Raw genomic sequence first — 144,179 nt, 5'->3', positions numbered from 1 at the left:
TCTGTTCATCTCTGGCCATTTCAACAGCAATATTTGAAATTTCCTTGGTTCACTGAAAGCCCATCTTTTCCCCTGGAAGAGAATGTTCAGTTTTGCAGGGTAGTTGTTTCTTGGTTGCATTCCAAGCTCTTTTGCCTTCCAGAATATTATATTCCAAACCCTACAAGACCTTAATGTAGATGCTGCTAATTCCTTGTGTGATCCTGACTACAGCTCCACGATGTCCTTCTGGCTGCTTGTAATAATTTCCCTTTGATTTGGGAGTTCTGGAACTTGAGTATAATATTCCTGGGGGCTGGTTTTTTTTTTTATACCTTTCTGGGGGAGATCAGTGGATTCTGTCAATTTCTATTTTACCCTCTGCTTCTAGGATATCAGGGCAATTTTCCTGTAGAAATTCTTTGAAATTGAGGTCAAGGCTCTTTTTCCTGATCATAACTTCCAGGTAGCCCAATAATTTTTAAATTATCTTTTCTAGATCTGTTTTTCAGATCAGTTGTTTCTTCATTGAGATGTTTCACATTTTCGTCTGGTTTTTCATTCTTTTGGTTTTGAAGTATTGTGTCTTGAGTTCTCACAAAGTCATCAGCTTCCTTTAGCTCCATTCTACATCTGAGGGATTTATTTTCCTCAGAGAACTTTCTTATCTCCTTTTCCATCTGGCCAATTCTGCTTTTTAAAGCATTCTTCTCTTCAATAACTTTTTGAACTGTTTTATCCATTTGACCTAAGCTGGTTTTTAACATGTTATTTTCTTTTTTTTTTGTAATTAAAGATTTTATTTATTTTGAGTTTTACAATTTTCCACCAATCTTACTTCCCTCATCCCCCCCCCCCCCCCAGAATAACATGTTATTTTCTTCAGCATTTTTTTTTTTTGGATCAAATTGACTAAGCTGCTGACTTTGTTTTCATGCTTTTCCTGCATCTCTCTCATTTCTTTTCTCAATTTTTCTTCTATCTCCCTTACTTGATTTTCAAAATTTTTTTTGATCTGTCATAGCCTGAGCCCAACTTCTATATTTCTTGGAGTCTTTAGCTGCAGAAGTTTGTACTTTCTCATCTTCAGATTGAGTATTTAGTTCCTCCATGGGACCAAAATAATTGTCCATGGTCAGATTCCTTTTTTTTTTTTCTGTTTACTGATTTCTCCAGCCTGTGCCTGGTTTTGGGGTGCTTCCTGAACTTTCAAGTATTGTTGGGACACCCCCTCAAGGAGCTTAGTGTGTGAGGCTCTGACTGCACTCCTGGTCTGTTAAATGATTACTAGCTCACTCTTCTGCCCTGGGGCTTTGTGGGAGGGTGGTCCCGGCTCCATGGGGGGCCCAGACTGCGGCCAGGGTCTGAATGTGGTTAAAGCCCCAGAGTCCTGTTCCAGGGACAGAGGACAGACCTCAGAAGTCTCCCTCCACTCCCTTACCTTCCATGGGTTGAGCACTCAAGAGCATAGCAGTCTGGAAGCTCCTTCTGGATGACTCCATGGGCCTGCTTTCATTTCCTGGGTTCTGGGCTGCACTGAGGGGGGCCAAATTGGCCTGGGCTTCATGCCCACTTTGGCAGAGGTCTCTCTACTGATCTTCCAAGTTGTGCGTGGCATTCCCTGGGATGCAGGTCAGGAAACTGCTTCTGCTGCCAGGAGCAAGCATTCCCAGGCACCCTGGGGCTGTTTCCAGGAGGCTGAAGCTCCTTCTCTCTGTGTGCTGCTGCCCCCTCCAACCCTATGGAACAGAGCCTTCCCACTATTTTCCAGGTTACCTTGGGCTGGAGAATTGCCTCACTGGATCTTTCTGTTGGTTCTGTCTCTCAAAGTTTTAATTAGAATCATAATTTTAAGGTATTTGAAATATTTTGGAGAGAGGCTGTACACCTGCCACCATCTTGGCTCTGCCCCCATTTCATTTTTAAGGAAATTCTCCAGGAAAATTGCCCTGATATTTTAGAAGCAGAGGGTAAAATAGAAATTGAGGGAATCCATTTATTGCCTCCTGAAAGAGATTCCAAAATGAAACTGCCAGGAATATTGTAGCCAAATTCCAGAATTCCCAAGTCAAAGAGAAAATATTATAAACAGCCAGAAAGAAACAATTCAAATATCATGGAGCTACAGGATTTAAAAGCTTCTACATTAAGGGCTCATAGAGCTTGGAATATAATATTCTGGAAGGCAAAAGAGCTTGGAATGCAACTAAGAATCAACTACCCAGCAAAACTGAACATTCTCTTTCAAGGAAAAGATGGACATTCAATGAAATAGAAGACTTTCAAACTATTCTGTTGAAATGATCAGAACTGAATAGAAAGTTTGATCTTCAAGTAGAGGACTCAGGAGAAGCATAGAGAGGAGTGGACAGGAAGCACAAATTATGAGTAATTTAGTGATGATGAACTGTGTGTATTCCTGTATGGGGAAAAAGATAATTGATAACATAGGAAACTTCTCATTCAATAGAGTACTTCAAAGAAGTAAGTAGAGACAAAGCACAGGAGGGAGATGAATATGAAGGTATAATATATAATAAGGATGGAGTTAAAGGGTGATAAAGGAATGTACTGGAGAAAGGGAAAGGAGAGATAGAATGGGCTAAAATATTTATATAAAAGAGTTTTTATAATGGAGTGGAAGGGGGGAAGGTGAGAAGGAATGAGTGAACTTCATTCTCATTGGAAGTGGCTCAGGGAGGAAATAACATACATACTCAAGTGGGTATAGAAATCTATTGTACCCTAGAGGAAAGGGATGGGGGAAGGGAAACGGGGAGAGGAAAGATATTGGGAGAGGATAATGAGTTACAACACATTTTTTTGAGGAGGGATAGGGTGAAAGGAGTGAGAGAATAGAATAAATGGGGGTGGAGAGGAATAGGATGAATGGAAATATAGCTAGCTATAGTAACTGTGGGAAAAAATATTGAAGCAACTTCTCTGATGGACTCATGATACAGAATGTGATCCATCCCAGAGACTGATGGAATCTGAACACAGACTGACATATACTTTTTTCCCTCTCATTTTATTTTTCTTGAGGTTTGCCTCTGTGGGGGGAGGGGGAATTATGTTTACTTTTACAGTTAAGACCATTGTAATAATGTGAAAATAAATAAAAATGCATTCAATCAAATTAGGAAATTTTTAAGTTTTAAAATGCATAATTGTCATTATGGTATTCTGAGTGTCCTAAATGTTCAAATATTAAGAAATGTTGGTAAATAATTATATTAACTATGAGAATTAGGACAAGTTTCTCTTATACACAAAACATTGGGAGATTTCAAATCATACTGTTTACAATATACAGAATGAATGAAGAAAATTTAAATGAAATAAATCTCATATATTTTTCCTTGATGCTTATTGTAATTAAAATTATAACATTATCTGTCCCTAAGTTGTGATTAATGAAATTTGTGCATGTGGGGTAAAAATCTTTGGGGATGTAACTGAATTTATCCTAGTTTATGTTTTATGAAAAATTTCCATAATCAAAGTTTCATGTCAATTGGAGACATCATTGCATATTTAATATATCTTTGTGCCATGCATTTTCCTCTATTAAAAAGATCATTACCTGAATTGGAAAACAATCACTATTCTATCATCTATATTTCTTTATTATAGAGAAAATTATTTTAAGGTTACTTTGGTTATAATTCATAAATTCTTAAGATTATTAACTGAAGTACAAAAAAAATCTTGTAATCCTAAAAAGGGAATTTTTAAGAAGCATGTAATCATAAATCCTTATCAAGAATTTTCTCTATTAGATCTTTATAGAATATTAGGACATATTTAATAAGTTTATTTTTACTAAAAGACATGTTTACCCTTTTTCATCATATCTTCAGGGTATAGACCCAGTAGTGGTATTGCTGGGTCAAAGGGTATGCACATTTTTGTTGCCCTTTGGGCATAGTTCCAAATAGCTCTCCAGAAGGGTTGGATGAGTTCACAGCTCCACCAGCAGTGTAGTAGTGTCCCAGATTTCCCACAACCCTTCCAACAATGATCATTATCCTTCCTGGTCATATTGGCCAATCTGAGAGGTGTGAGGTGGTACCTCAGAGAAGCTTTAATTTGCATCTCTCTAATAATTAATGATTTAGAGCATTTTTTTCATATGGCTATGGATTACTTTAATCTCCTCATCTGTAAATTGCCTTTGCATATTCTTTGACCATTTGTCAATTGGGGAATGGCTTTTTGTTTTAAAAATATGACTCAATTCTCTGTATATTTTAGAAATGAGTCCTTTTTCAGAATCATTAGTTGTAAAGATTCTTTCCTAATTTACTACATTTCTTTTGATCTTGGTTACATTGGTTTTATCTGTGCAAAAGCCTTTTAATTTAATGTAATCGAAATCATCTAATTGGTTTTTGGTGATGTTCTCCAACTCTTCCTTAGTCATAAACTGCTCCCCTTTCCATAGATCTGACAGGTAGACTAGTCCTTGATCTTCTAATTTGCTTATAGTATTGTTTTTTATGTCTATGTCCTGTAACCATTTGGATCTTACCTTGGTAAAGGGTGTGAGATGTTGGTCTAATCTAAGTTTCTTCCATACTAACTTCCAATTATCCCAGCAATTTTTATCAAAGAGAGAGTTTTTATCCCAATTGCTGGACTCTTTGGGTTTATCAAACAGCAGATTACTATAATCATCTCCTGCTTTTAAACCTAGTCTATTCCACTGGTCCACCACTCTGTTTCTTAGCCAATACCAAACAGTTTTGATGACTGATGCTTTATAATATAATTTTAGATCAGGTAGGGCTAAGCCACCTTCTTTTGCACTTTTTTTCATTATGCTCCTGGCAATTCCTGACTTTTTATTCCTCCATATGAATTTACTTACAATTTTTTCTGACTTGTTAAAGTAATTTTTTGGAATTTTGATTGGTAGGGCACTAATCAATTAGTTTTGGTAGAATTGTCATTTTTATTATATTAGCTCTACCTATCTATGAGCAGTTGATATTTGCCCAGTTATTTAAATCTGATTTAATTTGTGTGAGAAGTGTTTTATAATTGTTTTCAAAAAGATGCTGAGTCTGTCTTGGCAAATAGACTCCCAAATATTTTATATTGTCTGAGGTTACTTTGAATGGGATTTCTCTTTCTAGCTCTTCTTGCTGTTTCTTGCTAGACATATATAGAAAAGTTGAGGTTTTATGAGGGTTTATTTTATAACCTGCAACTTTGCTAAAATTGCTAATTGTTTCCAGTAGTTTTTTGGATGATTTCTTGGGATTCTCTAGGTAAACCATCATGTCATCTGCAAAGAGTAAGAGTTTTGTCTCTTCCTTCCCAATTCTAATTCCTTCAATTTCTTTTTCTTCTCTAATTGCTGATGCTAACATTTCTAATACAAAATTGAATAGTAGTGGTGATAATGGGCACCCTTGTTTCCACCCCTGATCTTATTGGGAATGCCTCTAGCTTTTCCCCTTTGAATATAATGCTTGTTGATGGTTTCAAATAGATACTACTAATTATTTTAAGGAACAGTCCATTTATTCCTACACTCTCTAGTGTTTTTAATAGGAATGGATGCTGTATTTTGTCAAAAGCTTTTTCAGCATCTATTGATATGATCATATGATTTCTGATAGGTTTGTTGTTGATATAATTGAGTATACTAACAGTTTTCCTAATATTGAACCAACCCTGCATTCCTGGAATAAATCCTACTTGATTATAATGTATTATCCTAGTGATGACTTGTTGTAATCATTTTGCTAAGATTTTATTTAGGATTTTTGCATCTATATTCATCAGGGAAATAGGTCTATAATTTTCTTTCTCTGTTTTAACTCTTCTGGTTTAGGTAACAGTACCATATTGGTATCGTAGAAAGAGTTAGGCAGAGTTCCATCTTCCCCTATTTTTCGAAAGAGTTTATATAGGATTGGAACCAATTGTTCCTTAAATGTTTGGTAGAATTCACTTGTGAATCCATCAGGCCCTGGAGATTTTTTTGGAGGGAGTTCAATAATGGCTTGTTGAATTTCTTTTACTGAGATAGGGTTGTTTAGGTATTTAATCTCTTCTTCATTTAACCTGGGCAACTTATATTTTTGTAAATATTCCTCCATTTCACTTAGATTATCAAATTTATTGGCATAGAGTTGGGCAAAATAATTTCAAATTATTACTTTAATTTCCTCCTCATTGGTGGTGAGTTCACCTTTTTCATTTATGATACTAGCAATTTGGTTTTCTTCTTTCTTTTTTTTAATCAATTTGACCAGAGGCTTATCAATTTTATTGGTTTTTTTCATAATACCAACTTTTGGTTTTATTTATTAATTCAATAGTTTTTTTTGCTTTCAATTTTATTAATTTCTCCTTTAATTTTTAGAATTTCTAATTTAGTATTTAATTGGGGATTTTTGGTTTATTCTTTCTCTAATTTTTTTAGTTGCATGTTTAGTTCATTGATTTCCTCTTTCTCCAATTTATTCATGTGAGCATTTAGAGCTATAATATATCCCCTGAGAGTCACTTTGAATGAATCCCATAGGTTTTGGTATGTTGTTTCCTTATTATCATTATCTAGGATAAAATGGTTAATTTTTTCTATAATTTGTTTTTTGGTCCACTCAATTTTTAAAATGAGGTTATTCAGTTTCCAGTTTGTTCTGGGTCTATATCTTGGCCCAATATTGCATATGACTTTTATTGCATTGTGATATGAGAAAGATGTATTCACTATTTCTGCCTTTCTGCAGTTGATCCTTAGGTTTTTGTGTCCTAGTACATGGTCAGTTTTTGTATAAGTTCCATGTACTGCAGTTTCCTTTCTATCCCCTTTCAGTTTCCTCCATAAGTCTACCATATCTAATTTTTCTAACAATCTATTCAACTCCTTAACTTCTTTCTTGTTTATTTTATGATTCGATTTATCTAGATCTGATAGAGGGAGGTTGAGGTCTCCCACTAGTAGAGTTTTGCTGTCTCTGTCTTCCTGTAGTTCTTTCAGCTTCTCCTCTAAGAATTTGGGTGCTGTCCCACTGGGCACATATATATTCAATATTGAAATGACTTTATTGTCTATGGTACCTTTTAGGAGGATAAAGTTTCCTTCCTTATGTCTTTTAATGCTATCTATTTTTGCTGCTGCTTTGTCTGAAATAAGGATTGCTACCCCTGCTTTTTTTACTTCAGCTGAAGCAAAATATATTTTGCTCCAACCTTTTACCTTTACTCTATATGTATCTCTCTGCTTCAAATGAGTTTCTTGTAAGCAGCATATTGTAGGATTCTGGTTTTTAATCCACTCTGCTATTTGCTTATGTTTTAAGGGAGAGTTCATCCCATTCACATTCAAGGTTATGATTACTAATTCTTTATTGCCCTCCGTGCTATCTTCCCTCTGTTTTGTATTTTCCCCCTCCCCCTTTATCTATATTCCCCAGTATTTTGTTTCTGAATACCACCCCCTTCAGTGTGTTTGCCCTCCTATATCATACCCTCCCCTTTCTTTCCCCTTTCCCTTTTTCCTTTTTCCCTTCCCTTCCTTTTGTTATTTCCCCCTTTTTCCCCCACTCCCCTTCCCTTTCTTCATCCCCCCCCTCCCCTTTTCCCCTTTTAATACTTGAAAGGTTAGATTTTTTTATAAGTTAACTGAGTATATGTAAGTTGACTTTAAGCCAAGTCTGATGAGAAGAAGATTCAGGTGTTCTCCTCTGCTCCCTTCTTCCCCTCAATTATCATAGGTTTTTTGTACCTCTTAGTGTAATGAGATTTAGCCCATTCAATGCCCTCCCTCCTCCAGTCTCTTTCCTGTCCCCCATTTTTAAGGAGGTAGTGTTTTTTTAGATCATTCTATCTAAGTCATAGAAAATTCTGAGTGTCTGTCCCTTCTAGTTCAGCATATTCTATAAAATAGAGTCAAAAATTCCTGAGAGTTATTAGTCTTTCTCCCAAGTGGGGTTAAAGCCAGTTACATCCCATTAGATAGCAGTCTCATGGATAGGTCATGAATGTCCATCATTTCTGGTTAGTTGTATTTTCTCTGTTAGAGTTACAATTCTCAAGATTTATGAGAATCTTTTTTCCCCCCATGCTGGGATATAGCCAGTTTCAACTTACTGGATTGCATTTTTTTTCCTTTTACCGCCCCCCTTTTTTTTTTTACCTTTTCATGTGTCTCTTGAACCTCCTGTTTGATGTCCAGATTTTCTGTTTAGCTCTGGTCTTTTCATCAGAAATTTTTGGAATTCTTCCATTTTGTTAGATGTCCATCTTTTTCCCTGGAAGAGAAGGCTCAACTTTGCAGGAAAGTAGATTCTTGGCTGCATTCCAAGCTCCCTTGCTCTTCGAAATATTGCATTCCAGACCCTTCGATCCCTTAATGTTGATGCATCAAGGTCCTGCATGATCCTTACTGTGGCTCCTTAATATTTAAATTGTTTCTTTCTGGCTGCTTGCAGGATTTTCTCTTTTATCTGATAGTTCTGGAGTTTGGCCACAACATTCCTTGGTGTTTTCATTTTAGGATCTTTTTCTGGTGGGGATCGGTGTACTCTTTCAATAACTACTTTGCCCTCCAATTTCATGATATTAGGGCAGTTTTCCATCACTAGATCCTGTAATATTAAGTCCAGCCTTTTTTTCTCTTCAATATTTTCAGGAAGTCCTATAATTTTCAGGTTGTCCCTCCTCGATCTATTCTCAAGGTCAGTGGTTTTGTTGATGAGGTATTTTACATTTGCTTCTATTTTTTCTATTTTTTGATTTTGTTTAACCGACTCTTGTTGTCTCATGGAGTCATTAGTTTCTGTAGACTCCATTTTTGGAGTGGGGTAGGAGTTTTCTTCATTAACCTTTTGCAACTCCTTTTCCAGTTGGTCAATTCTACTTTTGAAAGAGCTTTCCATTTGACCAATTGAGGTTTTGAGAGAATTTCTTTTTGCATTTGCCCATTTGAAGATCTGAGAGATTTATTCTCATTTTGTACTTGTCCAATTGTACTTTCTAAGGTTTTGTTTTCTTATTGCAAGGTATTAATTGTCTCTCCCAAGTTTTTAAGCTCCTTCCTTATTTCTTCAAGGAAGTCTTTCTGTGCTGGAGACCAGATTGTATTCTCCTCAGAGGTTCCACGTCTCTCTGAGTTAGGGTCTTTCCCTTCCAAGAATTTTTCTATGGATCCACCTTTCTGCTGACCCTTCTTCATTTTGCTAAGACCTGAGTTGGGGAGGGGCTGGTTTCCGGGGCCTGGGATCGCTAAAGACTTTACTCACTGAGTGCAGTTCCTCTGGCTGGCCAGTAGGAGGTGCTGGTTGCTTTCTCAGGAGTGTCTGTGACCTTGATTGAGGTCTTCTCCCTTTACTTGAAGGGAGGGGTTGGAGCTATTGAATTCTTTTGCCTTCAATCAATGGTGGGCTGTACCCTGTCCTGAGGTCATTCCTCAGCTGGGCTGGTTCTTCTGCTCACACACCTGGGCCTGAGGCAGAAGTAGTTTGCATTTGTTTTTTAGGGAGGAAGTCTGAGTTGTAATGGGACTCAGACCAGAGGAGCCCAGGGATGGTGTCCGAAACCTTCCTGCTCCAGAACTGTCCCCCCAGCCCTGTCCATGATCTCCCCGGGGGATAGCACCAACACCAGCGCCTCTGCTCCCCATCCCCTGCCGTCCAGCCCAGCACTGATCCAGCAGGTCCGGCTGTCAGGCCCTCAGACTCCTGGTTCCAATTCAGCTGTTAATCTGGCTGATCTGGAGCTAATCCTCCCTCTGAGCGCAGACTCACCCGCAGGAATTCAGCCAAAGCTACTGCCAGAGACAAATCCCGAGATAGATGTTCTTTCTCCTGGCTTTTCTTTCTGGGTTTTGTGGGTTTGATTTCTTTTTTTTGTTTGTTTTGCTTTGTTTTGTTAGGTTTTTGCAAGGCAAATGGGGTTAAGTGGCTTGCCCAAGGCCACACAGCTAGGTAATTATTAAGTGTCTGAGACTGGATTTGAACCCAGGTACTCCTGACTCCAAAGCCGATGCTTTATCCACTACGCCACCTAAGCGCCCCTGGTTGGATTTCTTTTAAGAGGTTTGTTTCATGTGATAGATGGGGAAGAGATCAAGAGACTTTAGAACTGTGCTTGTCTTCTCTCTTTCCTTGGGAAAGATTGGGAAAATGACTTTTCAGCTAGCTCAGAGGCTGTATTTTCCCTAACTCAGTTTCCCAAACATGACATATGGAAATATCTCACCTGGCAGATTTAGAATCTGGCTCAAATCATTTGACCATTCTTATAACCTTAGTGGAAACTGTACATCTAAACCAAAAATGGAAGTGTTTCCTTCCTGGTCTTTATGGTAAATTTCTGTAATCATGTCAGATGAGCAGTACAAAAAAATTATTATTTCATGCCACTTTTGCTTACAACTATCTAAATTCTAATAGCTAGATAGGCTATTGTTTAGCCTTGGCATCTGTTGTCAGCTGCATGTTCTTGTACATCTTTTAATTTTTCAAAACACTAAGGGAATATTTAAGCAAATATTACAAAGATTTTGTGACATCAGGGTATGATTCTCTATTATAACTATCTCAAATTCTGTTTTAAGGAAAGGAATGCTAGCCAATTAATTATATTAGAAGAAGGCTAATCTGTAGCCTATTTTAAAAAAAAATTTAAGGAGAAATACATTTTCAGGTAAGGTTTTTTGATTCTTTTTAAACATTTGACAAAAGGTTAAAATTGTTTTATACTTCCTAGATTCACATTGCTCTAAAATTATTGTCAAATGTGAATCAGTTCACACAAATCCTTCCAGGCTTCCCTGGTTTCTAATAGAACAATAGTGTTCTATCACATACATATACCACAGTTTGTTAAACAATTCCCCAATTGATGGACATTCCCTCAGTTTCCATTTTTTTGCCACCACAAACAGAGCTGCTAAGAACATTTTTGTACAAGTCAAACTCCACTGGATACAGATGGTATTCTCCATTGCAGATAGTCCAAAATTGTCCCTGATTGTTGCACTGATGGAGGAAGTCCATCAACGTTGATCATCACCCCCCCCCCCCACCATGTTGTTGTTAGGGTGTACAATGTTTTTCTGGTTCTGCTCATCTCACTCAGCATCAGTTCATGCAAATTCCTCCAGACTTCCCTGAATTCCCATCCCTCTTGGTTTCTAATAGAACAATAGCATTCTATGACATACATATTCCACAGTTTATTAAGTCATTCCCCAACTGATGGACATTCACTTAATTTCCACTTCTTTGTCACCAAAAACAGGGCTGCTATGAATATTTTTGTACAAGTGATATTTTTACCCTTTTTCATCATTTCTTCAGGGTATAGACCCAGTAGTGGTATTGCTGGATCAAAGGGTATGCACATCTTTGTTGCCCTTTGGGTGTAATTCCAAATTGCTCTCCAGAAAGGTTGTAAAAGTTCACAGCTCCACCAACAATGTATTAATGTCCCAGATTTCCCACATCCCTTCCAACATTGATCATTGTCCTTTCTGGTCATATTGGCCAGTCTGAGAGGTGAGGTGGTACCTCAGAGATGCTTTAATTTACATTTCTCTAATAAGTAATGATTTAGAGCAAGTTTTCATATGACTATAGATTGCTTTGATTTCCTCAACTGTAAATTGTCTTTGCATATCCTTTGACCATTTGTCAATTGGGGAATGGTTTTGTTTTTTTGAAAATTTGACTCAGTTCTCTGTATATTTTAGAAATGAATCCTTTGTCAGAAATACTAGTTGTAAAAAATTGCTTCCCAATTTACTACATCTCTTTTGATCTTGGTCACAGTGGTTTTGTCTGTGCAAAAGCTTTTTAATTTAATGTAATCAAAATTATCTAGTTTGTTTTTGATGATGTTTTCCATCTCTTCCTTGGTCATAAACTGCTTCCCTTTCCATAGATCTGACAGGTAAACTAGTCCTTGATCTTCTAGTTTGCTTATAATATTTTTTTTTATGTCTACATCCTGTATCCATTTGGATCTTATCTTGGTAAAGGGTGTTAGGTGTTGGTCTAATCTAAGTTTCTTCCATACTAACCTCCAATTTAACCAGCAGTTTTTATCAAAGAGAGTTTTTATCCCAATAGCTGGATTCTTTGGGTTTATCAAACAGCAGATTACTATAATTGTTTCCTGCTATCACACCTAGTCTATTCCACTGATCCACCACTCTATTTCTTAGCCAAAACCAGACAGTTTTGATGACTCATGCTTTATAATATAATTTGAGATCTGGTAAGGCTAAACCATAAGGTTTACAAATTTGAATCATTCCCTCAAAATAATATTACTGAAATGAATACAGCAGGGGTGGGAAGGAGGCAGGGAGAATTGTGTACTGTACTCTGAAATGGGAAAGGGAAAAGTTTTTTTAAAAGAACAAAAATTTAATATATTGAATTTGGACTTGGGCAGGGTAACCAGAGGGAGGATTACATTAGTATAAATAAAACAGAAATTTGAGGGTGGGATTCAAAAAGTTGATTTTATGCATTCCATCCTCAGCTCCACTTAAGTATCCCTAATTTCCTTTTTATGTGTAGCTCATACATGAACTTTTTTTTCAACTTTTAATGTTCTCTCTGACTGTCCCCTCTACCTGAGGCATTCTCTCTCCTGACTACTGACCTTTCTGACTTCCTTTAAATCCCAACTAAAATCCCACTTTCTCCAGAAAATTTCCTTAATCCCTCTTAATTTCAGTGTCTCCCTCTGGTGATTATTTCCTATTTATTTATTTATTTTAGGTTTTTGCAAGGTAAATGGGGTTAAGTGGCTTGCCCAAGGCCACACAGCTAGGTAATTATTCAATGTCTGAGACCTGATTTGAACCCAGGTACTCCTGACTCCAGGGCTGGTGCTTTATCCACTGCACCACCTAGCCGCCCCTGATTATTTCCTATTTATCCTAAAGTTTTTGCTGTTGTTCAGTCATATCTAACTCTTTGTGACCCTATTTGGGATTTTCCTGGCAAAATACTGAGGCAAATAGAATTAAGTGATTGGCCCAAAGTCACATGGCTGGGAAGTGTCTTGATTTGAACTCAGAAAATGAATCTACCTGATTCAAGGTTCAACTCTCCTTCCACTGCACCTGTATAAAATTTTGTATTTATTTCTGTGCATGTTGTGTTCCCCTTTAGACTGTAAGATCTTTGAGAACAGGGACTGTCTTTTGCCTCATTTTGTATCTTCTGTGCTTAGTCCCTTGCACATAATAGACACTTAATAAATGTTGATTGATCCATTCCTATGTCCTAATTGTTTATTACCTCCCTTGCTAGGTACCTTTTAGTTACCTTGGTTGGTTCTTGTCCTTTTTTAAATTTTGTTTTGTTTTTTGACAAGGCAATGGGGTTAAGTGACTGAAGTTAGACTTGAACTCAGGTCCTCCTGACTCCAGAGCAAGTGCTCTAACCACTGCACCACCTAGCCACCCCACATTCTTGCTCTTCTTTATCAAAGATGACCAAAACAACAGAGCTACTATGTTAGAGACATCACTATGTCACAGTGTATCCAACTGATTAGTCCTATATGAGCTCTGAAAACTCTACCACAGGTCACAAACAGTCTGTATGAACACCTGGAGTGGGTTCCTTAAACTTAGGCATTTCATGTTTCCTTTGAGTTGTGAGGTGTAGGGTGTGTTCAAGGACATCCCTCCCATGTGAGGGCTGCTTTCCACCTTTGATGATCACCTGAGCCACCTAATTCTCACCTGTAGCTCCAAGAAGCTGTAGCAAGGACAGCGGCCACAACCCTGTAAACCGGGTTGAGGGAACTGAAAAGTCTCAAACCCTTTGATGATTTGGGGCAAGGGGGTTATCTACCCCAAGTATGTGAAGTCTTCCACTGGTGGAATGGATGAAAGATAACAAATTGTTCCAATGGCCATCAAGGTAGTTGAAGCAGGCTCTGTGAAGCACTTAGAGCTTGGTTAGACATGGTCATACACTATATCTAGAGTCCTCACCAGTTGTCTTGACTCTGTCTTGCCACTGAAACATGATGACTTTGGAAAAAGAGAGTGAGACCCAAGACTTTGTACAACTCTGCCTCACTTAAATTCACTTTATGCATGCATCAAGAGATATCACCCATTCCATATTACCATTCCCATCTTAAAGTCCTGTGGTGACAGGTAAGTGACAAAGCAGTAGGTGCAAATACACAGGGAGCTGCAGTCACAACCCTGTGCACAAGTGGCCCAGGCCATAGGGTCATCTCCATAAGTGGAGGCAGCAGTAGGATTCTCACGCCTCCCCTACCCCCCCACCCCCCACTGGATGTTTAAGCAGCTGTTTAGAGATTGCACTGCTCACCTCCTGTGTGAGGAAGGTGATAAAAAAGGTGACCTAAAAAGTGTCTACTTGCCCAACCCTGCCCTGATTACCATTATAACTGGGGTTCCCACCCTGTGGTCAAAACACAAAAAAATGTACAGAAGCTTCTTCAGGAAGGATTCCACTCCCCATCAGTGCATGGACCATGTGTACACTCATAGACAATGGAATTAATTTTATTGTTATTTAGTTGGACTGAAGAAAATTTCAAGAAAATTGTAGGCCATTATTTCCACTTGAAAAACTCCTATTTATCCACTTGATATTATGCTACCAATCTAGTTAATTTCTAGATCTAATGATTCCAGTTTCACTAGACAGAATATTGTAGAGATTTGCGACTCTGTTTATTCTTCAGTGTACCTCTATAACTAAGGTTTCACATATGGTTTCAAAGTCATCATCAGTTTGTCAAGCTGGTATTTGGACAGTATTAAAATTGACTTTTTAAATATTGTCCAAAATGTTTATTTCAAAGAATTAAAGGTTCTCAGGGATTTGGTCTCCCCATCAACTGTTTACAGTAAAAAAAAAAAAAAAGTCTTAGAAAAATATGAATAACCAAATTATCAAAAAGAAATAGGTTAATAAGGCCTTTAAAAAAAGACTATAATGCCCCATTCCTCTCGGTTAGGAAACAATTGTTTGTGAAAGTAGTTTATTCACAATTAGTGAACTTCAGAGGCAGTCAAAGGCATTTAAGGCTTATGAGAGAGAGAATGGCAGGGAGATATTATTCATTTTAAAAATCAGTTAATAAAGGATCCAACTTTCTCTCATATACATGACAGACCTTTGGATTTAAAATCAGGCCAAGAGCCTTCCAAATGACAGAAGCTACAGATGCCCCGGATGATCTGGTGGCAAAAATCTGCCATGGAGAATAGATCCATAAACAGGAGAAAACGAAAATTAACTAATAAGCACTTGCAGAGGTCAAATCAAGTGCAATAACATTTCAAGATGCACCTTAGTGAGTCTTTCCCAGACTGTTGTGGGAAAGAGATCAAAAAGCCTCATAGGATGTCTGACGAACAATGCATCATGAAGGCAAACTTAAAAGGACACAAATAGATTTAACACCCGTTTTCTCAAATATTAGTAGTGCTCCCATAAAAGGTAAAGGTCCTGTATCACTATAATTTAAGGATTCTGAGGTAAATGATTAATTACCCTTCTGAAACACAAGTTTTATCCCTTTACCAGACAAGGGAGGGGAGCATTCCCTCAGGCAGCTATTCAACACATCATTCACATGGGTTTTTAGTTCCCCAGTGACACTGTCAATGATTTCTGCTACAGGACCATCCCTAGATGAACATTTGCCCACCAAAACACAGATGTTCCTGGTACCTATGAAGATTTTACTCTTTCCCCATTTTCTTTCATTAAAGATTCTCTCATATCTGGAACTAATTCTTGGTTGCAAACCCGGAGAATTCCTTGCTCCAACACCATTTGTTTTCTCTATTTCCCGAAAGGCCCTGTAACCCTTGGTTCTATGTAGCCCTTGATGTTTCTAAAAGACAAATTGGAGCAGCGAGCTACATGAAAATCTTCACATAAATCATCAATTCCTTCCCTCCCCACCCCACCCCAACTTGTACTAATTAGAAACTATAAATCTTGACACTCTAAGAGTTTCTAGTCTGAAGATGATGGTATTAGTTTCCTTTAGTAGAAAGAGATGCTGGATTTGCTGCCTGGTGGGTTGAGGACTTTGTTGTGAGAACGAGGCCTAGGGCCCAACCTGGGCTCATGGTTGTCAATTGTGAGTTTAGACTCAGTTTCCTTGACTCGTTCCTCCTTTCCTTTGTCACATTTCTCATCATGTTCTTTGGAAGATGGTGTATTCTCTGTAGCTCTAAGTTGCAATTTTGTGTCTTCACCTTCACGTAAAACAATATGATCCTTGGGCTTGTTTGGGTGTGCTAAGGGTGCAGTAATGGTGACTGAAGACCCAAAGATATCACTGGTCTTCCCACCAGGGGGATTCAAATGAGATCAAGCCTGTACAGGAGTAGGTTCTTCAAAGATACCACTTCCTTTGCCTCCTGGAGGATTTGACCTTTTGGGTGTATTCTGAGGTTCCTCAGGTGCTCCAAAGATGCCATTCTATTTGGTCTATTTGAAGGAGTAACTTCTTCTGGAGTTCCAAAGAGATTGCTTGAGTTTCCTCCAGGGGGTTTCATTACCCCTGGAGCTCAGCTTGCCGCCCTCGGTCTCCCGCTCCTGGAACATGCTGGCAGCGGCTGCAGCCAGACAGTGGCGGGGCGTCCCCACTCATAGACAATGCAAGATCCAACACACCTGAAATTCAAACAGCTCTTATTACAAGAGAACTCTACAGGTATCATATCTAAATAGAGTGAAACAAGGCTGGCAAATGAAGGCCAGTTTACTGAAGTTAGAGCTGGATATATAGTTTTCTGGAGTGGTGCAGTGAAGGGGAGCACTGTGGAGCTGGGGTACATTTTGGAATCCAAACTAATCTAGTCAACAAGCTAGTATGCATACCCAAAGGAGAGAATGACAGTCTCATGACAATGTAATTGCCACATGCAATGGACAGCTAAGAGGTGCAGTTCAAATCCGACCTCAAACACCACTCATGTTAGCTAGCTGTGTGACCTTGAGCAAGTTACTTAGCCCTGATTACTCCACATCCATCTCCAGGAGTGCCATCTCCAGGCCTCCTGATACAAATTTGGCCACTGGATCCAGATGGTTCTGGAGGAGAAAGTGAGGTTTGGCACAGTACCCCTTCATTCAAATCCAGTTCGTGTGCTTGTCATGGCATCAGTGCCCTGATGTCATGGTCTTCATTGAAAATAAAGGATGGTGGAGGGCAGGGGGCGGGGCGCAGAGCCAAGATGGCAACAGAAGAAGAGCCTCTCCTAGGTGTTCTCTCCAAAATATTTCAAAAATCTTAAAATTATGACTCTAAATTTTTGAGAGACAGAACCCACAAAAAGATCCAGTAAGGCAATTCTCCAGCCCAAGGTAACCTGGAAAATAGTGGAAAAAACCCGCACCATGGGGTTAGAGGGGTGCCCCATCAGAGTGAAGGAACTTCAGCCTCCAAGAAACAGCCCCAGGATGCTTGGGAGCCATGGCTCCTAGCAGCAGAAGCAGTTTCCTGACCTGCACCCCAGGGAGCACCAGGAACAACTTATAGGATTAGTGGGGAGACCTCTACCAGAGAGAGCACAAAGCCCAGGCCCTCAGGGCAGTTGCTGAGGCTTGGGAGGCAGTGGCTGGGGCAGCCCAAATCCAGGAAACTGAAGCATGCGCCTCCAGGCAGATGTGCCCTGAGTGCCCAGCCCATCAAAGGTAAGGGAATGGAGGGAGACTGCTGAGGTATGTCCTCTGTCCCTGGAACAAGACTCTGGGGCTCTGACCACACTCAGACCCTGATCAAAGTCTAGGTCCCCCATAGAGCAGAAAGCCCCCCTCCCAGCCCCGTGGCAGAGTGGTGCACTTGTGGTCATTCACAAACCAGGAGAACAGTCAGAGCCTCACACACTGAGGTCCTTGTAGGAGTGTCCCAATTAAAGCTCAAATAGCTCAGGAATCACCCCAAAACCAGGCACAGGCTGGGGAAATGAGTAAACAGAGTAAAAAAGAGGAACACCATTGGCAAATACTTTATCTATGATCCCAAGAAGGATCAAAATATTCAATCTGAAGATGAGGAAATACAAGCTTCTGCATCTAAAGACTCCATTGGAAGTTGGACTTAGGCTATGAGAGAGCTCAAAAAAGATTTTGAAAATCAAGTAAGGGAGATAGAAGAAAAACTGGGAAAAGAAATGAGAGAGATGTAGGAAAAGAATGAAAACAAAATCAGCAGCTTAGTCAAGGAGATCCAGAAAAATGCTGAAGAAAATAACATGTTAAAAACCAGCTTAGGTCAAATGGGTAAAACAGTTCAAAAATTCATTGAAGAAGGGGTGGCTAAGTGGCATAGTGAATAAAGCACCAGCCTTGGAGTCAGGAGTACCTGGGTTCAAATCTGGTCTCAGACACTTAATAATCACCTGTGTGGCCTTGGGCAAGCCACTTAACTCCATTTGCCTTGAAAAAACCTAAAAAAAATTCATTGAAGAGAAGAATGCTTTAAAAAGCAAAATTTGCCAGATGGAAAAGGGGAAGGGTATTATGTTTACTCTTTTTTTTTATAAATATGTTAAAATTTTATTCAAGAAGAATGAACATTTTATCTTTGAACAAAATGTATTAAATTGATTCTTTGAGTAGTGATTTAAAGTAATATGATCTGTCAAATCTATCTTAGGTAGTAACTTTAAAATGACTATAGAAACCGGTTGGGTTTATTTTTGTTTGATTTAGAATCTTAGTGCCCCAGCATAGATTACAGAACAGTTTTAAATATGCATTGATAAGAGGGAATTTCCAAACTAGGAATTCCCATACTGATTGACTTTTTGGAACTGGCACCCTCAAAATTGTGATCAAATACTCATTTCAGATGAGGAATGGAGTTAGGGAAAGGGAATAAGTAATTTGTAAAGCCCCTGCTATAAGTGCCAGGCACTTTTATATCATTTGATTATCACAACAACCTTGCTAGACAGTTGCTTTATCATGTCCTTTACAGTTGTGGAAATTGAGTCAAACAGAAATTGAATGACTTGCTCTGGGTCACACAGTGAGTGTTTGAATTGCCCATGGTTACTGAGAAGTCTTATGAAATTAGATTTGAACTTGGGTTTTCCCAATTCCAAGCCCAGTACTTTCATTTTACCATCTAGCCAGCTATCTCTTGTCTTCTTTTTTTTCTAGACCTTCATTTTTTTTTATTTTCTAATTTTTTTTATTCCAATTTCGTACAAATTTTTTTTTACATTAATAAAATATACTTGTTTACAAGTAAACAAAATACCCCTGCCCCATGAATATAGATAGACTTGCTTGGGCAAAAAAGTAAAGGGGAGAGAAAAAAAATTAAAATTAAAAAAAATAATAGTAATAATTGTAGGTATGGCTAGGTGGCACAATGGACAAAGCACCAGCCCTGTAGCCACGAGCACCCAAGTCCATATCCAGCCTCGTAAACCCAATAATCACCCAGCCATGTAACATGCAAGCCACCCAATCCCCACTGCCCTGCAAAAACCAAAAAGAAGAAAGAAAAAAAAAAGACCCAAAATAAAATAAAATAGTAATAATAGTAGGGGTGGCTGGGTGGCAAACAGAGCATTGGCCCTTGAGCCAGGAGCACCTGGGTCCGAATCTGGCCTCAGACACCCAAAGATCATTCTGCTATGTGGCTCCAGGCAGGCCACCCAGCCCCACTTGCCCTGCACCCTCCCCCAAATAATAATAATAAAAAATGTGCTTCAGTCTTTGTTCCAACACCATCAACTCTGTCGTGAGTGATCACATTCTTTATGATAAGTCCATCACAAAAGTTACTTCCATATTTTTCCAACGTTGCCATTGCTGATCGCAACTCCCTCCTTTCTTATTTCTCTACTACCATGTACTATATTTTCTGTCTCCTTTTGCTCTGACTCTGCTGTAGGGTCACTGAGTGGCACAGCAGACAGATCCCTGGTCCTGGGGCCAAGAAGCCCTGAGCCCCCAAACCACCCCTTAGGCCCAGAATCCACCTGGCCCTATGGTCCTGGGCAGGCCATCGAATCCCAGCCCCTTGCAAGAAGTAAAAAAAAAATGTGTTATATCTGAACACTGTCCCCCCATGGTCCATCCTCTCCTCCTTTATTCACATCCCCACCCCTTCCCCCTGCTCCCCCCTCCTTCTTACTCCAGATGTCTATACCCCATTGGGTATATTTGCTGTTTCCTCTCCTAGCCATCTCTGATGAGAGCAAAGGTTCCCTCATTACCCCTTGCCTCCCCCCTTCCATATCATTGCAATAGCTCATTGTAATAAAAAAAATCTTATTATGTGAAATATCTTGGACTGTTCCCCCTCTCCTTTTTCTTTCTCCCTTTCCATTTCCCTTTTTTTCCCCTATTGACTCCATTTTTACACCATATTTTATCTTCAAATTCAGCTTTCTCCAGTGCTTCAACTATAAAAGCTCCCTCTACCTGCTCTATTAACTGAGATGGTTCATATGAATATTATCAGCATCATTTTTCTATACATGCAGTTCATCCTCATTAAGTCCCTCATATTTCCCCCCCTTTTCTCCAATCTCCATGCTTCACCTGAGTCCTGTATCTGAAGATCAAACCTTCTGTTCAGCTCTGGCCATTCCAAAAGGAACATTTGAAATTCCCCTGGTTCATTGAAAGTCCATCTTTTTCCCTGGAAGAGGACATTCAGCCTTGCTGGGTAGTTCATTCTTGGCTGCATTCTAAGCTCTTTTGCCTTCCGGTATATTGTATTCCAAGCCCGACGAGCTTCCAATGTAGATGCTGCTAAGTCCTGTGTGATCCTGACTGCAGCTCCACAATATTTGAACTGTGTCCTTCTGGCTGCTTGTAATATTTTCTCTTTGACTTGGGAGTTCTGGAACTTGGCTATAATATTCCTGGGGGTTGGTTTTTAGGGATCTCCTTCTCGGGGGGATCAGTGGATTCTCTCCATTTCTATTTTGCCCTCTGCTTCTAGAATATCAGGGCAATTTTCCTGTAGTAATTCTTTGAAAATGATGTCAAGGCTCTTTTCCTGATCATGACTTTCAGGTATTCCAATAATTTTCAAATTATCTTTCCTAAGTCTGTTTTCCATATCAGTTGTTTTTTCAATGAGATATTTCACATTTTCTTCTAATTTTTCATTTTTTTGGTTTTGAAGTATTGAGTCCTGTTTTCTGTTAAATTCATCAATCTCCCTGAATTCTATTCTTTGTCTGAAGGATTTATTCTCCTCAGAGAGTTTTCTTATCTCTTTTTCCATCTGGCCAGTTTTGCTTTTTAAAGCATTCTTCTCCTCAATAACTTTTTGAACTGTTTTATCCATTTGACCTAAGCTGGTTTTTAGCATGCTATTTTCTTCTGCATTTTTTTGGATTTCCTTGACTAAGCTGCTGACTTCATTTTCATGTTTTTCCTGCATCTCTCTCCTTTCTTTTCCCAGTTTTTCTTCCATCTCCCTCATTTGATTTTCAAGGTCTTTTTTGAGCTCTATCATAGCCTGAGCCCAATTTCTGTTTTTCTTGGAGTCTTTAGATGTAGGAGCTTGTGCTTCCTCATCTTCAGACTGAGTATTTTGATCCTTCTTGGGCTCATTTGCAAAATATTTCTCAATAGTCTTCCTCTTATTTCTTTGCTTGTTCATTTTCCCAGCCTAAGCCTGTTTTTTGGGGTGCTTCCTGAGCTTTTGGGACACTCCCAAAAGGGTCTCAGTGTGTGAGGTTCTGTCCTCCCTCCTAGTCTGTGAATGAACATAAGCGCCCCCCCTCTGCCACCGGGCCGAGGTGGGGGGGCCCTGTTGTTCTATGGGGTGGGGCCTAGACTGAGATCAGGATCTGAATGTGGTCAGAGCCCCAGAGTCCTGTTCCAGAGGCAGAGGACAGAGCTCAGCAGTCTCTCTCTCTCTTCACTCCCCTCCCTCAGCTCAATGGGCTCATGTCCTGGGGTCTCCTGTTTACCGGCTCCACCTGCTTCTGTTTCCGGGTCTGGGCTGCAGAAAGACCAAGCTGCTGGCTGTGTGCCCTGAGGGCTGGGCTCCATGTGCTCGCTCTGACAGAGGTCCCCCGCTGTTCCCCCACTTTGTGCCGGTGCTCCCCAGGGTGCAGCTCAGGAGACTCCCCTGCTGCTAATAAGCCACAGCTCCCAGGGCCCTGGGGCTGCCTCCAGGAGGCTGAAGTTCTTTGGCTCTGGTGGGCCACCCCTCTGGCAGGCCACCCCTCTGACCCCAGGGAGCAGAGCCTTTCTGCTCTTTTCCAGGTTACCTTGAGTAGGAGAACTACTTCACTGGGTCCCTTTGTGGGTTCTGTCTCTCGAAAGTTTAGTTAAAGTCCTTAGTTTATGAGTTTTTATCAGAGAGCTCCTATGACTCGATCCTTTCATGTCGCCATCTTGGCTCCGCCCCCCTTATGTTTACTCTTAAACAAAAATATTTTAGTAATGTATAAGAAAAACATCACTTGTACAAAAATATTCATAGCAGCTCTGTTTGTGGTGGCAAAGAATTGGAAATTAAGTGAATGCCCATCAATTGGGGAATGGCTTAACAAAATGTGGTATATTTATGTGATGAAACACTATTGTTCTATTAGAAGCCAGGAGGGATGGGAATTCAGGGAAGCCTGGAAGGATTTGCATGAACTGATGCTGAGCAAGATAAGCAGAACCAGAGGAACATCATACACTTTAACAGCAACATGGGGGAGATGATCAACCTTAATAGTCTTGCTCATTCCATTAGTGCAATAATCAGGCACAATAGTTTATTTTTCTTCCTTAAGGATATGATTTCTCTCATCACATTCAACTTAGATCAATGTTTAGCATGGAAACAATGTAAAGACTAACAGATTGCCTTCTTGGGTGGGGTGGGTGGAGGGAAGCAAGATTAGGGGGAAAATTGTAAAAAATTAAAAAGAAAAAAAAAGAAAAGAAAGGACAGAGGTAGCTAGGTGATGCAGTGGATAGAGCACCAGCCCTGGAGTCAGGAGGACCAGAGTTCAAATTCGGCCTCAGACACTTAATAATTATCTAGCTGTGTGACCTTGTGCAAGTCACATTAACCCCATTGCCTTAAGTAAATAAATAAATAAAAACAAGAAAATAAAGGACAAACATTATTATTGTTGTTGTTGTCCATCTCTACAAAGGTAAAGGAAAGAGATTGTCCTGTGACAATCACAGGGGTGTTACTTTCTTAGATATTGCTGCCAAGACTCTCACCAGAGTCCTTCTCAATAGACTGGTAGATTCCTTTGTCTTCACCTGGAACATCTCTTCCCTGAGAGTCAGTGTGTCTTCAGAAAGGTTGAGGAACAGTTGATATGGTGTTTGCTGCCTGACAACTCCAGGAATAATGCCAAGAGCAGATCAGAGGTCTGTATATATTTATAGATTTGACTGAGGCCTTTGATACTGTCAGTTATGAGGGTTTATGGAAAATCGTCAAAATTTGCTTGCCCAGAGAAGTTCATCAGTATTGTATATCAATTTCATGATGGCCAGGTTCTGGATAGTGGATGATACTTTCGAGATTTCCCAGTCACCAATGGAGTGAAACAAGGATATGTCCTTGTTCCCATACTTTTTAGCATGATGTTTTCAGCCATGTTATCAAACACTTTCACTGAGGATGAACATGGTCTCAAGGTCACTACTGCACTGATGGCAAATTCTTCAATTTGAAAAGACTACAAGCCAAGACCAAAGTGGAGGGAATGTTGGTGAATGATCTTCTGTTTGCAGATGATTGTTCACTCAATGCAGTCTCTAAGTTGAGATGCAGGAAAGTATGGATTGATTCTCTGCTGCTTGTGCTCATTTCCAGCACAACACCATCCATCTGTGGAATCATCGATTACAGTAAATGGAGAAGTTTTGAGTACTTGTAGTCAAGTTCACTTACCTTGGCAGTGTTCTTTCCAAGGAGGTACACATTGACAATGAGATTGAACCTCTCATTGCCAGAGCTAGCTTAGTATTTGGGAGATTCTGAAAGAAAGTGTGGGAGAGAAGGGGTATTAGACTGACTACCAAACTGAAGATCAACAAAACCACTGTGCTGACCTCATTGCTATATGCCTGTGAAACCTGGACAGTCTACCAACACCATGTCAGAAAACCAAATCACTTCCATTTAACTGTCTTAGGAAGATTCTGAAGATCACCTGACAGGAGAAGATACCAGACCCCTAAGCTGTCGATCATTCACACATTACTACAGAAAGCGCAACTACAATGGTTAGTCACATTGTTCAAATGCCAAACATATACTAGCCAAAAAGACTATTTCATAGAGAAATCACACATGGCAAGCACAAGCAGGGGAATCAAAAGAAAAGATACCAGGACATCCTGAAGCTTTTTTTTTTTTAGGTTTTTGCGAGGCAAATGGGGTTAAGTGGCTTGCCCAAGACTACACAGCTAGGTAATTATTGTCAGATTTGAACCCAATTACTCCTGACTCCAAGGCCGGTGCTTTATCCACTACACCACCTTTCTCAGTATTCTTATTTACAAAAAATTTTCATTTGCTGGGAAATAAAAGAAATATAAATGTAAAAAAAGCAGATACAAACCTTTTGCATACTATTTTCTAAATTAGAACTGTGATTTCATTATTAGAGGAAGTTCCCCTCTGCCAATGCAGAGATTGGTACCTACTCAAGCCTGGTACACTGAGTGATTAAATGACTTAAATTCACACAGCCTGAATGTATCAGAGATGGGCCTTGAACCCACATTTCCTTACTTAGACTAGCTCTTCATCAGATATATACCAGGGGACCCTGGAGTAAAGGAATAATGAGCAAGAAATATAAACCTAAGTGATGCTAATGATATTCTGAGTTATGATTGAGTAAGAAAAAATGTATCCTAGAAATAAGAATTATTGATAATGATGAAATAACATACCAAAACATTTTTGTTACAACTAAAGCAGGACTGTGACTGTCCAACCTTACTTTTAAAAGCTTGTATTGAAACAATAGATAATATATTTTGATTTGCTATTTTAGTGAGAGGTCTGCAGTAGCTCAGCTTTGTTTACTAAAGCATTTAGTATATCCACAATGGGTCATATTAAAATTGTGTCCACATTTTGGACAGCCCTGAACTAAAGCATTTCTGAGAGGCAAATTTATAACTCCAAAAACATTAACAAAATAGAAAAAGAGAATCAATGGACAGCATGAAAATTAAAAAAAAATTAATGTCATTTTATTTTATTTTATTTTTTCCAGTTTCATGTGAAGAGAGTTTTCAACATTCATCTTTTTATGAACTTTTGAGTTTTACACTTTTTCTACCATTCTCCTTTCCCTACCACCTCCTCATGGCATGAAGTGATCTAATATAGGTTGTATATGTACATGAGCTTGTGATTTTTAAAAATAGAAAACAAATTAGCAAACTTTAAACAAGTACAAAAGAAAAATCTTAAACTAGAGAAATAAAGAAACTTGAAGATTATAAGATTATAGAATTGATTAAAAAATGAAGAGCTGTTTAAAGAAGAACTAACAAAATCTATAAATCATTATGCAACCAGATCCAAAAAAAAAAAAAAAAGACAGTGAAAGTTCAAGGTATCAAAATAAAAAATGAATAAGGTGAGTTCTTGGCTATATATATATATATATATATATATATATATATATATATTCACACATGTAGCAGGAATTATCAGAGGAGCCTCAGAAAAACAACTACACTGACTGATAGCTTATTGGAGGCCTTGTATTATTCTTCTGGCTCAAGTATTTTGATTTTGTTTTTGTTTTTATTTTGGGGGGGTTTGCAAGGTAATGGGGTTAAGTGAGTTGCCCAAGGTCACACAAGTAGGTAATTATTGAGTGTCCAAGACTGGATTTGAACTCAGGTCCTCCTGACTCTAGGGCCAATGCTCTATCCACTGCACCACCCAGCTGCCCCTGGCCCAAATATTTTGAAAACAATTTAGAATCTTGCTAAAAAGTGACTAAAATGTTCATATTCTTTGTTTCAGAAATCACACTGTTAGGCCTATACTCACAGGAAGTCAAAAGCTGAATAATGCTATGTATACCAAAATATCAATAGTAATATCTTTTTATGATAGCAAATAACTGAAACAACATAGATGCCCATTAACTGGGAAACAGTTAAATAAAAAGTGGTACATAAGATCATGGAAAACACCTTTGAGGTCATCTAGTCCATACTTACCTTATATTTTACAAATGAGAAGCTGAGGCCAAAGATGCTGTGACTTTCCTAAGAAAGATCACAGGTCATAAATGGAAGAGCTGGAATTTTAACATAGGTTCAAACTAATAGTTCTCCTACCTCCAGAAGCAGAGCTTTTTCCACTGAGTTTCACTATGTCATTAAAAAAACAACAACAACAACAAAAAACTGAATATGGAGGATTCAGAAAAGCATGGATAGTCTTATGCAGACTGAAAGAATAAAGCAAACAGAACAAAGAAACATACAAACCAAAATGCTGCATAAATATAATTTGGAACCCAGAGAAGAAATAAAAATGCATTTCTTTCCTTTTGAAGAAGGAAATTATTTGGGATGATTAATTGATGTAGAACATAGTGTATTTTATCAGACTATTAGCATGATGGTTAGTTCTCTTTTTAAAAAAAATCATTATAAGGGAAGGCTTTTTTGCAAGAAGAAGAGATGTTTTTGGAACTGAAGGAGATATAATACAAAATATAGCAATATAATTTAAAAATGAAAGAAAGGGTCTCATTTTAAAATGGTAAATTTTATCTTACTAATCAAACTAGTCAGAAAAAATAATTGTCAGAAACTGCATGGTTTATGCCAGCAAAAGAACTCAAAAGGATATTGGATTTAGCTATTCTGATCAAGACAATGATTCAAGATAATTTCAAAGGACCCATGATGAAAAATGTCATTCACCTCCAGAGATAGAACTGATGAACTCTGAATGTAGATTAGTATATCCACAGGGGGATAAGCTTTTCATTTCTTTTTAATGGGTCTAATATGCAATATGTCTTCACATACACAATAGATATAATGCTTGCCTTCTCGAGGAAGGAAGGAGAGGCAGGACAAAGGAAACTCAAATTTTTTTTGAATAAATGTTTAAAAAAATATTAATGTAATTGGGAAATATCCAACAACACATAAAAACATGTATAAAACAACAAAGATAATTGAATTATATCAACAATAATACAAAATTCTCAAACTAGCAAAACAAAGAGTTTAAACAACCCAATCTCAGAAAAAGAAATGTGAATGCGTCATAAGTGAGTTGCTAAAGGAAATGATGATGCAAAATGGAGTATGGGAAAAAAAGATGTTTCAAAGGATGTGAATAGGCAGTTTTCAAAGAAGAAGGGCAAGTTATCAACAGTAATATGAAAAAAGGGCCCCAATCACTAATAATAAGAGAAATGTAAATTAAAACTACTCTGAGGTTCAACCTCACACCGGATTAGCAGACAAAAAAAAAAAGGAAGAGTGATTGCTGGAACAGCTATGGGAGATCAGGTACACTAATATACTATTGATTGAGCTTTGAATTGAGCAAATCATTCTGGAAAGTAATTTGGACTGAAACCCACAGTATCACTATTTTGCATATCCTTGATCTAGTAATACAACTATTAGTCATACTAAAGAAATTAAAGAAGGATCTTTCTGTACAGAATATTTATAGCAGCACTTTCTATTGAAATGGAGATGGAAAGAAGTAGATGTTCATCATTTGAGGAATGTCTGAACAAATTATGAGATATAAATATAGTGGAATATTATTATGCTTAGGTGAAATGATAAAAGGGATGAAAGAAATATGTAGACTACAATCATGCACAGGAAAATAGCTTTGAAAGAACTTCTTGATTCAATGACCAGCCACAACTCTAGAGGCTCAGATCCCTTCCTCAGTTCATCTGAATCATTGACCCAGAACTAAGTTATGAGTAAAGCTGCCAGTTGACACATTTTCCTTTTCCAAACATATTTAGGCCCCTCTTTGCTAGACCTTGGAACTCTTCTTATCCTGTCACACAGACCCGCCTTGTATTGGAATGCTTCCTGTGGTGGCCTTGGCCATACTCAAGTCCCCATCATCTGGTAGATTCCTCTGTCTTTCCATGATGACCTGTGCCAGAAAAAGACTCATGGTGACTTCCCCGCCCCCAAAATTTCCTATCAGAATTCAGTTAGGTGTTTTCTAGAGCTATTTAGAGAAGTGGGGAGAGGGGCCTATACATCTACTTGCCCCTCTGCCATGTTGCTTCCCTCAGTAACAATGACACAAGAGGTCTCCAGGGATCCGTGCTTTATCCTTTGTTGTTTATTTTATTTTTTTTAGGTTTTTTTTTTGCAAGGCAAATGGGGTTAAGTGACTTGCCCAAGGCCACACAGCTAGGTAATTATTAAGTATCTGAGACCGGATTTGAACCCAGGTACTCCTGACTCCAAGGCCGGTGCTTTATCCACTACGCCACCTAGCCGCCCCTATTTTTTTTTAGTGACTTGAATAAAGGTATAAATGGTATATTTAACAAATTTTCTTATGACACAAAACTGAGAGGGATAGAGACAGAATTCCAAAGCAACTTGATGGACTCTGAGAGTAGTAAGATGAAATTCAATAAGGATGGAAAAATAGTCTTGCACTTGGGTACAAAAAAAAGCAACTCTATATGTGTATGTGTTGGGGGGGCACACAGCTAGGTAGTGCAGTGGATAGAGCACTGGCTCTGGAATCAGGAGGACCTGAGTTCAAATGCAGACTTAGTCACTTAAATGCCTAGCTGTGTGACTTGGGCAAATCATATTTTTTAAAAAAAATTGATTTCTTTATTTTGAGTTTTACAATTTTCCCCCTAATCTTGCTTCCCTCCCCCCCACCTCCACAGAAGGCAGTCTGTTAGTCTTTACATTGCTTCCATGGTATACATTGATCTAAGTTGAATGTGATGAGAAATCATATTCTTTTTTTTTTTGTTGTTTTTTTAGGTTTTTGCAAGGCAAACAGGGTTAAGTGGCTTGCCCAAGGCCACACAGCTAGGTAATTATTAAATGTCTGAGACCGTATTTGAACCCAGGTACAACTCTCTCCAGGGCCAGTGCTTTATCCACTATGCCACCTAGCTGCCTTGAAATCACATTGCTAAGGGAAAAAAATAAAGTATAAGAAATAGCAGAATTACATAATAAGGTAACATTGGGGTTTTTTTAATTAAAGGTAACAGTCCTTGTTGTTTGTTTAAACTCCACAATTCTTTCTTTGTATATAGATCTCCATTGTAGGTACCCCAAAAATTCTAACTGATTGTTGTACTGATGGAAGGAACAAGTCCATTTAGATTGATTATCGGGAGGCAGAGCCAAGATGGCCACAAGAACGGATCCTGTCTTAGGTGCTCTCTCATAAATCTTCGAAACTAAGGACTCTAACTAAATTTTCAAGACACAGAACACACAGATGGACCCAGTGAGACAGTTCTCCTACTCAAGGTAACCTAGAAAAGAGCAGAAAGGTTCTGCTCCCCGGGGTTGGAGGGGCAGCCCACCAGAGGGGTAGCCCAATAGAGTAAAAGAACTTCAGCCTCCCGGAGGCAGCCCCAGGGTGCTGGGAGCCAGGGCTCACAGCAGTAGGAGAGTTTCCTGAGCTACGCCCCGGGGAGCACCGAGCCCAAAGTGGGGGAACAGCGGGGGGACCTCTGCCAGAGAAAGCAGTGAAGCCCAGCCCTCAGGGCACACAGCTAGCAGCTTGGCCACCCCAGCCCAAATCCAGGAAACAGAAGCAGGCAGAGCCAGTAAGCAGGAGCTCCCAGGGCATGAGCCCATTGAACCTAGGGAGAAGAGTAAAGAGAGAGACAATGGAGCCTTGCCCCTGGAACAGGACTCTGGGGCCCTGACCACATTCAGATCCTGATCACAGTCTAGTCCCCCCCATACAACAGCAGGGTCCCCCCCACCTCAGCCCCATGGCAGAAGGGCGGTGCTTATGGTCATTCACAGACCAGGAGGGAGGACAGAACCTCACACACTGAGATCCTTGTGGGAGTGTCCCAAAAGCTCAGGAAGCACCCCAAAACCAGGCTCAGACTGGGAAAATGAGCAAGCAGAGAAACAAGAGGAACACCATTGAGAAATATTTTGCATATGGGCCCAAGAAGGATCAAAACACTCAGTCTGAAGATGAGGAAGCATAAGCTCCTGCATCTAAAGACTCCAAGAAAAACAAAAATTGGGCTCAGGGTATGACAGAGCTCAAAAAAGACTTTGAAAATCAAATGAGGGAGGTAGAAGAAAAACTGGGAAAAGAAAGGAGAGAGATGCAGGAAAAACATGAAAATGAAGTCAGCAGCTTAGTCAAGGAAATCCAAAAAAATGCTGAAGAAAATAGCATGCTAAAAACCAGCTTAGGTCAAATGGATAAAACAGTTCAAAAAGTTATTGAGGAGAAGAATGCTTTAAAAAGCAGGATTGGCCAGATGGAAAAAGAGATAAGAAAGCTCTCTGAGGAGAACAAATCTTTCAGACAAAGAATAGAACTCAGGGAGATTGCTGAATTTACGAGAAATCAGGACTCAATACTTCAAAACCAAAAAAATGAAAAATTACAAGAAAATGTGAAACATCTCATTGAAAAAACAACTGATATGGAAAACAGATTTAGGAAAGATAATTTTTTTTGCTGGAAGTGGTATGTATTTTTTTAATTTATTGTTATTAAAGATATTATTTGAGTTTTACAATTTCCCCCCAATCTTGCTTCCCTCCCCCCACCCCCCCCCCCCACGGAAAGCACTCTGTCAGTCTTTACTTTGTTTCCATGTTGGACCTTGATCCAAACTGGGTGTGATGAGAGAGGAATCATATCCTTAAAGAGAAGAAGAGAAGTCTAAGAGGTAACAAGATCAGACAATAAGATATCTGGTTTTTTTTCTAAATTAAAGGGAATAGTCCTTGAACTTTGTTCAAACTCCACAGTTCCTTATCTGGATACAGATGGCACTCTCCTTTGCAGACAGCCCAAAATTGTTCCTGATTGTTGCACTGATAGAATGAGTGAGTCCTTCAAGGTTGAACATCACTCCCATGTTACTGTTAGGGTGTACAGTGTTTTTCTGGTTCTGCTCATCTCACTCGACATCAGTTCATGCAAATCCCTCCAGGCTTCCCTGAAATCCCATCCCTCCTGGTTTCTAATAGAACAATAGTGTTCCATGACATACATATACCACAGTTTGCTAAGCCATTCCCCAACTGAAGGACATTTACTTGATTTCCAATTCTTTGCCACCACAAACAGGGCTGCTATAAATATTTTTGTACAAGTAATGTTTTTACCCTTTTTCATCATCTCTTCAGGGTATAAACCCAGTAGTGGTATTGCTGGGTCAAAGGGTATGCATATTTTTTGTTTCCCTTTGGGCATAGTTCCAAATAGCTCTCCAGAAGGATTGGATGAGTTCACAGCTAGGAAAGATAATTTAAAAATTATTGGAATACCTGAAAGTCATGATCAGGAAAAGAACCTTGACATCATTTTCAAAGAATTACTACAGGAAAATTGCCCTGATATCCTAGAAGCAGAGGGAAAAATAGAAATGGAGAGAATCCACCAATTCCCCCCGAGAAAGAGGTCCCAAAAAACCAACCCCTAGGAATATTATAACCAAGTTCCAGAACTTCCAAGACAAAGAGAAAAATATTACAAACAGCCAGAAGGACACAATTCAAATATCATGGAGCTGCAGTCAGGATCACACAGGACTTAGCAGCAACTACATTAAAAGCTTGGGCTTGGAATATAATATACTGGAAGGCAAAAGAGCTTAGAATGCAGCCAAGAATCAACTACCCAGCAAAACTGAATGTCCTCTTCCAGGGAAAAAGATGGACTTTCAATGAACCGGGGTAATTTCAAATGCTCCTGTTGGAATGGCCAGAGCTGAACAGAAGGTTTGATCTTCAGATACAGGACTCAGTGAACCATGGAGATTGGAGGAGAAGAGGAAAATATGAGGGACTTAATGATGAACTGCATGTATTCCTGTATAGAAAAATGACACTGATAATACTCATATGAACCTTCTCAATTAACAGAGCAGGTAGAAGGAGCTTTTATAGATGAAGCACAGGAGAAAGCTGAATTTGAAGATAAAATATGGTGTAAAAATGGAGTCAATTAAAAAAGGGAAATGTAATGGGAGAAAGAAAAAGGAGAGGGGGAATAGGCCAAGATATTTCATATAATAAGATTTTTCTTTATTACAATGAGCTATTGCAATGATATGGAAGGGGGGAAGGCAAGGGGGAATGAGGGAATCTTCGCTCTCATCAGAGGTGGCTAGGAGAGGAAACAGCATATACATACATATATATATATATATATATATATATATATATATATATATATACTCAATGGGGTATAAGCATCTGGAATAAGAAGGAGAGGTTGTGGGATAGCGGGAAAGGAGGGGGGAATGTGAGTGATGGAGAAGAGGATGGACCATGGGGGAGAGTGGTCAGATATAACACATTTTCTTTTTTACTTCTTGCAAGGGGCTGGGATTGGAAGGCCTATCTGGGACCATGGGGCCAGGTGGATGCTGGGCCTAAGGGGTGGTATGGGGGCTCAGGGCCTCTTGTCCCCAGGGCCAGGGATCTGTCTGCTGTGCCACTCAGCTACCCTATAGCAGAATCAGAGTGAAAGGAGAGAGAAAATATAGTACATGGTAGTGGAGAAATGAGAAAGGAGGGAGTTGCGATCAGCAATGGCAATGGTGGAAAAATATGGAAGTAACTTTTGTGATGGACTTATCATAAAGAATATGATCCACTCACGACAGAGTTGTTGGTGTTGGAACACAGACTGAAGCACATTTTTAAATTATTGTTATTTGGGGGGGGTACAGGGCAAATGGGGCTGGGTGGCCTGCCTGGGGCCGCATAGCAGGGTGATCGTTGGGTGTCTGAGGCTGGATTTGGACCCAGGTGCTCCTGGCTCAAGGGCCAATGCACTGTCCACCACCCAGCCACCCCTACTATTATTACTATTTTATTTAATTTTGGGTCTTTTTTTTCTTTTTTTTGTTTTTTGCAGGGCAGTGGGGTTGGGGTGGCTTGCATGTCACATGGCTGGGTGATTGTTGGGTATACAGGGCCAGATGTGGGCTCAGGTGCTCATGGCTCCAGGGAAGGTACTCCGTCCATTGCACCACCTGACCATACCTACAATTATTACAATTATTTTTTTTATTTTAATTTTTTCTCTCCCCCCCTTTTCTTTATCACTCAAGCTAGTCTATATGTTTTGGGGGAAGGGGTATTTTGTTTACTCTTAAACAAGAATATTTTATTAATGTATAGAAAACATTTGTACAAAATGAGAATAAATGAATATTAAATAAGAAAAAAATTAACAAAGGGGACAGCTAGGTGGCATAGTGGATAAAGCACTGGCCCTGGAGTCAGGAGTACCTGGGTTCAAATCCAGTCTCAGACACTTAATAATTACCTAGCTGTGTGGCCTTGGACAAGCCACTTAACCCCATTTGCCTTACCAAAAAAAACTTAAAAAACGAAGTCACTCTTAATGCCATTGCCTTAAATAAATAAAAATTTTAAAAAACCCACCTCTATATGTGAGGGAAGCAGACTGAAATTGTCTAGAAAAGGATCTGGAGATTTTCATGAACTGCATTGTCAGTGAGTCAGCACTAATATGATCTAGCCTCCAAAAATGTCAGTGGGAGCTTGAGTTTCGGGACTAAGGAAGAAACAATAATGGGTGGGAAATTGAAAAGGGGCAAATTTATTCTTGATTTCAGGAAAACTATTAGGGGTTGCAAAGCATTGAGGAATAGATAAGGGTTATTGCAACTGTACTCTCCTCTAGTCAGAGTTTTTTTTCAGAAGTCTTTTGTCCATTTCTGGGAAGACCAACATCAATACACAGGACCATTAACTGTCCTAATGTCCTCTGGTATGGGACTTGCTCCTCATCGGTGGAGATGAAGGTCCTGTTCGACATGAGGGAAGGGGTTGCGGGACTTAGCAAGAGACTAGAAAGCTCCATACTTCATGAATTGCTTTTAGAACTCTCCAAGCAAAAGTTTCTTTGAAGAAGACTCTCCCTTCAGGCCTTCTGAGAGCTAGTCCCCTTTGGAACTCTTGAAAAGTCAATGTTCTTACACCCAAAAGGCAACAAAAATGTGCATACCCTTGGGTCTATATCCTGAAGAGATGAAGAAAAAGGGTAAAAACATTACTTGTACAAAAATATTTATAGCAGCCCTGTTTGTGGTGGCAAAGAATTGGAAATCAAGTAAATGTCCTTCAGTTAGGGAATGGCTTAGCAAACTGTGGTATATGTATATCATGGAACACTATTGTTCTATTAGAAACCAGGAGGGATGGGATTTCAGGGAAGCCTGGAGGAATTTGCATGAACTGATGCTGAGTGAGATGAGCAAAACCAGAAAAACCCTGTACACCCTAACAGCAACATGGGAATGATGATCAACCTTGAAGGACTCGCTCATTCCATCAGTGCAACAATCGGGAGCAATTTTGGGCTGTCTGCAAAGAAGTGTGCCATCTGTATCCAGATAAGGAGCTGTGGAGTTTGAACAAAGTTCAAGAACTATTCCCTTTAATTTAGAAAAAAACAGATATCTTTTTGTCTGATCTTGTTACCTCTTAGACTTCTCTTCTTTAAGGATATGATTTCTCTCTCATCACACCCAATTTGGATCAAGGTACAACATGGAAACAAAGCAAAGATTGACAGATTGTCTTCTGTGGGTGGGGGGGAGGGAAGTAAGATTGGGGCGGGGAAATTGTAAAACTCAAATAATATCTTTAATAAAAATTAATAAAAAAAAGTCAATGTTCTTCAAGATGTCTCTAGTTACTTCAGTGGTCTTGTTTTCAGATTCAAGAAAGAAGATGGAGGTCAAACACAATTCAAGTTGCTGAAGGAAAAGACCCTGAGAAGTCATGAAAATGGATAGTCTTCATTATGTCCTTGTCCCCACCTTGCTACACTAGAGATTTGGGGGAGTTTCCTCTTAAGTAAGATCTAGGACATGCTCTCTCCCTGTCTCTGTCTTTCTCTTCTCCTCTTCTCTGTCTCTGTCTGTCTGTCTGTCTCTCAGCTGAACTGAGAGTTACCTACCCCCCAAGGGGATAGCTCCTTCACTCTGTATTGACTGGTATATATTCTCCTATATATTTATACTTTCTCTGACTTGTCTTGCTATTTTGGGATAAAAAAATTTATTTGGATACAAAATTGGGTTTCTTTGCTATTTGCTATATGTATTCATTGTAGAACTGGAATTTGGTAGGAAAGATGTTAAAACTTGGATATAGAATTTGGAGACCTCTTCCCCCCAAAATGACAACATAGTTACAAGTTAGATAGAACCGAAATCATTCCCCTAGACTAATAATATTTAAGGGAGCAAATAGATAAACTACTAGCCTTGATATTTCTCTCTGAGAACAAAGTGATAACTGACCCCAACCTCCTGCTTCCCTTCCTGGAAAGAATGAAAATCTCTGTTGAAGAAAAAAAGGAGAAAAAACAGAAATATCTGTTCTGCCTCCCTTTGAACCATATGACATGAACCTCCATAGCCATCCATGCATGGGTCCCTCACTGCCTACAGAGCATCACCATCTACTCCCTCATACTCCTTACAGGAGAGTTTATAGAGGAAGTTTATAGAGGACAACCAGGGCAATAAAGGACTTTGAGATCATGTCATATGAGACCTGGTTAAAGAAATTGAGATATTTATGCCAGAGGAAAGAAGATTCAGTGGGGATGTGATAATTGATTGTTTAAGCATTTGAAGGGGCTGTTACTTGAAGGAAGGACTGATCCTTGTTCTACTTGGTCACAGAAGACAAGATCAGGATTAATGATGCTGATGTGATGGAAGTTACAAAAGAGGCAGACAGCCTTGATGTCAGCAAAACTTCCAACTATTAGAGGTCGCCAAAAGAAAGAGGTAGGATGCCACTCCATGGAAGCCTTCAAGCAGAAACTATATAATCAAGGGCAGCTAGGTGGTACAGTAGATATAATACTGATTCTGGAATCAGGAGGACCTAAGTTCAAATCCAGCTTCAGAGACTTCTGTGTAATCTAGGTAAGTCATTTAACCTTGATTCTTTCCCTCATCTCAAAAAAAAAAAGGGTGGGGGGAGACTCTATAACTTCTATGAAATGTTTGTATATTAGAGAGGGAATGGATTTAAGGAATGGATTAAATTAAATGGACACTGGGGCAGCTGGGTGGTACACTGGTCCTGAAGTCAGGAGGACCTGAGTTCAAATCCAATTTAATTTAATTAAATGGCTGCTGAGGTCCCTTCCAATTCAAATTCTGTGATCTTGTAATTGGTTGTAACACCCCTGTTCTACCCTCACTTTTCTCACTTGCATCCTTACCTTGGAGCTAACCAGTTCAACTGTACTTGGTATTTTACTCTCAAATCCCTTATCCCTTGTTCTACTTTTGCCACTGGGATTTGGGGTAACCAAATAAGGATAGAAATTTTGGGTAACTGAGTAATGAGTGTCACTGAAAGACAAATGAATTCATGCGCTCTCTGGGAATTGTGGATTGCTCAGGATTTTATTATGAAATATAGCAAAGTAAATAGGTCAAAAAATGTTTTCCTCCTGAAGGGTCAACAAGCACTTTAGGGCAGGATGAATAACAAAAGGCTAGACAATTACTTGGTAGGCCAAGACTGAGACACAGAGAGGGAGATAAAGACAGTCAGAGAGCTGACTGGGCCAGAGAGAGAGAGTACTGGTCAGGCCAAGTTTGAGTGAGAGTAAGAGGAGGGAGAGACAGAGACAGAGACAGAGAGAGAGAGAGAGAGAGAGAGAGAGAGAGAGAGAGAGAGAGAGAGAGAGAGAGAGAGAGAGAGAGAGAGAGAGAGACGTCGGCTTAGTCTGGCCACATGGTCTGGTGAGGCCAATGGTGCTCTATGTGGCCTAAGAAAGAACGTGAGAAAAACTCATCCTGCTGGATGACAGTTGGAGTCTAAGAAGAAGAAACAAGAAGTGGATGTTCTTTCTGTTAAATACTCTTCTATGGTAGGTTGGGTATGGGGCATCACTTGGGGAGTGGTCTTGCACCTTGGGCCAGGTGTCTTCCAATGGCAAACCACATACTGGTCCTTTCTGTCCTAAGGCTCGTGACCCCCAGTTTCAACATGTCATTTCCTGTCATGCCAGAGTCTGTGGCCAAGGTTAGGTGAAGGGGAAAATGGGGGACAGGGTACAATTAACAGGAATCAGTTTAGCATTAAAACTACATTCATAATTCTCTGCATCACTACAACTGTTCACTTCCTGACCTTGGATCATCACCACTATGTATTTGTTTTTTGCTTTTGCTCCCAACTTTCTTAATACAGAAGGAAATTATACAATGATGCTACGGAAGTTCACTGCACATTTATGTTATTTGATCTAAATTGCTGCTCCATAGTGATCAGCTTGCTCTTTCCTTGATTTTCTCCCCTAAGGTTGTTCCTCTCTCCTCAAAGTCCCAATACTTTCTCTCATCGGATAAGCTTGTCTCCCATTTTACTGAGAAAATGAAGGCCATCACTGAGGAAAAGTTGGTCTCCTGACCAAGGCTAGTTTCTCTAAATGATCCTTTAATCTTTTTTTCCTTAGTCCAATAATGCTCCTCAGATCTTTGAATTCTGCCTACTCCTACTTTCTTTCTGCCTACAAACATCCTAGTCCTCACTGTAAAAAAAAACCTTTATTTCTTCTCAAGCATCCCTTCAAGTTTCAACCTATCTCTTCAGTTTTTCTCTGCCAAAATCCTAGAAAGATTCATCCATATTCACTACCCCTTTTTTCTTACTGTCCTTCATTTGTCAGTCTTTTAATTTTACTGATTCTGCCCTATCAATAACTTTTTTTAAAAAGATTTTATTTATTTTGAATTTTACAATCTTTCCCCTATTCTTGCTTCCCTCCCCCCACCTCCCACAGAAGGCAGTCTGCTAGTCTTTACATTGTTTCCATGGTATACATTGATCTAAGTTGAATGTGATGAGAGAGAAATCATATTCGTAAGGAAGAAAAAATAAAATATAAGAGATAGTAAAATTATATAATAAAATAATGGGATTTTTTTTCCCTAAATTGAAGGTAATAGACTTTGGTATTTGTTCAAACTCCACAATTCTTTCTCTGGATACAGACGGTATTCTCCATTGCAGACAGCCCAAAATTGTCCCTGATTGTTGCACTGATGGAATGAGCAAGTCCATCAAGGTTGATCATCACCCCTATGTTGCTGTTAGGGTATACAATGTTTTTCTGGTTCTGCTCATCTCACTCAGCCCTATCAATAACTTTAAAAAAATGTTACTTTCCTCATTTATCAAGCATTCATTTTCTTTTCCTTCCCACCTTCCCTCCCTCCCCTACTGGAAAAAGAAAAATATAACCTGTTGCAAATATTCAGTTAAACAATTTCCCATATTGGTTATGTTCAAAGATGGGTTTCTAATTCTGCATATTAGTCCATCACTTCTCCATTAGGGCGGTGGGTAGTATTCTTCATCATTGCTCTTCTGGAATCATGGTTGATCTCTGCATTTATAAGAATGCTAAAGTCTTTCAAAAAAATTTTTTTACAATGTTGTTATTATAGAATAGAAATTTTTCTCCCAGTGTAGTTCTCTTCACTCTACATTATTAGGTTTCTCTGACATTATAACATTTGAATACTATAACTTATTCAAATATTTCAAAGATTTCTTTTGTTTTGAGATCTTTTGTTCTTATATTATCCCTTTTCTTCTCAGTGAGCCTTTCCTTGTTAAAAAAAAAAAAGACATGTCTTCCTCAGCTTGAGGGGGTTACTTTGGTCACCTATAGGTTTCAGGGAAATCCTAGAGAATAAAATTTCATATCTAAAAAAAAAAAGACAAAAAAAAATCTGTCACCAATGAATACACTGAAATCTTGAGTGGATGGACATAGCATTCCACACCCAGAGCCCATACTGACTTCATTGATCACTGTAATTAAGTGTGCTCAGCTTTGTTTTCTTTCCCTTATTTTTTAAGTTTTATTAATATATTTGCCTTATTTCAAATCACTATTGCTTCCCAATGAGTCTCCCCTTAGTAGCCACTTCCTCCTCCATTACAAATAGGTACGTTCAAACAAAACAAATTAACATATTGGCCATATCTAAAAATGTATGCCTCATTCCATATCTAGAGTTTATTATTTCTCTGTCAGGAGGCAGAAGCATGTCCTTCTAAGTCTTGATTGGACAGTATTATGAAGTTTTAAAACATTGTTTTTCTACATTGTATACCCTAACAGCAACATGGGGGTGATGATCAACCTCGATGGACTTGCTCATTCTATCAGGGCAACAATCAGGGACAGTTTTGGGCTATATGTGATGGAGAATAGCGTCTGTATCCAGAGAAAGAATTGTGGAGTTTGAACAAAGACAAAATACTATTAGCTTTAATTTGGGGGGGGGGGGAGTTATCTTATTATGTAATTTTGTCATCTCTTATATTTTGTTTCTTCCTTAAGGATATGATTTCTCTCTCATCACATTCAACTGAGATCAGTGTATACCATGGAAACAATGTAAAGACCAACAGAATGCCTTCTGTGGGGGATGGGGAGGGAAGCAAGAATGGGGAAAAAAATTGTAAAACTCAAAATAAATAAAATCTTTCTAAAAAAAAAGCCCATTGTTTTTCTTATGTATAATCCTCCCTAAGGCTACTTCCCCCACTCTCACCTCTACTCAATAGTTCCTCTAGATTAGAAGGTCCTCTAAATTAGGTCAATTGATGACTGAAACTCTTGGGATTGTAGGGCTAAATCTGAAGGACTCAGATTTATAATACTATGGCTCATAAACCTACACTGGTGTACTTCCTAACAATCAATTAACTTTTAGCAAAAGTATTTATTAAGATGGTATAGTGAAAATAGTTGGTAAAAACATTCCCTCCAAACTGAAGAAAAATTCTCACCCTGCATATACAAGATTCCTAGGTAGGAGGACATTAAATTTCAAGTTCAAGGGTGGAAAGGTAAACATATTATAAATAGATAGGTACCTCCCCAATCCTGGCTCTATTCAATCCAATTCAATAAACATTTGTCAATGTTCATTGAATAATAATATTATAACAATAATGTTATTTATCTCCTATGTACTATGTCCTTCCCCTCAATGTGAGTGGGGAAGACACACAAAAAAGAAGCAGAAAAGGGGAGGGGGTGGATTTAGAAGTAACTGGAGGAAGGCATCCTATTCTATAAAGTTAAAACCAGATGGAGCAGCAGAATAGAATTTCTATTCTATAATAATAACATTGTAAAAAAAATTTGGAAAGATTTAAGAATTCTTAGAAATGATGCAAAGATCAACCAAGATTCCAGAAGAGTAAAGTCCAATTTTAACCCTCTATAAAGGAAGGCAAGGGAGGAACCAGTTTTTTCTTCCTTTGTTCCTCCATGAAATTTCCCCTTAGGATAGGTCTCTATGAGACTCTAAGGATCAGCGCTTTTCTAGGGTCCATGCTGACATTCTTTTCACTATGAGGGGCTACACTCCCTGAAGCTACTTCTGGAACTCAAAATTGGAAGGAAAAAATGTTAAAAATAAAAAAAATGAAATAAAAAGAAGCTGCTTCTTCCCTCAGGTGGCTATCCTGAATCTTTTTGTAATTGTCTTGGTCCTCTTCATGTCATTATCTGTCCCCAGTTGGATGCCATATGCTTTTGGCACAATTTCTTCACTAACATGGTCAACTGGTGGCAAGAGAAGAAAAACTTATCTTCTTTCTCAAGAATGATTTCTTTCTCTCTAAGGTTCAGCTCAAACTGGAACCCTCAACTCCTGAACTGAAATCTTTGTTAGATTAGACCCTTTTAGACTAGGCAACTTCTGAATTTTCCTCTGTGAGTGGGATTTAAAGTCTGAGATTTCTTCAGTAGAATATTATAGATTAGAAAATAGTTGAACTATGTGCCCTTCTTCCCCTGATAAACAACTTCTGGGATATTGGTGAAGAGTCAACTGACCCCATCTTATCTGCTGAAGTCCAGATGTACTTTTAGTTCCTGGGACTGAAGGGATATTCTGGCTTCAGTTTGAATTATATGCTCTTTCCCTTAGATTAACTACTGCATCTAGATTGTGAAGACCACATTCCTCAGGAATGAGGGTGGGTCAGTGGGGATGGGGGGGATCAATTATGATAAATGTGATTCTTGGGTCTTTTGCTTTTGCCTTAGTCTCTCTCTCTACTTGACTGGGGCCCATTCCTCGAGAAACAAAACTTTCTCTTCATACCTTGAGAGATCTCCAAAATTTATTTCAGTGGCATTTGTCCCACATATCTGCTATCTAAAACTCCAGAGACACTATTACCTTGTTTGTCTGGTTAATCATGATTTTCCCCTTCTTGATCTGATCAAAGAGGTTTTCCCATCATGTGTAGACAATCTAGTTTAAACATCATATCCATTGATTCTGTAACTCAAATTCATCCTCATCTGATAAAGGCATGAGGGCATAAAACATCTTTTTAATTGAGGTAGGGATATCACTCTATCACTTAAATATATTTATTAGAGGTCATCATATCTAGGAACCACTGGATAGTGCAATAGATAAAGTATCCAAATCAGAAAGACCTAAGTTTAAATATGGTCTCAATTACTTACTGTGTGATCCCTGGGCAAGTTACTTAACACCTGGATGCCTCAATTTCTTCATCTGTAAAATGGTGACAATAATATCTTCCTTCCAGAGTTGTGAGGATCAAATAATAATCATAAAAGCATAAGTACTATATAAGCTACTATTATTATTAAACTGTTTTCCAGTTTCTGTATTCTGTATCACTTCCTACAATTCTCAAAATTTTTAAATTCTTTATAATGTTTCTTACAGCACTATTAACATCGCATTATATTGATTTACCATAATTTGTTTGAAGCTTTGTTTTTTCCCCAAAACATCATTTTTTACCATATGAGACAACCTTTTCTTAGTCTTTATTTTCTTTGACCCCTTTGCAAGTTTTGATATGGCCAATCTTGCTTTCTTCTTGGATAAATTCACCTCTCTAGCCTCTTTGAAGTTGCTTTCTCTTTCTTTTCCATGTATCTCAAATGCATCACATCCAAAACAGAGGCCATATTTACTTTTCTCCATGCTCACTACCTCCAAAGTTCCATTCCTGTTGTGGGCAACACAATGCTCCTAGTCACTCAAGTTTGTAACCTTAGATTCATCATTAACTTCCTTATTTATCACCTCTTATTTGATGTATTACCATGACCTATCAATTCCACTTCCTCAACATCATTTGCATACATTCTCTTCTCTACACAAACATAGCCATCAACCTTATTCATTCCTCAGTCTCTTCTTTGGTCTCTCCCTCTTTTCCTGTCACCCCCTCTTCAATATATGCTCCATAAAGCTGCCAAAATATTTGTAAGAGATAGATCATGCTATCTTCTTGTTCAAAAACTTGTGACCACTTATCTTTAGGATTAAATTAATGCTGCTTAATCTAGTAGTCAAAGGCCTGTTTGAAACAAAAAACCTGTTTCAGTTTGGCTTCAATTGACTTTTCAAGTCTAATTTAATATTACTCCTCTTTCCTGTACTCTGAGATTAAAAAAATAAATTAACCCTAAACTCAATTTTCCATTGCCTACATTCATTTGCATAAACCTTCTCTCATGTTCAGAACTCACTCTCTTTTCATCTGTGCTTTTTAGTCTTTACCTTTCTAGACTCAGCTTGGATGCTACCTTCTCTGATCCCCTCAGTTGTTAATATTCTGCTTCATGTTAAATTAGCCTATATTTACTTTACTGTATATAATTGTATACCCCTAACCAGCAGAATGTTAAGAACTGTTTCTTCACCTCTATTTTTGTATTTTCAATGCCTAGAACAATGGCTTGACATAAAGGGTATTTAACAGATTTTTTTAATTGAATGAAAATATGTTATCCACTTAACAGATGAAAAGAGACAGACAAACCAGATTAAGCTAAATGATCTGTATATACACAGAAACTAAAATTACATAGAAAGGAGAGCAAGCAGTGACAAATGGGAAAAGTCGAATTTAGAGTTTTGGGCCTATGGCCTGGGTACAGTTTCCCATCCCTATGGTACAGCTAAATTAGGTAATTAGAATAACTGAACTTTACTTTTCCATGCTTTACTAGCACAGCATTGGATTTTCATGAATTAGAACCTTCATGATAATTAAGGGAAATAATACTGCCAAATATCAGCAATTCTTTCAATTTTCCTCTTTAGTAGATCATTTATCAATAAATGTGAATTTATCAAGTTACAGTATACAGAGGTATTTGTAATATATGTTGGGTAGAATAGAAAGAGGGAAAGATAATTTACTTACAATTAGGATTATAGACCTAGAGCTAAAAGGGGCCTCAGATTCATCTAGTCAAACCCCTAATTTTATATATGAGGAAACAAACCCAGTGACTTGACCAAGTCACATAACAGTACAGGCAAAAGATGGGATTTTAACCTAGATTATCATTCTATGTGTCACACTGTCCTTTTTAACTCTATTTGTGAAAGTAATTCATTTTAAGAACTGAATGGAACTCCATTTGATAAATAATCAAAGGATATAAACAGGCAGTTTTCAGAAGAAATTAAAGTTATCTATAGTCATATTTAAAAATGCTCTAAATCACTAGAAATGCAAATTAAAACAGTTCTGAGGTACCATCTCACACCTATTGATTGACAAATATAACAAAACATGATAAATGTTGAAGATGTGAGAAAATAGGAACATTAATGTATTGTTGATGGAGTTGAGAACTGATCCAACCATCCTAGAGAGCAATTTGAGACTATGCATAAAAGGCAATAAAACTGTGCATACCCTTTGATCCAACAATGCCACTACTATATCTGTATCTCAAAGAAATCATAAAAAGGAAGAAAAGATCCATGTATACAAAAATATTTATAGCAGTTCTTTTTGTGGTGGCAAAATATTAGAAATTGAGGAAATGTCTATGAGTTGGGGAATAGCTGAACAACTTGTGGCATATTAATGATACTATTGTTCTATTAGAAATGACAAGCAGGCAAATTTCAGAAAAACCTGGAAAAGACTTACAGGAACTGATGCAAAGTGAATTGGGTAGTAATAGCAACATGGAATGATTATCAACTATGAATGACTTAGCTCTCCTCTACAATAAGACGATTCTAAAAGACTCATGATGGAAAATACTATACATCTCCAGAAAAGGAACTATGGAGTGGGAAAGCAGATCAAAGCATACTATTCCCCCCCCCCTTTTTTTGTTATTTTCTTTCTCATTTCTCTCCCCTTTTGTTCTGATTCTTCTTTCACAACATGACTAACCTTTATCAGATTGCTTTCTATCTTGGAGAGGGGTGAGGAAGGAAAGGAGGGTGTTAAATTTGGAACTCAAAATCTTACAAAAATAAATGTTGAAAATTATCTTTATATGTATCTGGAAAAAATATAATACCATCAAGTAAAGAAAAAGAACTTAATGGAGAAACAAGCAAATTATAAAGATGAATTTAACTTGGATAGGATTGTCATTATCAAAAAATTACATTTTATGAAGAGTATGAACTACACTAACAGTACAGCTAGGTGGCAAAGTGGCTAGAGCACCAGCCCTGGAGTCAGGAGTACCTGAGTTCAAATCCAGTCTCAGACACTTAATAATTAACTAGCTGTGTGGCCTTGAGTAAGCCACTTAAACCCAAAATAAACAAGCAAACAAACAAACAAACAAATAAAAATGAACTACATTAACAAAAAAGGTTCAGATGAGAAGCCTTGAGAAAATATTAGAAGACACTGATAATTGTCTATCAATCAGAAATGATACATTTCTGAAATTCTGTGGGGAAATTGTTAGTATAACTTGTTATAAATTGTTGGTATAATATAATTAATGCATATACCTTGTCAGCTGCAAATATTGTTTATAGTGAAAAGTTGATCAATATGGACAGTCAAGATGGACTCAACAACTGAGTCCTCTATTGAAACCATTACACAGCTATCCCCTTTGCTGTTCAAGGAAAAACAAATGTCAACTTTCACAAAACTAGCCTTTACGTGATTTATCCTTTCCTTGCACTTGTATCTCCCCTAACTCAGTCGTGCTATTGTGATTTATTATCATCCTTTCCTTACATCTGTTTCCTTTAACACAGATTCATAGAAATATAGACCTGGTAGAGAGTTCAATACTGTGTTACAATTCTAGAGCTGAGCATATGGATAAATTTCTTCATGACAGATAATAAAGAAAGGCAAAGGGGGAAAAGAAGGTAAGTTTAAGAATAGCACTAAAAAACTTCTAACTTGAAACCTATCTGAAAATAGAGGAAAGAGTCTAGCGGTCTACATGAACAATATGACATTAATATACTAATATTGGGGGCAGCTAGGTGGCACAGTGGATAAAGCATCAGCTCTGGAGTCAGGAGTACCTGAGTTCAAATGTGACCTCAGGCACTTAATAATCACCTAGCTGTGTGACCCTGGGCAAGTCACTTAACCCAGTTGCCCTATAAAAAATACATATATACTAATATTAAAATGGAATACAAGTGTCTTTTTTTTCCCTTTCACTTAGATATTACCCTGAGAGGGCAGCTAGGGTGACCCAGAGGATAGAGCACTGAATTTGGAATTTGGAATTAATGAATTCAAATCTAGCCTGAGACACTTGCTAGCTGTATGACCTTGGGCAATCACTTTGCCCCATTTGCCTCAGTTTCCTCATCTGAAAAATTATCTGAAGAAGTAAATGGTAAACTACTCCAGGATCTTTGCCAAAACAAAACAAAATGGGGTGTTCAAGAGTTGGACTTGACTGAAAGAGACTGAACAACTTTACTGAGACACAAATCTTAACAAATCATGACCACAGTTCCTTAAGAGTAGATATTTTTCAGTGTCTAAGAATAAATAAAAACATACTGGAAGTAATTGAGATAACTTATGTAATGGGATAGGTTGGCCTAGTGGAGGAGGCAATCATTAGGGCATGGGCAGTTATTTCCTTCCTGGTTGAAGTTTAAACAAAAATGAAACTTGTAGAGTGTTTTCAGCTATATATATGGATGAAGGGGCTGATACTGTGTAATGACCGTCTTCTAATTTGCTGTGGAATAGGAAGAACAGATAGGCCAAAGATTGCTGTTCTGGAACTAAATAGGTAAATAAAAAAGAGATGATTTGCCCCTTTATTGTTTTCCCTTGTGACTTTTAGTGATGCAGGTCTATTTTGAGCTGGTATTAAGGGTCTAAGGGAGGAGAGGATATAGTTCTATCTTTTAGCTTATTCATTCCTGATCTCAGAGGAATGAATATTCCAAGAAAGAAATGTTACATCTTATTAACTTTGGGAGATCCAGAGATATAATTAGAGATCACATTGATGGCTGGAGTAAATGCAGGACTGGAGACCACTGAAATAGTGAAGGCTGAGGGTAGTTGAAGAGTCTGAAGCTAGATGAAGAAAGGCATGTCAATGGTGGAGGCAGCTTCCAGAAGGATGATTCAAAGGAAAGTAGTCGACTATGGGTCCTTGGAGGCCAACACCTAAGGGAAAGTTCATAAGGATTCCATGGAAGAAAAGACCCATAATCCAATTTTAGCACATATGCCTCAGTATCATTCTACTTTAAGCTTAAATTTAAGTTTAAAGAGAGTTTAAACTCTCCAGGAATCCTATGCATATAAAGTAAGAGTAGGGCCCAGATTTTAGGAAATCTATACCAATTATACCAATCTGTTCTTACTGAAAACCTTCTCAGTAAATTCCTTGTCTAAAACATAATGACAGCTAGCTGACAAATGTTAATATTGTCACACAGCAGTAGGGGCTTATGAATCATAGTAATAAAAATAATCCAGCACCTAAGGGTAGCTCTAAAATCTCATGAGAGTGTAATACTCAGCAACTCTGGAGACCCTCGTGTAACAGAGGATTTGTGTAAATTGGGGGACTGAGTATCAGAGAGAGAGATGTTGATGTTATTGTTGTTGTTAAGTCATTTCAGTTGTGTCCAACCTTTGCGACAACATTTGGAATTTTTTTTTTTTAGCAAAGATGCTGGACTGGTTTGCCATTTCTTTTTCCAACTTATTTTACAGATGAGAAAACTGTGACAAACAAGGTTAAGTGACTTGCCCAGGTAAAAATAGCTATTATGTGTTTGAGGTCAGATTTGAACTCAGGAAGATGAGCTTTTCTAACTCTAGGCCCAGTACTCTATCTATTGAAGCAAAGAGGATTAAGTGATTTTGCCAGTCCCACACAAGTAGTTTAAGTGTCTGAGGCCAGATTTTAATTTGAACCTTCATTACTCCAGGTGCTCTATTCTACTGTACCACCCAGCTGTCCATTTATATATGTAGACAAAAATCAATATGATACAATTATATATATTGATATAATCAATAAAATGACAGCTACTTGCCACACAAAGGTATAAGACTCTGCCCTTGAAGAGATTATGGTCTAGTTGGACTTGAATAAAAAATTAAAAGACAAAAAAAAATGATACAATAAGCTCTCAAGAGACTAGGCTTCCAGAAACCTCAGTCTTCTGGGAATCTGGGAGTTCTAGGAGATGCCAAACCTAGATGTAGTTAGAAGCAAAAAAGAAAATGCCCCATCACCAGAGAAGCAATCCCTAAATAGCCAACAACAAATAATATACAAGAGTTAGTGACAAACTCTACATACTGTCATTGGTTGGGTTACCGGATGACAGGAAAGTAACACTCTAGTTGTCTATAATGAAAATCTGTCATTTGGAGTGAAGTTACAAGAGAGGATTTTGTTGTTTGTTGTTAAATGGTGCTAAACTCTTCATGACCCTTGCACCAGCACTCCAGACTCTTCTTTCTGCCATTATTCTTTGAAGTCTGTTCAAGTTCATATTCATTGTTTCTATGACACTATCTATCATTCCCTTCCATTCCCTTTTCTTTTGCCTTCAATCTTTCCCAATAAGAATCATTTCCAATGAGTTCTATCTTCTCATAATGTATTTAAACTTCAGTATTTGACCTTCCAGTAAATAATATGAATTAATTTCTGTGAGTATTGACTGATTTGATTCTCAAATGACTCTCAAAAGCCTTCTCCAACACCACATATTGAAAGTCTAGATTCTGTGGCACTCAGCTTTGCTTACAATCCAACTCTCACAGTCATACAAGACTACTGGAAAAGCTATATGGATTTTTTTGACTACATGGATTTCTGTTAGCAAGACAATATCTCCACTTTTTCAGTATGCTGTCTAGATTTTCCAGAGCTTTCCTTCCAAGGACCAAGTATCTTTTAATTTCATGGCTGCAGTCACTGTCCACAGTAAACTTTGAGCCCAAGAATATAAAATCTGATACTACTTCTGTTCCTTCTCCCTCTATATGACAGGAAGTGATGGGATCATTTTCCAAGGTCTTTTTTTGAATGTTAAACTTTAAGCCAGATTTTTCACTTTCCTCTTTCACCCTTGTCAAGAGGTTTCTTAATTCTTCTTCATTTTCTGCCATCAAAATGGTATAGTGTGCATATCTAAAATTGTTGATATTTCATCACATAACTGCCCTGCAAAAGAGGAGAACAAAAATGAACAAAGAGAAAAAGTTAAAAGAAAGGAGAAGCAAGTGAGCAGAAGTGGTGCCAGTTATTAGAGGAAATAACTAATTGGGGGGGATGGGTAGCAAGCAACAGTCCCTAACAGTGGAGGAAACAAAAAAAATGACCAAAATACAGAAGATGGAAAAGCTGGGAAGCATATGAGAATAAATGGCCTTTTGCATTGCAATATTTGTAACCCTTCAAGGCATAAGACCCTAAGGAACTTGGATAAAGAAAGGGATCAACAGTATATGTGTGTGTGTGTGTTTACATGTATGTATATATATATGTAAATATGTATATATGACAGCTATTTTATCTAGCACAAAAGACAGTCTTCTAACTATATTACATATATATATATACATACACACACACACACACACACATAGTGATGGGATTCAAATAAATTCACAACCTACAAAAAAGTATACTCAAAGGGAATTTAATATTTTGTGCATTTAATACTCAAAAAAATTAAAGAGATACACAAAACTAGGTTATGTTATATTACTCACAGTAAGCATATATGTCCTTATAGAGTAAAAGAAGTAATGTTGGAACAATGTAGAACCAAAACTCATTCTACCTGACTTTTTTTTTTCTTCTATTTCCATGGTTTCTAAAATGGGCAATAAATCTTGAAATCTCTATTTCTCTAGGTTGTGTTTCAGCTTCCTATGGATTACTATTCAGAGAACATCAGTGCACTCATAATATCTCAGGGGAATTTTGGGCATAACACAAAGAGGAAACAAAGGACAGCTTGTCACCCTCTGATTACTTGGTACTTTTTCTCTTTACATCATGTTAGTTTACTGAAGTAATTAAAAATGAAGGAATGCAGTATTTCATCAAAAGTATGATGATTTTTAAGGAATCAATATTATAAATATAGTTCTGTCACTTTTTTCACCTATAGAAGGAATGAACATTACTACAGGCACTTGGAAAAACGCTATTGCACAGATGAACCTTAAAAAGAGTAAGGATTGGGGCGGCTAGGTGGTGTAGTGGATAAAGCACCGACCTTGGAATCAGGAGTACCTGGGTTCAAATCCGGTCTCGGACACTTAATTACCTAGCTGTGTGTGACCTTGGGCAAGCCACTTAACTCCATTTGCCTTGCAAAAACCTAAAAAAGAAAAAAAGAGCAAGGATGGTAAACTTGTGATTTCCACATTGGGCAGCTGTCCAAGTGCCCACCTTGGAGAGAATCCTGATTAAAAGTGCCATTTTAACAAATGGTTCACCGAACTCAATCTAAAATTAGGTATGAGCTCTGTCAAACTGGTGCAAACAAACTGAATCCCACCACTGGTTCAGATATACCAGATTATTCTGACCACCTGGTGGTGCTATTCCCCTCTCACCTGAAGTTTGCATTACCTGGGGAAGTGCTGATATTTGTGTGAAATGCCACATTGGAAGGTCTCTGAATCTTCTGTGTCAGTTCCCATATTTTTCTGTCTAGCTCTTGGGGGCGGGGATCAAAGATCTATGGACAAAAAAAGAACCAGCAAGTTATTAGGGTACTTGCAAGAGAATAGAGATGCTAATTAATCCTACTTTCAGAAAGGGTAGCACCCATTTGCCCAAATTATGTCGGGCAGTTGATAGGGAGTTAGTCAAATATCTTGAATAAGCATTGCAAAAGGATGAGTGAGGCCTAGGTCTGAATGATTCCAATGTGTTCCATCTCCCAAATGCCCATTTCTGAACACCTTCCTGTAAAGCTATAGGTCTTCAAACAACATAAACTACAACCTCAGAAAAATTAAGCTTACAGGTGATCACAAAGTCAATGGAAAGGTATATGGTGATTTTAACATTACCAATAATGAAAAGCAAAAAAATCCACTAAAAAACTCACCAAATCTGGAAAAGATCTCACTAATGGTATTTATATGAGCAGAAAGAACAGTGGGCTAGTAATTTAGAAAGACTGAGGATTAGTGAGCCTATCTGTATCCACAAGATATTCAAATTATCAGAAAACAATATTCCTATAGAAAATTTGTTTTGCATGATAATAGATGTATAACCTAGGTCAAATTGCTTGCTTTCACTATGGGAGATGGGGAGGGATGGAGGCAGAGAATTTGGAATCCAAAATCTAAAAAAAATGCTAAATTTGTTTCTGCATAAAATTGAGGAAAAATAAAAGATTAATTTAAAAAATTAAAAGAAAAATTCATATAGCAAACTGGACAGATCCACTATAGAATATTTGTGAAAAGACCAAGACCCATAATGCCCAAAATAAAAAGGCACAAATTGTTGAGAGATGTACTGATGAGTGAAAGATCTACATGAAGGAGATTATAGATTTACTACTAAAGGAAACAACTGCCCCCCCCCCCCTTTTTAACTTTTTTTTAATTTAAGGCAATGGAGTTAAGTGATTTGCCCAAGGTCACACAACTAGCCAATTATTAAGTGTCTGAGGCTGGATTTGAACTCAGGTGCTCCTAACTCCCAGGGTGGGTACTCTATTCACTGCCCCACCTAACTGCCACCCCCATTTTTCCTCTCTCCAGAGAAGCTGACTACCTGTTTCTACAACATTTCCTCTAGTAACAAGCTCCCACAGCTCACAAGCAGCTAGTTAATGTGGTTTCCTATGACAATTGTTTCATTTTCTGCCTTACTTGAATTAATGCCAGTCCTCTTCCATCTTTACAGAGATCACTTTTGTACTTTAAGTGACTGACTCTCAAATACCAATTTATTTCTTTTAACCTTCGTTCCAGAAAGCCTATCTCCTAGAATTCCCAGACAAAACGCTTTGAGAAGACTATAACAACTAATTTGTTTTTGTATCTTCCCCAGGGTCAAGTACAGGGCTCAATACATAGCAAATGCTGATAGGCTAAATGAATAAATTTCTTGAGGATTTGGAAAAGATGTTTTAAAAAATCAGAAATTTAGAGTTAGAACCTTAAAGGCCAGTGAGTCCAATCTCTTTATTTTATAGATGAGACTGAGGCGAAGAAAGGTTAATTGACTTGCCCAGGGTTGCACAGCTAGTGAGTATATAGGCAGGATTTGAACTCAGGTCCTTCTTGATCCTAAGACTAGAATGCTATCTATTGCACCACTCTCAGGTTTCATGGAATCCAGTTCATCTGTCCTGAGTCCTCCCTATCATCATAGGAAGTTCACAAAGCTCCATAAATATATGTGAAACAATGATGGTTCACATTTACATAGCAATTTATGTTTAAAAAGTACCATCCCCACAACAGACTTGTGAAGTTCAGTATTAGAATGATCTTCATTTTACAGAGAAGGTAAACTAAGGTGGAGAGGGTGAAGAGATTTATGTGTCCCTGGTCTCAACAAGAAAAGTCAGTTAAATTCTCTGTGCATCAGATTCCTCAATTGAGAAGGAAGGCTAATAAGAACATAATGAACATGCCTGTACACATACATGTACACATACACAGTCTCCAGCACACAATCCAGTTATACTTCCACTATACCATATTCCTGAAAGAAAAGTAAAATTGGGTAACATTCTTTCAAACATTTATTAAACTCCTACCATCTGCAAGGCACCATATTCCAAATAGAGAACATCAATATATTTCAAGTAAACTTTTTTAAAAGTCTTATACTGAGAATGATTTTTCCCCCTTTTTTTAAGGTGCATTTTTTTTCTTGCAAAGCAATGGGGTTAAGTGGCTTGCCCAAGGCCACACAGCTAGGGGATTATTAGATGTCTGAGGCCAAATTTGAACTCAGGTACTCCTGACTCCAGGGCCAGTGCTCTATCCACTGCACCACCTAGTCACCCTGTTTTTTCCCTTTCAATGGTTTGTTTCCATGCAGAGGGATATGGTGTGATATCTGTGTCAGAGAAAGAGGAGAAAAATATATGAGTTTAGGAGGAAGGGAGAATGAAGACAAGAGGATAAGGAAGAGTGATGAGTTCATCTAAGTTATAACAGTAATTGAGCTGCTCTTTCTCTGCTCCAGCAGGGTGGAGCATATCACAGGCTTAGTACCAGTGGTCATGTCAGAAAGTCAAAATTTTTATTACTTGAAGGGAAGATGAGACCCAAATTTGTCTAGAATGACAGGACAAATACTGAATGTGAAACAGATCTGGGAATGTCTGTGAACTAAAAACTCAATAGATCCGGTTCTGACACCTCCCCCTAATATATACACATACACACACATACACACAGAGTTTCATCCTAGATTTGAGAGGCACCGTGCCCAAATCAAGGTGAAAGTGCCACTGTTAAAAGAAAAAAGAAAGTCCCACTGTTCCCTATATTGGTCAAATTGGAACTAGAATATCATGTTTACTTCTAGGCATCATATTTTAGGAATAAAAATAAGTTAGATAATATCTAATAGAGGATAACCAGAATGAGAAGGGCCTCCAGATCTTACCTTGGGAGGATCAGTTGAAGGAAATGGGATGGATAATTTGGAGACCTTAGGAAAGGAGGCTCTATTTTCAAATAGCTGAAAGAGTCCTTAGGGAAGAGGGATTAAATTTGCTCTGCTTAAAATTAAAAGACAGGGGCAGCTAGATGATGCAGTGGATAGATCACTGGCCTTGGAGTCGGGGGGGGGGGGGGGGGGGGGGGGGGGGCTTGAGTTTAAATTTGACCTCAGACACATAATAATTACCTATCTGGGTGACCTTGGCCAATTCACTTAACCCCACTGCCTCACCAAAAAATACCCCTAAAAGACAAAAATAAGAATGAGAAATAAAGGATGCAAAATATTTCAATTCTACTTGTTAACAGCTTCTTTCTTACAGATATTGTTTTCATTCACCTATTCATGGGGGGTGGGGAAGGTTTCACATGCTTGGGATAGACACCCCCCTAACTTACAGTTTGAGACCTGTCAGTCTGCTTTAGTCTATCTGTCAAGACAGTTTTACTGGGGTATGGCCACTGTGCGTCCTACAGCTTTCTGGAGTCATAGATCAACAGGTGAATGAGACAGACAACAAAGGAAGCTGAATAGCCCTGAAGGGCTTAGCATCCCTCATACCAGAGGTGCTAGCTCTCCCTGAACAATCCATACAAATAAGATTAATATATGTAAAGTGTTTTATGAAGTAGACTATAAATGTTAGCTATTATTATGATGATTATGAAAAGGTAGGGTTCGACTTCACCAAAAGTTTTCCAGCAAGGCCTAGACTGATTACTTGGTAAAGGTGTGGTGAGATGGCCTAACCTCCTACAACTATGAAATACTGGGATTCTGGAAAGGTTACATTTTGATTGGCAAATGATCTGAAGTTGAATCTCATCCAAACTCCAATTTGCAACTAGGGAAAATAAGGTTCTGGGAAATTAAATGATTTTTTCTAAGCAGTAAAAAAATACAACTGAGTTTTAAATTCAGGACTTTTGACTTTATATTAGTGAGTGCTTGCTGCTATCCTACCCCTGAGCTTTAAAAGAGATATCATTTTTATGGCAAGAGAATCATTTTACAGAGGAGGCCCTCTACATTCTTTGACTCATTACATGTTCCAGGTTTTTTAGAGCACTGACATTCCATGCTTTACATTTCCTTTCAACTCTGACATTCTGTTCTAAAGTTTCCTCCTTATCTCTCTCAGCCCCCAAAACACTTTTCTTTATATTGACAAAATAAACGCTCATATATGCACATATTCATATACATATATCTACAAATGTGAGATATGCCTCATGCATATATCTACATGTATGTCTCTTAAGGTCCAGCTCAGGTTCTATTTAAGGTCTCCCTGATCCAGCCAATTCTCACTCAATTCACCAAAAAATATTAAGCATCATCTTTATGTAGAGCCACATGGTGGCTATGCTTTAGAATATGTAACATATCCACTCTTTCCTCACTCCCCTCCCCCCAACAGAATGTAAGCTCTTTGATGACAGTACCTAGCATATAGAAGGCAGTAGATGAATGTTTATTGATTGGTTGAAATAATAATAAAGTATAACAATAGGAGATTGCTTCCAGCTGATAAAAACAGTGTTTTGTCTTGGGAGAAGGAACAAAAATAATCATAACATATTCCCATGATGTCCTTAAGGTTTCCAAAATGCTTTCTTCACAATAATGTTACAAAACAGCAGTAGGCCAAGGATGATGTCCATTTAATGGATAGAGTAAAGTCTTAAGATTTTGAGAGATTAAAGTAGGTGGCTCAACTTGGAGTCAGGAAGATTTGAATTCAAATCCAGACTCAGACTCTTCCCGGCTATATGACTGGGCAAAATTACTTGACTCTTGCCTAAGTTTTCACAATACTGATAGTGCAAAATATCACTTACATCCCAGAGTTGTTGGGAATGCACAGCGCTGTGCAAACTTTAAAGCGCTATATAAATAAAAGTTATTAGAGGTCCTGGATTCCTTCGAGACCCGAGATACAAATCTTATCTTCTATGAGTGGAAATCCACAGCTCTACAACGAACCCGGGGAAGAAGTGATACTTTAATAACAACAAGTAGCATTTCTGTAGTTTCAGGGTGTGGTCAGTCAAAGCCAGCACCTTCGGGGCGCTGGTCACCCCCCTTTATTTCCTCTGTCTTGTTTCCGGAGCGCAGAAGTCTTTTGTGGCGCCCCACCGCAGGAAGCCGCTTCGGGGCTGGGTCGCGCCTCCAATTCCAGCAGGGTTTGTTGGGGGGACCACTCTCAGGGGCGCCCCCAAGCACGCCAAGCGTCAGGGCCGCCGAGAGTGAGGAACGAGGCGCCCCCACCCCGTCTCCTTCGCCTCAACATGAACGTGGGGCGGCCTCCCCGCTGGGGGAAGGGCGGGAGGGCGGGACAAAGGAGCCGAGTGACATGAGCGGCGGAGACCCCGGCCCGGGCCGCCCCTCGGCGGGCCCGCACCGCCCTCATCCGCACAAGCCGAGGCCCGGCCCCGCAGTTCACCGACGTCTTCACTCCGGCCGCGGCTCGGTTCGGCTCGGCTCGGCCCGGAGAGCTCCTTCCCTCCGGCTCCTACCAGTTCAAAAAAGTCTTCCCGGTCAAGGGCGCTTCCGCCGGAAGCTGGCCGAGGCGCAGCCGCAAGTCTAGGAAAAGCCTGGGTCTCCGCGGGAGGATGTGCGGGCGGAGGAAGAAGGGTCTGCGCCTGCGCGGTGAGGGAACCGAGGCTCCCAGAGCCATCTTAGGTGCGGGCACACCCGGCTGTTGAACAGCTTAAACGTGGGCGAGGAAGGGGGAGGGCAGTGGGCATGCGTGGCTGAGTGACTCCCTCCTAGAGTCGGGAAGGCCGGGCTTCAAATGTGACCTTTGACTCTTACAGTAACATATAATATATAATAAACATATAATAAAATAAATCGCTTTAAGATTTAGACTACTATGACGTTGCCGAATTTGGAGGCAGATAACCCAAAATTGTCCCTGCTTGTTGCCCTGAAGGAATGAGCGAGTCCATCCAGGTTGACCATCACCCCCATGTTGCTGTTATGGTGTACAGTGTTTTTCTGGTTCTGCTCATCTCACTCAGCATCAGTTCATGCAAATCCCTCCAGGCTTCCCTGAATTCCCATCCCTCCTGGTTTCTTTTTTTTTATGGATTTCAAATTAAATTTTTTAAAATTTATTTTTATTAAAGATATTATTTGAGTTTCACAATTTCCCCCCTATCTTGCTTCCCTCCTCCTCCCCCCCCCCCCCCCCCCCCGCCACAGAAAGCACTCTGTCAGTCTTTACTTTGTTTCCATGTTGGACCTTGATCCAAATTGGGTGTGATGAGAGAGAAATCAAATCCTTAAAGAAGAGAAGTCTAAGAGGTAACAAGAGCAGACAGTAAGATATGTTTTGTTCTAAATTAAAGGGACTAGTCCTTGAACTTTGTTCAAACTCCACGGCTCCTTATCTGGATACAGATGGCACTCTCCTTTGCAGACAGCCCCAAATTGTTCCCAATTGTTGCACTAATGGAATGAGCAAGTCCTTCAAGGTTGATCATCACCCCCATGTTGCTATTAGGGTGTACAGTATTTTTCTGGTTCTGCTCATTTCACTCAGCATCTCATGAAAATCCCGCCAGGCTTCCCTGAATTCCCATCCCTCATGGTTTCCTAATAGAACAATAGTGTTCCATGACATGCATATACCACAGTTTGCTAAGCCATTCCCTAAATGAAGGACATTCACTTAAATTCCAATTTTTTGACACCACAAACAGGGCTACTATAAATATTTTTGTACAAGTGATGTTTTTACCCTTTTTTATCACTGAGACAATAATTCTTTCATCCTTTTTCTATTTATATTGTCCTTATCTTATTTGAAGCTTCTGTTATCTCTCCAAGGGAGAAAAATATTTGTAACCTTCCTCTCTGTTCTATTTTAGAACAATGATATAGTATGATAAAGGAGAAGGAGCATTGTAGAACAGACTAGCTAAATGAGAACTAGAAGTTAGAGACATCAGTGGCCCAGTGTTCAATAAACCCAGGAATACAAATAAATTTGGCAAATGGTTATTGACAAGAAATAATTAGAAGGCTGAAAAGCAGAAATGAATTCTAGATAAACATCTTATATCATGTTCCAAAATGTTTCAACTAGTTAAATGACCTTCAAAAATAAAGTGACATTATGGGAGGGGGAGTAAGATTGGAGGGAAAATTGTAAAACTCAAATAATATCTTTAATAAAAAAAACTTTATATAAAAAAGTAAAATGACATTATTAAGAAAAACTAAATTTTAGATCTTTGATTCTAGGGGAAATTTGAACAATAGAGGAGAGCCTAACAGACATTGCTTACATAAACATTTTAAAACATTTAATGAACAAAAATAATATAGAATAAGAGGAAAATTTAATTAGGAAAAAAAATCATTGCAGAAAGTATTTTTGATAAAGGTCCGATATCCATGATATATGGGGAATTTCCATACATATATAGAACAAGAAACATCCCCCAACAGATGAGTGGTCAAAGCATAAAATCAAACAATTTTCAAAAGAAGAAATGCAAACTATCACATATATAAACCATATGAAAAAAATATTCCAATTCCTATGAGAACCTTAATCAGTATGGAGTAAGGAAAAAGCTATTGGAGAACAGAGTAGGTCAGGAAGACCTGGAAGTAATAGAACTCAATAGTTAAGATTCTTTGGTGATGAAAGATCATTTAATCCTTTATGTACAACTTTCTGGAGAGCAATATGAAACTATGCCCAAAGACCAATAAAACTGTTCATACTCTTTGACCCAGCAATTCCAATTCTAGGACTATATCCAGAAATTGTAAAAAATGAAAAGAGTCCCACATGTTCCAAAATATTCAGAGAAGCTCTTTTTGTAGTGGCAAAGAATTAGAAATTGAGGAGATGCCCATCATTTGGGGAATGGCTAAACAAGTTATGGTACATGAATACTATGGAATATTATTGTTCTATAAGAAACCATAAATAGTCAGACTCTAGAACTTATGAGATCTGAAGCTGAGAGAAGGGAGTAGAGCCAAGAGAACAATGTACATATCATCAACATTATGAGATGAACAATCTTGATGGAAGCAACTCCTCTCGACAATCCAGAGAACTAGGACAACAGTATTAGACAGGTAGTGGTCTATATTATCCCCAACCAGAGGAAGAAAAACAAAACAAAACAAAACATACAGAAAAAACCCACACCCCTACTGAATCTGATGAACACTTTATAAAAATTATCTCTTCTGTATCTCTTTCTCAGGTACTGCAGTTGGTGTGGGGGAAAAAATCAAGTGTTTTATTTCCACAAGGCTGAGGATATTGCCAGAATCTCACAAGTGCCTGTAAGGATAATACATTACAAAAGCCAAGATGTCTGGTCTTTGTAGAAACCCAAAAGATGCCAATCTGTTTACAGGAAGGAGGGAGTTAGACAAAAGGAAAGATGATTACAGGAATCACTTTGCAACTAGTCGGGTTGAATGGGCATCTGTGTTACTGTCCTTTGCAACTGCTCAGGAAGGTTCCCCTGTACTCATGAGCAGGGTGGGAAAAACCCTGTGGAGGTGATTGTATCACTTAGATTGTGACCCTGGTCAATGACTAGCACAAAGGGCTAGGAACAAGCTTTTCAAACTATATATAAGATCAGCCTTGCTGTGATTTGGCACCCCTCTTCCCTTGAGAGAGGTGGCCCTTTTATTGCGATATCTTAATAAAAACCATTTTAATTGCTCTGAATTATTTATTTATTTGTTCATTTGTTTTTTATTTTGGTTTGATTTTTGTGAGGCAGTGGAGTTAAGTGACTTGCCCAAGGTCACACAGCTAGCTAATTATTAAGGCTGAATTTGAACTCGGGTCTCCCTGCCTCCAGGGCCAGTGCTCTAACCATTATGAACTATATATTAATGAACCACTGATAACAGTTGGCCTCGTGGGCACAAAGATAAAATGAAAGAATCACTTCTCTCAATTCTGTATATATGTTGTTGCCCCTGAAACATTCACTCTTTCTTATTATTATTTTCTCAATTTTATGAATATCAGGAAAAAACATCAGGGTTTTTGGTGACATTGAGAAAAGGCCTTTAGATTTGGAAAGGTTTTTTTCCTGAACAGCTCAACTCTATTCTTACAATGTCTCTGGATAAAACTAATCAGAGGAATTTAATTATAGTGTTCTAGAATACCTCAAGAAGTGGGCTCACATGAATCCAAAACAAATTTAGATTTCCTCAAAAGGTAAATATACTCACATGTTCATACGCTGGAACTCTCCATTTATGCTCATGTTTTGGTTCCCAGAAATGTGGGAAACAAGGTCTATAGCTCCTGTATAAGTACTCAAAGGAACAAATGTTCATTAAGTAGGGGAGTATTTATTTTGGCCCAGAGAAGATGCAAAAAGCAAAAGGGATTCATAAACCATAAATAGATAATGTAAGCTCCTTCAGAGTCAAATTGAACTTGGAGTTGCCAGTTGTGATAGACAAGGCTTTAAACAGGTTTTATGATTGGGATGAAAAATGGCATTGTGAGGGACAGAACATTTATCAAAGGAAGTTTACTTTACCATAATTCAGCAAAGCAAATACACAAAGGATGTCAGGCGATTAGATTCTCTGTTCAAGGGACACCTCCTCATCTCCATTCAGCAACTTACCTTGACAGTGATTCATTAGTCTCTGGTGCCTCTGAAAGATGGTAACTATGCAAGGGTGGCCAGGACTTTTTTGTGTTCCCCAAATTATGTGCTTCAGGAAAGTTGGGTCCAATCAAATTTCATGAGGGAAAGAAACTGTGTCATTCCATTTTTTTTTTGTTTTGTTTTTAGGTTTTTGCAGGGCAAATGGGGTTAAGTGGCTTGCCCAAGACCACACAGCTAGGTAATTATTAAGTGTCTGAGACCGGATTTGAACCCAAGTACTCCTGACTCTAGGGCCGATGCTTTATCCACTATGGCACCTAGCCACCCCGTGTCATTCCATTGTTGCTGGAAAATTTGGCAGCTAAAGGCTTCAGGGGGTTGAGCTAACATGAAAGAATTCATGGAAAAGACCAACTCTTGATCCAGAAGAATTTAGGGACAAAAAGAGTTTATATATTATTGTAGTTAGCAGAAGCTAAAGGAGAAGGAGAATAGGGCAACAGCAGCAGCTGGAGTAGGAGCCACCATTAGGGTTCAGATGGAAAGGAAGGGTATAAGGGAAAGAGAGTTTATGGGGGGTGGGGAATCACACTTCCAAAAGTGTGTTAGCTTCTCAAATGGAGATAGCTTTTGATTAGCTCAATAGCTTTTTTTTAGGTTTGTTTTTTTTTTTTTGCAAGGCAAATGGGCTTAAGTGGCTTGCCCTCACACAGCTAGGTAATTATTAAGTGTCTGAGACCAGATTTGAACCCAGGTACTCCTGATTCCAAGGCTGGTGCTTTATCCACTGCTCAATAGCTTTTAAAGAGGTAGGAAGAAGATATGATTAGGGAAACACAGATGGGGGTGAAGTAGGTCAGACATCAAAGATGAGTTAATTAAGGATAGGTAGATGAAAGGTTTAGCTCAAAGACTTAATCCTTTCAGGCTAAGGCAGGAATCCTCCAGTTTTTCTTATGCTTGGGGCAGGGGAATTCAAGTTGTGTTGATTGGGGTCCTAGAGACAAGATTTCATCAAAGTCCTTGCCAGAGAAGGGCAAGATACTTAGCCTCACCTTGATAGCTTGGACAATAGGAAGAGGGAAAGAGATGTTAAATGTCAAATATATATGTCAGATATATATGGTCAGTGCCAAATATTGGATATTTCTTTGTCCAATATTTCCTCTTCTATATTCCCCACTCAATTTAGGACCAAATTCCTTTGGGAGTTGGGATGAAGGTTTTTTCTTTCGAAGTTACTTCCTGCTGAGAATGGTATGTAAAGCTATCCTTGCCTAGCAGGTCCATTTCAGGGAGAATTGAGGTGCATTCAGAACTAAACTGAGTCAACATCCAAGGAGTGCTAACTCCCAGTTTAAGGGAGAGGATGATATCCATTCTCTTAGATGATATCCATCCTCTGCTTGCAATCTGGAGGAAATGACTCTAACAAGGTTAAGCAGAAAAGGGACAAAAAGGAGCAATAGGGAGGAAAGCCAGGAGGATTCTGGGGAAATGAGATCCTCAAGAACCTCCTGCATCCATCAGCTTTTCCCATGATATGCTCAGTTTGGAGCTTGACCTTTTGGGAGTTAATGTAAATAAAGCAGGAGGTGTTGGCAAGGGTACAAAACACCTTGACTGGAGTCCAAAAGATGGTCTAAGGCTATCCTATTATCCGGGACCAGTGCAGGGATTCATGCAAGTCAAAGAAAGCATGTGTGTTTTCATTAGCTATTTGGATAATGATTGCAGTGAGATTAGAAAGGAGTTCATGGTTCATATGCCCATACCAAGGGAAATGGTATTCTGCTCTGTTCTTCAGATGCTTTGAGGGTCCTTTCCCAAAAACCTCACTTCTTTCTCCTCAAGGAGAAATTTGAGGTACCATTGTAAAATGAAATAGGGGTGGTCAAATAAACAAGAATATAAATGCCTGAAGGTTTAAAGGGGGACAAGAACTGTGTAGCAAAACTGACAGACCAGGGGACTTCTGAGTTGGTAGCATTTCTTTCCCTCTTCACCAGGAACAGGAAAGGACATTCTACTGAGAAAAACAATAGCCCACAGGGATACAAATGGCTCCAGAGGTCTCATTAAGTTGTGACCAAACCTCAGTTCCCCAGGGTCAAAAAGATTGCACTGCAGGGTACCCCCATTCCATTGTCCATGCAATCCCAAATTAAGTCAGTGAATTTCAGTAAACTACCTTGCACCTTCCTGGAAGGACTTTGATAAATCCCTGCCTCCAGGTACAAGACAAGCCCCTGTCTAGGCAACAATGGATCCCTGCCCCAACCTAGAAGGATTAAGTTTCTCATCTACATATTTCTAATTAGCTCATCTTCCTGTCCCTTTAAAAGCTCATCCTCTCCTCTTTTGAATGGTGGTCTCCCATAGGGAAGCCAACCTAGTCTTGATCCCCTAAATTGACTCTCATGTCTCTAACCAAAATACAGCACTCTGTAATTGCTCTTTGGTTTTTTTTTTCCTATGTTCCTTCTCCTACTCCTGTTGCTAATCCCCTTTGGGGAATCAGTTGCTTCCCATTGCCCCAACTGACAGCATTTTCTCTCTCCCTTAGCTTCTGTCAGTCTTAAATACACAAATCAACCTTTTTCAGTTTCTAAATTATGGATCAAGACTTGATTCTTTTAAGTGATTTCACTTTTTTGCTTGAACTCCTGAAGCTTTCAGCTGACCAACAGTCTGGACCCCTCGGTGTGGGTAGTTTAGGTAGCTGGGGTACGACTGTGCTTGGCTTATCTATGCTCTAAGGACAAATCACCTGGGGTGCAAGTTAGTAATCTTGCAGAGATCTGGACAAGACCTCTGGTCACAGCTGACTTGGCCCACTCAGTGATTCTAGGGGGAGAAAATATCTCTGTGCCAGCTAAGAAATATGGAGAAGAGGGATCCAAGGTACCCCATAGGGAGTGGAGTGGCATAAGGTGTGGAGTCAGTTACAGAACCAAATGGGGACTGGTAAAGATGGCATCAGGGTGTCAGTGGGAACTATCTTGAGCATATGAATCACAAACCCAGCAGTCTCAGATGCTTCTGAGGTTCACAGAGTTGCCCAATTTGATCAAGGAGTTATCTTTCCATTGATGAAAGACAAAAATGAGTTTGCAATGGCTAGAAGGGGAAGTGTCAAAAACTGGCCCTCATCACAGAACAAATTCTTTGATTGGAGAGACAAAGGAAATGATTCCAAGAAGGGAAGATGAGGCAATTAGACTACAATGGAGTGGGCAGAGTAATCCGGTAAAGTCCCTTCCTAGACTTTAAATACACCATATCCCAGACTTCCAGGGGAGGCATCCCTGGGGTCAGTGTCTGAGGCTTTCTGGTTATATTTTTTGGCATACTCAGAGAGCGCCTTCCTGACCATGGCAGACTGCCATGGCAGGTGTTTTTTCAGGGTCTCTGAGAATGTCAGAGGTTAGGAATGGCCATCTATAAAGGAGTTCAAAGAGTCTGGGCCTCCTGTTTCCCCGAGAGGTGAGACAGGCTCTCGGTTACCCATTGGGAGAATTTTCACCCAGTCCTCTGGTGTCTTCTGGCCTCATTTAGTTTAGAAATGTTGGAGTACAGAGCTCATTTCTCCACCTTCCTGGAAGATTGTGGATGCCAGGCTGAGTGAAGGCGGGAAGTCATTTTTAGTGTCCCTGTTTTCCCAAGTCACCTGAGAAACAAAAGCAGGACCATTATCCATCTTAAGAATGGGACAAGCTGAAATGGGGTACCTTTTTTTTTTTAGTTTTTGCAAGGCAAATGGGGTTAAGTGGCTTACCCCAGGCCACACAGGTAGGTAATTATTAAGTGTCTAAGCCACCCTGTACCATCTCTTTTAACAATACCTTAGAGACCTGAACCTTTTTGGGCCACCAAGGGAAAGCTTCCACTCATTAGTGAAATTTGAAGCCTCTGCGGGCTGGCATGTGAATGAAGTCCATCTGACAAGTCTCCCCCACACGTGTACCTCTCCTTTGTGCAGGTTTTAAAAGAGGAGTGGTTTAATTGTACCTTCAGGGCTTACTGAAGTACAGCTAGGGCATGCTCTGCAGACCTGCCCAAGAGTATTTCCCAGTTAGTCTATAAAAATAGGTAATATTAGAGAAGGGAGAGCATTCCTACCTTAGTGGGTGGCTAGGCCAAACAACAGTCCCCTGACTCTCCTCTGATCTGAGGAGTGGGTCTGAGGGTCTTTGGAACTACCCAGAGAGGGAGATAATATAAGCTCTTCTTTGGCTCTAGTCTAGTCATGAGAGTTGTGCACCAGAGGTAAGAAGTAGGGAGCTGAGAAATTAAAGGGGTCAGTGTAACAGGATGCAGGCTACTCTCTTGGCCTATTTCCCACAACCACATCCCAGTCAAGTCCCTGGTGGCCCCTGCAAAATATGACTTTTGGACAACTCACTGCAGGTTCAGAATCTCCTGAGCCTGTTGAATAGGGGAGTTTTTTGCTAGGAGATATCCTGTTCTTCCCAGATAGCCCCATGTGCATATAAAACATGAAAGGAATACTTTGAGTCAGTAAAAACGTTTATCCTCTTGTCTTTTCCCAGTTCTAGGGCTCTGGGGAGTATTGTTAACTCAGTCTTCTGGGCAGAGGTCCCAGGAGGGAGGGGTTTGCCTTTATAGTGTTATAGAGGCTGATTATTGCATTCTCTACTTTCCTCTTACCTTCTGGGATAAAGCTGGACCCATCTGGGTAGCATTCCTCATCTGGATTAATGAAGGAAAAAGTCTTTAGAACAGGTAGGCTGGAATAAACTGAATTTAAGGCTTCCTCACAGTTAGGAACCAGAATACCATTATCTGGGAGGAGGGTTGTAGGGAGTTAATCTGAGGGTTAATCAGAGATGTCCAGGAGCAGAGCCTGATCATTTAGTTAGCTTGTCTTGAGAGCCAGCAATAGCCCTTGGCTTCTGGGGATACTCTGGAGCCTGTGTGCAGTGAGGACTTGCAGGGTTTGCTCCAAAGTAAATTTTGAGACTTCCACTATGAGAACAGCTATTGCAGCCACAACCCAGATACAGGATGGCCATCCCAAGGTTACCAAACCCAGTGATTTTGATAAGGAAGCTATAAGCCTGGGAACTAGTCCTAGGGACTGAGTAAGAACCCCTAGGGCTGTAGCCCATCTCTTGTCAAGAGGAAGGGCTAATTCCCCAGTTGACAAATGGTCAAAAGATATGCAGAGGCAATTTACAGATGAGGAAACTAAAGCAATCCATAATCATGTGAAATATTGTTCTAAAACTTTACTGATTAGAGAAATGCAAATAAAAGCAGCTCTGAGGTACTACCTCACACCTTTCAGATTGACCAATATGACCCCAGAAAAGATGATGACCAGTGTTGGAAGGGATGTGAGAAATCTGGGACACTAACACATTGTTGGTGGAGCTGTGAACTCATCCAACCTTTCTGGAGAGCAATTTGGAATTATGTCCAAAGGGCAACAAAAATGTGCATACCCATATCCAGCCATACCACTACTGGGTCTACACCCTGAAGTGGTTATGAAAAAGGGTAAAAACATCACTTGTACAAAAACATTCATAGCAGCCCTGTTTGTGGTGGCAAAGAATTGGAAATTGAGTGAATGTCCAGTGAATTGTGTTTGCCAGAGTTTGCCTTTCAACAGACCAAAGACTATTACCTTTAATTTTTATAAAAAGGTATTTTATGTTGTAATTTTGCTACTATTTTTTTTCTTAAGGATATGATTGCTTTCTCAATACATTCAATTTTGATCAATGTATAGCATGGAAACAATGTAAAGACTATCAGACTGCCTTCTGTGGGGGGGGCATTGGGAAGGAAGCAAGATTGGAGGAAAAAATTGTAAAATTCAAAAAGCAATAAAAAAAGAACAAAAAAAGAGTGACAGGCTAATCTAAATTAGGAAGTGATAGTGCAGAGGTCAGCTTAAGCTTCAAAGTCTCAAAAACTTTTGCCTGATCAAGACCCCAGTCTCTAAAGGGAGGAGGCATAGAGAAGATTAGCAACAAAACCAAAATTACGGATTCAGATTTGATAAAACCCAGCTATACTCAAAGATGTACACAGGTGTTCTTTAGTGGCTGGGATGGGGATGGACAGGATCATCTGCTTTCTCTCTGAGGTTAGAGAGTGGGAGTTTGGAGTGAATTCATGGCCCATATTTCACAGATTTGGAAATTTGGAATCTGTTTGGAGAAAACCCTTTAGCCCTGGTTTCCTTGAAAATTAAAGGTCTGTGTAACAGCTCTCAAGGAAGTTTCCCGCGTTGGGCTACAGATCAGAATGTCATCTATGTACTAAATTAAACTATTGTTAACTAGCTCCAGATCCCACAGATATTTTCCTAAAACTTGACCAAATAGGTGCGGTTAGCTGCTGTTGAGGTGATTTCCCAGGGGATGGCCACTCAAATATAAAAATAAATTATGAGTCCTTGCAAAGATAAATGTAAACAAAAGCATCTTTAAGGTCCAGGGTAGAGAAGCAGTGGTCTCCCAGAATCTGGGTGAAAGTGGTATAGGGATTTGGGACAATACGGTGCACAGAAATTATAGATTAATTAATAACCCTGAAATCCTGAACTATAAGATATTTCTCATTTGATTTTTAATAGGGAGAACTGGGGAATTAAAGGGGGATGAGCAAGGCACAAGAGGTCTATGATAAGAAATTTGTCAGTCAAATGCTTCAACTCATCCCTGGCTTCAGGTTTGAGGTGATACTGTTGGTGAGGGAAGATATTAGGATTCCTAAGATGAACAGAAACTGGGGTGGTATGAGTGGCACACTCTGGGATTTCCTGGTCCCAGACATCCGAATGAACTGTGTCCCAAGCCTCTAATGGCCTGGCAAGCAAGAGACAAAGAGTAATGGGAAATTTAACAAGAGAGAATTGGGAAACTTAACAAGAGAGAATTGGGTACCTAGTTTCACCATTAGATCCCTCCCCAACAAGGGATAGGACAGGAAGGAGGAATAAGACAGGAAGGTTCAAACAATAAGACCTCAAATGGCAGGGCAGAGGATATGTCTCTAAACATTTCCTCAGTTTCCCTTCAATGCCTATAACTCCTTGGTTAGAGGGCCAGAGTTTGCCTGAGAGCTGAGTTAAAGCTGAATATGTAGTTTCACTGTCAGTAAGAAAACAAATTGGCTAATCTGTCACATCAGTGGTTACCATGGTTACTACAATGGTCAGCCATATTGAGATGATAGGAGCCAGGTCGGGGGACTCAGAGCCCCATCCTGGGAGCTGGGAAGACAGTTCATCCTCCAAATCACCAATCCCCTTGCCAATGTCCTTTCACCTTACAGATTGGGTATGTCTTCAGGAGCAGCCCTCTGGGAGGGTTCTTAGAGGGCTACTCATATGATCAATGGCCCATACCCTTGCAGACTGGGCACTGTCTTGAAGGATGTCTTCTGGAAGTTTCCTGGAAAAGTACCCACTTGATATATGACTTGTCCTATTGCATTGGAAACTCCTAATTCCTGGGAAACTTGTTAGCGACCTGGTCAGAGGTACCATTTAGGATGGCAGATAATTTTAGTGGTTCTTTAGTAGCAGTTGTAGCCAGAAGCTGAACCTTCCTAGCATTACAAGAGTTTTCTTCTGCCACAGCAAGGTCTCAGTTATTATAAACATTAAATGTTATAAGGGTGTTTAAGTTCCAGGTCTAACTTCTTAAGCTTCTGGATATCTGGGATAGGTTGACTAATAAAATGAATGTCTAGGATGGCATTCCTCACTAGAGGAAATGTCTAAGTTAGTGTCTTTTTTTTCAAAATCTCCACAAGGCTATTCTGAAAGAGGGCTGATTTCTCTTTAAACCCTGTTTGATCTCTTTAGGTTTTCATAATTCACCTGCTCTTTAATTTCCAATCTTATACCTTCTAACAGGCAGTTTATCATATGGGTCCTTTGTTCCCTGTCCTCATTATCCTGACAGTTATATTGGGGTTTAACTGAGGGTACAACAATTGCCCCTGTGGGGAATTTGTCATCTAAGTTAGTGTCCGCAGACTTCTGAGTCAGATTCCAAATTCTCTTGTTCCTCCTCATTAGTAAGTGGAAATTAGAAATTATGTCTCTTCCCAGTCTCCAGGATGGGGCTCTGGGTCCCGGACCTGGCTCCTATCCTCTCAGTATGGCTGAACCCATGGCAATCATTGATGTGACAGATAAGCCAATTAATTTTCTTATTGACAATGGAGCTACATATTCAACTTTAACTCAGCTCTCAGGCAAACTATGGCCCTCTAACCATAGAAGGCTCATATTGTGCAGCTAGCTTCTTAAACCATTCACTAAACTTAATGGGGTATTCTGAATAGTGGTCAGGTATTTCTTTGACCTGTGCAAGATGAGACAGTGAGAAAGGGACTTGAACCTTGATGGTTCCCCCATAGTGGGGGGGTCAAATTTTTAAGAGGAGATGGAATTCCTAACCAGGATGGTAGAGTCTAGAGTAGAGTCTGGGAAGGAGGAGTCTTATAGGAGGAAGAAAACAAATCTTGCTCCTGGTTTGGGAGGGACTAAAGTGTGGAAGTAGAGGATTTTGAATCTGGTCCACATTCCTATTTGGCAGCTGGATGTTTTATGGTTCCCAGGATCTAAGAGAGGGGGGAGGGTCTGAGGGGGGGTAGGGTCCCAAATGTCCTGATATGGCTTGACTCTGGTACAGGAAGGGCTTTGATGCTGGAGGAACAAGGGTTAGGGCAGGAAGGAAAAGTCAGAGGAGATGGGGCAAGGAGGGCAGCTGGGGCTGCTGGCAAAACTGGAGGAGCAGGGATTCTTAGCAGAGGGACAGAAGGAATGGCAGCTCTCTGGGAAACACCCAAATATAGTAAGTTTTTCAAAAGGATATTCCTGGTCCAAGGTTGATTATTGTGAAGAATGGAATGTTCACTCCATATGTTTATTACAAACTCGAAAAGAATTTAGAAAGGAAAACTTGTCCTGCCCTCCTTATACTCTGATCCAGGAAAGAATGTGTTCTCCTTTAGAGAGATAGTCTTCTATAAAGATGATGCAACCTAATAGAATGGCTTCCAGGGAGGTTTAATGTTTTGCCTATTTTTGTTTATATATAAATATCCCAGTCTCCCCCTGCCCATATATAATTACCCTGATCTCCCTCTGCTTTAGGTAGTCATTTTATATACAAGTTTCCACCTAAAGGCTTTTTGGTTAATCTTAGAAAATAAAGTTCATGTCTTGTTAGGGACTGTTGTGTATGGGAGCATTGTAAACTATCATTACCTGGTGTCCTTGAGCACCAGAGTCTGATCTTACTAAGTGCTACAGGAGTAGAAGTGTATTAGAGACTGGAAAGGTATTTAAGCACTGGTATTTTGGTAAATAAACTGAGCACTTGGAGATCTTGATGGAGTACTTTCCTTTGACATCCTTGTCTCCTGTCCCTCTAACATGCCTGGGAAAGATTGAGGGAGTCCAGAACTGGGACTCAACATATGATGTCCAACAGGGACTCAACAATGTCTAACTTCTTTTCTGTTATTTTATTTTATTTTATTTTAAGCTTTTCAGGACATAGGAGAATGTATGTCAGGCTGAGACAATTCCCCATTTCATTTACTGGAGTAGAATTAGATATAAGCACAGTAGGGGTGGCTAGGTGGTGCAGTGGATAGAGCACTGGCCCTGGAGTCAGGAGTATCTGAGTTCAAATCTAGCCTCAGACATTTAATAATTACCTAGCTGTGTGGCCTTGGGCAAGCCACTTAACCCCATTGCCTTGCAAAAACTAAAAAAGAAAAAAAAAACAGATATAAGCACAGGGGTAAATCTGGTTATAAGCCTTTTGCAATTTTGCCTCAATTCCTAATTCTGATAAAGAGCCATAAAAATCTGGATATTACCAACTTTAATCCATATGCCTGTGCTATAACAGAAAATGTCAAGATATGGAATGGTATTATAAATAAGAGAACCCTTAACAAGTCATTTTCCTGGCACCCTAGATTATACTAAGGCCATAGTGTAACAATATCTCATAAAGCTTTTCTTCTTGAGGTCTTGAAGACAGAGCTTTTTCTAATTGCATGTATCTTTTGGTATTGAGGAAGATCGTCTCATAATATCACAGATTTTAAAACTATTAGCTTTATCTAAATAGTGGTTAAAGACCTTGAATTGTAGGCAATGCAGGTCTATCACAAACCCCAAAGTAAGCCCATAAAATATGCCCGTAGCATATGATGGCAAAAACTTCAAACTGTGGTCAGCATAGGTTTTGCATACCACAACACAACTCATCTCCACCAGCATCCTGGAGAGGTCAGGATATCCAAGCAGTAGAACAAGAGAGTGGGGCATCTGGGATGTTCGACACCCAGAGTCCCCAAAGGCCTATCCCTGGTGCAGTGGGAAGAGAAAAATCCAACAATTACTACAAGGTAACTCTATTAGAACTCTGGAAGAGTGAGAAGAGTTGGCACTTGAACCCAGGCAGGGGGTGGCTTGTGAACAAAACAACAAGCAGGTCATTTGCTATGAGGGCTGATGCCTGCTCCACACTGGGTGGGTACCAAAAATGTTACCAGAAAATATAGCCAGCTAAAGGCTTCAGAGGTTCCAGGTGAATGTGAAAGAATTCATGGAAAAGACCAACTTTTGATCCAGGAGAATTTAGGGACAAAAAGGGTTTATTCACATATTATTGTGTTTAGCAGATGCTAAAGGAGAGAGAGAATAGGGGGTTAGCAGCATTAGTAGCTGGAGCAGGAGCCAGGATGGGGTGGGGGCAGTAATGAAGGATATGGACAAAAGAATATATTGGGGCTTTCCAAAGGGAGACCATACCTCAACTGAGAAGTGAGCTTTTAAAGGGGGGCAATGAGGTATATATAGGGTTTATGAGGTAATTAGGGATATGTAGATGAGGGGTGTAGCTGGTGCTAGGATTCAAATAAACAGTTCTCTGCCCTCTGCCCTAAGGACTGTTTTAAGTTTACAAAAAAGGTATACTGGAAGGTAATTTAATATTTCATGCATCTAATACTCAAATAAGAACAATAAAAGAGGTACACAAAACTAGATTATATAAATTACTCACAGTAAATAAACATATCCTTATGAAGCTAAAGCAGCCACTGACCACAGCAGCCAGTGTTGGAACATATGCAGAACCGAAACTCATTCTACCTATTCTAACTTTTTTCTTCTACTTCCATGGCTTCCAAAATGGGCAATATGATAACCCTTGAAATCTCTATTTCTCTAGGTTCATTGTGTCGCAGCTTCCTATTGGTTCAACCATTTTCAGGGAACACTAGCACTCATACTATCTTAGGGGAATTTGGGGCTTAACACAAAGAGGAAACAAATAGACAGCTTGTTACCCCCTGGTTGTTTGGCACTTTCTCTCTTTGCATTTTGTGTTTATTTACTGAAGTAACAAAACTGAGGGAATTAAAATGTAGTATTTCATCAAAGATATAAAGAATAACTATTTCAAGTATAGTTCCATCAGCTTTTTTCACCAATGGACAGAATGAACATTACTATGGGTGCTTAGAAAATGTTCTTGCACAGATGAACATTAAAAAAGTGTAAGGAATGTAAATTTGTGATTTTCACATTGGGTGGCTGCCCAGGTGCCTACCATAAAGTGAACCCCAATTACAAGTGCCATTTTAACAACTGGGTTCCCTGAAACCAAAGTAAAATTAGATATCAGTTCTACAGAACCAGTGCAAACCAGCTGAATCCCACCACTGGGTGTAGTTCAATGACCTAATCTGATTTAATAGCTTGAGGCCAAGGCAGTGATTACATTTTGAAGATAGGGTCTAGTCTTTGCCAGGGATGGGCAAGGTACTTAATTCAAGTTCATTGACTTCATCTCAGATAGCTTGGACAGTGGGATTGGGGTAGGGGTGTATAGGTGGGTCACTGACCTTGAGCAGTGAGATGGAGGTCATTGTTAAATGTAAGATGCATGATCATTGCAGAGGAATTAATTACAGAATCTAATATTTTCTCTACTACATTATCATCACTCCAACATTCTACTGAATCCTTAGCTAACCCACCAGGTCCTGTACAGTACTCATAGTGTGATCTTCAGTTTGGACTCCCAGTTCTCAGAAGACAACACACCTTGTGGCTCCTTGACAATTTCCTTCCAATAGATTTATACTTCTTGAGATTTGTGAGGTAAAACACTATCCATAAAGAAAAAAAATATGGAGTTTGAATGCTGATCAAACCAGTTTTTAAAATTTTTCTTTTGTTTTTCCCCTTTTTGTTCTGCTTCTTCTTTCACATGATATAGAAATGTTTAAAAAAAAAGATTTATACTTTGTGAATAACTTACCAGTAAAGATGCTCTTTTATATATATGGGCCCTTACTTCCTTACTGATTCTCTTTACAAGCAGAATAATATTCAGAACTTTTCTCTCTCTGGGCTAGGTTCCCAAGTTCTTGAACCTGGGGCTACTTGAGGCAATTTCCAAGGCAGATGCTGCCCAGGACATCTCCCTGCACAATTAAAAGACTGTTTGAAGGCTCATGCTGCTTAGGAAATTACTCTTCTTTATACAGAAGGTACTTAGGAACATTGAACACAAACTTCTCTCTCGGATCCACATGATTAAACTTGTATCTGTCTCTGCCACATGCATCAATAGGAACTCTTGAAACTCAATAATTTCTGAAGCTGCTATCATCTCTTAGACCTGAAATGACATATACAATTTTCTGGTCTCTGGGGAAGGTCAAATAGAAAGGCAAAAGGCCAAGAATTCTTATGACTTTGTGAGTGAACTAATGTGCTTTTTCCTTAAAACAACTATTACCGGGCAGCTAGGTGGCGCAGTGAATAGAGCACTGGTCCTGGAGTCAGGAGTACCTGGGTTCAAATATGGCCTCAGACACTTAATAATTGCCTAGCTGTGTGGCCTTGCAAAAGCAAAACAAACAAAAAAACAAAACAAAACAAAACAAAAAAACCCAACTATTACCAGATTCTGGTATGTATGTGTAGGGGCCCCTGGGATCAAAGGGGTGGGGCATATAACCTTACTTCCCCCTAAAAGAGTCCAGGTAAGCTCTACAGAACTCTGGGTTGACCTCTCCACAGACCAGCCCAGAGGAAGACTCCTCTAACAAGCGTTTTTCCTCTCAAGAGCTCTAGCCAACCAAATGAAATGGGTGAGTGGGTAGTGGTAGCTCTAGTCACTGAAACTCCATCTCCTAAGAGGCACCCTGAGGGAGCGACAGGAGGTAGCATATTGCTAGGAAAGTTGAACCATGACCATTACCTTGACCATCATCTCCTCTCAGACTCCAGTGTAGAAAACCAGGACCTTTAAGTCTCAGGATAAAATATTAGACTTGCTTGCAGCTCAGCCCCACTGTCATAAGTGAGGAGAAATCATTGTGGAGAGGTTTCCATTTTCCTCACTACTACCAGCAACAACTGCTGACCAACTGAGACCTTTTGGTACTGCTTTCAGTTCAAAACTCCCCCCTCCCCTTTTGTTCCCCCCCCCATCATTAGGGAAGAGACACTCCAGAGGAGAAGGGTCCAGCTAAGTTCAAGGAAGGAAGGGAGGGAAGGAAAGAAGAGAAAGAAGGAAGGAAAATTAGAAAACAAGCATTTATTTATTTGCTTTTTTGCAAGGTAAGGGAGTCAAATGATTTGCCCAAGGCCACACAGCTAGGCAATTATTAAGTGTCTGAGACCACATTTGAACTCAGGTCCTCCTGGCTCCAGGGCCAGTGCTTTATCCACTGTGCCACCTAGCTGCCCTAAAACAAGTATTTATTTAGCTCTTTTGTGGCAGATATTATGGTAAATACTGCTGGCACAAAAACAGACAAAAAAAGAAAAACAGTCCTTGCCCTGTAGGAGCTCCTGTTTTAATAGGGAGATTTTTTTTTTTGAAAATCAGAATCCAGGAACAGGGCCAGGAAGGGAATGAAGACTTACATGGGCCCCTCCACAAAGTGGAGATTCCAGGAGGTACTCAACCAAAGGAAGGAGAGAAACAAGCATGTATTACATGCCACTCAAGTACCAGACTAAAATTTTAAAGTAAGGACAGTTTAGACCTGAGTTCAAATCCACTTGATAGCCCTGAGCAAGTCACTTCCATCTTTTTGCCTAAATTTTCTCATCTGCAAAATGACCAGAAGGAAATAGCAAACCATTCTTTGCCAATCTATGCCAACAAAAAAATCCCACAACTCTGGAGAATGGGTTCTATGCTATCCACATTTTATGTCGGAAGAGGAAACAAGTCGAGGTTAAAGTATCCAAGGTTGGATTTGAACTCCATTCTTCCTGACTCCAGCCTGGTAAGCTGTCTTCTGTACAAGTGACAAGAGGGGGTAACCATACAGGGGATGGCCCAGGGCAAGGATGCCCAAGTGCACAGTATGGAAGCTTGGAAGGGCTGTGAGGGAACTGAAGGTCTGAGACAAAATTTGCAACAACTGCCATTCCTAGGGCAGGCACCTGGTCGAAGCTCAGGCCCAGGTATTTAAACCTATGCTAACGTCTTTGACCACCATTGCCCCTCTAATTAGACAAAGTCCAGGACCCTGAGTCCAAGAACCTCGGGGACAGTGATGCTTGCGGCCCACACCTGGCTGCCATCCTGGGAAGATGCCAACCCCTGTAGGAGCTAGTCTGGCCGTTGCTGCCGAGGGGACTGCAGCCCCGGCCGCTAACGATCCAGGAAAGAAAAATTCTTGCCATCAAAATCCTTGGTGCCTCAAAAGGTTCCTCCATCAGAGGTGGTTCCAACTGCATTACGGAGGAAACAGTGCCATGGGCTTGTGGCTGCGCCCTGGGGCCCAGGGGGTCTTTCCACGCCTCCGGCAAGTGAGACCTTCCAGGGGGATTGCTTCGCCTCACAGCACGGGGGCTCTCAGAGGGCAGGCACAGCTTCCCGGCCGCTGTGCTTGCATGTCCTGGCATCCCGTAGGTACGGGGACGGCACAACGCGGCAGCCTCAGTCCTCCCACCTGATCGGGCACGGTGCCCAGGGTGCGGCCGAGGGCTCCAAGTGCTGCCCAACAAAGGCGGGGGGGCTCAGGCACACCGGGCGCGGGGAACAAAGAAAGGCCCCAAAGGTCGTGCCGGGGCCGGGGTCTGCAGGTGCTTTTGGGGCGCCCCCGGGAGGCGGGAGGAGCCCCCCTTCGGGGCCGGGGCACAGCATCTCTGACTGCCCCTCGGGGGCACCAAGGTGCCCAGGGCCTCTGTGCCCCTCCTCCCCGGTCCCCCCGGCCGCTCCGGTGTACGGGATGGATGGGCGAGGCAGGGCGCGGAGTGCAGCAGAGGATGGAGAAGGGACGCAAGGAGGGGTTTGGGAGATGAGGGGCGGCACGGCGCGGGTTCGGGCATCTCGCGCCGGGGGCTGGCAGGGGCAGCGACCGAAGGAGGAAGGGGAGCCCGCCCCGCGGAGCACGCCGGGTAGCTCAAGATGCAAATCACCCCGCGCTTAAAAAAAAAAAAAAAGTCCGTCTCCGCAGCCGAGTGTCCGTGGCGGAGGCGACTAATAAAGCTTTGTGAGTTTTGAAACGGAAAGAACCGGCGGCCGGGCAACCGAAAGCGGTCCTGCCCACAAAAGGCGGGTTCCGTTGCTAGGGGGGTTGGCGGAGCAGCGTGCGTACGGGCGGAGGCGGGGGGAGGCTCGGGGGGCGCCTGCGCAGAGCGCACCGCGGGGCGGGGAGGGGCGGGGCCGCTGCAGAGGGAGCGGGAGGCGGGGCGCTTGCGCGCTTGCGCGGAGCGTGCGGCGGGGAGGGAGGACTGGTGTGTCTGTGTTGTTGTTCGGCGGCGGCGGCGGCGGCGGCGGCGGCGGCGGCGGCGGCGGCGGCGGTAAGATGGCGGCGCACGGGGGCTCTGCGGCCTCCTCGGCGCTCAAGGGGTTAATCCAGCAGTTCACCGCCATCACGGGTAAGAGACGCGGGCACGGGCAGGCGGAGGGCAGGCTCGGGGGCGGGCGGCCGCGGACTTCCCGCTCCGGGCTCCCCCTGGGCTCCCGCCCTCCTTCCGAGGCGGCGGCGGCGGCGGCGGCGGCGGGGTCCCGGGCGAGGGCGCGGGCGCAGCCTCGGCCCCTCCCCCGCCGCGCGCCCCTCCCCCCTCCCCCGCCGCGGGACGAGGACGCGGGGACCTGCCTGTCGCGTCGGGGAGCCGGCGGATGGGGCCCGGGCGAGCCGGGGCCCCGGGGCCGGAGGCAGCGATCGGGCCCCGCACCCCGCCGGCCGCCGCCCTCGGCCGCCTGTGGCCCCGCGGGGGCGTCTTGGCGCCCCCCATGCCCCGCCACGGCCGCCCCACGCCGGGAGGGCGGCGGCGCCCGGCCTCCCGCGGCGGCCCCGGGGCGCCCACGGCCGCGACCCCGGCAGGCGCAGGCCTCGGCCCCGAAGGTAGTGGGGGAGGGGCGGCGCCGCCGAGGGGGCGGGGGCCCGGGGGGCAGGAAGCGCCCGCGGCCGGGGGGAGGGGCGCGGCATCCGGCGACGGGGGGCCGCGCGCCCCCGGCCCGGGCCGAGGGATGCGGCCGCAGGCCGGGCCCCCCGGCGCGCTGCCCCCCGGCCGGGCCCGCGCCCCGGCCCCGCCGCCGCCGCCGCGGCCGGCTCCTCTGACGGCGCGCAACTTTTTTTTTTTGCATGAGTTATTAGAGGGGCGGAGCGAGCGGGGAAGTTCTCTGTAAAGTGATTTGAGGGAAGAGTGACTCCATGTGCCTCAGTGTAGGCTCACCGTTTGGGGGGTTTTGGGGGTTTTATGTTGGAAGGAGGTCAGACTTAAGTAAGTCTAGGTGGTCCCCGTGAACCGACCAGAAACGATGCTCGCAGGATCGGGAATAAGAAAGTGCTTCTGCAGGACTGCGGGCTCGAAATTTTGGCTGTCAAGCGTGCACGACCGTTGCCTTGAAATTGGGAAACCATCGAACAGGCGTTGGCAACACATCTTTGAGTTTTTTTCATTAGATTTTGCACTTTGCCGACCTTTATAGAAGAAGGCTGATCGAGATTATTTGCATTGTAGTATGACTTTGCTTTTTTTCAAGTCAAATTTGTAAATGCCCAAGAATGAGATGTTATCTATAAGTGATGCTTACTTATCATTGTGATAAATATTTGACAAATATTTTTTTTAAAAAGTGAAATGACTTTTTTTTAAAAGTTTTTGCAAGGCCATGGGGTTAAGTAACTTGTCCAAGGCCACACAGCTAGGTAATTATTAAGTGTCTGAGGCCGAACTTGAACTCGGGTCCTGACTCCAGGGCCGGGGCTGTATCCATTGTGCCACCTAGCCACCTCGAAATGGTCTTTCTAATATATTTTCAGGTTCATATGTTTTTTAAAAGTATTTTGAGATTGGAGATAATGTTATCCTAGGTGTTTGCAGACTGACTCTGAATTGAGTGGTCCAAGTTAAAGGAGTTGAGCTTAAATGGAACGATGGTTTAGAATGAATGGATTTATATTCTGGAAGATTTGAATGTAGACTAGCACTGTGTTCATGGGCAACAACCTCTCAGTCTATTTCCCTCATGTACAAAATGAGGATAATAGCTCCTATCTCCCAGGGTTGTTGTGAGGGTAAAATGAGATAATCTTTTGTAAAAGCTCCTTCCAAACCTTCCTGAACTATATATAAATGCTAGCTTTTATTAGATCCAGGCATGATTTGATCTATTATTAGTCATTTTCTTATTGAAAGATGTGATATAGCAGAAAAATTGTTGGACACCAGTCTATAACTTAATAAAGGCCTTAGGTAAGTCATTTCTACTAAGGATTCCTCATCTGAAAATCTGAGTTAATTACACTCCACACTAAGTTTGGGATTTTTTGTTTGTTGGTTTGTTTTAGAAAAGTACTTTTCAAACCTTAAATATAAGTAGTTGTTATAATTTCTCCATTTAATTGTAGATTTATCAAAGTAATTTAAGATGTCTTTATTTCCTACCGAGTTCAGAGTGTTCTTTCTCATCTCTAGTACTGTTTTAGCTATAGATAGGGAGCAATATAATTATTTCCTAAAAAGACTGGAGCATTGACAAGTGACTCATCTAGTATAGAAATGAAAGGACTTTGAAAATCTAGAGGTATTCTATTGATGTAATGTTATAAAATTGTAATATTTTGTTTTTTATTTCCCAACTATAATTGTTAGATCCTTTTTGCAAAGTCATAGGTTTATTATGAACATTTTTGCCACTGGCATTAGAATACCTACTTTTTTATTTATTTATTTTTAGGGGGGGTTTTTTGTTTGTTCTTTTGTAAGGCAATGGGGTTACATGGCTTGCCCAAGACCACACAGCTAGGTAGATATTGGGTGTCTGAGGTCAGATTTGAACTCAGGTACTCTTGACTCCAGGGCTGATGACTATCCACTGCACCACCTAGCCACCCCAGAATATCTATTTCTTGACATAGTTGCATTTAACAAAAATTGGTTAAATTTAGTTTAATTCTCTATGTATCGTGGACATGGTTTTTAATTTTAAAAAAATGTGCATTTATGATAAAGCAATCATTTGTATTAAATATCAAATTGTAAGTTTTAAAGATGCATAATAAATCCCTCCCCCTCAAACTTAAAATATTAACTTTTGTACTTAACTTAATTTTTTCTTTTTCTACTTAGTATTTCTTTTAAAGATGTTTCTTTTTTGATTTTTGCAAGGCAGTGGGGTTAAGTGACTTGCTCAAGGTCATATAGTTAAGTAATTATTTAAAGTGTCTGAGTTTGGATTTGAACTTGGGTCCTCCTGATAGGACAGGTGCCCTATACACTTCTACATTGAGCTGCCTCTTAAAGACTTGTTAATTTGTAGTGATTATACTAAAGGAAGAAAGCATTTTTACAAATTTTAGAAACTACTTCCCATATTATCACTTCAGTGTTTTTGTGTAGCCAGAGTAGCCACATTATATAGTTAACTTTTCTTAAGTTAAAAATTGATTATTATACCATTTGTTGTCCATAAGAAAATGATTTTGTGATAGTACAGTCTTGTGACTTACAAAACATTTTTTAAAGTTATGTACTTAAGGTATCAAAAAAAATCAACTGTACAAGTACAAAATAGGGAAGTGGAGGCATTTCATGTGAAAAAGACCTGGAAATTTTAGATTGCAAGGTCAGTATTAATCAGTATAACTACCAAAAAAAGCTATGTTTAAAAATATATTGTCCAGAAGTGAAGTAATATAGACCCTATGTATTTTGTGCAAGATAGAATATGTCTGAAGTATGATGTTCATTTCTGGGTACTAACTTATGTAAGGGATGTTGAGATGGATTGTACTTAGAGGAAGGGTGACCAAGGATTGCAGGAAACAAAACTATATGGTCAGGGGACAGTTAGGTGGCGCAGTGGACAGAGTACAGAGCACCAGCACTGTGGTCAGGAGGATCTGAGTTCAAATTCATTCTCAGACAAATAATAATTATATAATTGTGTGACCTTGGGCAAGTCACTTAACCCCACTTGTAAAAACTTAGAAAAAACTATGGTCATATTAAAGTCAGATAAAGGAACTAAGTATGTTTTGAATGTACAAAGAAAAGACTTTACTGGAATTGTGATAAAGTGATAGTTTTCTCATCTGTAACTGGACTTTAGAGTTGTCATAGAACTGTTGGGAAGAAAGCTTTGTCTATAATGTTATAATCTGAACTGTTATTAATATTTATGTTCATGGAAAAACTGTTCAGGATGTGTGTGTGTAATTCACACATATCTACGTATTGGGCAGACACAGTAGATGGAGAGAGGACTGGATTTTCATTTGGGAACTTGTGAGGAGGGCATTTCAAGCTTCTTCAAAAAAAAGATCATACTTTTTTTTATTAGTGATCACTCTCATTTCCAAAAACAACCTCTTTTGGCCCCTCTCTTTAGGGAGTTATTCTTTATTGCAGAGAGTTTATGATAATCCAGTTCATGGATTGCTATAATCTCTGAAGAATTTAATTTACAGACCATCCAACTCTTATTGAAGACGGGGTTATGGTGGGCATGAAAGCTGTAATAGCATTAATGAAGAATTGAACAGGGAAGCAGGGTAAGGGATATCATTAGAGAACTGGCAGGAATGTTGGGGTGGGTGTGGGGAGAAGGTACCCTAGTTATGATAAGAATGAGGAATAGCATTGAATAATCCAGATGTTCCATTGATGTCAACCATATATTAATAAATCTAGAGTCAAGGCCCCAGCATGTTGGGTAAACCTTGTGATGTTCATAAGACAAGAGTTAAACAGGATTTGATGTAACAATTAATAATCTGCACCATTAGTGATAGTTTACTTAAGTGAATTTGTGAATTCCTTACAAGTATTATGTGAGGGGAAATTGAACTTATTCTGCTTGCTTTCAGGAAAAACTTGATTTAGTATTTATGATTGATATATATGAGGGTTTATATCAGAAATTCACAATATAAAAAAGTACTTCCTGACAGTCAGCAACATCCAAAAGTACATTGGATTTCTTCATGAAGAATTAAATTTCCAGTCACTGATGGTTATTATCCAGAGACTTGTCTTGATTGTGTATGGATCATTTGTGATTCAGATAGATGTTCTTCTAGTTGACCTTTAAATGTCTCTTCTAACTCTATTCTATAATCCCAGAGGAAAACAACAATAAAATTATTATTTTGATAGCTGTTGAATAATCTTTTTCAGATTTATTTTACTAATTGTGTTTTGCTTAGGCAATATTAAAGTAAGTCTTACATACTTTGAGCATGTGATTTATGGCTGAAGGGAGGAAATTTTGGCACTCAAATTGCTGTGAAATAATCCAGAATTTATAAAGGAATTAAATTTTTGTAGAATTTGAGAGCACAATAGTGCAAACTTATTTGTTGGTAATTATCATTATTATTATTTTTTTTTTTTTGCAAGGCAATGGGGTTAAGTGTGGAGGCCAAATTTGAACTCAGGTCCTCCTGACTCCAGGGCCCAATGCTCTTATCTATTGTGCAACCTAGCTGTCCCCTTGACTATTACTTTTAATTAGATTTTTTTTGGCAAGGCAATGGGGTTAAGTGGCTTGCCCAAGGCCACACAGCTAGGTCATTATTAAGTGTCTGAGTCCTACTTTGAGCTCAGGTACTCCTCAATCCAGGGCCCGTGCTCTATCCCACTGTGCCACCTAGCTGTCCCTGGTAATTATTTTTGAGCTGTTTTGAATAAAGTCCTGTTAATCAGCATTTCTGCCTATTTCCTGAACTGAAATATTTAGTACAACCAAATTCTGAACAGTTGTGACAAATGAGCTTATTCATTAAGTTCCAGAAGTCTCATTTGTGCTTTTATGTATAAAAATTCTACCTGATTGTCATAGTCTATTTTGTTAAAGTCACTCAAGATGATAATCTCTTCCTGAAGTTAAAAGTGAGTGCTAGAGTGTAGAGGTGTTCTTTGAAACTTAAAAATAAGATAATGTTTTGAATGGTGACAAAAAGTTAGAAAATTGTGATAAAGCTATTAAAGATGATTTGGTTGAGGGCAAGAAAACAACTTAAACTAAGGCTGCTTCAATTTTGATTCAATAATTACCTTGCAGTAGTGCAACTTCTGCATAGTGTTTGAGTGATTAACTGCTCTACATTTTGTTCATCTGAAAAAAGGTAAAAGAAAAAAATCAAGACAATGGAATTTATTAAGCAAATTTTAGATAAGGGTTGCTAACAGATTTCAGGAGAATTCAATATCCCAGACTATTTAGCACAAACACTAGCATTGCAATCCTGGGCTAGTTACTTAAACTCTATCTCAGTTTCCTCTGCTGTAAAAGGAATAATAATAGCCCCTATCTCGCTAGGGTTGTTGAGAGGATCAAATGTTATAATATTTGTAAGTTACCCAGTACAATACAGTATTTAGCATATGGTGCTTAAATAAGTACTTACTTAAACCCTTCCTAAATAGTTGATCATGCTAAAGAGCCTCTTATTAATAAAAGGCATTTAACATATTGTTTACTAAAACAAAATATGCAAATATTTCCATCCAAAAAAGTTTAAAACAAACATGTTGAAACTTAAATAACAAAAGTGTAAATTACTCAGAATGTCTTATTTTGTATTACCATATGTTAGGTACATTAACTTTTTGGTTAAAAAAATGAGGACTAGTAAAGAATAAGTATTTTTTTCTCTTTGATGTGATAGATTTAGCTGAAAAGAGGAGCTGTCTATTAAGATTCTTCTAATGCAAAGTAGAAGTAGGTTTGGCATTTTTCCCCAGCCCCCTTACACATCTGTGAGATTAGACTATTCCAGGAAACCAATAGCTTAGATAGAATGATTGAACATTTTTCATTCCAATTGATGTGGCTATGTGGAATAAATGTAAAATTTTACTTCCTCCATTTGCAATTTCTTATCTTTGTATTGTTATTGATGAAATTTCTTGGAATCTTTGTATAAAACCTCCTTTGATCTCATTCCTCATACCCTTAGTCTTCATTTAGTGCAATATATGTTTAGAAATTATTTTAGCTCCAAAGATAATTAGTGCTAATCTGAAGCATCCTGATGTCCAGCCCACCATTTTTTAAAATCAATTTTTATTGATAAGTTTTATTTTTAGGTCACTTTAATTTTTTTTTTAGGTTTTTGCAAGGCAAATGGGGTTAAGTGGCTTGCCCAAGGCCACACAGCTAGGTAATTATTAAGTGTCTGAGGCCGGATTTGAACCCAGGTACACCTGACTTCAGGGCAGATGCTCTATCCACTGCACCACCTAGCTGCCCCTTAGATCACTTTTTAAAAAAATTTTTAAACAATTAGAAAATAAGAAAAGAAGAAAACATCGCCATGTACATAGCAGAACATAGGAGAGGATTCAATATAAGACAACAAATTTCCATTTCAAGAAAACTTGTATAATAAATACTATTTATTTTATTCAAAGCTGTCCAGCTTTTCTTTGCTTCTTTAAAGGTTTTCTCTTGTTTTTCTGATGTGGCACTATTTTTTCTCCTTCCCCCTCAAAGAAAGCTACAGTTTCAGATTTCAAAGCAGTCACATACACGTATACTTACACACACACACACACACACACACACACACACACGCAGATATTTGTAATTGTCCAGAAATATACTTGTGCACCCTACCATACTTGTCATCTGTTTCTCGGAAGATGGCTAGCATCCTTCTTAAGTCTTAACACATTTTTTCTAAATCAACCAGTTCATCATTTTCTAAACCATAGCAATTTTGTCTGAGATTATCCATGAAAGCCTCTTCCCAATTTTCTGCATTCCTTCTATTCTTAGCTGCATGTTTTATTTTTTCATGAAAAGTTTCAAATAATAAAAATTAACCACTTTACATTTTCAGCAATGCTCTCACCTTAATACTATGCATATGCATGTAAGTATGTATAAGGTCTGATACTACTGGATCTGTTTCCTTTACATCTTTCTTTTCCCTGGTTTCTTTGAAGTTTCTGACTCTTTGTTCTTCCAAATGAACTTTGTTATTTTTTTTCCCAACGCACTAAGATAATTTTTTAGTAATTTAATTGGAATGGCATTACATAAATAGATTAGGTAAACTAGGTCACTGTTTAATGTCATTTTTCAGTGTATTTTTTTCCCTCCGTACTTGTCCAGAGAGCCAACTTATATTATGATTTTAAAAGGAAGAACAAGTTTAGCAAAACTAAGCAAGGTAATGAAAAAGGAGAAAATAAAAAGAGAAAAGTAATCCACATAATGAATTATAGTTGCTTCATGAAATGGGACATTACTTCTGGTTTAAATTAAAAGTATTTTTATAGTGTATACTTTGTTTCTTCAAAATAAGCTAATTTAAAGTTTCATAATATGCCCAAATCCCTGCTATATTTCTCCTCATAATTTACTTTGAATTCTTGTTGCTTTTCCTTAGAGACACTCTCTCTAATCCCTGCTTATCTATTTGGTATTTTGATTTTCTTCAACTCCAGTAGGGAATGGGGGGGGGGATAGAGTCTGGGTGAATGTGTGTGCATGCACACTTGGATATAAGTGCTCACCAGTGCCCAAGAGTACAGATTCAACTGGATATGTGGTTGTGTGAAGAAAGATCTTACTGATGTCATCTACTTTCCAGATCCTATTCTTAGTTTCTTATTTATGCTTGGAATTGGCAGAGATTTTCATAGATTGCACACCAAATCTTCATTTTTTTAATTAAATGCAGGAATTTTCTAGTACTTTGTAAGTTCCTTGAGGGCAGAGATTATTTTGTTGTTTATGTTCCCAACTCTGGGCACAATGTTGTGACTATAGTAGGTATCTGTAAGACAGTATGTCATAGTGGATAGAATGTTGAATTTGGAAGCAAGAATTCAATAACCACTAATTGTGTGGTCTTGGACAAGTCATTTAATTCACTTTTGTTCAATACACTGAAAAATGACATTGGTTGCCTTACTATATGCTATGCCCTGGGCTAGGCTATCTACATATATAAAGACAGAACAAAATAGTCTCTGACTTCTAGAGCTTGCATTCTAATAAAAGGAAATAGAAATATATGCCAAAATAATATTTTGATACATCTCCATAATAATATACAAAAATCTATTCAGAGTAAATACAAGGTAATTTCATGGAGGGAAAGCACTAATCTCTGGTGGACAGAGATTGAATCAGAAAAGGCTTCCTGTAATGGGAGTCATCTGAATTGTTCTTTGAAGAAATCTAAGGATTTTTTTTTAAGGATTTTGCAAGGCAAATGGGGTTAAGTGGTTTGCCCAAGGCCACACAGCTAGGTAATTATTAAGTGTCTGATGCCAGGTTTGAACTCAAGTACTCCTGACTCCAGGGCCGGTGCTCTATCTACTGCACCACCTAGCCACCCCTAGAAATCTAAGGATTATTTTAAGGGAGAGATGAGGAGGAAATAACGTTTCAGGAATGGAGGCTGTCCATAGGAAAACATGGATAGAGGTAGAGGAAGAATGTTCTTATGGAGAACAGCAAGCAGTTTAGTGAAATTTTATAACATGTGATGTCTGGAAAGATCTTTTGGAATCACTCTGTGAAGGGCTTTATATGCCATTCAGAGAATTTTGTTTTATTACAGAGATAGTGTGCCACTGCAGCTTCTTGAACAGTGGAGTGATGTGCTCAGAGCTACTATTTCACAAAGTTGTGAGGATCAAGTGAAATTTTTTTTTTTTGGTTTTTGTGCAAGGCAGTGGGATTAAGTTGTCCAAGGTCACACAGCTAAAGTAAGTGTCACATGTCTGAGGCCAGATTTGAACTCAATTCCTCCTCATTCCAGAGCCAATATCCACTGTACCATCTAGCTCCCCCTAAAGCAATAATTCCTAATGGACAACTCTAACGATATAATTTCCCTATTTTGTTTAATAAATTCCAGTGGCCCCTAATACCTTTAGGGCAAGATTTCTTAACTTTTATTTTTCCTTTGGTAGATGGATTCCTTTGACAGACTCAGTCTTTTCAAAGTAATGCTATTAAATTTAAAAGACAAAATCCATAGAATTGTAAAGGAAATCAATTGTATTGAAATAAATATATAATTTCCCCCCATCCAAGGATACGTAGACCCTCTTATTTCTCTCTTAGGTGAAGAACTGTTTATGATCAAAGGTAGATTCTTCAGACATTTAAAACCTTATATAATTTGGTACCAGCCTACCTTATTGTATGTTTTTTCTTTGTGTACTCTGTAGTCTAGCCAAACTTGCCTTTTTTTTTTTTGCAGTTTCTGAATTACATCTCATTCTCTGTATTTAGTTGTCCCATACTTGTAATTCATTTTCATAGGGGCAGCTAGGTGGCGCAATGGATAGAGTACTGGCCCTGGAGTCAGTAGGACCTGAGTTCAAATGGGGGCAAGTCACTGAAGTGCAAGTGCAGGTCACTTTGGGCAGGTCACTGAACCCCCATTGCATTAAATCAAATTTAAAAAAGAATTCACTCTTATTTGAGCTTCTGAAACCACTTACTCTAAACCTCTGTTCCTATGCCTCTTGTTACATGAAGCTTTTTGTTATTCCTGTAGTTAGTTGTTAGGGCCTCTCCCCCTCCTACTGTTACCTTGAATTATCTTGACTATGCTTAGTATACACTTGTGTAGTACATGTTCCATTCTCTGTAGAGTATATAAGTTCATTGAGGGCAGTGATTTTCATTTAAGTCTGTATCTTTAGGGCCTAGCACATAGAAGGCGCTTACTATATGCTTTAGCACAGCCTGGTTCTAAGGGAATAACATCCCAAAATATTAGGGTTCACACTCTTTGAAGTTCTACTTATGTAAAATATGGTCTCTGGTTCTAGGCCAATGGGAGTCATACAATGGAAATTTGAATAATGCCAAATCTGACCACTTCATTGGTGGTAAGGGAGAGAAAAGTATAGGATTGTCTTCAGGATAAAAGATATGCTAATAGGGGAGATTGCAAAGAAACTTCCATCTGTTTTAACAGTTTGCTGTAGAACTAACCCTGGTCACCAATATCAGTTCTATGTCTATTTTTGTATACATGACATAAATCATATTGGTGATTATATTAATTATAACAGACATATCTTTAGTACTTTGTAATTTGCAAAGCTCCATAATTTTTACTTGATTCTCCAAGGAATTTTGCAAGCAGGATATAAGACATTATTGTCGTCATTTTTTAGATAAACTAAGCCCAGAAGGTTGTTATATAGCACAGTCATAAATCATTGTCATTTAAAGTGAGGTTTAGATTATTGTTTCCTGTTCTGGGCTTTACACAGCTTTTGGTTCACAGGAGACCATAAGTTCAGCCAGAATTAACATGTTCGTTAGTGGTAGAATCCTTGTTTATACAGTCTAGAACAGCTTTGCTTTGTGAATTATATTCAGCGAAAAATCTGAAATAGCAGTTACATTCACAATACCTTTGTACATTTAGCACTTTAAAGAAATTTTGTGTGTGTGTGTGTGTTTTGCTATAGTAGTTGTGCATGATAACTACAGAAGAAGAAATCTGTATATAACACAGTACTTCTAATTCACCTAGGTTTACTACTTTGTACATTTGTCTTCATTATTCACACTCATACTATACATAAACATCAGCTCATTTTCAAATTTGTTTCATTTTGGTCTAAATGTCCCTAGCACCTAGTCCAGTGCCTTGTACATAAGTGCTTATTTGGTAATAATTAACATTGAAATGCTCCTGTTGATTTAAAAGGGCTGTGAGTTTGCAGAATCTTTACTGAATATGGGATTTCATAGGGAGCTTGTGTTGAATAAAAAAACAAACTATTTTGCAACTTATAGCCTTAAACAGTTATCTGAGAGACTGAGAAGGTGACTTGCCTAGGACCACTCGGCCATTATATATGTTAGTGTTAGTTCTTCCTGAGCCTGAAACTAGCTTTCTTCTTCTATCTTTTAGAATTCTGTATTTGTAGATCTGACCAAAGCCTTTGATACCATCAGTCATGAGGGTTTATGGAAAATTGTGTCAAAATTTGGTTACCCAGAGAAGTTCATCAATATTGTACATAAGTTCCATGACAGCATGCTTGCCCCAGTTCTGGATAATGGATGATGCTCTTGAAATTTGCCAGTCAACCATGGAGTAAAACAAGAATGTGTTCTTGCTATCAACTTTTTTTAGCATGTTTTCAGCTATGTTATCAAACTCCTTCAAAAAGGATGAACATAACCTCAAGGTCAGCTTACTGCACTGATGGCAAATTCTTTAACTTGAAAAGGCTACAAGCTAAGACAAAAAATGGAGGGATATTTGGTGTGGGATCTTCTGTTTGCAGATGATTAGGCACTGAATGCAGCCTCTGAAGCTGAGATGGAACAAAGTGTGGATTGATTCTCTGTTGCTTGTGCTGATTTTGGTCTAAGAATTAACACCAAGAAAACACAGGTGTTTCATCAGCCAGCACCACACCATCCATCTGTGGAACCATCAGTTAAGCAAATGGAGAAAGGTTTTTTTTTTTTATGATTTTTTTCTTCCAAGGTCACACAGCTAGTTAATTAAGTGTCTGACTTCAGAGTCTGTGCTTTATCCATTGCACCACCTAGCTGCCCCCAAAAGGAGAAGTTTTTGAATACTGTGGACAAGTTCACTTACCTTGGCAGTGTCCTTTTCAGGGAGGTACTCATTGACTATGAGGTTGACATTCACGGTGCCAGCCTAGCTCAGTATTTGGGAGGCTCCAAAAGAAAATGTGGGAGAGGTATTAGACTTAACTACCAAACTGAAAGTCTACAGAGCCAATGTGCTGACCTCATTGCTATCTGCCTGTGAAACCTGGACAGTCTACTGGTGCCATGTCAGGAAATTGAATGTTTCCATTTAAATTGTCTTAGGAAGATTCTGAAGATCACCTGTCAGGAGAAGATATCAGACACTGAGGTTCTTTCTCGAGCTAAATTTCCAAGCATTCCACTGTTTCCATAGAGAGCATAACTGCTATGAACTGGCCTCATTAGAGTGCCAGGTATATAATAGTTAAAAAAACTTTTGTGGAGAATTTACACAGGACAAGCGCTCATGTTGGGGGTGGGGTGAAGCTCTCTCTTAAAAACTTTAGAATTCATTGTGCAGTATAGGAGACATTAGCACAGGGTGCTGCCCAGCATGAAGTGCCCCTTATCACACTCATCAGGTGCTGTACTCTATGAGAAAGGCAGAATTGAAGCAGCTCAAAGGAAACATGAGATACATAAATTTAGAGTCTCCACTCCAGGTGTTCACATGGACTATTTGTCCTGTGGGACAGCTTTCTTTAATTTGTCTCTAACATTAATAATGTTATTTTGGTCATCTTCAATAATGAAGAAAAAGAACCAACTAACCTCCCATATAATGAGTGACAGAACTGTCAAAAAGTCCTTGCTGATGCATTCTACACAGTTTGTCTCTGCACAATGCTCAGCATGTCAGATCCTATCCACAGACTTATATATCTCTCTTCCTTCCAGCTGACCTGGACTATAAAAATGACTCAATGCGACTTTTTTTCCCCTTGTATTTCTTAATCACGATTCAGGGTGGTACATATCTGTCTGGAGGAATTAAGTGGGACAAGGAAACTTTCTCTTTTACTATTCTGCCATCTTGTCTCTGGATCCTCCTGAAAAGGTCTTTTAAAAGCTAGTCCAATCTGTTCATTTTACAGATAAGGAAATAAGAGAGCTAAAAAGATTGTTTCCTGCTCAAAGTCATGCTTAATTACGCAGCAAGTATAGAGCTGGGCCCAGGTTCTGTGACTACAGATTACTCCCGATGTTTGTCTTTTGTTCTTCATATGACATAATGCGCAAATTGGATTTGAGTGAGGGGGGTGTTGTGCTAACCAACCTCTCTTTCTCTGGAACCAGTGGCCAGGTATCAGGATGAGCAATCATGGTTAAGTGACTAGCTCAAAGTCACATAGCCAGTAAGTGTCCACTGCACCATTTAACTAAGGCAAGGAATTAGACTTTGAGAGGGGGTATCTTATCAATAGGGAAATGAGTAAACAAGTTATGGTACATAATTGTATTGGAATACTGGAGTTTGATGGTTTAGCAAAACAGTACCATTAGCAGTGATGGCTATGGTGATAACAAGTTTTTATCCCAGTGTCATGTTATTTTTACTGTATAAGTTATCTAGATAATTGACTTAGCTATTTAATTCTCTGGTAAGAAAAGAATAAATTGCTATCTAAGAAAGCTATTTCTAAGGCTTACGGGTAAGTGATAGAGAATACCTCATTTTGATAAGATAAGCAGCTTGAGAAAAGCCTTTAACTTTTCTTTGATACTCAAAAGCTAGAAGCCTTTGGAATAGATAATAGTTGGTGATGTATTTGCCTAGTCTATGATATCATCAGTATTTTTAGATTAGAATTTAAGGGGGAGGTGGCTAGGTGGCACAGTGGATAAAGCACCAGCCCTGGAGTCAGGAGTACCTGGGCTCAAATCCGGTCTCGGACACTTAATAATTACCTAGCTGTGTGGCCTTGGGCAAGCCACTTAAACCCATTTGCCTTGCAAAAAAAAAACCCTTAAAAAAAAGAATTTAAGGGGGAAATGGGAAAATGTTAGAATTAATATTAGAAGTATCACAAAACTACTTGTATCATTGGAGGAATACATAAACAAAAAGGAATGTCAGTTTGAGCTATATTGAAAATTTATGAATCCCAAACAATTTTTATATTTGGAATATTCACTTCAACAAATAATCATTCAGGATCATGTGACATACTAATCATATAGCTACATTATGCACTAATTTATATGTGATAATTGCATGAGGAAGGTTCAGCTTAAAGTGCTGTATGAAATACAAGAGGAAAAATAGATTATCTTGGAAGCATCAGGGAAAGGGCAACAAAAATAAACATCCTCTTTGAACCAGCAGTACCACTACTGGGTCTGTACCCTGAAGAGATGATGAAAAAGGGTAAAAACATCACTTGTACAAAAATATTCATAGCCGCCCTGTTTGTGGTGGCAAAGAATTGGAAATTGAGTGAATGTCCATCAGTTGGGGGAATGGCTTAGCAAACTGTGGTATATGTATGTCATGGAACACTATTGTTCTATTAGAAACCAGGAGGGACGGGATTTCAGGGAAGCCTGGAGGCATTTGCATGAACTGATGCTGAGTGAGATGAGCAGAACCAGAAAAACACTGTACACCCTAATAGCAACATGGGGGCGATGATCAACCTTGATGGACTCACTCATTCCATCAATGCAGCAATCAGGGACAATTTGGGGCTCTCAATGGAGAATACCATCTGTATCCAGAGAAACAACTGTGGAATTTGAACAAAGACCAAGGACTATCACCTTAAATTTCGGGGGGGGGGGACCTGATATCTTATTGTCTGATCTTGCTATCTCTTATACTTTATGTTTCTTCCTTGAGGTTATAATTTCTCTCTCATCACACTCAATTTGGATCAATGTATACCATGGAAACATATAAATACTGACAAATTGCATTCTGTGGGAGATGGGGGGGTGAGTAGGATTAGGGGGAAAATTGTAAAACTCAAAAATAAAATGTTCTTTTTGCTGTTTTCACTATTTTTTACAATTTGTCATTGAGTTAATAAGAGTTTAATATTCTTTTATTCACTGTGAAGTCAAACTTTTATCACTTTGGAATTCAGTAAACTGTCCATTTTTCCAAATTTAAACTTTGGAATTCAAAATTTCAATGGAGTTTGAATGAAATAGTTTTGGATAAATTTCTTGATGTATAGCATGAAGCAAGGTCATGTTGCAATATTATATCTTTTTTTTTTTTTTTTTTTGCAAAGCAATGGGGTTAAGTGGCTTGCCCAAGGCCACCCAGCTAGGAAATTATTAAGTGTTCGAGACTGGATTTGAACCCAGGTACTCCTGACTCCAGGGCCAGTGCTTTATCCACTGTGCCACCTAGCTGCCCCAATATTTGGGAATTTTTGAAGTTCTGGAACAGTTCTTCTAATGAGTATGTCAATATATATGTCAGCATTTGTCATTCTCCCAAAAGGATAAAGACTTTGAAGGTCCAGTAGAAATAAAAAATTTCCAACATTTTAGAAGTAGATGTTTTACAATTTGATTAAGATGAGCAGATCTTATGGGTTCACCTTGATAATTTATCTCAATGGTTTTGGAAAAGCAAGTTTCAATCGTAAAAGTAACCATTTTCAAATTTTTCAATACTCTGGTGTTTGTATTGCATTGTCCATGATAAGCATTTTTACTTATGGCAGTGGTTAGCTGCAGTTTTTGACTACTTTTCTTTTCTAATGTTCTTCCAGTTATAAACATAAATTATTCTCTCTCCAACTGTCACTTTCCTCTGAAGTTCATTGCTAGTTTTCTAAGGATTAATAAGACTCCTTTAATAGTGACAGTTTCCTAATTCTTGGTATTTGATGTTTTTCCATTTTCAACTAGACTTGTCTTTTAACTTTTGGAGCATCTTAATCCATTGAACTTTTATTTTCTCCACATCAACATTGCTACAATATCTCTAATAGTCACTGAAGTATGCTCTTTAAGTGCTACAACTTTTTCTCCTTGTCTTTGAATTAATAGCCATTCTTCAAAATCAGATAATTATAAAATACAATAAAAAGGAATGCAGATACATAAATAGCATGTAATTCAGCACTGAACTGTCAAAAAATAACTAAAGGAGAAGAAAGTGGCTCAGTCCAGCTTCATCTGATCAAGGTTAAGTGTTTGGTATATAAAATTCTTATGAACTTAATGCCAGATTGTAAAAAACAAGTGAAAGCAGCAAAAAAATATTGCATTTTAAAAAAAAATTTGGTTTTTTAATGTGAAATGTAAGATTTATTATGAAAAAAATCAATAAATTTAATTTTTACTTTGTCCCAATTAATTCAATACTGCTGTACTCAACTGACTCTTAAGCCATGTCAGAATTATTACTTTTTCTAAGTAATTCACACATCATCATAGGAATTATTTTAAGAAAAGGCAGGGGACATGAAAGTGAAATCTGTATTAAGGAATAGAGTTCAGTTTGATCTGTAGAGAGAAGTAATACTACTGGTAATTTACATACCACTTAAAAACTTGAACTCTGCCTTATATATATGTTTTTCTGAGCCTTAAAACAACCTTGCAAGATAACTAGTTATCCATTTTTTTCTAGTTGAGGAAACAGATTTCAAAGAGGTTAAGTGATCCATAGGTAGTGTTAGATGCAGATCTGAAGGGGGCAGCTAGGTGGCACAGTGGATAGAGCACTGGCCCTGGAGTCAGGAAGGAGTATCTGGGTTCAAATCCGGTCTCAGACACTTAATAATTACCTAGCTGTGTGGCCTTGGGCAGGCCACTTACCTCATTCCCTTGCAAAAACCTAAAAAAATCCAAAAAAAAAACCAGAAGCAGATCTGACTTTTAAGCCTGTATCCTATCTGTTATGTCAGACTATTTTTCTATGAATAGTATGAGATGAGACTGACATGGTAGCATGCTATACATAGTCTATGAATAGAAGGTAGAGGTATTTATTTGACCTTTAACTGAGTAGGCATTAGATAGCCATTGAATATTGAGCAAAAGAGTGACCTGATTGGACCTATGCTTAAGATCAATTATCCTGAAAGCAACTGGCATATGTGGGTCTCAGAGAAAAATGAACTCTTAAGGGGTTTGAAGACATTATAGATAGTAAGTATGTAGAATGTACTACTATGTGCCAGCCACTGTATGAAGCACCAAGGGCCCCTCTCTCCTAATAGCAAAAAAACTTTTCTGCACATAAGGAACTCATTTTTAAAAATTTTGTAAGGCAGTGGGGTTAAATGACTTGCCCGAGGTCACACAGCTAAGTATTAAATATCTGAGGCCGTATTTGAACTCAAAAAGTCCTGATTCCAGGACCGGTGCTCTATTCACTGTCCACCTAGTTGCCCCTGGAGCTCATTTTCTAATGAAGGGGACATGTAAATGATGTACTTTATCGAGATTAAATGAAAGTTAACTTCAGGGGAAAGACGCTTGGCATTTGACTTGAGCAGAAATAGCAGGTAAGACTGGGTAAAAGTCTCATAGAGAGTCTTGAAATAAGGCAAGAGGCAGAGATGAGAAAGAGAGCATTCAAGGAATGCCAGAATAGCCATGAAAAGAGGTGATGATAGAGCATTTTTAGTAAGGAATAGCAAGTAGGTCATTGTGACTGGATCTTTCATGTAGAAAGTGCTTGACTTGGAGGGTTATTGGTTGTAGAGGGATTTTAAGAATGAAGAGGATTTTTGTATTTGATTCTGGAATGAATAGGGAACAATTGAAGTTTATTGAATAGGGTAAAGTAACATGGTCAAAATAACATAATTTAGGAATATTACATGGCAACTGAATGGATGAAGTACTGAAGTGAGGAGAGACTTGAAGCAGAGACCAACCAGAAGGCTTTTAACAGTAGTCTAGTATGATATGATGGAAGTCTGAACAAGGGATGGTATCTGAGATTTGAAAGAAAGGGTCTGTGAAAAGAAAGAGATGTGAAGGTACAAATGACAAAGACTCAGCAACATATTGGATATAAGATGTACAAAAGAGTTGAGGATAACACTGAGCTAGGTGACTTGGAACTTCTTTCCAAAAAGTTTTGGGGTTTGGGGGATAGGGTTTTCTTTGTAGTGCTTCCAAATAGACTTGTAAATTACTGTCCTTTGGAATATCTGTCCTCAAAATTATCGTGTGACAGCAGACAATAGTTAGAGATGTAGGCTTCAAGTCAGGTCAGTAATAAAGTTAGAGATCAAAATTCATAGGATAGAGGGTTATAAACTGATAGAATGTCTCTGCTTTTCAAATACACCTGTAATCCTTGATAATTATAATTAAGTAGAAAACCACAATTTCTTTTTTGTTTACTCTTTTGAAAGATACATTATTCAGACAGATTGAAAAGGGATCAGATGCACTTTTTATGGAGAATTATATTTTTTGGCAGATACAAAGAGAGTTGTCCTCTATTTTCAGTAGGTTCTTTGCTTGTGCCAGTTTTATTCTTTTAAGAATAAATCTATCATTTGGTTGGTAAGTATGCTTTAATAGAAATGTCTATTCTCCTCTTTCCTTTTCTTCTTAAGCCTTTAACACATTACCATGTATTCATTCTGTTTTTTAACAAAGGATAGTAATAGTAATGGTTGACGTTTATTTAATATTTTTAAGTTTGTCAAAGCACTTTACATAATTCAAGGGTGGATCCCGGAGTATTTTTGTTTTCATTTAGTAGATTAGAAAACTGAGATCCAGAGAAGTGGATAATAATAATCCTTCTGCAGACACTTTCATCAGATCATATTTCCTTTATGTAAATATTTTGAGTTTATTCTGTCATCTATACTGTCTTGATGTGTAGTTAAATGCCCATAGGTAGTCTTAACTATTTCTATATTTTTACTTGAGAATTGTCTGGCATTAGTTTATTGGTATTGTTTCTGTAATGCTACCTCTTTTTATTAAAAATAAATTTATTTTACCAATTATATGAAAGGATTTTTCAACATTCATTTTTGGCAAGTTTTTTCCCCTCTTATCCTTCCTTCCCTCCACCCTAAAAATATCAACATAAAATTATGTAGGTTATTAATGTACAGACACATATTTTCATATTGGGGTATGCTATGAAAGAAGAATCAGAACAAAAAGGGGAAAAACATTTAAAAAGATAAAAAGAGCTGCATTCAGATGCCATATTTCTTTCTCTGGGCAAAGATGGTATTTTCCATCACATGTCTTTTAGAATTACTGTGTTTATAAGAAGAGCTAAGTCTGTTGTAGATGATCATCACACAGTATTGTTTTTCCTACCCATAGTGCTCTCCTGGTTCTGTTGACTTCACTCAACATCAGTTCATCTAAATCTTTCTAGGCTTTTCTGAAATCTTCCTGGCCAGTGTTTCTTATAGAGCAATAACATCCCATTATATTCATGTATCACACAACGTGTTGAGTCATTTCCCCATTGATAGGCATCCTCTCAATGACCAGTTTTTTTCCATCACAAAAAAGTTGTGAATATTCTTGTACATGTAGGGTTTCCCCCTTTTTCTGTGATCTAACACTTTTTTTTTTTGCCCTTTTGGCATAGTTTCAAATTTTTTTCTCCAGAATTGTAGGATTAGCTCACAATTCCACAATAATGACCAGTTTTCCAATATCCCCTCCAACATTGATCATTTACCTTTTCTGTCAAATTAAACAATCTGATGGGCAGCTAGGTTGACCAGCTAGGTAGAGCACCAGCCCTGAAGTCAGGAGGACCTGAGTTCAAATTTGATCTCAGACACTAACTGTGTGATCTTGGGCAAATCACTTAACCCTGATTACCTCTCATCCAGGGCCATCTCCAGTCATGATTATTCAAATCTGGTCACTGGACCTAGATGTTTCTGGTGGAAAAAGTAAGACTGGTGACTTAGCCCAGCACCCTTCACTCCAATTCAGTTCCTGTGCATGTCATAGCAATCACCTCCTTGATATCATGGTCTTCAAAAACAAAGGACAAACCTCATCAGACAATATGATAGATATGAGGTCATACTTCAGAGTTGTTTTAATTTGCATTTCTCTAATTGTGGCTTAGTGGTGTTTTTTTTCTTGATGTTTATTTTTGTTTTTGTGTGGTAATAGGGTTAAGCTGCTTGCCCAAGGTCATACAGCTAGTTAATGTCCAGGTGTTTGAGGTCAGATTTGTATTTAGGCCCTCCTGACACTTGGACCAGTACTCTATCCATTGTGCCACCTAATTGGTCTTGCTTTCTTTGTTAAACATGTTTGGATTTTTTTCCATAAAATTTAATTTTGTAACTTTATCTGGGTAATGTCTTCCCTCTCTTTTCCCCTTCCATTCAGTTTAAAGACTTCATGATCAGATTTGTAAGTCTGCCAAAAGCATCTTTATAATCCTCATGAGGCCATCAACAACTAAACTACATCTGTCTACAAAAATTACATTTCAGATCCTTCTTTCCAGGAACTAATTGGCCAGTAGTTGTTAAAGGCTAGATGGCATGAAGATTGAAGCACTTTGACAAAATAAAACTTTTGCTTTATATGTAAATTAATTTATCCATGTAAACCTTCAGTAATTATACTGAATTATAATTCATAATTCAGTCAAAATTACAATGACATTACAACTGTAATTTTTTTTCTAAGAACATGATATGATTGAAAGAGGACCAGATTTGGGAATCAAGGCTTTGATATTGATTTGGCTTTTTGGATTTCTAGGTTTTTCCTCAGTGGAATTTTATTCAAATTATGAAAACCTGTGAATTTTTTTTAAAAGTACAAAAAAATGATTTTCTTCTATTTATTAATTGAATTGAATCTCCAGAATTTTGAGAACACTAATCTGGTAACTGATCAGTGCTAGTTAGCTATGTCACAGCTTTTTTTGTGTGTGTGGAGACAAAATAGCTATTGCAATTTGAAAATCCTTATTGACTTAAGGGTTTGCATGCGTCATTTTCATTGAATCTTTGATCTCATTCAAGCCTTTTCTTGCTATGCAACTCTTATCTATCTGTAAGATATTCATATTTTTTTATTTGAAAAAAACATTACACATTACACGAATACCAGTGCATCACTCAAGACCATCTTTTCCCTTCTCACTACATGATCAGACCACCTTTTCTGGTGACACCTCTTAAATGATGCATAATTTTTGTCCAGTGATTCCCACTGGTCCCCCGAATTCATCTTTTCTTACAAAGTATAGTCAAGCACAACAAATCAGCACATTTTTTTGACATGAGGTATGAGGCACTGCACATTCCAAAAACAACTCAACTCATTGTTCATCTTCTCATTTGCCTAAGATGTATATATCCTATTGGACTAATACATTGGGTTGTTCATATAATTCTTTATCATTCACTAGACAGTAAATGTTCTTCAATTTTTTTCTGGGTTTTTTTTCCCTTCTGAGGATCATTAGTTCAAACTTTTTAGTGATTGTGGGTCTCATTTAAGAGAATCTGATATTCTAGAGTTAGAAACTACAAACAGGAGCTCTTGGACAACCTTATTGCCTCTACATAACTCCTTTTATGGATCATGTAATAGACATCTTCCATGAAAGTGGTTACTGACTTTTTATAAGCATTTGTCTGTATTACTACAATCATCCATGCCAGAAATGGCATTTCTAGTCTTCAAATCCAATAAATTCTACCTGCAAGACCTTGAATGTTCATCTATTCCTTTCCCTTCCCAATCCTATCTTGACTTATTATAGAATCCAAACATTCTATCTTATCTCATCCTTCATCTATTATCTAGATTAATATTACTTGCACACATAGATCTGATTATCTAAATTTACTTTTCATAACTTTTCAACACTACCTAGCTGCCTATTAATAAAATACCAAATTCCTTTTCCTGGAAATCAAGGCCTTCCAGCAATCTACTTTTGAATGTGTTTCTCTCCCTTCTCTATTTGACATATTCTACACTTAAGACTTCTCAATCTGCCTGGGAAACCCACCTCTGCAAAAGAGTTAGTGGAAGGTATTTTTCTCTTTATCTGAGGACAAGCTTGGTCATTATATTTTCACAATATTCATTTTCAGTTACTTTATATTGTTTTCATTGTATATATTGCATTCCTAGTTTTGCTAATATCACTGGTATCAATTTAAGTCTTTACATGGGAAGGATGCTTTTATTTTTGTTATACCTCATAACCTAATCTCTTTGTTTCACATCCAGCTGCCTACAAACTTCTAAACTTTAGGCCTTGGGGAGGGACAGCCAAGCATACAAAATGTAAAAATGCGCTGTTACCAGTGACTTATCTAGTGCATACTTAATGCCAAAATTTGTCTAACTTATGTTTTCTCTCTCTTTTTTTCCCCAAAGGTGCAAGTGAAAGTGTGGGGAAACATATGCTAGAAGCCTGCAACAATAACCTGGAGATGGCTGTCACAATGTTTTTGGATGGTGGAGGAATAGCTGAAGAGCCTAGTACCAGTTCAGCCAGTGTGTCTTCTGTCAGACCACACACAGAGTATGTCTTTTTTCCCACATTGTTGTGGCTTTTTTCTAATTCACCCATTGCATTTTTAGGAGAATTGCTTAAGCTGTCAACTTTTTTTTTGGTCAGGAGGTGAACAGCTTAAAAATCCTACATAAAAAGAAACCATTTTTAAATAGGCATAGTAATACATTAATTTAAGGACCAGTAATTTTTTTATTATTGCAGTAAGCATCTAGGGCAGGCTTATCCCTATTTTATGGATATGGAAATGGGTACATAGAGGCTAAGTGACATGTTTTACTGACAGAATATGGATAAGAACTAAGGACATTTTACTCTTTTTCCATAAATTGGATGAATTTTATTGACTTTCTGTATAAGAAATTTCTGTATAAAATTAAATATGTTCCCTGGAACATCAAAGGTAGTAAAGCTGCACCACTTGTGGTAGCAAAAATCTAGACCAAAGTAGGTGTCCATAATTGAGAAGTGGACAACAAATTATTGTATCAACATATAATAGAATATGGGATGTAAGAAATGACAAATATTTGAAGACTTAGAGAACTTTGAAAGACATGCATTAACTGAGGCAAAAAAAATTAGAAGCATAAATGATTGCAATGAAAGGAAACCCAGACTTGAATAACACGAACCAAACATTGAATAATCTTGACTCCAGAATATTGATAGTGATCCATTACTCTCAGTCTGAAAGGCTTTGGATTTATAGGTGTGGATTGAGGCATACACTGGTACCATTCAATCCTGCAAATGGAGGGATGATAGTTCTTTTTTTGTTTGTTTGTTTGTTTCCATGTTGTATATTGATCCAAATAGTGTGTGTTGAGAGAAAAAATGCCCTTAAGGAAGAAAAATAAAGTATAAGAGATAACAGTTTTTTCCTAAATTAAAGGAAATAGTTCTTGGACTTTGTTCAAATTCCACAGTTCTTTCTCTGAATACAGATGGTATTCTCCATTGCAGACAGCCCAAAATTGTCCCTGATTGTTGCCCTGATGAAATGAGCAAGTCCATCAAGGTTGATCATCACCCCCATGTTGCTATTAGGGTGTACAGTGTTTTTCTAGTTCTGCTCATCTCACTCAGCATCAGTTCATGCAAATCCCTCCAGACTTCCCTGAATTCCCACCCCTCCTGGTTTCTAATAGAACAATAGCATTCCATGACATACATATACCACAATTTGCTAAGCCATTCCCCAATTGAAGGACATTTACTTGATTTCGACTTCTTTGCCACCACAAACAGGGCTGCTATGAATACTTTTGTACAAGTGATGTTTTTATTCTTTTTCCTCATCTCTTCAGGGTATAGACCCAGTAGTGGTATTGCTGGATCAAAAGGTATGCACATTTTTGTTGCCCTTTGGGTGTAGTTCCAAATTTCTCTCCAGAAAGGTTGGATGGGTTCACAGCTCCACCAGTAATGTATTAGTGTCCCAGATATCCTACAAACCTTCCAACAATGATCATTGTCCTTTCTGGTCATATTGGCCAGTCTGAGAGGTGTGAGGTGGTACCTCAGAGAAGCTTTAATTTGCATTTCTCTAATAAGTAATGATTTAGAGCAATTTTTCATATGTCTATGGATTGCTTTGATCTCATCTGTAAATTGCCTTTGCATATCCTTTGACCATTTGTCAATTGGGGAATGGCTTTTTTTTAAAATTTGACTCAGTTCTCTGTATATTTTAGAAATGAGTCCTTTGTCAGAAACATTAGTTGTAAAGATTGTTTCCCATTTTACTACATTTCTTTTGACCTTGTTTACAAGTGGTTTTATCTGTGCAAAAGCTTTTTTAATTTAATGTAATCAGAATCATCTAGTTTGTTTTTAGTGATGTTCTCCTCTTACTTAGTCATAAACTGCTTCCCTTTCCATAGATCTGACAGGTAAACTAGTTCTTAATCTTCTAATTTGCTTATAGTATTGTTTTTTAATGTCTAAATCTTGTATCCATTTGGATTTTATCTTGGTATAGGGTGTGAGCTGTTGGTCTAATCTAAGTTTCTTCCATACTGACTTCCAATTTTCCCAGCAGTTTTTTATCAAAGAGAGTTTTTATCCCAATAGCTGGACTCTTTGGGTTTATCAAACAGCAGATTACTATAATTGTTTCCTGCTATTGCACCTAGTCTATTCCACTGGTCCACCACTCTATTTCTTAGCCAATACCAGGCAGTTTTGATGACTGATATTTTATAATGAAATTTTAGATCTGGTAGGGCTAAGCCACCTTCTTTTGCACTTTTTTTTCATTGACTCTCTGGAAATTCTTGACTTTCTTTCCTCATGAATTACAACTTTTTCTAACTCATTAAAGTAATTTTTTGGAACTTTGATTGGTAGGGCACTAATCAGGTAGTTTAGTTTTGGTAGAATTATCATTTTTGTTATTTTTAGCTCTACCTATCCATGATCAGTTGATATTTGCCCAGCTATTTAAATCTGATTTAATTTGTGTGAGAAGTGTTTTATAATTGTTTTCAAAAAGTTTCTGAGTCTGCCTTGGCAAATAGATTCCCAGGTATTTTATATTGTCTGAGGTTACTTTGAATGGGATTTCTCTTTCTAGCTCTTCATGCTATATCTTGCTAGTTATATATAGAAAAGTTGAGGATTTATGAGGTTTATTTTATATCCTCCAACTTTGCTAAAATTGCTAATTGTTTCTAGTAATTTTTTGGGGTGATTTCTTGGGATTCTCTAGGTAAACTGTCATGTCATCTGCAAAGGGTGAGAGTTTTGTCTCTTCCTTCCCAATTCTAATTTCTTCAATTTCTTTTTCTTCTAACATTTAATACGATATTGAATAGTAGTGGTGATAATGGGCACCCTTGTTTCACCCCTGATCTTATTGGGAATGCCTCTAGCCTCTCCCCATTGAATATAATGCTTGTTGATGGTTTCAGATAGAATACTGCTTATTATTCTAAGGAACAGTCCTTTCATTCCTACATTTTCTAGTGTTTTTAGTAGGAATGGGTGCTGTATTTTGTCAAAAGCTTTTTCAACCTCTATTGATATGATTATATATTTTCTGATAGGTTTGTTGATATAATTGATTATACTAACAGTTTTCCTAATATTGAACCAATCCTGCATTCCTGGGATGAATCCTACTTGGTCAAAATGTATTATCCTAGTGCTATCTTGTTGTGATTGTTTTGCTAAGATTTTATTTAAGATTTTTGCATCTGGGGCAGCTAGGTGGTGCAGTGGATGGAGCACCAGCCCTAGGGTCAGGAGTACCTGAGTTCAAATCCAGTCTCAGACAATAATTACCTAGCTCTGTGACCTTGGGCAAGCCACTTAATCCCAGTTGCCTTGCAAAAATATTTTTGCATCTATATTCATCAGGGAGATAATTCTGTAATTTTCTTTCTCTGTTTTAACTCTTCCTGGTTTAGATTTCAGTACCATATTGGTTTCATAGAAAGAGTCAGACAGAGTTCTGTCTTCTCCTATTTTTCCAAAGAGTTTATATAGGATTGGAATGAATGTTTGGTAGAATAAATGTTTGGTAGAATTCACTTGTGAATCCATCAGGCCCTGGAGATTTTTTCTTAGGGAGTTCAATGATGACTTGTTGAATTTCTTTTTTCTGAGATAGGTTGTTTAGGTATTTAATCTCCTCTTCATTTAACCTGAGCAACTAGTATTTATGTAAATATTTATCCATTTCACTTAGATTGTCAAATTTATTGCATAGAGTTGGTTAACATAATTTTGAATTATTACTTTAATTTCCACATTGGTGGTGAATTCACCTTTTTCATTTATGATACTAGCAGTTTGGTTTTATGAAAAAAACAATAAAATTGATAAAACTTCTGGTCAATTTGATTTTAAAAAAGAAAGAAAACCATTCCTCAAACATGTATTTGTTTCCAGTTTTTTTGATTTCACAAAAAGTACTGCAATAACCTATCTTGGTGAAAATTGGACCTTTTATTTTGTCGTTGACTTACTTAGAGCATGTGTCTTAATAATTCTGCGTCAAAGCATTAGAACATTTACTCTTCAAATAATTCTACATTGCTTTCTAGAATGATAATGGTTGTTACTTTTCAGTATCCACTTTGAACTTTATGGTATTCTGATAAGAAGTCAATGAAGTTATTTTTTTTAGGTTGTTTTTTTTTTTTCAAGGTAAATGGGGTTAAGTGGCTTGCCCAAGGCCACACAGCTAGGTAATTATTAAGTGACTGAGACCGGATTTGAACCCAGGTACTCCTGACTCCAGGGCCAGAGCTTTATCCACTGCACCACCTAGCCCCCCCAATGAAGTTATTTACTGCTTTTGGATCTTATTTGGGCTTTTTAGCACTTTTGATTGCTTGTGGCTTTGTGCCATGGACCTTTAACAATATAGAATAGCTCCATATAGGTGTGATAAAAACTTTGATCTTAGGGGCTGGTAGGTGGTACAAGGAATAGAGCACTGGTCCTGGAGTCAGAAGTACCTGAGTTCAAATCTGGCCTCAGACACTTAACAATTACCTAGCTGTGTGACCTTTGGGAAGTCACTTTAACTCCATTGCCTTGTTTAAAAAACCCAAACTTTTATCTTAAATATTTTCACAAAACTATCAGGAACATTGTCAAACTTTACAGATGTATTATATCTACACATTACTTTCCTGAGGAAATAGTAGGGTTTCCCAAATGGATGTTTTCATTTCTTGTTGCACTAGACACAACAAAGCTTTCTTAAAATTTTAGATAAGAAGAGGCAGGAGTCTTTATACTAGTTTTTATAGGAATCTAAAGTGGGGAGAAGTTGTTGGACATACTTTTTCATGATCCAGAGATAATCTTAGCAGACTCTTTTTGAACCTAAAGTAACTGTCTCAATGAAGGTAGGGACATTGGGTTTAGGAGAGCATAAAGGCTTGAGTTGTCTGGGTAGGACATTATATAATAATATTAGAATAATAGAATTAGAATAATAAGGAGTCCTTCATGCTTGTCACTGTTTATTTGTGCAGTACCTGTACCTTTGTTCCCCTTTGTAACTGGTAGTTTTCCTTTTCTTTTTCCTGACCTGTTCTCATTGAAGAGGGGGCTGATATTTTATTGATCTCTTGCCTAACTCAACTGATCTGTTAGCCAAAACAAAATTGAAAGCTTCTTGTAGTTCAAGTATTGTCCCATGGGATGGTCCTTTTTGGAAACAACAGTTTGTAGTGTTCTGACTATCTGGGCAGCAATGTGGGTGGTATAGGAGCCCTGACTTGGGAGTACAGTAACCTGGGTAAAACTCCTGATTTAATTTTATTTTTAATATGTAATTTTTGCTTATACGGATTGAATAGGGCTACTAAGTTTTGATAGTTTTTCTCCTTTTCCTCTTTTTTCTTTTTATAGGGATGAAGTACGAGCTCCAATTCCTCAAAAGCAGGAAATATTGGTAGAACCAGAACCCTTATTTGGTGGTGAGTTTCCTATTCCTTCTTAAAATTTCTTTGTCTTCATGTTTTGCTCTCTTATTATGTATGATAAAATTAAACTAAACAAAATCTTCAGGAACTGATCTGAGCAAAAGAAAGTTTATTTGTTTTTTTCCAGAGAAGGGCAAACTCCAAGTCTCACAAAGGTAGTGAAGATCAGGGAGCTGCCCCAAACTGACAGTCAAGCAAGATTATGTGGCCTAACGCAATCCTCTCCGCCTCCCTATCGTTCTTCTCTGTCCACTCACTGATTAGTCTTCAGAGTTATTTTCTACTCATGAAAATCTACTCCAGCAACAAAGAAAAGAAGGAAAGGTTTTCATAAAATATTACCCCACCATCTAGATGGTGAGAATAACCTTCAGTATTATAACTATCTTATTGAAGTAATATAACTTGTCTTATGACACCAGGTCTAGGAACAGTCTATTATCTTCCCAGTTAGTAAAAATGATCCTTATCAAGAAAACAGGTAGCCATTACAAGTCTCATTCGGAATGCAAGGTCTTCTAAGAATAATTAAGATTAATGGTTTGGTTTTCTTAATATTTCTTAACCCTGAGAGGACTTCACTCGGAATGTTAACCCTAAGAAGGTTTTTTGGGGAATATTCAACTCATTATGCAAAAACTATTGAAAGTATAAAGTTCTATCTAGGATTCTAGTGAGAACTGATTAATCATGTACTTTAAATTCTCCTTAGGTAGTAAGTTGTATTATTCTACTTTAATGAGCTACAAATAAGGAAGTTAAAGCTAATATTTAATTTTGAGTGCCAAAAGAAAAAAAGTGATTCAGTAGACTATTGAATCAGAAAGCTATCTGGCTCACTCCTTATCTTTTCACTTTACATTAGTTCAAGTTTCCACATTTCTCTGGAATTATGATGATCATTGTTTATTTAGACTCTTGGAAATTTTCTTTCATATTCATTTCATGCAATTGTTTAGCCATTCGATATCTAATAAGAATTGACTTTGTTTCCTTTTTTTTTTAACTACAAAAAGTGCTGCTATAATGTATTGATCTATATTGGGCCTTTCTTTTTGTCTTTGACCTCTTTAATTTACATAATTCCACATTGCTTCCTGGAATGGTTATACTAATTCACACCTCTACCATCAGTGAACTAGTGTGCCGATTTTTTTCATAACCAGTACTACATTCACCATTCCCATCTTTTCTTTTGCCAATTTGTTGAGTGTGAGGTGAAATCTCAGTATTATTTTGATTTGTATTTCTGTTATTAGTGATTGGAACATTCTTTCAAATAGTTGTTAATGGTTTGTAATGTCATCATTGAATGTGTTGATGTGAAAAACTTTTAGATCAAACAATTTTAGAATTGAATTTCACTTAAAATCCAGTGGCTTAATGTTTATTTCTTTTTTCCTGTAGCTCCTAAAAGACGGCGGCCGGCTCGTTCAATATTTGATGGTTTTCGAGATTTTCAGACTGAAACTAGTAGGTATCTGTGGAACTTTTTTCTTATCTTTATTCAGGAGCAGTCATTCCTTTCTAGCTAGACTAAGTAGTGTGATAGATACAGCGCTAGATTCAAAGTCAGGTAGGCTTGGATTCTTACTTAGATATTAGTTTCCTGACTATGGACTTTAATCTTTGGGCCTCAGTTTTCCTAACTGTAAAATTGGAATAACAATATCTATACAACCTGCTTCAGAGTTGTGAGGCTAAAATGTGATAATGTTTAAAATTTTGCAAATTTTTAAAATGCTGTATAAATGTCAGTTATCTTTACTATTAATTATAGAAATCCTATAAAATACTTTAATTAAAGGTTCATTACCACTTAATAAAAAGACGGGATTTTTATCTTGGGTTCATAGATAATAGGTTTCAGCATGGGTATCTGAATTTAAATGGGGAAAAAATTACATCTTATTTCAATATATTTTGTTTTCTTTGTAATCCTACATATTTTATGCATTTAAAATCATTAGTCTTAGGAGGGATCCCTGGACTTCATCAGACTGCCAAAGGGTCTGTGACACAAAACAGTTAAGAATCCTTGCGCTAAAATTAACATTTTTCCCTGGGGGGGGGTTATAGCTTCAAATTTTATTAGTAGACTAATAGTATATGTGATTTGCAAAATGCTTTTATAAACTGTCAAGACAGGAGTTCCTACTAAATCCATAGGAAAGTTTTCAGAATTTTTTTGTTTTATTTTTCCTTGAAATGGAAAGAATTATATCTTTTTCAATATTAAGATAATAGAATTTCTTGGTAATTTTTGTTCTATCTGAGTAGGTTGGTGTGTGGTTTGTTTTATATTTTAAAAAAATCCATTGAGAACAAATGCTTAAATTTTTAAGTCATTAGGCCAAGGAAACCCTATTACATAATAGTACTGAGAGAGATAGGGAAAAGGAAAGTTGTACAAGGTCTAATCCACAGATGGAATATTCAGAACCTGTAGAGTTGACTGTAACTCATCATGATGTTAAAATGCTTCCTCCTTGAGCAGTGTCAATGTTGGCAATAGGCTGCTCAGTTCTCTACGTTGTTTTCCAGCTAAAATAAGGGACATTTGTTTCAAGGGATAAGATTTTCCTTTTCCCCTTTTCTACAAATTACAACTGACTTTTCTATGGAGTAAGTTGGGATAAATGCCTTAGTCCATATACTTTTAAAAGGAGCATTGCAGTGCCACAGTCCAAGGGCCCTCAGAATAAGGATAAGTAATAGTTGGAGAATTCATTTGGAACTCTTTGACCATGCCATGTCCTTCTAGTTACTCATTCCGAGTAACCAGAGGATTTTATATCCTCTTTGGAGACAGTGGCAGCAGATCTTTTTATCTCATAACTTCATTACTGGAGTTCCCAAATTTGAAATACAATCAGGGATGTCAGGGACATCAGCTCTTCAACCAGCTTGGGACTTGTGAAGATTTGGGAGCCAGCATCTCTTCAGGAGATGACTAAATAGCAAAGGAAAAAGTGGGGAGAGAGGCAGAAGGAATGATGCAGTGTCTGTGGTAAGTTTCTTTTTCTAAGAATTTTAAAGCCAGCTTTTTAATTAAAGATAATGTTTTGTATTGATAGTACATTTAATTAACATTTAGTTTCATCCACCCTTGATTATAGGACAGTTGTTCCTTTGTTTTTTCAACCTCTCCACTTCATTGAAGGCAATTTTATATGTTTTTTTCATATTGTAGTGCGTTATGATTACAATGTGATGCTTTTATTTAGTGCATCAACTTTTGCTCAAGAAAAGTGTCTTTGGAGACATTAAAGAATGCCATGTCTTATTTCAATAAACTTGATTTCTGGGTCTCTTCAGTTCGGCAGGAACAAGAGTTGAGAAATGGAGGAGCAATAGATAAGAAGCTCACTACCCTTGCAGATCTCTTCCGACCACCTATTGATCTAATGCATAAAGGCAGCTTTGAAACTGTAAGTTTTTCATTTCTAAGTTCTAACAAAATGATCCAGGAGAATAGTGAAGAAAATTTTGAGTATCTTTCTTAATGCCTTTATCTGTTGAATTGGGTAGTGTTGCTTTTTGGGGAACTATACATTTATTTTATTAACAATTTTGGAAGCTAGTATTGTCAGTGATCATTATTAGGTGATATACCTAAATTATTTTGAAGGTCAACATTAATGTGGAAAGCTTCATTCTCATTGGGAGATAGGAAAATAATGAATGCAAGCCATAGAGAGGTAGTTTCCAAACCTCATTTTCTCAAATAACTTCACCTGTATTCTCCAGTGAAGAAAACAGTCTAAGAATTGGAAGCTAAGTTTAATTTCTGTCTAAATAATAATTCCTTCTACAACAATGATGCCCAACCTTTTGGCTCTTGGGTTGTGTTGCCCCAACAAAAACTTGTTAAAGACTGCATATTTCATTTAAATTTTCAAAGATTGCACATACAATTTAATATTTATGACTACAGTTAAACATATATTACCAGTGAGAGTAACAATATAAAAAAAGTATAATAATAAATGAGTATAATAATAAAATATTTACTTTTCAAACCAAAAAAAAAACACAAGAGTTTGTCATTTTTAATGTGAACACTGAACTTGTTTTTTCCTAGTACCAGGATAACTATCTGATTTGATAGAGGTTGTAGGTGATGCAAAGAATATTTTCAAGATGCTCGTCTGAAGTTTTTGTTTTATTTTTAGTTTTGTATACTTCATACAAGAAAAAGTTGCTTACAAATATGCATAACTCCCCAAAGAAATGTTATGAACCAAGCATATTTGTGAAATATATTAGGCAGGCTCAATTTTAAAAAGTCCAATAAAGAGATGTGAAGAAATTTTTCTTTTAAGTTATATATCTGATTGTAATAAATTCTATAGTCTGTTTTTAAGTTTGCAAGCAGCATGTTGATGTCAACTGAGAATGTGATAGCAATATAATAAAATGCAATTGATATTTTTTGAAATCTGTTCCTGTAATTCTGTGACAAAATAACAATGCTGCATACAATAATTTTGTTGCAATTATGAGTCACATAATGTTTTAAAATAAAACTGCATAACTTTTGTACACAGTTACTTGAAAAAGTCAAACCATGTTAATAAAGAGTTAAGCTGGTCTGTGATATTGCAATATTGGTGCATGGACTCTACTGTTCCTTCATTTTTCTGGTTATGTTACAGGGGCCACATGAATGGGCTGCATGCAACCTATGGCTGACAGAAACACCTGCTCTTCAATATATCTAAACAATGGTTAATCAACCTAGTTTTAGTTGAAGACCTCTTTGTGAGGACAGTATCCCATTCCAGTAGTGTCCTAGAAGATTTTTTTCCTTAGGTTGTTTTTTTGTGTGTGTGTGTGTGTTTTGTTTTTTTGCAAGGCAAACGGGGTTAAGTGGCTTACCCAGGGCCACACAGCTAGGTAATTATTAAGTGTCTGAGGCCGGATTTGAACCCAGGTACTCCTGACTTCAGGGCCCGTGCTTTATCTAACACTATGCCACCTAGCTGCCCCTTTCCTAGAAGATTTTTTTTCATGAATTGAGCCTTAGTCTCTCTCTTCAGAATAGATTTAATTATTATCAAATTCCTGAATCCAACTATTATTCCTCTCTTATGTCTATACATTTCCAGGCTAAACATTCCTAATTCCTTTCCCTGATCCTTATGTCATGCCAAATCCATTCATAGACCCTTCACCATCCTTGATTTTTTTTTTTAAGGTTTTGGCAAGGCAAATGGGGTTAAGTAGCTTGCCCAAGGCCACACAGCTAGGTAATTATTAAGTGTCTGAGACCGGATTTGAACCCAGATACTCCTTCCTGACTCCAGGGCCGGTGCTTTATCCACTGTGCCACCTAGCTGCCCCATCCTTGATTTTTTTTTTTTCCTTCTTTGCCAGCAGATGGTATGGAGAAGAATGTGTTCTGCTCTCCTAACTTATGTGCTATTAGTGACCTACATCAAGATTTCCTTAGCTCCACTTGACTTTTCTAAATCTGTCTTTGCTTTCAATTGATGCTCCTAAATAAGAGAAAAAACTTGATTACTGAGATACTTAGAAAAGGTCACTGTGCAGGAACAATCTTCATTGTTTTATAGTTATTCATAAGTTATTCTCAAGTTAATTAAATTCTCCTTCACCTTAAAATACTTGGGGGAAAAATTAGGTGTCATTGTGATTGGGAATGCCGGGAAGTATCCGATGGTCTTTCAGTGCCAAAATATCCTGACATTGTTTGAATTCCACTTGTAATCCACATTCTGGAACTCTTTTCCTCCACAGGCCAAAGAGTGTGGTCAGATGCAGAACAAGTGGCTCATGATCAACATCCAGAATGTGCAGGACTTTGCTTGCCAGTGCCTCAATCGGGATGTCTGGAGCAATGAAGCTGTGAAGAATATTATTCGGGAACACTTCATTTTCTGGCAGGTGGGAATGAGACTCAAAGAGTTTTAAAAGCTTCTTTATTATGTTACAGGGGAAGGGAAGAGGCACAAATTGATTTTGAATGAAATATATCATTTATAAAGTAAAACCAACTCTGCTACCGTGGCAGAAATGTCATGATAGCTGAATCTAGAATATGAGTGGGGAAGGGGAAGAGAGAAGCCAGGTGTACTCGGTCATCCATCAAAATTATCTTACTCTCTTGGTGAAAAAACCTCTAGATTAGGAATCTAATCCCATCTCATAGTACCTTTGTGATTTGGGCAAGTCACTTTTACCTCTCTGGTCCTCATAATTCTTATTTGTAAAATACAGGAGCTAAACTAGATCATAGTTATTTCATTCAAGACCCTACTACCTACAGACTTACCTAAGGGTAGCCAGAAGCAGAATAAAATATAATACAAAAATTTTACAAAGTAAATAAAATACAACTCAGATAATATGCTGAATCTTGAATCAGAAAAAACCAGAGTTCAAATCTGTTCTCAGATACTTGCTAGCTATGTGAGCCTGAGCAAGTCATTTAGCTCTGTTTACCTTTATCTGGAGAAGGAAATAGCAAACTGCTCTAGTACGTTTGCCAGGACAGCCCCAAATGGGCTCACAGAGAGTCAGACATGACTGGAATGACTAAACAGCACCATTGTTAACTTCTGGGGTTTTTTATGTCAGTATGTAGACTGTAGGGATCTCATCTTTACACCCCGGCTTTAAAGCAAGGTCCTTTTCAATTCTCTATTATATCCTTAATTGATTTTAAGTAAATTGGGTATAGGTTCTGTAACCTTATTCTATATCTTAGTTCTGTTTATAAGTGTCCTTCCCACAACCCTATCCAGTTTGGTTGTATCTTTTGAATTTATCAATTCCAGCTTAAGTCTTATTTTTATATTCCTTTCTTTTTGAGAATTGCTGATTTTCATTGTATGTTAAAGTAGCAGTTGGTAATTTGTCTTTAAGATTAGTTAGCTGTTTAATATCTTATGGTTTGACAGGTATATCATGACAGTGAGGAAGGACAGAGATACATACAGTTTTACAAATTAGGGGATTTTCCCTACGTCTCCATCTTGGATCCAAGGACAGGTAAGATAAGCATAAATTTATCAAGTTTTTCAGGTCAGTTCAACAACCCTTGCACTTCTAAGGTCCTGTGCTCGGTGCCCTGAAATCAAGATGAAAATGATCTGAGTTCTTGTTTTTAAGTGTTTATAATCCATAGAGGGTGGGGGTTTGGGAAGGGATTATATCTTATATTCAGGCATAATATAAAATAAGTAGTGTTGGTATAAAAGAGAACCCCAGAGAAATTGCTAGAAATTTCTAAGAATGGAGAGAACACTTGGTAGGTTACTGAGATTTGGGAAAAGTACTGATTTCTTAAAGTCATCAAGAAGTTTATGATAATCCAGATAGGAAGTAATGAGGACATAAATTGTAGTGAAGTTATGATTATTTGAATGGGAAAAGGGGATAGATGCAAGAGTTTGAAGAGATAGGAGCTGATATTTGATTGGATCATGTAGAGGGAGGAGAAAAGAGGAATCAGAAATGATTTCCAAGGTTTTGAGCCTGTGAGACTTAAGGATGAAGGTAAAGAAAGCTAACCTTAGCAGAAATGAACATTAAAAGTAAGATAATTCAATGTTAGATAGACTCAGGTTGGTTCTTGTAGAACCTCCAAGCAGAGTATCCTCCTGGAAAGCTTGAGCAATAGGTCTGAAGTTTAGGAGAGCTGTTGGTCTCAGACTTATTACGAAAGCTTCAAATAGTAATAGCATTTGAATCTATGCTGCCAGAGAAACAGTACTCATTGTGAAGGTCTAGGAAAGAGGCCATGCTTAGGTATCCAAAGGAGGAACAAGATAGAAGAACTAGGAAAGCGCATTGTCATAGAAACTGGGGAAGGGAGTAAATTAAGGAGAAAATGCTGATGGTCAGTCATTAAATTAGATTAGCCAGAAAGATTAAGGAGAATGAGGAGTAAGAAAAGACTCAGCTTTAGCCACAGAGGGGTAAATATTGGCCTTTGAGAGAGCAATTTGAATTTAGGGGGTTAAAAAGCCAGTTCATTTTACTAGTTTTATTAGTTGAAATCCAAGTATGCACCTAAATGTTTATTATTTGAAACATATTTACATAGGTCCTCTATGTGTGACATTATCTAATAGTAATGGTGCTGCTCCATTTTCTGAACTAGGTATCTTGACTACCTACACTCTTTTGTCAGAGACTAGTGCCTGCACCAACATTCCAATTCTGTTAAAGGCATGTTTTTTTTCACCTAAGGCCTTTGCTGACAGTAGCTAAATTATCTAGGCTAAATAAATACAATTTTCCTCAAGAAAAGTGTTTAACACAGAATTCCACATGACTATCAGGTATAAAATTCCCAATTTACTACGTATTATCAAATCTATAAAACAGTTCACATGAATATAAAATCCTTAATAATAATAATAATAATAATAATAATAATAATAATAATAAAATCATTATGTATCCATAATTCATTATTCCTTTTTTTAAAGATTTTATTTATTTTGAATTTTACAATTTTTCCCTTCTTGCTTCCCTTCCCCCACCCCCCACCCCACAGAAGGCAGTCTCTTAGTCTTTACATTGTTTCCATGGTATATATTGATCTAAGTTGAGTGTGATGAGAGAGAAACAGGATTCCTTTTGAAAGGAAGATGACAATGACTACCTTTCCTAGATTCCATTGAGCCTCTTTTGATATGAGACCACACAGTATTTTCAACTTTAACTGAGAGAAAAATCCCTGCTTCTTATATGCCCATTAGAAGAGCAGTCTTTCTTTCAGAGAAGTGAGATATCAAAATCCTTGGTCTATACTCCAGAAAAATAAAAAAGAAATAGCTTGACTTACTTGGCCTGCTAGAATTCAAGAGCAGTAAGAACAAAAGATCCAGAAAAGAAAGTAAAAGACCCGTGTTTTGAAACTCTAGGCAGGTAATATGGACCTTCAGATATGATCCTTTGCTCTTCAGTTTCTCCCCCTGAAGATCAGAAGCAAATGTCTTATTTTCCTCCTTCACAGCTCTGCTCTCTTTGAAGGTCAATTTCTCCTTTTCCAAGTAAAAGAATCATTTTTTTGAACCAAGTAGGTCTTTGTCCTTTTAATGACTAGACAACTCAGCTCAGTCAGTGTGACTCACTGGGGATCATTTTCCTGGCTAAAGATGGGAGGAAGGGTGATGTCTTTTTTCTCTCCAGCTCCAGATGGCTAAATGGTATCAGGTAAATGAATCTGGTATGGTAGTGGCAGTCAATCAGATAATAGATCTATTGGTACATGATGCTGTGTCTATTTTCTTATCCAAAGGCCATACATAGTACCTGGATTTTGATTGATGCAGTATATGCATCTGTGTGCTACGACTTGTGTGATCTAGTTGTAATAGTAACTAAGAATGTCTCAAGCTTTTGTAACACTTGATGGTATTCTATTAAGATAAGAAATTTCTTTTCACTGTCAAAGTTATATTCTGCAATGGCCTAATATTTAAGATTATTCACATGAAAAGGTATTGAACCTGAATGCAGTTTCATATCTTAGTGTTTTCTTCTTCAGGTCAAAAGCTAGTGGAGTGGCACCAGCTAGATGTGACTTCTTTCTTGGATCAAGTGACAGGATTCCTGGGTGAGCATGGTCAACTGGATGGACTCTCCAGCAATCCCCCCAAAAAATGTGGCCGCTCTGTAAGTATAAGGGTTTAAGGAACTCTAAGCACAATTTTTTTTAACATTTTATATAAGATGGTTATTGAAATGTATTATATGTAAGCATTGCCATAGCTGAAATTATGGTCTGTCAATCCACTGCCTTGTTATTTGACCATAGTGAATTTATCCTTTAAAAAATTTCTCACCTCTTCAACTAAAAGCAGTGAGACTTGGGGAAAGATCACAGCTGGTAAACAGTCACTGAGATAACAGTTTTTCTTCCATTCTGTTTTGTGATTTGTTCTTTTCTATTTTTTTCTTTTTTGAGCATACATTAAGAGATGAGGCAGTAATTAAATGTTCTTCATCTTCCAAGATCTATAACATTTCTTCCTGCAATCTTCTATCTTTCCACTGGTAGGGGTTTGTGAGAGTGGAATGAAAACATTCTTTCGGTGGGAATTTATTCACAGGCATTAGGCAAGGGTTGTCCTCTTGTTCCGGAGTAAAATATTCTTGGTTGTTTTTTTTTTTAAAGATTTTATTTGTTTTGAGTTTTACAATTCTCCCCCCCCCTTACTTCCCTCCCCACTTACTTAAGCGTTTTTGATAATTTTTTGAATTTGATTGACTGTTTTAGGGTTTATTAATTGTGTTCCTTTCACTTATGTCTCATATCTACACCTGACAGGAGAGTCTCATAGATGCAAGTGAAGACAGCCAGCTAGAAGCTGCTATCAGAGCCTCCTTGCAAGAGACACATTTTGATTCTACACAGGCAAAACAGGACAGCCGCTCAGATGAAGAGTCTGAATCTGAACTTTTTTCTGGAAGTGAGGAATTCATATCAGTTTGTGGTTCTGATGAGGAAGAGGAGGTAGAGAATCCTGCCAAATCTAGAAAGTCTCCTCATAAAGACTTATTGCATAGGAAAGAGGAGAACCGGAGGCCTCAGACTGAGCCCTCAGCTAGGACTGAGCCTGGAACTGCAACAAACCACCAAGTACTGTCAGGCATGGATTCTGAAATATTGGAGGTGTTACCTGAGAAGTCAGATGGACTTTCAGAAGGGTTGGAAATGAATGGTGAGTTAATTTTAGTTTCCTGAAATATGAACATCGTGCTAAATCATTTGTCTTCATATCTTACCATACTCCCTCTGTATTTTCATATTTTTTAAAATTTATTTAGGACCAAAAGCACAGCTGATGTTGAGGTATCCAGATGGAAAGAGGGAACAGATCACTCTTCCAGAACAAGCTAAACTTCTAGTAAGTGGAATTAACTAGAACTTTTTACATGGGGTCAAAAAGTCATCTAATTAGAAGAATAAATCTTTAATGCTCCTTTTTAAAAAATCTTACTCTAACTTAAACTGAAGTAACAATAAATGGTGTATGTTCACAATAATAATCACAATAATCTTGAGGCAGTCTGACCTATGGACTGAAAGCAGAAGTGGCAAATCTTAAATTTGGCATTCCCATTGATTTACTGATTGACTATAGTAAATCATCTGAAGTTTGCCATTTTCTGATCTATAAAAGAGCCAAGACAAAAAATGAGACTTTGTTAACATTAGAGTTAATAAAGGTGAACTTGGAATCACTCATTTAATCTTAATCTGGGGGGGAAGGCTAATTATAGAAACAAATCTAGCTTTTTTTTTATCCTAGAGGAGGTGAGGTTATTTTCTTCCTTGTGTGTTTTAGAATCAAATTTAAATTTGATTTAAATTCAAAATTCAAACTAAAATTAATCTAGAGAGAACCATTCTTTTTCTATATCTAAGTGACCACCTGTTCTGTTTCCCCCAACAAAAGCTCATAAGATTTTAGATGGGAAATTTAAAATTGAATTAAAAATTAAAAATTTTGATTTTTTTTTTTTTACCAAAATTACAAATCAAAATGATGTATTTAAATTTCTAGAATGGAAGCTTATTTGCTTTTAGCTCATCAAAATGGTTCTTCTCAGGGCAGCTAGATGGCACAGTGAATAGAGCACCAGCCCTGGAGTCAGGAGGAGCTGAGTATAATTCAGTCCCAGACATTTAATACTTACTTAGCTGTGTGACCTTGGGCAAGTCACTTAACCCCATTGCTCCATAAAAACCAAAACCAAAAAATGGTTCTTTTCAAATGGAGATTTCTTATTAGCAAGGAATATTAAAGATTTATGTATTTCTTTGAATATATCTGTTTTATAAAAGTTAGTAGAAATTATGTTGGTTTTAGTTCCATGAATGAAACTGAAGACATTAATTTATGGTGCAATAATATTCTGATTTGTCAAAGATTACATTTACATTGAGTTTCATTTTACAATTTGGGGTACTTTCTGGTGTCTGCCACTGGTCTTAATCTCTTACATTTCCAGATTATGACACTGTCGTGGCCTTTCTGTGGGGCCCCCTCACCCCTAACCTCTACCACATTATCCTATTGTCACTATTGCCAAACTTCTGACAAGTTTTTTTGAGCTCAGCATCATTCTTTGCCTGACCCCCCCCCAATACATAGGAAAACCAAAGTAGAATAGATGGTTTTATTCAGTTTCCCTAGTGAAAGCACATTTGAAATCCAGATTTTGTTGGGGACAGAGACCCCCATCCATCCCTATATTTCAGGAGCTTTGATGGATTGTATCTTTTAAGAGCCCTCCAATTTTATTTTGGTGACTCTTCAAGATTAGGCAATTCCTGAGACCTGCAGTGGGAATGCCTAATTCATCAGAACCTCAGGGTTCTTGGAGTAGGACCGCTGTATTACTGTGGTGTGGAGGCTTCAGGTATCTCAGCAAACACCCTTCCTATTACCCTTCTTCTTACTAGATGTTATTATCAAGTGCAGAACTGAAATTGGTCCCTGAGAATTTTCCTATTCAGAATGAATGCTTTGGGGTGTATGTCATTGAGATCTGTCAGCTAATAAGGAGCCCCAAAGAGTTTGCTTGGCTTAGAATTAGTGGGAGGGGTGGCTAGGTGGCACAGTGGCTAGAGCACCTGCCCTGGAATCAGGAGTACCTGAATTCAAATCCAGTCTCAGACGCTTAATAATTGCCTAGCTGTATGACCTTGGGTAAGCCACTTAATCTCACTGCCTTGCCAAACAAAAAACAAAAAAAAAACCAACAACAAAAAACAAAAGGGAATTAGAGTGGGAACATAAAAGTGTTAGCAGAAAAAGTCACTGAAGAAAGTACTACTAGTGATATCAGGAGGAAGAGTTAAACCCCTAGAGTGGCACAAGAATTTCTGGTGATGTTGGGTAAGCCACTTAACCTCTGCAAATGCAGATAATGGTATTAGCAGTGCCTACCTCAAAAGTATCAAATGAGATAATGTATGAGATAAGTACTTGTAAAATAAAAAATTACTACTGAAGAAGAGCAAGAAGTTTAAAATCTTGTGATTTGCCTTTTGCTTTACTCATGGTACTGTAGTTTGGGTTTTGAGGATAGTTCATCTAAAGTAATATCTTAGTCTTCAGTATCATCACTTTTTCCTACTTTTTGGAATACACAATTTTATTATTTTACCATCACAGTAGCCTTTGAAGTGTGGTGGACGGGAGGGAAAACTCCCTTACTGTCTTCAGTAAGGGAGATTGCTGGAGGGTGAGGATTGTTTTCATCTCTGTGTCTCTTAACACCAACTTTCTCCCATGATATCCTGTTCTTTGAGAAATGAAACTTAGCTTTCCTTCATGATAAATTGGTAATCTATTCTAATAGGGAGCTCATTGAACTCCTCGACAACAGCTATATAAAACCTTATATTAACATAACTTGATAGTTTCTTATATAGTCACATTCAACCTTCACAAAAACCCTGTGAAAAATAGGCAGGGTAAGTAATGATGTCTAAGTTTTATTGAGATTCAAAGAGGTGACTTGTGATCTGCTCAAGATCAACTACTACATAGTAGATTCATGCCCACAATGCATCTTTAGACTCATAAACCTGTGTTTTCTACTATACTTCATTACTACCTAGAATCTAATTAAGTATGCTTTTGTTGTCTTAGTTCTTCAGTGTGTGCCTTTTAAAACAATCTCCAGATAACAGTGTTTGTTAGAAAAGAGGATGGGTGTTTAGTCTTGGGATTTAGTTTTTTGTTAGCTCTTTTAGGCTACAGCTATGGTTAATAGAGGAATAGCTGAGGCAGATGGAACTGAGGTGGTACTTATCCAACGATTATTTTATCTAGTTTATCTAAGGTAATCATAGTTTACTGTAATTCAGTATGTAGATTGGTCAAGAGGTCATCTGACTGATTTTTTTCACCTTCAGATATAAGTATAAATCCTAGGAAGTTCCGGTCAGAAATGAATTTGCATTGACTCTCATCTCTTAAGGTACCTCAGTGTAACTTCAGCACGCTTGGTATATTTGCCCTAAATAGAGAATAATAGGGCTAAGTAGCTAATACGTAATTAGAGAAAGCGGTTTTTTGAAGGGGGAGGGACTGTTAGAAGGGGACATACTGACCAACAGCAAGAAATTATAGGTTGACAGAACAAAAATTTTTTAAAAATATGTGAAAACTTAAAGCATAGCAAAATAGGATTATTTACTATAGAGTCAAATACTCTAGCTGTAAAATCATTATTTGTATTATACAGAAAGGTAATTAATACTCATAATGATGATTCTGAATCATGAAGAATTGTTTAAAATTATGTTCCTTGACTCTAACTTTCACTTTTTATTTTAAAAAAGGGAGTACATTATAGCACTTAGAATAGTTTCAATTATCAAGGAAATTCCCTTAAGTGTAGATCACCACATTCCCTAATAGAACTAACTATCTGAGTAAGGCATTATTGTATCTGATTCACTACATGTATCTGTCCTCATCTATTGCTTATGCGCTCTCTCTCTCCTCTGCTTTAGGCTTTGGTGAAGCATGTGCAGTCAAAAGGATACCCAAATGAACGTTTTGAACTTCTCACCAACTTCCCTCGAAGGAAACTTTCTCACCTGGACTATGACATTACATTACAAGAGGCAGGCCTCTGTCCTCAAGAGACTGTCTTTGTACAGGAAAGAAATTAGCACCGTGGCCTGACCTCTCTCAGCTGCCTCTCATCCTTTTACTTGGGATACTGCGTCCCTGAGTGTGCAGTTTGGCTCCTAGGACCACAGAGCCAAACTGGGCAAGCAATCCCCGCCTGCTCTCCTTTTTGTCTGGGCTCTCCTTCACAGCGTCTTTCCCTCTGTCTACTGTTCTTCCTCTCTCTTTCTTCCTTTCCCCCCAATCTGGTGACCAAATGAAGACTAAGTATACCATCTGTCCTATTACTGTGGCAGAAAATGCTTGTTCCATTTAAGAAAGAGGAATGTTGTCTTGCATATCACTCTCTGGAAATAAGAAAAATAACATGACCTCAGTTTCCTAAGGCAGTAAAAGGGCCAGATTAAAAAAAAAGCCACCTCCTATCCAATTATTCTATACTCTTGGGAGAAATAAAAAGGCATCTTCATTTTTTTTAGTTTCATATAAGAAATATCATGTAACAAAATACCCAGCCTTTTGCTTATTTGGAGAAAAGCACTCTATAATAGTTTGTCTAAAAAAAAAAATTTAAATTGCTCTTTGCCTCATCTCTCCAGTAGAAAAATAGGTCCATAGTATATGTGCTATTGGGGAATTGGTTATCAAATATGGCATGGGATAGATTAGGATGGCTTTCAGCACTCCTGCCTTAGATGGTTTTCTCCATTGCTCTTTATTTTATGGAAGCTGTTGATACCAACATACTTAGAGTGAATATTCAGTGAAGTTGCTGAATCCTTTATACTCATTTTCAAGCTAATGTTATCTCAAGATTTTCCATGATTTCAAAAACTTTTTTGTGTTGAGAAAAGGAATATGTTTACTCCTAGGTCAGCATAGCATTTCCTGACCTCTTCATTTTCTGGGTCCAACAAAGGGTTTAAGAATGGCAGGAGTTTTTTGGTTTTGGTTGTTTTGTTTTTAGTTGTAGTTTTACCAATCATGCAGTAAAATGGTAACTGTAAATTAGAAATTGGTCTTGCTGTTAATTTATATATGGTGCTTTAGGACTGCCCCAGAGAAAAGAGGGGGGAAAAAAAGAAGTAACTCTGAATGGTGAGTTTCTTTAGTTATAAATAATGCAAATTCATTTTGACCCCAGGGTAAAATAAGTAAGAGGCTCTACTGACAAAATGAGCTGAACTAGTTTTAAGATTTTGCTTCTGCCATCACCTGTTGCAGCCAAAGTGTGTTAGTGGCAGCAGAACACCTTTAAACTCTGTCCCTAAAGTAGCATTTAATATCTCGAAGTATAGCTGCTCTTAGGCATTTTGAACAGTTGTATTTTTCCTGTCACCAAAAACCTCATTTAAATTGTAGGTAAAGTGAGAATTTGATATTCAGCTCCAAAGAAGTAGTTATCTATTTTGAATGAACACAACACCATTCACTTAACCTTCCTTCTTTTGAGCTAACGGGAGAGTAAAGTAGGAACTGGAGTGAAGATGTCAATAGAATCTAAAACCTTTAAGTCTGTATAGCGATCATAGTAGAGAATGTACACAGTGTTGTCACTGTTATTTAGGCTGGTTCATTTCTGCACCTTAGAGGAAAAATAAATTGCTAATGTTGGAAATAAAGTACAAACTTTAACTTGTAACCCAAATTCAGATATATTTTCAGAGACTTTTAGACTTTCTGTCTATTTAAAGAGATCTTAACCTTCTAGCACCCAAGGGATAAAGGAGGAGGGATTATCTTTTGTTAGTTACACAATTGTGGAATGTGATTTCTAATGATTGGTGAGGCGCCTTCTCTAACAAATGAAATATGTCTTCTATAGGAAATCATGGGGAAAGTCTGTTTATTCTTTAATGGATCTTTTACAAATGAATGTCCTTACATTTTCCTAAGTCTGTGTAAGTGCTTATGTATTAAGTATATAATTGTATAAATATTTATAAATATATTTATATAATTACAATTTCCTGTATGCATCGAGTCAGAGTTATCTATCCAGATTGGTGACTGAACAGCATCACTTCAGTGTTTTTGCACAGGGTTCACGGGTTACCAGAAGTTACTGTTTCCTTGCAAAAACACAACTTTATTGGTAATCTCTGAAAATAATATATTGGAGGGCCTTAGATATGAGTACTTGTTAATAACTAAGGAGAAGCACTGTGTATTGTCAACAGTACACAGGAAGAGATGGCGGTTTGGGATTGGAGAAGGATTTAGAAACCTTGAGTTTTCAGGTGGCACAAGGTCAGGGTGTCTTCTAGGACTAGGGGAAAAAAACAGTGAAGTAAGTCCACTTGTGAGGTAAGATTTTTGAGCAGAGTGACAGCTGAGCTGAATATGTGAAACATTCTCCAGTAAATCACCCATTGAGCTCCCTGCCCAGTTCCTTTGATAGTCTCCTTTTTAAGGAAAAATAGCCAGAATCTTATGTTGTGGTCTTTTCAAAGGCAGGTTCCAGGCTTTCTGATAAAGCCCAGTCATTGTTGGGTGACTGTTTCTGTTTAGTATAGTAAATCTTGAGGGCAGAGTTTTTGAACTAAGAACAGGAAAATATGTTTAAAAAAACCCTTGTCTTGCCCTAATTATAGAAGTACTGTTTCTGGAAGGGGGGATTGATGAGAAGAAATGGTTTGTATGAATTACATTAAATGGTTGTGTTATTGGTTTATATGGTAACTGGAAGTTAGGGGGTCAGAGATAGTCTATAGCCCAACCACAGACATAAGAATATCTGAGCACATTCCTCTTACAGTATTTACTTCTAGTTTGATACTTTTCCTAACCTGCTTTCATCTTCAGGTGAAAGCATCTGTAGGGTCAACATCCAGATTCACAAAAGTATAACTTTATACAACAGTTCGACTGCTTTGATAATAATGGTTATTTTCTTAAATACATTGGGGCAGGATGGGAGGGAATTTAATAGGTGGGAAGGGTTGGGGGAAGGGGGGAGGGTTGGGAAGGGAACCTGAGAAATAAGCCAGGCCAGACAACTGGTAAGGAATAGTAAGTTCAGGAGAATTTTAAGATAAAAGATAAGAAAAGATTGTTTTTAATTATTGTAGTCAATTCTGTTTCAAAGACCCATTCCTCCAACTAAGGAAAGCTTAAATTTAAAACTCTAGGACTCTTAATTTGGCTCTGTTAAAATTAGGGGGGGAAATGGACAAATATAGTGGCAGATTTTGAAGAGGACTTTGTGCATAGAAATTTCCTGATTACTTAACTGTTTTGAGGGACTAGCTTTTAATATAAAGCTATTTTTTAAATGAGTATGCTGATGAAAATATAAAAGGGGCAAAAAAAGGCTTAAATTATTAGGTTGCTAGGAATAAAAAAGATTCACCCATAATCACTGTCACTGCACTTCACATCTATAGGAGAGGATAATTTCTCTTTCCTGTCTTCAGATTTCACCAGACTCAATATCTGTTATTTAAGGGTTTTACCTAAGTCATTTCATTCAGATATCACTATCCCGTTTTCCAGAAGGAAAAAATGACCTCAATTAAATTAAACTTGCCCGTGATCACACAAGTGTCGGTGGTTGTTTGCTCTTCCTGACTCCCCAAGTTCAGTATTCTAGGCACTACTTCACTCTGCCTCTCACTTGCCACATATTTGTTGAATTCTGACAGTTTTGTGAAACAGCATAGACCCATGACAAACTACTAAATGGAATGTTTAAAAAGAAAAAAGGCATAGTATATTACCTGTGTCTCAAGAAGCTTGAAACCTAGTTAAGGGGACATAAGACAAATGAAACAATTTGAGAGTAGTGAATTACTGAATTGTCTGTTAATAAATGTGTTTAAGTTCAGAGAAGATAGCGTGGACTGTAGTGGTTAGAAAAAGCTTTGAGGAAAAGATGTTCCTTGAGGAATAGGCCAGAAATACAGGTCTGGTTTTTAATATACTGACCAATTGTTTTACTCCATTTCTTGCTGCCACAGTTTATGGAGTGCTCGATTATATTCTATTAAGTTTTAATGTCAGTTTTACCAAGATTGTTTAACAACTGAATTAGATTCCTAGGCTTTGCCTTGAGACTCTGGCATACCCAGAGAATATCCCATATTTGGACATTTAGGAGAAAGGGTTATTTGATAGAAACTCTAGAACTTAGTAAAACTTGAGAAATTATCCAAACTTTCTGCCACTTTTATCCACAAGTCCTTCATAAATGTCGCCTTGTTTTGTTGTAGATTGTTCCAGAAGAATGTACTAATAAGTATATTTAATTTGCCCTAGGTTCAAAAACAGGCTTTTTTTTTTTTGGACCAATTATCAGTCCTGTCTGCTGAAATTCAATAATGGTCCAGTGATTTTGCTCCTTAAATTCTTTATTCCTGGTCAATATTGCCTTCAAATAAAAGATAATTAAATGATAGTTCACCATTACTTAAATGGTGTTTAACTTCTTTTGATTTATAGGCTATTCTTTGTGCAGAAGCTTAAGACATTAACTGTCTTGAGTAATTTTGTGAGGATTGGTTTTAGAATCTGAATCTGACTTTTTGTTGTTTTTGTTTGTTTTGCGAAACTTTCCAAGACTGCACCAGGCTATAAGTTACAGAGAACTTGCTGACCTGCAGTTATAGAGGGAATTTACTCTTTGGAATACAGCCTCCTACCTGCACCTCTCCACCCCCAACCTATTCTATTAGATTGACCTAGGAAAAGACAAACTGATAAAGACATTTCTATATTCCTTTTTGTCATGCCATTTTCCCAAGGTTTTGCACTTTGTAACTTAGAAGCACTTAAGTGCTCATCTCCTTTATTGTCTTTGTTGTTGAAAAGGATAGAGTAAATTTATGAAGTTGAGCACAAATAGAAGAGTACTCCTGTCAGCCCTTTTAGGAACACAATAACTTTGTGAGCATACTTGGGTTTAGAGACATTCTATGGTTTGGCTTACTCTTTGGTGGGATTTTTTTTTTTTTTTGCTTGATTGTTTTTATCAATTATATATGAAAATCCCAACAGAGGAATAGCTTTTGAATGCTATAAGTGTCATTTGAGTTTATCAAATGAATGTGTCAGCCTACTATTGTATAGGACTTTTTGCCTTTTCAGCAATAACTTTATTTGTCTAGTCTGTAAGGCAACACTGCTGGCAAGATAACTTGTCAAATACAGTTTCAAGGTGAATATGATGGTTCTGAGGATCTTCTGTCCTTGAACTCATATTTATTGATTAGGAGATTTAATTATATTTAATAAGTGATGCTTTTCTTGAAGCACACTTTTTCCTTTTCATTGTTAATGATTTTTTAAAAAAAAATTCCTTGAAAATTAATTTGATTGTTGCAGTGAGTTGTGTTTAAGGGAACTCATTTTCTAAAATTTACTGTTTGACTTAATTGTCAGTTTTGGAAAACTAGATAGGAAAGTCTTTTCAGAAACAAATCAGAGGTGAGTTCTCTTTCCCCCTTTTTTTTGTAGAGAATCTTTTTGCCCTATAGAATTCCATTGGTTTTAGAAGGGAAAAGCAGAAATTAGAATTGCTACATTGCTGGTAGCATGTAGAATAAGCAGACTGGCACTTTCCCCTTAACTCCTTTGTCAAAATTTTTGCTTATCCATTCTTTAGTGCCTGGGTCAAAATGATAGCTCTTGTAATTTGCAGTTCAGGCTTTGTTTTTTGTTTTTTTTGCCAAATGATATTGTTTGAAGCAAAATTGAATTAACTAGGATGATCTAAATTAGTCAAAAGTGTGCATCTGGAGAACTAATAATAAGGCTTAAAACAGTAACAAAGTCAGAAAAAGAAACTTGGGTGAATCTTAACCTATGCAATAGGTTCATGGGTTAATTTATGAGTATTACAATTTGCTGTGTTGGATTTGGACCATAGCTAAAGTAGTAATTTGTCACTTCTAAAAGAATATTTTTTCAAAAGATAATTTTTGACATGACCTAAAATTGGTATCCCTGTTGAGCACTCATTAAAAAAAAACTAGGATATTAATTTTTTATTTAAAAGAAGAACTTGATTTATTTTTCCTTGCCACATTTATTTAACCAATGCTAAATAAAAATCTCACACAGTATATAGTTATGTAAAGCTATTCAGTTTTGAATATAATTGACTTCCCATTCCAAATAACTATAATCTTAAAATGAATTTTCCCAATGTTAATATTCTTTGCTTTCTGTCAGTTTTCAATGGACAGGGAATCTGGTAGGAACTTTCAGAAGATAGATTTGTTATCATTTTTTATCCCTTTGTGTATCTTTTCATATTAAAGTATTTTTAGTATGGGTTAACCAGGATTTGTGCTTTATGAGTGGAGTTGGAATCTAAATTCTTCTGGGGCTACCCTGTTGGGAATGTGCAAAAAGATCAGACAAGTATGCCTTTCTCACAGCTATTAGAATGGAAAACTGTCAGATAAACAAGTATGACTTAAAACAGACACATGTGTCCCCTCAATCTAGGCTTTTTTAACTGCTCTTTGATTCTTGAGTCTTTACCCCATAGATTAAATAACTCCACTTGTAGTTGATTTTATACCACCAAAGAATTTCTTTATATTCTGGTTATCAGGATGAGAGTGATTTGTGCCCTCCAACTTTTTTTAGTATGTGAATAACAAACTTGTTATATGCTCTGTTTGTTTAATCCCTTGGAGTCTTACACCTCCTTGTTATTTTCCCATGATTGTATATTAGATTTAGAAAATTGACAATACTAGCTGGGAAACAGGTGATGATGCTGACACAATTTTCTGTTGGTTCTTTTTCCCTTAGATGTATAGCACTGGATAATCAGTTGAATTTAATAGTTCTAAGATCTATAAGAGGGTGGAAGAAGGAATTGCCACCTAGTTCTTCAGTCCTCATTCATTAGGCAAAGTGCTTTTATCTCCTTAAGGACTTTTCTAGAGCTAACAAATCTCCCTTTGAGTCTTCAAAATAAAAAACTCATAAAAACAAGTAGTTCCTTAGAAATTCATTGCAGTGCTTATGGACACTTAATGTTTTATATGAGTTCAGCTGAGTCATCTGGGATGTAAAATTCTAGCATGCTTTTACCAGTTGTTTTTAATTTATAAATTTCATGTTTTTATTTCCCCTGCTCTGTTCTCCCTGGTATTCTGAGACATTGATCAAGAAAGAAAATTTTCAATTATAGTTTGAATATTTTTTAAAATAACAAAACTAAGATGAACATTTAATTGAAAGTTATTCTCAAGCAAATTACTGACAATGTAGAACTTTTAGGACATTGTAAATTCATTCCATTATACTAGGCAGAGGGGGTAGTACCAAAATTGTTCATTTTAAGGAGAGGCTTTTAGGTTTGATTCCTAGATTAATCCTGTTCTATTATTACTCCCAAACTGTTAGAAACTTTTATGGGAACACTACTTTAGTCTGATGTTTCACCTGCTAAGATGAATATGTTGAATTTTCTGGACCTTTTATCCCATGGTGCTAGGAGGCATTTCTTTTTGTGGCTGTTCCCAGTTGTATACAGTTCTAGGACTCATGAGTGAGAGGCAATGAAAGGACTGTTAAGATCATCATTTTGTTAAAAATAAACTACAAATCTAGTAAATGGTCCTTAAAGTACTGAGAAGGCACATTAATGTGGAAGGAAATCTAAATGAGGCAGAAAAGGGTGGCATTGGGTAAGATATCTATACTGTAACCACTCACTAAAACTTGATTCATAGTTCCAGTTGTGCATTTAAGCCCACAGAATTTTTAGATTATTGGATGTTTACTTATATCTATAAACAATTTCTAAATTAGACTCTGGTGGTGATCTAGCTTTGGCCATACCAAATTGTGAATATTCCTACTATGTTGTATCCAGTTGCTTTATATTGATACTACAACTTGAAGTAGGGTGGTTGGGGAGGGGGGAAAGTCTTTTTAAGACATCAGCTCACTGTGCTGAGAGAGGGACCAAACTCAAGGAAACCTCTGATCTATAAACACAACTGCTGCATTTTTTTATAAATACATGTAAATGTCCTGTTGTAATATTTGATCTTGGAAATAAAAACAAAAACTGTTTTCAGTATTCACTTGTGGTTTGTTTGTTTTTTTTTGGTGGAATAAAAATTCTCAGGGATAACAGATTCTCATTTATGCAGTTTAAAATTGATTAATGAATTGCATCAAGGGCATGGAGTTTCTGAATTAGTATAAAGGAGATTATAATATATATTTGGGCACCCTCAAAATGTGAGCTGCTTCATAAAATTGACATCTACTCTCTAACCTCAGTACTAGAAATGAGTGGAAACCTTAGAAAACACATAGTTCATTCAGCCCCTTCTATTTACAAATGAGGAAATGGAAAACCCACACATATTAAGGTTTTTTCCTCAGTGTTGGCCAAATAGGTATTATCTACTCATGTCCATTAAGTAGACCCCACTTAAAATTAAATTGTGAAATAATTTTTAAATATATGCACATTATATTGGATGCTCCAGGAGCCAACTTCATAATTTGCTTATATTTGTGAAGTTCTCTTAACATGCTATTTATTTCCTTGCTAAACAGTAATGACTGCAATAAATTATAGCTGCAGTTTTCATGAATATTGTAGTTAAAATATCAGTATAACACCATTTCAAAAAATCCAATGGTTCCTATAGCCAAATGACAATAAAACTACATACCCTTTGATCCACCAATACCACTACTAGATCTGTATCCCAAAAAAATCATAAGGGAAGGCACAAATATAAAAAAATACGGTAGCTGTCTTTGTAGTGGCAAAGAATTGGCTATTGAGGGGATTCCCATCAATTGGGGAATGACTGAATAAATTGTGTTGAATGTGCTGGAGAACTATTGTTTTGTAAGAAATCATGAATGGGCAGACTTAAAAAGCCTGGAAAGACTTGTATGAACTGATGCTAAGTGAAGTGTATGGAATCAGGAGAACATTGTACACATTAACAGCAACATTGTGTGATGATCAAGCATGATGGACTTAACTCTCCTCAGCAGAACAATAACCACAAAATAATTCTAAACATACTGTAACGGAAAATCACCTTCCACATTCAGAGAAAGGACTATGGAATTTGAATATAGACCAAAGCATACAATTTTCCATTTGAAAAATTTATGTTGGGTTTTTTTGGTTATTTTTATCCTCCTAATTTTTAGTTCTGATTTGTCTTTCACAACATGACTAATACCGAAATATGTTTCATACAGCTGTACATATAAGACCTATGTCAGATTGGTTACAGGATAGAGCGAGAGGGAAGGGAGGGAGAATGAATGTTGAAAATTATCTCTGCATATAGTTGGAATAATAATTTAAAAAAAATAAGACTTTCCAAATGAGACTTATTTCTCATCCCTTTAGGTCTCCACCCAAAAGCTAGATGAACAGGGATATCATAGAAAAGATTCTTGGCAAGGGCTGGTTAAATGAAATGACCTTTGGGACCCCTTCCAACTTTGAGTTTACATACCTGGAGATGTTTAGCCTAGAGAAAAAAAATGCTTAAAAGGGACATGATCTTAGTTATCAAATGTTTGTAGGGCTGTCGTGAATAAAAAAATAATTTTTCTTAGTAGACCAAATATGGAGAAACTATATATGGAGATAGATTTAATTGAACAAGAAGAACTAAACAAAATTAAAATAGACTGCCTTAGAAAACTGTTACATGGCTGAGAGATTTTCAAAATGAAGGTTGAATTTGTCCAGAATGTTAAAGTAAATTCATTCTTAAGGTAATGGACTACATTAGATGACATCTCAATTTCTTGTCAGTGTTGAGGTTTTAACATTCTTGAAAGCCTACAAGTCTCTAAGATCTATTTCTTTAATTCTCGTGTTCTGAAAAAAAAATCTAGTTCCTTAATCCTCACCTACTCTTCCTCCTAATACAAATTGGGTTGGATGAATTATTAAAGGTAGACCTTGTAGAAAGTCCATTTTGTCTTTTGAGCCTTCACTTAGACCTGTCTGTGCTATTCTCTCTTCCTTTTGGTGGATATTTGTATTTGTAATGATTATTAAAATTTCTTATTTTTATTTTCCCCTAATTACATGTGAAAACAATTTTAATTTTTTTCAGATTTTGAAATTTCTAAATTCTCACCCTCTCTCCACCTTCATTCAGAAGAAGGCAAGCAATTTGACATAGTTTATACATGCATAATCATGCAAAACATTTCTGTCTTGCTGTGTAAGAACAGACAAAAACCCAAGAAAAATAAAGTATCTTCAATCTGCTTTCAGACTTTACTAGTTGGACAGCTGGAGATGGACAGCACTTTTCATTATAGATCTTCAGATTTGTCTTGGATCATTGTATTGCTGAAAAGTTAAGATATTCATAGTAGGGGCACTAGGTGGTGCAGTGGATAGAGCACCTGCCCTGAAGTCAGGAGGACCTGAGTTCAAATTTGACCTCAGATATTTAATCCTTACTTAGCTGTGTGATTCTGGGTAAGTTACTTATCTTCATTGCCTTGCAAAAGCAAACAAAACAAAAAGATTCCTAGGAGGTCATCAGACAATATTGCTATTCCTGTGTATACTGTTCTTGTTTTGCTCATTTCACTTTGCCATAAGTTAATGTAAATCTTTCCAAGTTTTTTCTGAAATTCACCTGTTATATTCAAATACTATAGCTTAGTCATTCCCCGATGGATGGACATTATTTCAATTTCCAATTTGTTGCCACCAGAAAAAGAGGTGTTATATTTTTGTATAAGTAGGTCCTTTCCCCTTTTTGTGATCTTTTTTTGGGATACAGACCTAGTAGTGGTATTTCTGGATCAAAAGTATGCTGTTTGGTTGCCCTTTAGGCATACTTTCAAATTGTTCTCTACAATGGTTGGATCAGTTCATAACTCCATCAACCATGCATTAGTGTTTTAATTTTCCTACATCTACTCCAACATTTGTTATTTTCCTTTTCTGTCCTTTTAGCTATCCTTATAGATGTGAGGTGGTACCTCAGAGTTATTTTTAATTTTCATTTCTCTAATCAATAGTGATTTCACGCATGTTCTCATAACTAAATCATTTTGATTACTTTTCCTGAAAACTGCTTGTTCATAACCTTTGGCCATTTATCAATTGAAGGACTTTTTAATGCTATAAATTTGACTCAATTTTCTATATATTTGAGAAATGAAAGCTTTATCAGAGAAGCTTGCTATAAAAATTTTTTGCCGTAATTATCAGCTATATATTTTCCTCCAAACTATTTCCCCTGTTTATCCTACTCTCTACTTTCACTGTGTCCATTCTCAAGTGTTTGCTTCTAACTTTTACTGTGCCCAGTCTTTCTTCCCTTCTTTCGACACTGCCCCCTTTTATTATTCTCTTCCCCTCCTACTTTCCTGTATGTAAGATAGATTTCTACATCTAAATGAGTGTGTATATTATTCCTTCTTTGAACCAATTCCTATGAGAGTAAGGAGAGTAAGTTTATTAACTTACTCAATGTTTCCCCATCTTCCCCACCATTGTAAAATCTCTCTTGCACCTCTTTTATGTCAGATAATTTACTCCATTATACCTCTCCCTTTATTCTTGTCCTAGTATATCCTTTCTCTTACTTTTTTAAGTTTTTGGGGTTTTTTTTTGCAAGGCAAGGGTTAGGTAATTATTAAGTGTCTGAGGCCGCATTTGAACTCAGGTCCTCCAGATTCCAGGGCTGGTGCTCTATCCACTGCGTCACCTAGTTGCCCCTTTTTCCTCTTATTTTTAAAAATAATTATCCTGCATATTCAATTCACACCTGTGCTTTCTGTCTATGTATATTTGTTCTAATGAAAAAGATTTTAGGAGTAACAAGTATCATTTTCTCATATAAGAATATAAACCTTATTGAATCCCTTATGATTTCTTTTTCCTGTTTAACTTTTTGTACTTCTTTCAAGTCTTATATTTGAAAGTCAAATTCAGATTTTTCATCAGAAATGCTTGAGAGTCCTCTATTTCATTGAATGTCTGTTCCCCCCCCTGAAGTATTAATCTCACTTTTAATCTCACTTTTAATCTCACTTTTACTGGGTAGATTCTTAGTTTTATTTTAGCTCTTTTGCTCTCCAGAATATCATATTCCAAGTCCTCTGATCCTTTAATATAGAAACATATTTTATGTTACCCTGACTGATTTCACGACACTTCAATCGTTTCTTTTTGGCTGCCTGCAGTATTTTCAACTTGAAATGGGAGCTCTGAAATCTGATTATATTATTTCTGGGAGCTTTTATTTTGGGGTCTTTTTTCAGGAGACAATTAGTGGATTCTTTCACTTTCTATTTTACCCTCTAGTTCTAAAATAGCAGGGTAATTTTTCTTGATAATTTTTTTTTTTTAGAATTTTGCAAGGCAAATGGAGTAAAAGTTTGCTTCAGTCTGTGTTCAGTTTCCATCAGTTCTGTCTCTGGGATGGGTTGCATTCTTTATCATAAGTCCACTAGAGAAATTGCTTCAAGATTTTTTCCCACAGTTGCTATTGCTAACTATATTTCCCTTCATTTATTCTATTCTTGCTCTTCTTTCACCCTGTCCCTTCTCAAAAGTGTATTGTATCTAACTCCCTCTCCCATAATCTTCCCTCTCTTCTGTCACCTACATCCCCTCCCCTCCCCCTGTTCCCTTTCTCCCATCCCCTTCTCCTTTCTTCCACTAGGATAAGATACATTTCTATACCCAGTTGTATGTCTGTGTGTGTGTGTGTGTGTGTGTGTATTGTTTTCTCTCTGAGCCTCTTCAGTTGAAAGTGAACATTTTCCCTCACCTTTCATTCCATTGAAAAAGCTTTTTCTTGATTCTTATGTGAAATATGAGCCCCTTCTTCATCTTTCCCTTTCTCCCAGTACTTTCCTTTATCACCCGCTTCCATCTCTTTTTTTACTATATTATACCATTATATTCTGCTCCTTCCTGTGCCCTGTCTATATATGCTCCTTCTAACTGCTCTTATAAATCAGAAAGTAGTTATCAATATCTTTTTCTTGTGCAGGAATACAAACAGTTCAACATCATCAAGTTCCTCATAGTTAAGTCCTTCTCTTCCACCCCCATCTATGGTTCACCAGAGTCCTGTACTTGGACATCAAACTTTGTCTTTAGCTCTGGTTGTTTCAACAGGAAAGTATGAAAGTTCCCTATTTCGTTGAATGTTCATCTTTTCCCCTGAAAGAGGATGTTCAATTTCTTGGGTAGTTGATTCTCAGTTGTAATCCAAACTCTTACCTTCTGGGATATCATATTCCAAGCCCTATGAGCCCTTATGTAGACACTATGAATAATCCTGTGTAATCCTGACTGCAGAGCCACCACATTTGAATTGTTTCTTTCTGGCTACTTATAATATTTTCTCCTTAACTTGGGAGTTTTGCAGTTTGGCTAGAATATTCCTGGGAGTTTTCATATTGAGATCTTTCAGGAGATGGATTCCTTCAGTTTCTGTTTTACTCTCTGTGTCTAGGATATCAGGCCAAATTTCCTGGAGAATTTCTTGAAAAATGAAGTCTCAGCTCTTGTCCTGGTCATGACTTTCAGGTGGTCCAATAATTTTTAAATTATTTCTCCTGAATGTGTTTTCCAGGTTAGTTGTTTTTCCAATGACATAGTTCACATTTTCTTCCAGTTTTTCATTCTTTTGTTTTTATTTTATTGTTCCTCACAAAGTCATCAGCTTCCCTTAGTTCCATTCTACATTTGATGGAATTCTTTTCTTTTTTTATTTAAAAAATTTTTATTGACTTTTTGGAATATATATTATTATTATTATTATTACTTTAATCTTGTGAGAGTAAACTGCGTGCGCCCCCCCCCCCCAAGATAGACTAACCTTAAGAATAATGAGTGAGAAAGAAAAGTGTACTTTAGTCTGTGTTCAGATTTCAATGACTGTCTCTGGGGTGAGTTGCCTTCTTTATCATAAGTCCACCAGCAAAGTTGCTTCAATATTTTCCCCACAGTTGCTATTACTAGCTGTACCTCCACTCTATTCCTCCCCACTCTCATTTATTCTATTCTCTCTCTCCTTTCATCCTGGCCCTGTCCAAAAGTGTGGGGAATCTGAGTACCCTCTCCCTCAATCTTCCCTGTCTTCTATCATCTATTCCCCCCTTCCCTCCCCTCATTCTCCCTTATCCCATCCATTTCCTCTCATTTTTCTCTAGGGTAAGGTAGATTTCCTCACTCTATTAAATGTGTATGTTATTTCCTCTCTGAGCCATTTCTGATGAAAATGAAGGCTCACTCATTTCCCCTCTCCATTCCCCGTTATACCCCATTGCAAAAGTTTTATCTTGACTCTCATGTGTAATATCTTAGCCCCTTCTTTCTCCTCTCTCTTAGTCCCAGGACTTTCCTTTATCACCCATTGACTCCATCTTATTACTTATACCAGTATATTCAGCTCCTTCCTATGCCTTGTATATATATGTGCTCTTTCTAACTGCTCTTATAAATGAGACACTTCATATGAATTAACATATAATATATCATACCTTCCTCCCATGCAGGAATATAAACAATTCAACATTATTAAGTTCCTCATAGTTAGTCGTTCTTGACCACCCCCTTTATGGTTCACGTGAGTCTTGTATTTGGAGATCAAACTTTCTGTTCAGCTCTGGTTGTTTCAATAGGAAAATTTGAAACTCCCCTGTTTCATTGAAAGACCATCTTTTCCCCTCATAGAGGATGTTCAGTTTTGCTGGGTAGTTGGTTCTCAGTTGTAAACCAAGATCTTTTTTTCCTTCTGGAATATCATATTCCAGACCCTATGAGCCCTTAATGTAGATGCTGCCCATTCCTGTGTAATCCTGGCCATAGAGCCACGGTAGTTGAATTGCTTGTTTCTGGCAGCCTTTAGTATGTTCTCTTTGACTTGAGAGAGGAATTATTTTCTTTAGAGAACTTTTGTATCTCTGTTGCCATTTGGTCAGTTGTGTTTTTAAGGTAGTCTTCTCATTGTCCTTTTGGATTGCTTTTTCCATTTGACCCAAACTGGTTTTTAAGATATTTTCTAAAGTATTTTTTTGTATCTCCTTCAATAAGCTGCTGAATTTGTTTTCATGTTTTTCCAGCATCACTTTCATTTCTCTTCCCAATTTTTCTTCTACCTCCCTCACTTGATTTTCAAAATCTTTTTTGAGTTCATTCATAGCACGAGGCCATTTCCTATTTTTTTTGGAGGCTTTGGATACAGAGCTTGGACTTTGTCATCTTCTGAGTGTGTTTTGATCCTCCATGGGACCAAAGTAGATTCTTTTTCTTCTCTTGTTTTCTCATTTCTCCAGCCCATGACTTGATTTTAACTCTTTGTTAAGATGGGACTCAGCTTTCAAGTTGGAGGATACACTGTCCTAAGCTTTTGAGGGTTTTTGCAGTAATTTTCAGGGACAACCCTCCCCCTCAATTCCTTCAAGTTCTTGAGAGGCTCTGAATATTCTCCTGGCCTGTGCTCTGGTCTGGGGATGACCATAAGCACTCCCCTCTTCTCTTGGAGCAGTAGTATGGAGGCCCAGATTGTGACCTGGATCTGAGTATGGGTAAAGTAACAGAGTCCTGCCTTAGGGATAGTGGTGAAACCTCTGCAATCTCCCCCTACCCCCTTACCATCTGTGGGCTGAATGTTCTGGAGGCAGCTGCTGGCTGAGGCCGGGGCCAGGGCTGCATTGAAACCTGCGCTGACCTGGGTTCCCAGCTCACTCTGTTACAACAGAGTTTTCCCATTGACCATTCATGTTGTTCTAGGTAATCCCTGGCCTAAGTGTCTGGAAACCACCCTCACTACCAGGGACCCAGGCACCATACCAGCTGTTGCTGCAGCCCTTTCCAACCCTGGTGGAAATTGTTTAACTCGGCCTTTCTGTGGGTTCTGCCACTCCAGAAATTGCTTAGAGTCATGATTTAAAGATATTTGGAGTGGTCTAGGGGAGGACTTTTGGGATTTCCTGCCTTCACTGCCATCTTTGGTGACTTTTTAAAATAAATTTCTTGTATCTCATTTCTTTTCCCAATTTTCCCCTCATTTAATTTTTAAAGTCCTTTTTGATCACTTCCATGACCTGAGGCCAATTCATATTTTCTTTTGAGGCTTTGGGCCTAGATGTTTTGACTTTATTGTCTTTTTCTGATTATGTGTTTTGAACTTCTTTGTCATCCTAGTAACTTTCTATGGTCATTTTTTCCTGTTGTTTTCTCATTTTCCAGCCTGTTTCTTGACTTTTAACTCTAGGCCAAAGTGGAGAGGGCACCATCCCACAATTAAGGTTGTTGTGCAGCTGTTTTCAGAGGTAATTCTGAGATCTTTGTGGTTTTGGCTTTTCCCAGGTGGTATCATCTAGGGAGAGGTGCTACTGTTTTTCCACCTTGGGACTGTGACCAGGATTCCCACTTAACCTGCAGTTACACGGTCTGATGTGTTAGAGTTCATTCTCAAATAGAGACCGAGGCCAGCAACTCAGATTCAAGTATGGACAGGCCAACAGAGTCCTGCCCTTGGGACCAGCAAAGGGATCCTTGTCCAACCCCTTGCTGTTTGTGGATTGAGGAAATCCCCAAACCACCACTGGCACTACTAATTCAACCACCCCAGGTCCTGCTTTTGGTATGCTGAAGCCCAGTCAATGCTGACCTGAGGTCTACTTGCACCCCAGTGCAACAGACCTTTCTGGAAAACCTTATAAGTTTCTGGGGCTGGACAATGTTTCACCTCATCCTTTTGTGGCTTCTGCTGATCTAGAATTTGTTTTGAGGCATTTTATATATATATATTTTTAGGTTTTTTGCAAGGCAAATGGGGTTAAGTGGCTTGCCCAAGGCCACACAGCTAGGTAATTATTAAGCCTGAGGCCGGATTTGAACCCAGGTACTCCTGACTCCAGGGCCTGTGCTTTATCCACTGCCACCTAGCTGCCCTGGGGCATGTATATTTTAAAGGCATTTGGAGGAGAGCTCAGAGAAGTTCTTGCCTTTTTCCTCTCTGCCATCTTGGCTTGTAAAAACGATAATTTTTAATAATGGTTGCTATTTTCATTGATTCCTTACCTTTTTTTAGCTTTAGTTCCTGAATTGGGACTTTGTGACAAGACCTGCCAATTCCTGCCATACTTTGGGGTAGAATGATCTGCTCTGCTTGTTTTTATTCTAAGTTTCCTGCCTTTTTATGCTTACTTTTTTTTTGTTTTTGTTTTTGCAAGGCAAATGGAGTTAAATGACTTGCCCAAGGCCACACAGCTAGGTAATTATTAAGTGTCTGAGACCAGATTTGAACCCAGGTACTCCTGACTCCAGGGCCAGTGCTTTATCCACTGTGCCACCTAGCCACCCCCTATGCTTACTTCTAAGCCTTACTTTGAAGCTCCCTGCCTCTTTTTAGCCCTGGATCTTCAGGGCCCTCGGATTCTAAGGATAGGGGTGCTAAGGAGATACTAGACTGAGAAACCATTGCTATTCCCTACTTCAAAAGTCCTCACCCTGGGGTTTGTGCAAGGGTAGTCCTCTGGTCTTGTTTTGTCGGTCCATTCCCCTTGAAGATTACTCCTGTTCCTGGCCTGGATCTGAGTGCACTGGTGCTTTCCTATAGGTGTTTCCTCTAGCCCTTAGGAAATAGCCCTTTGGATTGACTTATGATTGACCTCTTGCCTTATTTTGGGATTGAAGAAGTTAACTGTAGTTTCTCATTGAATTTCTTTTTTTTTTTATTAAAAAAAATAGGGTCAGCTAGGTGGCGCAGTGGTGCAGTGAATAATAGAGCACTGGCCCTGGAGTCAGGAGGATCTGAGTTCAAATGCAGTCTCAGACACTTAATAATTACCTAGCTATGTGGCCTTGGGCAAGTCACTTAACCCTATTGCAAAAAAGAAAAATTAAAAAAAATTTTATTTCTCCCCAATTATATGTAAAAATAATTAACATTTGTTTCTAAAATATTGATTTCTAAGTTCTCTTCTTCTCCCTCCTCATTGAATAAGCAAGCAATTTGATATTATTTATGTGCATTCATACAAAACATTCTTTCATAGTAGTTGCGAAAAGAATAGTTGTTGTGAAAGAAAATGGACAAAAAAGTTTAAAAATTTTTCTTGGATCTACTTTGAATTTCTTTTATTAAAATTATTTTCTGGGGGCAGCTATAGGTGGCGCAGTGGATAGAGTACTGACCCTGGAGTCAGGAGTACCTGAATTCAAATCCAGACTCAGACACTTAATAATTACCTAGCTATGTGGCCTTGGGCAAGCCACTTAACCCTGTTGCCTTGCAAAAACAAAATAAACAAACAAATAAATAATTAATTAAAATTAAAAAAAATAATTTTCAGGTGTGAGTTCTCTCTTCTGCACCATCCCCTAATTAAGAAAGCAACAAAAAGAGGATTGAAAGTCTATATAGTCAATCATCAAATTCCCATTTTGGCCATATTATTGAATTTTCTGATCTTCCATTTGCTGTGAATTTTAGGGTTTTTCTGGAGTAGGTATGTGGAAACTGGGTGGTCTGACTACAAAAAAGATAGCCATCTTTTTTTCATCAGTTCATCATTTTACCTGTTCAAAAGTTAGCACTTTCAATAGCACTATGGTTTTCATAGAATGGGAGTTTGCAGTTAAAGGGTAAAAATCATGTAAACCACACTCCAGATCTAATTTGCAAAAATTTCCATTAGAGACTTCCTCTTAAGACCTAGATTATTTTTAATAGCTATTTTGACATTTCCTCTTTTCCCCCCAATGGGGGGTTGATCCCCCACTTCCCACTCCCTAGTCAGCTGAAATTGAAATCCCAAGCTCACCCACAAGGCTACTGACTAACCTGTTCCCCTATCTGGGAGGGAGCTGAGTCAACTGTCAGTCTTGAGTGACTTCCTCATCAAATCCTTTACCCTCTGACCAATCAATTTTCTCTATTCTGTCTTTGCCAGACCCTCTACCCACCCCCATACATACCCTTCACCATCACCACCCTTGAACATGTCTTATTTTCCCCTCTTTCAAGAACTCCTTTCCTCTAGGAAGTCTTTTGTTGATGCAATGAAGCCACTGTATTACAGTTAAACATTTCCTTTCTGAATAGCTAGCATATTTGGCAAGCTTCCTTTCAAAAATTGAATTCAAAGATTAAATAATTTCTCAGAAACTCCTGGTTCCTTTCTTCCCCCCCCCCCCCCTGTTAATCCTCCCTAAGATTCACTTTCTAGGAAATCTTTCAGGCATTTAGCCAGAGTCAGAAGTTATTCTTCCATTCCAAACCCTTTTGATGGTTTAGCCAAGTTTCTTACTCTACTCCTCTTGGCAGATGACAGTCAATAGCAATCTAGAAAGCAAAATATCTTATAACTTTGCCAAATAAAACAAGCTATTATTTGTTTTGTTTTGTCTCCTTGGATATTAACTCTTTTTAAAATTATATAAATATTTTATTTTTCCAACTGTATACAATAGTAATTTCTACCTATCATTTTGTTAAGGTTGTGAATTTTACAGTTTTTCCCCTCTCCCTTTCCCACCCACAGAAGGCAATCTGACAATCTCTACATTGTTTCCATGCTATGCACTGATCAAAATTGAATGTGTTGAGAGAAAAAACATGGATATTAGTCTTGTAAAGATAGGATTTCAGTGACAAAGAACCTACCTTCAGGAAAGTGAAGAGCTAATGTAGTTCTCCTAATAAATCCAAATACTAGAATTGGGAATATGTTTTCCTAGCAAGGATTTATTTTTATTTAGAATGTTCTATCTGAGACTATTAGAACTGGTAGGGAATTTAAAAATAATCTCATCCAACCTTTCCTCTTCTTCCCCTTATTTCTTTTTTTTTACAGATATGGAAGCAGTCCCAGAGAAGCTGACATTGGCCATGATCATCCAGCTATTGGCAGAGCCTGGCTTAAAAGCTAGATCTTCTGACTCACAATCTGATGCACTTTCCAATTCATGGTACATCCCAAGTTCTCTGGAAGACCTTGTCAAAGCTCTTGAGAAAGGTGTATCTGCCCTTGGATTCTCACACCTGATAATTCCAACTTAAATGGACAAAGGAGCTTGGTTCCTTTTCAAGTAAAAAGTTAAAAAAAAAACATTTCATATCTGCTGTATGGTAGGTCCTGGAGAGATTACAGAGATAGATAAAATAATCCCAGCCCTAAAGAAGTCTGGCAGGAAAGTTAATAGAGAGATAATTCAAGCTTGAATGGGATAATTCCCATAAAAGGATATGGGAAGGAAAAGGTCATTTTTGCAGGATCAGGATTAGGAATATAAACAAAAGTGATAAGTTTCTATTCTGTCATTTTATCTGTTTTACTATCTACTTAGAATGTGATAAAGGTAAAATTAAATTCAGGAACTTGCTACACATTGGAAAAAGCACTGAACTAAGGGAATCTGTTCTAATTCTGGTTACACCACAAACTTGTGTAATTTTGAATACATTAGTTCTCCTTTCTCAGTTTCCTTATCCATAAAACAAGGGAATTAAAGTAAATCTCTTGGATACCGTTCAACTCTTGAACCTGACCAAGAAAATCTTCAGCATAACAGCAGAAGAATCTGCTTAGTCAGAAACAACTAGGTGATACAATGGACAGAGAGCCCTGAGCCTGGAAGTCAGGAAGACCTCAGACAGCCTCAGACCCCTAACTAGCTGTGAGACCTTGGGCAAGTCACTCAGTCCTTGACTTCATTTCCTCAGCTGTAAAATAGGGATTGATAATAGTGCCTTACCTCCTAGGGAATGTTAAAATTCTCCAATAAGATAATATTTATAAAGTGTCTGCCATGGAGTAGGCTCTTAGATGCTTATTCCATTCTATGTCAGCCATTATTTTAAAAGAATAATTCTTTGGGAAGGTATGGGATTTCCTTTAAACCAAAAATAATTATCCTTCAAAATAAACAGGATACCTTAAATAAACAGGACATTTGTTAAAAAAAAGTTATTATATTTATTCTTCAGTCTTCAGATATAATCTTTATAAAAATCCTTATGTGATTTTAGAACCTTTTAAACATTTGTAGATTTTAGGAAGTTTGATATAATTGAATATATTTTTTGGTAAATGAGTAATGAATTGCATTTGTTTTCCTTTTTAGAGCTAGACTGGTAATAGTGATGTCTATCTCTTTAGGACTCAGTATACCTTTCATCCACAATGGCCATTTTTCAGTGATGACAGGAATTAATTAATTAAAGGGATTAATGAAAACATAAAATACACAATTATTCGTTGGAGTTATTCTCCATGTTAATTCCTTTTGCTTTAAATAGAACCATAGATTCAGATCTGGAAGAACCTTTAGAGGCAATCTTAGTCTAAGTCTCCTTGTTTTTATATATGAATGTCAAAAGTTATAATTTGTTTTTATTAGTATGATATGTATAATGAAGTGAATAATAATAACTTCATTCTCAAGATCCTTTTCACAGATAGGCTTTGGGAAAAGAGTGAAAACAAAATAACAGAAGTCATGCCATCAATCATGACAGGTTCTGTTTGTATTAAGTGAAATGTATCAGGATACCTTGTATTGTCAACCCAGCCATTCCCAGAGGACTCCTACTTGGAGGGTCACAAGTGATGTAACCGTTGGATTGTCCTGCATGGTGGGTTTGTCCTGGGAAGATCACTCAAGCCCCAAATCTGATTGTGTTCACCTGTCCATTTATAATTGTGTGTAAAATGTCTGGCTCCACAACAGCAAGGTGGAGCTCCACCCAATTTGCAAATTGGTTCTTTTCAAAGAAAGTAAATTAATAAATTGCTATATGATTTACTGGCACTTTGTCTCTGGCCTGCTTTGTCATGTCCAGGTTGGAGATGGCTCAGTAAAAACTTGTCTGCCATGAGGAAACAGACAGTGGCTAAATGGTTTGGTCTCACTAGTGGTAAGTGGCAAAGCAGAGATTTAAATTCAGGTCTAGGTCTCTAGGTCTCTCTCTCTCTCTCTCTCTCTCTCTCTCTCTCTCTCTCTCTCTCTCTCTCTCTCTTTTAGATCTAGGTCTCTTCTTTACCACCTTTTCCCTGTTTTTTTTTCTTCATTTCCCCCATGCTCCCAATTGCCCATAATATGTCAGGAACTGTGATTTCATTTCTACCAATGCAGACCAGCATGAACTTATAAAGAAAAAAATATGCAAGGGTCCTACAATTTATTGACTTACTTCCCCATAGCACTGAAAAATGGCATGATTTTCTGCATGTGAACACAGGTAAGAGCAGAATGTGAAAAAAAATCCCAGGTTCTAGTGAATGTCCATTGATCAGGCTAATTAGGTATTGGGATGTCTACCTAATCCTCTAGCTGTTAGCCTTTTAAGCTAGCTATTCCCTTTTCAGCAACTTAAGTTACCAGTCATCTTTTTAATTAGTTTTCTTCTATGTTTAGATATTTTGTCCTTCATTTTCAAAGAAGACCGTGACATCAGGGAGGTGATGTCATGACAAGCACATGAATTGAATTTGAGTGAGGGGAACTGTGCTAAATCACCAGACTCACTTTCTCCTCCAGAGACAGAATTCTGAGTGCAATGGCTGGATTTGAATCAGGATGAATGGAGATGGCCCTGGATGTGAGGCAGTCAGGGTTAAGTGACTTGCCCAAGATCACACAGCTAATAGGAGTCAAGTGTCTGAGGTTGGATTCAAATTCTGGTCCTCCTGACTCCAAGGCCAGTGCCCTATCGACTGTACTACCTAGCTATGTTTGAAAAGCATTACTTTATAATAAGCTATATGGGGTGTTCAGGAGATCCAGCCCTTCTGCTATACGCCTTCATCTGTGGTATTCCCTGATGCACCCAACTCTCATCTATGGCTTCAAGAAGTCATAGGAGGCAGAGTAGTCATACTTTGATAGCAAAGAGAGCTAACCTAGATTAAGGGTAACCCATGCCTCAAACCCTTGGGTGAGTTGGGAGGGAGGGGGACTTCCATGAGGAATGGGTGGATGAGAACAATTTGTTCCAATGGCCATGAAGATGGTGGAAGCAAGCTCTGTGGAGCACTTAGAGCTCAGTCAGACCTTGAAGATGCCAAGAAAATCCATTGTATCCTGGTGATCTGACTTTCGTCCTGCCACTTGACATTGATGACCCTGGAGGAGAGAATAAGACTGATGGACTTGCAACTCTGCCTCACTTAAACCCAATTCACGAGCATGTCAAAACATCACTCCTGATATCACTGGTTCTCTTAAAAAACAAAGGAACGGGGGCCACTAGGCACTGCAGTGGACAAAGCACCAGCCCTGGAGTCAGGAGTACCTGGGTTCAAATCTGATCTCAGACATTTAATAACTACCTAGCTGTGTGGCCTTGGGCAAGCCACTTAACCCCCATTGCCTTGCAGAAACCTAAAAAAAAACCCCAATAAAACAAAGGAACAAAACAACAACCTTATAATAATCTCTTATTTATTCTAGGCAAAGGAAAAAGCATTTAAGTTTTTTTCTTTTTTAGGGGGGCTAGTAGATGTCTTCTATAGACACTGAACTTGTCTATCAGTTCCATTGTAAAACCTTTCCCACCAGCGTCCTACCCTCACCCCAGGATATGGGGTGCTCCACATGGAACATTTAGTGTGACTTCTTTGCACCCAGTGATTACTCATCACCTAATGTTGCTTGATTAGGTACTAGAATAATAGCAAAAACTGCTCTGCTTTTTTCTACTAAAGCACTCGGAATAGAGACTTTCATGCTGATGTCAGGGCTCTGCTGCTGTAATCCAGTGGAAGAGGATTGGAGACTAGAGAGGTTTAGGCAGAGAAGCAAAGGAATGAGAACCTGGGGAGATTGTGAAAGAGAACATCTGGCAGGGACGTGGGAGGGTGAGACTAGCTCTAGTGGACACACTTCTTGGTGACTCATTAAGAGTACCCAGCTCATTCATAAATCCATTGCATTTTCTTTCCTTTTTTTGAAGTCACATGGAAAGAGGAGGCAGCCACTTGAATGAGAAACTCCCTAGATACAGGCCTTGTATGGCAGAAAGAAGGGAGAGGTGTCCGCCACACACACACACACACACACATATATACATACATACAGAGGGTATGCTATACACACACCACAGAGCATCAAAAGACCAGGCCCCCTCAAGGCTCAGTTGGTTACATCAAGGAAAAGAAAAGACTTGAGACTCAAACTTTCATTGGCATTTTTCATTTCGCTGAGTCTCTTCATTGAGCACAAACAGGAAGAAAAGAATCTCAGGTGCTGGTGAGTATCCACTGAGCTTGCTATTTAGATATCAGGGTGTCTACTCAGCTGGCATTCCTTTTTTTTCTTTTTTTTTTTTTAGGTTTTTGCAAGGCAATGGGGTTAAGTGGCTTGCCCAAGGCCACACAGCTAGGTCATTATTAACTGTCTGAGGTCAGATTTGAACTCAGATACACCTGACTCCAGGGCCAGTGCTCCACCGCGCCACCTAGCCGCCCCTGTCATTCTTTTTTGAATTATCTCCGTCTTACCTTTTTAGCCACTTGACCCACTGTCTGACAAATAGCAGACCCTCAAATGGTTAAAAATTGTTTATTGACTTAGTTGGTCACAACTATCTAGTAGATCACAATTAACTGTAGAATATAACTTGTTTATTTTGGAAGTTTTCCTTAGATTATCTCTTAATTATTTGGGGATAGATTACCCAGTCCCTTTGCATCTCTCCTAAATTTCTTTTTTTTTTTTTTGAGGGGAAGGGGAGAGGAAGTAATAAGTCATCATTCATTACTCCTTCTACCAGTATTTTGGCAGGGCAGAAGAGGAGAAATTTATAAGTTTTGGGTTTTTTTTTTTTTGTTTTTTGGCAAGGCAATGGGGTTAAATGGCTTGCCTAAGGCCAACAGCTAGGTCATTACTAAGTGTCTGAGATTGGATTTGAACTCAGGTGCTCCTGACTCCAGGGCTGGTGCTCTATCCACTGTGCCACCTAGCTGCCCCTAAGTTTTGTTTTTTGATAAGCTACTCAAGTAAGTTTCAGGTTGGGAAGTCTCAAGTTAAAAGAAATTATCCAGATCTCATTTATCTATACATGACCGTGAAGGGATCACATTTAAATTTTTTTGGGGGGGTCTTCTTCGTTATGTTCACAAATTTTCACTTACCTCTTAAGACATTTTTACCTGTGAAGGTTTGAACAATTAGTCCTCTGGGGGGAAAAATTATTATGATATATGGTACCCACCTCCTACCAAATGTGATAGATTAAAGCTACAGAATAAGACTTATGGTTTTAGACATGGACAGTGTGGAAACATTTTGATTGATGATGTTTGTTACAAGGGTTTAATTTGTTATTTATAAGGAGAGGTAATAAGAGGGAGAGAAAAAAGTTTTCTAATTAAAAAGATTCTCTATAAAAAACAGGTAAAAGATTGTACTTTTAGTGAACTCATGGTCCCAAAAGGCAATTTATGGTCAGTACCAGAAGTCTGTGGTCCTAGGCTCCACCAATCCAGAATCTGAAAATATTTTATTTCATCTCTGAAATGAAAATTCAACATTCAGCTATGGGTTTAGCTATAGTACTCCATCTATCTCAGAGAGATGATTTGACTGTGCTGCTAGCAAGACTAAGAGGCTTCTTTAATCTTAATAATGGGTCTCTAACACTCTCCCATAAAAGAAACACATCAATTTTTTCAAATCATTTATAGCAATTCTTTTTTTTTCAATTTTTGAGATCTAAATTCTCATTCCCTCCCAACCTTCCCCCACCTATTGAGATGGCAAGCAATATGATATCAATTTCACATGTGAAATCATGCAAAAC

At 38.2% G+C, this 144,179-nt stretch overlaps 2 protein-coding genes and 1 pseudogene across 3 annotated transcripts in view; 2 read left to right on the top strand and 1 right to left on the bottom strand.

Annotated features, from left to right (window-relative positions):
• Nucleotides 1-3,486, top strand: part of RNF168 (ring finger protein 168) — a 40,395-nt gene extending 36,909 nt beyond the window's left edge. The window contains exon 6 of the mRNA XM_074214777.1: nt 1-3,486. This exon is cut by the window's left edge and continues 3,136 nt beyond it. The gene's annotated coding sequence lies outside the window, so the exon portion shown is untranslated.
• A 12,449-nt stretch (nt 3,487-15,935) lies between these two features.
• On the bottom strand, nt 15,936-16,574 carry LOC141521562 (jupiter microtubule associated homolog 2 pseudogene; annotated as a pseudogene).
• Nucleotides 16,575-75,653: 59,079 nt separating this feature from the next.
• UBXN7 (UBX domain protein 7) lies at nt 75,654-140,247 on the top strand. 2 transcript variants are annotated; one of them, XM_074214775.1, is made up of 11 exons: nt 75,654-75,741; nt 98,204-98,351; nt 103,716-103,783; nt 105,197-105,262; nt 107,108-107,220; nt 109,553-109,699; nt 110,716-110,806; nt 113,316-113,443; nt 114,099-114,492; nt 114,599-114,678; nt 138,232-140,247. In XM_074214775.1, exons 1-11 carry the CDS (start codon nt 75,669-75,671, stop codon nt 138,256-138,258), a joined length of 1,335 nt encoding a protein of 444 aa, XP_074070876.1. In that variant the 5' UTR covers nt 75,654-75,668; the 3' UTR covers nt 138,259-140,247. The 2 variants fall into 2 exon arrangements, with proteins under 2 accessions (XP_074070876.1, XP_074070875.1); XM_074214774.1 differs by lacking the exon at nt 138,232-140,247 and adding an exon at nt 118,305-121,352.
• The last annotated feature ends 3,932 nt before the right edge of the window (nt 140,248-144,179 follow it).

The sequence above is a fragment of the Macrotis lagotis genome, chromosome 1, assembly GCF_037893015.1.
Source record: "Macrotis lagotis isolate mMagLag1 chromosome 1, bilby.v1.9.chrom.fasta, whole genome shotgun sequence".
Classification (NCBI taxonomy): Eukaryota; Metazoa; Chordata; class Mammalia; order Peramelemorphia; family Peramelidae; genus Macrotis; species Macrotis lagotis.
The sequence above is the reverse complement of the archived record's forward strand: the minus strand, read 5'-3'. Positions and strand labels throughout refer to the sequence as shown.

What these genes read in the sequence shown, in the direction of transcription:
- UBXN7 (XM_074214774.1), top strand. Translation starts at nt 75,669, where the DNA reads ATGGCGGCGCACGGGGGCTCTGCGGCCTCCTCGGCGCTCAAGGGGTTA. An exon ending in TCTGTCAGACCACACACAGA is followed by an intron (nt 98,352 to 103,715) that starts GTATGTCTTTTT and finishes TTCTTTTTATAG; the next exon opens with GGATGAAGTACGAGCTCCAA. An exon ending in CAGAACAAGCTAAACTTCTA is followed by an intron (nt 114,679 to 118,304) that starts GTAAGTGGAATT and finishes CCTCTGCTTTAG; the next exon opens with GCTTTGGTGAAGCATGTGCA.